This window comes from Rhinolophus sinicus, chromosome 8 (assembly GCF_057876585.1).
Source record: "Rhinolophus sinicus isolate RSI-liver-muscle chromosome 8, RSI-T2T, whole genome shotgun sequence".
Lineage (NCBI taxonomy): Eukaryota > Metazoa > Chordata > Mammalia > Chiroptera > Rhinolophidae > Rhinolophus > Rhinolophus sinicus.
In genome coordinates, this window is record NC_142508.1 from 43,128,649 (window position 1) to 43,234,295 (window position 105,647).

Consider the following 105,647-nt stretch of genomic DNA (forward strand, 5'->3'; position numbering starts at 1 on the left):
AACCACAGGCCCCTAAGGCTGAAGGAGAGAAGGGAACGTAACAGAAGCAAGAACTAGAAACAAAGAACAGACAGGTGGAGGATGACAGAGGCAGGGACCAGGAGGAGAGACAGGGAGCTGCTCTGGGGCCAGGGGTTAGCACTGACAGCTCAAAACGGACCCTGAATTGGGCACTGGTGTCAACCTGGCTGGCTCTAGCTACGAAGGGCCTTACGGGCCTTGATTAAGGGGAAGACATTCACTTTGGGCCCTGTCATGGGGACAGAGGCCAAGGCACGACAGAAGGGGAGAAACAGAAAGGCACAGAGGAAAAAGTGAGGTGGAGAGAGGGAGAGGGAAACAGAAAGAAGACAGAAAGGCAGGGAAAAAAAGAGAGAGAAGCCCAGAGGGATAGCAAGAGAGGGAGGCAGGGTTGGGAAGGACAGTCTAAGATGGCACCAGACCCCGTGAGGCTGGTGGTGTGGGTGGCTACACTGGGATCCCTGCAAAAAGTCACTGAGCCAGCATGTGATCAGCTGCTTTGTTTGGGTGGGGGCAGGGCAGGGGCAGGGCCGTCAGTCCCCGTCCAGCTCTGGGCTAGGTGCGTCCTCAGGCTCCTCTTCGTCGAAGTACCTCTCCTCCTCATCCCGGGCCACGATGTCCAGGTTGTCGAAATCGGGATTGTCGTCCACGGTGCTGCAGGGGGAGGGGGCTGTCAGGGGCGGGCTCAGCCTGGGGGCTCCAGCCCCCTCCTCCCTGCTCCTCACCCTTTGGAAGAGCTGGGGACATGGCTGGGGCCCCCTATGGGCCCTATGCTGGCAGCTGTAAGTCCCAACTAACCCTGGGAAGGGGCTGTTGGGTCTCTTCAGAGCTTCAAACAAAAGGCAACATTTTCCAAATCAGAGATTTTACATAAAAACTTGTTTTCTCCGGAAAAGCTGGAAGATGCAATGTAACATGCAGGCCCACGTTCCCAAGGCAGTGGTTCTCAAGCCGGAAGACTGCCCCCCAGGGGACATTTGGTGATAACTGGAGACATCTGGTTGTCACAACTGGAGGGCAGCTACGGCACCCAGCGGGTGGAGGCCAGGGGCACTGCTCAGCCTCCCGCTGCTACAGTGTCACTGCCACCCAAGACCCCTGGCCGAGGCCCAGAAGCCCTGCCCTACGGCGACAAGGGATCCTGAACAGGAGCGAGCTCCGCTCCCCAGCCTCCCTGGCCCCGTCCTGTCATGCTCACTTCTGTGCAGGGGCCCTTTGCAGGCTGCCTGCCCCTCTGACGAGACCTCCTACTGCTCAGCCCTCCTGCCAGCATCGCTCTTCCCCAGGTATTTAAGTTGCTTACCCCTCACTTCCTGCAGGTTGGAGTCTCGCCTGGCTACCCCGCTCCGCTCACCCTTCCACTATTTCGTTTTCCTTCACGGTCCCCCACCACTAGATGGCAGACGCTCCCTTGTCTTCCTCACCACAGTGGGACCCCCTTCAGGGCAGGGAACCCCCTCGTGGGTTTTGTTCCCTGCTTCATTCCCAGAGCTTGGACACAGATGAGGGACCCTTCGGCCCTGCTGCCCAGCAGCGCCCTCTGGAGAGGGGACTTCAGTCCGCACCATTCCCCATTCCACAAGCCAGGCCTGATTTCCTCGTGGGCTGTAGATGGCAGTGGTGCCCTTGAGGGCTTCCCGATGGCCCAGGCACTCTGCTCACTGCTCTGTGGGCACTCAGGCTGAGGGGCTCGCCCCAGCTGGAAGTGGATCAGCCAGACTTGACTCCAATGCCAGAGGATTCCAGATTGGGCCAGCCATGCTGTCACGGGGCAGTGGCAGTTACGATCCCCACTCTGCTGATGTGCTCCAAGCGTCTGCTTGTTCACGCGGCATCAGGGCTGGGTTTGAAACCCGGGCCCTCTGCTGCCACACTGGTGTTCAGGACCACAAGGCAAGACTGCCTCAGTTGACAAAACCATTTACTTTGACTTTGACACTTTACTCTCGTGTCCTTCTCCCTAATGGCAAAATCTTTTTCAAAGCAGGTGGCCCATGTGTGTCGTCCCTGGGGTTATGCTGGAGAAATTAGCCACCAGCACTGCAGGGGCACCCAGAAGCCCCTCCCCACCATGCATTAGCCCTGCCCAGGGATTACTTCCTGTAGCATGAGGAGGTCTGGATCCTGGGGGATACTTGAGAGGCCTTGGGGTAGTGGCATCCTGCCAGGCCACCCCCACTTGCTCCAGTAGAAATGTTTCAATGTTTTAACAATATTAAGCTGTCAGCCCTGCTCATTTCTTCCTTACAGATGAGGGGACTGAGGCTCTGAAATGGACAAAGCTAGTCCAAGGTCACACACTGATCTTGGGTTGATCTGAAAACCAAAGGCCCATGACCTGGAACTGTTCTGGGGCTTTCTAGCACTGTGAAGGGAGGCCCTCCATGGAGGTACCTGGCATGCAGCTAAGGGCTAGGGTGTGCTGGGCTGGGGGAGCAGGAGGGGGGGGCATGGGAGCACCTGTAGTCAAAATCCCCGTCCTTGCCATCCAGGAAGCGTTGGTGCATCCGGCTGGTGAACTCTTCCCGCAGGATCAGCCTCTCTTCAGAGTCGGGAACCCAGGCCTCCGAGTCTTTGCCAGGGCTCTGATCTGTAAGGGGTGACACCCACAGTGGGTGGGGGGTGAGGGGTACCCTCAGGCAGGCGCTGAGCACAGTCCACAGACAGCTGCTTCTTTTGTGCTGGATGGCAGTGGGAACATAGCAATGACCAAGATGGCCCCGGTCCCTGTCCTCCCGGACCACACGTCACACCAAACATGTGACAATACTGTGCTCTGGGTGCTGCAGAATTGAGCCAGGACCGGACATCTGAAGGGTGGTGAAGAGAAGGCCTTCCTGGCAGAGGGAACGGCACGAGCAAAGGCCTGGAGGCGAGGACTGCTTGGTGCCTTTGAGGGGCGTGGGAAGGGCCACGGATGCTGGAGAGGCTGGGAAGGGCCAGGGTACACGGGGCACTTGGGCCAAGCAGGGCACAGACTCAATGTCTGCTCTTACAGGTGGGGCCCAGCCTGGTGCCATGCAATGGGGAGAAACGCAGGCCCAGGGCTGGGGTGTCTAGACACTGAGGCCTCCCTGCTGCCAGCCCTCACCTTCCTCGTCACTGTCTTCCTCCTCTTCCTCCTCCTCCAGGCAGGCCTCCTCCTCCTCCTGCTGCTGGAGCAGCCGCTGCTGCAGCTCCCGCTCCTGGTAGGACTGGAGCAGCAGGTCGGAGAGCGAGCAGGCGGGCGTACCGGGGGAGCCGGGCTTGGGTGGTTGGTGGGCTGGAGTGCGGGCGCTGAGCTCCTCCTGTGTTAGGTACTGCCCGATGTACTGCTCGTACAGCAGCGGGGCCCGGAATCGCATCTGCTCGTCGCTGAAGTACTCGCCCCCTGCACAGAGGAGACAGGGTGGGCATGGGGTCAGGGGCCTGTGGGGGAGGCCAGAGGCTGCGTGTAGGGTGAGTGTGTCTGAACAGATGTGTCCGTGTGTGTGTGATCATGCTCATAGGAAGACACGGATGCACGTGTGTGTGCGTGCAGACACATTCAAACATGCAGGAAACGATGAACAGATGCCTGAGGTTGTGTGGCCACCAGTACTCACACATGCATCTGAGTATGTGTGTGAGACCAGGCCTGGATCTGCACGTGTGCTCATGTGTCTAAGCATGTTTGTGCACAGTCAGGCCCATGTACATCCTGGCCGTGAGGCATTGGTGGCCTGGGGCCCGTAGACAACTGTGCCTGGGCAGGGTTCACAAGCTCCTGTGTATTGGCGTGTGTGCTTGGCCACACAGGGACACACTATCCCATGTGTCAGCACACGGCCACGCGTACCTGTGTGTCTGGAGTTGCAGGGTGTTGCAGGCAGGTGTACTGCGCAGTCTGGGGGCTGTGTGTGCCTGTTTGCTGAGCCCCATCCCGCTGTTGGTACACACCCCGAGAGCCCTGCACTGCTGGCAAGTGCGTGGACATCTGCGTGGAGCTGGCATGTGTGTGCTCGGGATCACATAAGGCAGGGCCTCTGCCCAGACACGGTACTTCCAGTGGTCTTCCAGACCCCAGATCTCACCTTTCCCTAGTGTTCCTCCCTACAGCCACCCCTCGGGTGGGCCTGGCTCCCTAAACCCCCAAATCTGGGTCCCTGGCATCTCTTCTGGCTGCCTATTCCTTCTGCACAGGCTCTGTCCCTCAGATGACAGTTAAACTGGCCCCGGCCCCTCCCACCGGTTAGTGCTACTACCACCTTCAGAATATGGGCTGGAATGTGCCCGGAAGCCTGGCCTCTGGAGCCCCAGCCTGTGACAGTCCATCTTGCCCTCCATCTTGCCCTCTCTCTTACCCCCAACTCTGTTTCTGGTGTTTCCCACCAGATTTCTCTCTGGCTGTCAGCCCTTCTCTGTGGGTCTCAGTTTCTCCCTCTGCTCCCATTTCTCTGTCTCTCCTGCTTTCTCAGTTTGTCATCCAACCCCACTCATTCATCCTCCCTCCTGCCTTCATTTTGCTCCTGTCATTGTGTCCCACTCTTTCCGTTTCCCTCTCTCTAAGCCTGTGCCTTCTCCCTAACTAGAAACTTAACTCACTCTCTGCTTCATTTGCTCTCATCTTTTAACTTTAGTTCTAAGTGTCTTTGGTCATAAAGACACTTGTCATTATGTCACACTCAAGAAAGCATTGATGTTTTCCTTCATGCTTTTCCCATGTGTCTTGTTCAAGAGGGCCTCTGCTTCCCCAGGGTCATCAACACAGTGCCCTAGGTTTCAGGCAATGCCTGTGTCTTGTGTGAAGGAGGGACCTAGTTTTCCCAAGGGATAACCAGTTATCACAGTGCTGGGTACCAGGTCCTCAGCCCATCGATCTGAAATGGCATTTCTATCATCTCCTAAATTCTGACCTTCCCGTTGCCTTTCCCATTCTATACCTTTCTTGCCCTGTCACTTCACACTTCTGTCTCAGCACTTATCTTCCAGGATCTCTGTTTCTGCTCTTGAATCCTTGTTTCCCACCTCCCCTGCCTCATTCCCCGCCACCACCCCTCGCCCCCAGCCCATCGCTCCGCACCTTGGATGAGCTCACGCAGAGCAGCGTAGCGCCGGTTACGCAGGCGTGTGTGCAGGGTGCGGGGCCGGGCAGCGCCCTGCCGGGCCACCTCAGCACAGTAGAAGTCTGCACGGTGGTCACCGCGCAAGTGGCCAAAGCAGGCCAGGTGCTCCTCACGGAGGCTGGTGCGAAAGCGCTCCAGGAACACCAGCGGCTTCTCATGGTACAGCAGGCCCAGGATGGCCACCTTCTCCTGCTCGGTCAGGTCGGGCTCACCCTGCTGCTGGCTGCACACTGGCAGGCGACTGGCAGCCACAGCCCGCAGCATAGCGCTCACGGCCTCGGTCTCCTTGGCCCCAGGAGGGTCATTGTTCAGGGCCTGTGGCACTCTCTCTGCTGCTTCCACCTTGCCCAGGGGTCTGGTTGGGACCGGCGTCCAGTTCAGCTCTCCCCAGTGCCCAGGACTGGGCTCTGTGCAGTGGGGAGAAGGCAGATTTGTTAATCCAGAGATGGGAGTGGGGAAGAGGGAGTGGGTGGAGGGGACTGGGTGTTCAATTCCTCACTAACTTCATATTTATTGTACACCTATATTCTGGGCACTATGCGAGGCCCTAGAGATAACACAGTAAGCAAGAAGCTGACATTTTAGTGGGGACACAGACAATTAAAACCATAATTACTGAAAATAAGGTGTGTTAGGAAACATACAGTGTGTTAGGTAGTTCGAAGAGCTATGCAGAAAAGTAAAGAGGGAAGGAGGAGGGGATAGGGGGAAGGTCTGCAATTTTAAGACAGAGAAGGCCTTGCCAAAAAAGTGACATTTCAGTAGAGACCTGATGGGATGAGGGACTGAGCCATGAGATTTCTGGGGAAAGAGTTCCAGGTAGAGAGAACAGCCAATACAAAGGTCCTGACGCAAGAGTGTACTTGGTTCTTTACCACCTCATGTATTGATTCCCTCAATTTGGTGTGTTTACTTGGTTCTTTACCACCTCGTTTATTGATTCCCTCAATTTTCTACCTTTTCATTTGTTCACTAAATCATGATTACATTCACTCACTCATTCATTCTCTCCTACTCATTTACAATTCATCCAACCACTCTTCAACAAGTCTAAATCTGAGCCTGACAATGCTGAGAAACCACGGGAGGAATCCAAGCCAGCTCCCCCTCTCAGGGAGCACCCAGCTGATGGGGTCAACAGGCAAGATCAAAGAAAATGCAGGCGCTGGAAACAGGAAAGCTGAGCGCTAGACAAACCTTGGTGGGAGGGGCTTCTCAAAAGCGGTGGGAACTGGAGCCAAGCTGCAGCAAACAAGACAGAAAGTATAGACAACTCCTTTAGGTAGCTTGGCTGGGATGGGGAAGAGCAAGGGGGTGATGGTTACAGGTGCATGGCTTTCAGGGGGGCGGTTTCATCACTGGCAAGAGAAGACTGAGATGCGCAGGGGCTGTGGAGGAGGGGATAAGAGGGGTGGTGGTTAGAAAGATGCTCAGGAGGCCATGTAGACAGGCCATGGGGCTGAAGGCTGGGAGGTAAGGAGGACAGGGCAGCCAATTAAGATCCAGGGCTCTGACCAGGGGACAGGTCAAACTGAGACAGAGACATGGATGAGGGGCAGGTTTGGGGGAAGATGCTGAGGTCAGTTCGGAGCATGGAAGGTATGATGTGCCCAGGGGACACCCAAGGGGAGGCATATAAGAAACCACTGGTACGTGGGACTAGAGATTTCTCAGGAAAGAAGTGCAAGGCTGGGGACAGAGTTGTGGGGGTCATCACAGCCAAGACAACAACTAAAGTTGAAGGACATGAGAGGTTATAGGGAGGGCAGGGGCGTGTGTGTGAAGAGAAGAGGGATGAGAAGAGAAGAGGGGCTAGGAAAGAGCCCTAACTGGAAGGGGAGAAGATATGCCTATGAAAGGGTAAAAAAAGGCCCCTCAAAAGATAGGCACGCCTTATTTCCTGGAACCTATGAGTGTCATCTTATATAGCCAACAACAACAAAAGAGTCTTTGTAAATGGGATTAAGTTCAGGATCTTGAGACAGGGAGATTATCTTGCATTATCCGGGTGGGTCCTAAATACCACCACAGTGTCCTAGAAAAGAGAGCCCAAGATTTGACACACACAGAAGAGATGACAATGTGAAGACGGACGGAAGCAGAGATCAGAGTGATGTGGCCACAATCCAAGGAATGCCAGGAGCCTCCTGAGGTGGAAGAGGCAAGGACTGGGTTTTTTCCTAGAGCCTCTGAGGGGAGCCCTCCACAGGCCTGCTGACACCTAGATTTCAGCCTTCTGGCCTCAAGAACGTGAGAGAATAAATTTCTGTTGTTTTAAGCCACCCAGTTTGTGGTAATTTGCTACAGAAGTCCTAGGAAATGAACAGAGAGGATAAGCAGGAGGAGCCTGAGACTAAGGAAATCAGAAAGGGGTGTTACAGAAACCAAGGGAAAACCTTCAAGGACAGAGGGCTCCACAGCATTGAATCTTCCATGTCGTTTAGTAAGAAAAAAGGTGGTGTGACTCCGTTTAACTACACCGGGAGGTCATTTCTAGGAGACCCTAATCAGAGCGGTTTCTGAAGGTAAAAGTCCGACTACAATGGGTGGGAGGTGAGAAAATGGAGACATGTATGAATGACTCTTTGGAGAAAACAGATGGTTTCTGGAAGGCAGCACGAGATCAAGGAATACATTTTTTTAGGTTAAAATATTTTTATTATGGAAAATTTCAAACATGCACAAAAGTAGAGAGTACAATCCCCCCTCCCCAATATATCCATCCAGCTTCAACAATGACCAATTCTCCCAACCACACCTCACCCTACATGAGATGACTCTGAAGCAGTGGGATGGAATTTTAGGATGAGCAAAACAAAAGCATTTAAGACACTGATGGGAAGGCAGCAGTATGCAGAGAGATTGAAAATGCAAAGGAAAGAAACGGGGGAGCACAGAAATGGATTAAGGATCCTGAGGAAGCAGATGGGACTGTGAATTTTGGGCAAAGGGGAGTCAGTTTGACAAACAGAAGGTAACTCGAGAAGCGGAGTTGGCTGGGACAATGGGAGAGTTAGCCTAGGGCAGGGGCGACGTTTATGTTAACCTTCTCAGGTTGGCCTGGTAAGGAACTGGGTTAGCCTGGGACACGGAAAAGGCTGGCCTGGAACTTGGAAGAGGTTAATTTAGGGGGAAGGGATGGGGTGAAGGAGGTTAACCTGGACAAAGTGGTGAAGGGGACAGGCAAGGCCGAGCACAGGTGTCCTCCTTTAAAGAGTTCTCCTGCGCGCTCACGGGGAATCATTTCCCAGTGACACCGCAGTCCCACCCTCCCACCACCTCCGCGTGGCCAGGACCTCACCTTCATTGGGTTCCCTCACAGCCGCCGCGGTCGCCACGGACTCCATCCAGATTTTCTACGACTTGTTAACTGTCGCGGCAGGACCCGCACACTGAACCTGGCCACCGGCTTCTCAGCAGCCACTTCCGGCTGAGCACATTCTCAGTGCTCCGCCCGGTGCTCCACCGCGCCCAGAACCGAAGTTCCTGGCCGAAGGCGGACCGCCCTATGCGCATGCGTGCCTCCTCAGGTCCCGCCCTCCGGAGCCAGGAAGGAAAAGGGGGCCAGGGTCAGAGAGGCCCTTCCGTCCCCCGCCCATCTGAACTGCTACGAATTTGGACTATCAGGAGGGATCTGAACCATTGTTCAACTTGTTCACTGCTGTGACTCCAGAGCCCAGCATGATTGATTTTAGGATGGATGGTTGAATGAGGCACCCTCCAGGGACTCGGTTTGTGCTCTAGTTTAGACCCCAGTCTATCCCCTTATTTCTTCACCCCTTCAAAGAATATTTACTAAGCCTTGCCTCTTGCTTCTGTCATCACACCCAGTCCCTGGCTCATGAGATGGGTGGTGAGGACCTGGAGAATCTGCAGATGTGGAGGGAGAAAACCGTGGCCCTGCTTTGCCCCAAGGTGATGGGTAGGGACTCGGGTGTTACCAAGAGTAGACATGACATGTCATCAGTGACCACCCTGAGTGCCCAGAGCTCTGATGGACCGAGGGGGCTAAAGGAGCTGCCGCTCCAGCCCAGAGGGTCAGAGAAGGCTTCTTTTGGGAGGAGGGGATGCCCAATTCATCCTAAAGTATGAATTAGGATTAAGGGTCGCGGGCACAGGGAGGTGTGAGGCAAAGTCCCAGAGGGGAGGGCAGGCATAGATAGTTCTGATTGCTGCAAGGACTCAGTGTATGGCCAGGGAGTAGAAAGAATTTTAACTTGAAGGTCATAATTGGGCTGTAGAGGATTTGAGAACCTCATAAATCTTTGCAAATTTCATGTATATGTGGATTTGGTTCATGGCCTTTATAGATTCTACAAGGGACTTAATGACTCCCTCAGAACAAACAACTGATCTTAAGTTCAAAGGAGGAGCACCAGGGGCTGGCCCGGTGGCACAGGCAGTTGGAGCTCTGTGCTCCTAACTCCGAAGGCTGCCAGTTTGATTCCCACATGGGCCAGTGGGCTCTCAACCACAAGGTTGCCGGTTTGACTCTTCGACTCCCCCCAAGGGATGGTGGGCTCTGCCCCTGCAACTAAGATTGAACACAATACCTTGAGCTGAGCTGCCCCTAAGCTCCCAGATGGCTCAGATGTTTGGAGCGCGTCCTCAACCACAAGGTTGCCAGTTCAACTCCCGCAAGGGGTGGTGGGCTGTGCCCTCTGCAACTAACAACAGCAACTGGACCTGGAGCTGAGCTGTGCCCTCCACAACTAAGACTGAAAGGACAACTTGACGGAAAAAAGTCCTGGAAGTACACACTTCCCCAATAAAGTCCTGTTCCCCTTCCCCAATAAAATCTTTAAAAAAAAAAAAAAAAAGCAGCAAAAGATGAAGCCAGTTAAATCATCAGGGGCCTGGCATGTGGCTGCCACCATAGGCTGTGTCAAGTAGTCTGAACTCCTTTATATCCTGTGGCGATATGGGAGGCGGTATCAGGGTAAGGGACATCTGTGAGGAGGCTGATGCACTAATCTAGTGTGGCCAAGAGCAGTTTGTATTCACAGGATAAGGGATCTGGAGGAAAGTGGCCCATTTGCTACTCAGGAAAGGTGGGAACTATACTTAAACGTATCACCAGGAGGGCAGCAGAGGGCGCTGTTACCCAACACACGGAACTGTCCGGAAGGGGACTGCCCAGACTGGAGGCCTTCCCTGCCTACTCTCCTTGAAGAGGGAGCGGGGACTCTAGGGTCCCTTTTAGCCCAACTAGCCAACCTTGGCTCCCTCTCACATTTAGATGTCCCACCCTTGAGCTCAAAATGAGGTCTTCCTCATTTGTGTAGCCTGTGTCCCCTTCACAAGGCTTGAAGATACTTCCTGTGAGGGCAGGGATAGGACTAAACTAGTTACTCCTGTGCCCCGGTATTGTCCCTCCCGGGGAAGGAAGATAACAGGCTGTGGGGATGTAATCATAAAGTCCTTTACCCTGGGCTATTTTAAAAAATGTTCCCTTCTCCAGGAAGCCCTCACTTCCTCCACCCCCCCCCCCAGGCTCTCACAGCTGACCACTTGGTGCTGTCCCATTTGATGACAGGTCCGTGTTACCTTTCGACTCAGAGACCTGTGAGGGCAGGGTCCAGGGCTGCCTTGGCAATGCCATGTCCCCAGCACTGTCCAGACTGTGAGGAACAGAGCAAGCACCTAACATACTGGCTAGATAGAGAGGTTCCTGGAATCTCCACTCAACTGGACCCAGTGCAGGCAGGAACCGTCCTAAGTCCAGCTCACAGGCCAAGCCTGAGGTAGAAGCCACACCAGGCCGGCCCTGGTTTCCATCCCATCAACCCTGTCGCCCTCCACATAGGGACCTGGTTCCATGCTGTCTACTCACAAATCCTCTATTCCTGTAGAGATTTGGAACTAACTGGAAAGGCCAGGGACCAGAGAACCACTTTAAAAATGAACTAGTGGGTTTTAAACTGAGGGCCCCAGGTTTAAGGGGGGCATCCCCAGCACCAAAAACGGGGCCAGGCACACAAATCCCTCAAAAAGTGTTTAATGAATGAGTAAATAAAGTCCCCTTGGAAAGGCCCCACCCCAATTAAAGGCCACTGCAGTAACACTTCAGGGTTTTAACCCCACTTCCTTCCTGCTAGGAGGTGCCATGCCATTTATTGAAAGAAAACAAAATAGAACAGGGCAAACACATTTCTTAATAAGTGCAGTTTGTTAAAATCCTGTTAAAACATATGGGTCAAGGGGAAGTTAAAAATAATCAGAGGATCACTGTAGGATAAACCTTTAAGTGTGGCACCTGGGAGACCTCTGGAGAGGAGGCAGTGGGAGTTCTGAAAGGAAGAAGCCCCCCACCTCCCCTTTTCCCCTCTTGCCCACTTAATCCCACCAGAAACTACCAAGACGCCCGGAATAAAAGGTTTCAAGTTCAATAGTCACACTCTCTCCAAATACAAAAAGCAGTTACAACTCAACACAGAAGCTTGTGTGCAAAGTTATGAGAAACTGAGACATCGTATAAAAAGTTAGGTTAAAGATGATTCTGTGGTTTTTTTGTTTTGTTTTGAGGGTGTGGCTCTTCCGTGGTTGCCTGATTTCAGCAAGGAAATGGTTATCCCGATGAAATATCAACAGCTGACCCACAGTAAAAACGGACAAATTCTAAAAATTAAAAAAAAGCATAATTACAAAAAAAAAAATCTGTCACTGCTTCCTCCCTCCACATGTTGCTTTTTAAACTTTTTTTAAAAAAGTTTTTGATTTTTTTTTTTTAAATCCTGAAAAGTAGACAGTAAAACAGCTTCTGGAAGAATTTACAACCAACTGCATGAGGGTCTGGGAAGCCGAGGGTCCGGGAAGCCAAGGGGCTGGAGCAGGGTTGGGATGAGTGGATAGGAAGGGGTCCTCCCCTCAGCCTCACAGTATGACCAAGGGAAAGGAGGGGGTCTTTAGTCAAAAAGGAGGAAGGGAAGAAGAGGAGGAAGAGGAGGAAAAGGAGGAGGGGGAAGGGAAAGGGAGGGGGAGGGAGGTGGGGGGAGAAACAGAAAATGAAAGTTTATTGTTGCCTGTATGAATCCAGAGAAAAATGCCCAGCCCTGTGTGGGGGAAGAAGCCCCTCAGAGGGAGGCAGCCCTGGGATGACCCATTCCCCAGCACCACGGGACCCGGTGGGGGTAGATGAGGGGTCAGGGTGGACGCTGGTGGAGGAAGCGGCAGGGGCCTCCGGGGCACACTGGCTACTGAGTGCTCGTGCCCCCCTGCGTGTTCCCGGTGTAGCTCCCGTAGTCATAGTTCCCGTAGTATGGCGGCCACTGGCCCTGGTTCTGATAGTACTGGTTCCACTGCTGGGCATACTGGGGAGAAACCAAAAGCACCAAGTTGACCTTCATCTAAACCCTCATTTGGCTCCTCTCCTCACGCCCAGGGTAGAGATGGGTACAGTGATAAGTGCCGACATGGGTCCCCTGACAGAGGAATCAAAGCACCTAGGTTTGACAAATGACTGACCTAATGCCACATGGGTGGGCAGTTAGGAAATGCAGCCCAGGTCTCCTGGCTTGCTAACTTAATGTCCTGTCCATTCAAAATACTTAATCACAGATACGGCAACCTAGCGCCAACCTATCAGAACAGTCACTGGCCATGGTGCTGAAGCAGGATCTAGAGGCCACTGCTATAGCCTTTCCTTGCTGCACTGGGGAGAGGGGCTAGAATACTGCCTGTTTGGCAGCCAGTGCAGAAGTGTTCACCAAATGGAATGGCTCTAACAAATGAATGCCAGCCCGGGCCAGCAGGCTGCCTGTCTTCTCAGGGATAAGCAGGAACTCAAGTCTGGGGATACACATCCACGTGGGGCCCCTGGAAGTCTCTCCATTCCATCGCCCCCAGCCCTCACACCCCTCCTGGCACTTACCTGCTGATACTGGTTATAGCTCGGCTGAGGGTAGGTCTGTGCGGTAGGGGGCGGTGGTGGCGTGTAGGGTGCTGGGGTGTAGCCGCCGTAGCTCCCATAGTTGTAGGCAGGTGGAGGCGGAGGTGGAGGTGGTGGGGCTGTATAGCCCTGGCTGTAAGCTCCCTGGTTGTAGGGTGGCTGGCTGTAACTCGGCTGTAAAGTGGGGAGAAAAACCAGGGCTCTGTGAAATAGCCAGCTCAGCTGGGATGGAGGGCCATCGTAAGCAGTGGGTCCACAAAAGAACTTCCCTGGTGGAGGCTCTCTGAGGGCTGAGCGGGAAGGTGGGACAGCCCTGTGGCATGGCAGGACAGGGTAGGGTATAAGGCTGTGTTCTGAACTCTAATCCCAGCTCTGACATCCTGGGGGAGCAAGGCACACAGCACTTCTTGAAATCCCAGGTTTTTGTTTTTGTTTTTCCCTTCTGTAAAATGTGAATTACATGTCCAAAAACTACTGGGCGCACAGTAAATGGTGGTAATCGTTACAGGAAGAGCTGCTGAGAAAAACAGTAGTGGCAATTTCCTAAGTGCTTCCCGTGTCCACGCTGTATTATTAACTCATCTAACCCCCGCACCAGCTCTGTGAGGTAGGTTCCATTAGCCTCATTTTATAGATCAGGAAGATGAGGCTCAGGCAGGTGAAATCACTGGGCTCAAGTCACACAGCTAAAGTGGCACAGCTGGGACTTGACCCCAGGTCTGCCTAGTTCCAGCGCCTTACGCATGAAGCTATAATGCCTTCCCCCAACCCTCACAACAAAGCTGGGATGTGAGTTCTAGTAACAATTCTAGTCCTTATGAGGAAAACGACGTCCAGAGAGGTGAGGCTCTGTCCAAGGTCACAAAACCAGGACGTTACAGGGCTGGGACTTGAATTTGTGCCTGCCCAACTCCTGTTCTAGGAAATTTTCTGGTTAGACCAGGATTGGAAACCATTCATCTGTCTCTGGCAGCTGTTCCCAGACAATGGGGTCAGACCCTTCTGGCCTGGGCAAGGGGTAACTTCAGTCAAGTGTTTCCTTGGGCATTCAGTGAGCCAGTGACACAGCCAAGAGACATGTACTTGCTGGAGGGACCAACACTTACAGACTGCCCCCGAAGGGTCTGGCAGGGACCTGGGAATGGTTAGGGTCCCTCCCTGCCAAAAGCACTGCCCAGGAGAAAGGGGCAGGGCTGGAGGTAGGAGTGGAGACCTGCGGCTGAAGCAGGTGTTGGTGTGCCCGGGCCCCACCCCCTCTCACCTGAGGAGGGCTGTAGCTGCTGACGGCGGGGGTGCTGGTGCTGGCGCCGGAGCCAGGGATGTTGCTGTTCTTGCTGTAGCTGCCGGCCCCTGGTGGGTTCCGAGCAGGGCTGTAGCTGGGCGGTGGCGGCGGTTGCTGCGGTGGCGGCTGTGGCGGTGGCGGCTGCTGTGGGGGTGGCTGCTGCTGGGGAGCGCGGCTGTAGCTGCCTCTGTTGTTGGAGTTGTTATCCCGGCTATTGTTACCCCAGCGGTTCGGGTTATAGCCACCACCTCCGCTGCGGTTGAAACCTACATTGGAGAAATCAGACAAGAGACCCATCATTCTCAACTTGGGACCCTCAGGAGCTGGGTGGTCTTGGTGACTGCTGTGGCCCCAGCGTGACCAGGCACAGAGCAGGAGCTCAGCCATGTCAACAAAGCACTTCCTGTGAGCTTCCCAGACGGCTGTGCACACTCCCCCATGCCTAACACTCAGTCATCACCACCTGCTGACAAGTTTGTCGTGCCCACTGGACTATGGGCCTGGCACCGGGGCGATCGTGCTTTCTACCATGTCCGCAGCATCTTGATAGCTGCTGCACAAATCAGAAGAGATGTTCTAGAAGAGGGGATGCCACGCACTGGGGACGGTCCCCTCAGACCTGGTCAAACGGGGGTGGGGGTGGGGATGGTGCCTTTCCTGAGCCCTTATGTAGTTGTTTCTGGGGCCTAGAACCCTGCCCCCTCCCAACGCCTACTGGCCTCTGGACCTTGGCTTAGACATCAGCATCTTAGGAAGACTTTCCTGAGCTCCCCTCCCCCACAGGATGGCTCAGGTGTCACCCAAGTTCACAGTACCCCTGGGCTTTCCCAGTAAGCCCAGGATCCTTCTGGACTGTCATTACAGGAATTATCCAGCACAAGACTAAAACACAGTAGGGTATGCTTGTTAAATCACATCATACACTTTCCTGCAAGAGAGCAGACCTTGGTGACTAAGAACTGGGCTTTGGGTCACTTGATCCTAGCTCTAGATTTAGCTGGGCAAAGTCTGGGTAAATTAACCTCGCTAAACCCCTTTCTGCATTGGTTTTAAACCCAAAAATCAAAACAGTCCTAACATTTGCCTTGTACCAGGTCCTGAGCTGGGACCCAGAACTGGCAGTAAACTTGGTCTGGCCCCTCTTCTCAAGGAGCTTATGGTCAGATGGGGAGAAGATTCACAAAAATGAAAGCAATGTGACATACAAATGGACAAGGGCTCCAGCAGCAGCGTCCAGTGGGAGCAGGGCGGTTGAGATGGTTTCCCTGAGGCCCCAGAGCCTCACTCAGCGTAGTTCTCTCCCAGAGCTCAGTCCAGGGCTGCTGCTAGGGAACCTTCACCTGCTGACCTGCTGACTGAATGACCAGTCACAAAGCCCACAGCTGACCAGGGAACCAGAAGTGAGGAGAACTGTGCAAGACGACTCACCTCCTCGGTAGCTGCCTCCTCCACCGCTGCCTCCCCCTCGGTTCTGGAAGCCTCCTCGGTTGCCCCCAGGGGGGCCTCGGTTGTCGTAGCGTTGAAAACTGCCACCACCCCCACGGCCCCGGAAGCCACCGCTGCCTCGGTTGTCAAAGCGCTTTTCAGGGGGTGGCCCAGCCTTGCGGCCTTCCTCGTTGTACTGCCTCACCAGCTTGTCTGCTTCCTCCCTCTGCAGCTCAATGAACAGCACCTCGTCCAGGAAGTCCCCAGCGTCTGGCAACGTGAAGTTGGCTAGGAGGGCGGCGGGGCCGCAGAGGGAACAAGGAGAGGGAGTCAGTGCCTTCTGAGGTCTGGGTCCCTCCACTGCCAGGACACTGGCCTGCCAGATGGGAGAAGGCAGAGGGGACTGGAGGAGCGAGTGCCAGAGATGAGACAGGATCCCACCCTTGGCTTCTCTGACAATAGCCAGTGGCTAACAAAGACCTCTTCTCCCTTTCCTGAAGAAGTGCTTCAGCCCCACCAAACCAGTGTTTATAAATGCTCTTCAGCCTCACCCCAGCGAGCAGGCCAGGCAGGTGGAATCACCGGATTTTTACAGAGGAGCAAACTGAGGCTTGCGCAGTCAGCCTACCCAGTGGGTGCCAGAGGCAGGTGGCCATGCAGTTCTAGCATTTTCTTCCACATCCTCTCTCTCATCCTGCCCCAGCCCGATCTAGTCTGAAAACCTTGCCACAAGAAAGATATGGGCAACTTTTCCATTCACAGCTGCACCAGACAGGGAAGGGACAAAGCAGAAGCAAATAAAGGACAAGATTTAAAAAAATAAAAAAAAATCAAAGAACCAGGGAGAGAAAAACTGTTTAAGCAGCTTTTTCTTTGTTGTTTTTAAGGACCCCATTGAGATGTTCCTCTGGGAATTGCTCATCTCCTACCTTTCATTTCCAAGACCGCGTGATCTGGGACGTCTTTCCCTTCCTCGTCGGTTCGCTTTATTGTTCGGTCTTTTAGGTCCTCATCAGTGGGACAAATGACAATAGCTTTGCGCTGGAAGCCTTCAAATGGTCTCATTTTTCGTCTCTGCGCTGACCCATAAACGTTTGTCTAGGAGTAGGTAACAGAAGAGGCGAGATGGTACATTACAGGATGGTTTTCTCCTCTGCGGGACATTATGTAGGCCAGGGACTGAGAAAAGGGCACTAGTTCTAAGCAGAGAAACCCAGGAGACCACTCTTCTTCACTTTTAAGATTCTCGAGTCCACCCTCAGAAAATGAACTGACTTGGGAAAGTGACTGCTGACAGGCACAGGACAAGGGATTCCGAATGGCTCGGCTTTGCATTTTAATCCTCTTCTTGGTGCTGCCCTTTATTGTGCTTCATGGGTATTGTTTTTTTGTTTTTTTTAACAAACTGAAGGCAAGACCCTCCACCAGCAAAAAGTTCACGACTCACTTTATGGCAGTGGGCTGAAACCGAAGCCACAGTATCTCCGAGGTATGCCGTTACGTACCGGTATGGTAAAAAACTCAGAGTACAAGGTATAAAGTTTAGAGGAAGAATGTCATCTGCCTACTGCCAGTCCTACTTTCCAGAGATAACCTGTATTGAATTTATGTATTTCTAGAAATATCACTGTGATTTTTAATAAGAATGGAATATTATACAAACTCTTCTGAAGTCTTTTTTCTCTTAACATTATTTTTCTGTGCCACTGTTCTCTTCTAATGGTTATGCATTATAGAATGTATGCCATAATTAAGCAGCCCCTTTTGACAGTGGTGTAATTTTCACCAACACTGTGGTTCTTTTATTCCCTCATTCCTTCTCTGAAACATTAAGCCTTACCTATAGGCTTCTAACTAGGGAGAATAGTTCATGCTTTTCCTAAGCACAGTTTTGCTACTAATGTTTTCCTCCCTTCCTCTAGGTGACAGGCAGGTGCGTCCTGGGCTGGTGCTGGTGCAGAGCCGTGCCCTGGGACACATCTGACTGAGAGCAGTAGTAACAACAGCTTCCATTTATTGAATACCTCGTATATGCCCGGCCTTTTGGGACTGGGGCTCAGCTCTGCAGGACCTCAGGGCTCCACAGACTCAGCCTGTGCATCTGAATCACCTGGACACTAATGAAAATGAGAGCAGCCCAAGCCCACCTGAGACTTCCTGAATCCCAATCCCTGGAGGTAGTACCCAGGCATCTATATGGGTATCTGTCATATCTAAACTAAGATGCTCAACAGAACTGGAGTGATGAGGAATACCTGCATTTAAACAACTTTTAGTGGCCTGACAGGGACTCAAGAGAGAAGCCGCAGAGAGGAAAGAAGAGTCTATGAAGGGGCATGAACAAATGGACAAAAAAGGTTGTATTTTGAAGACGCATCAGGCAGAAACCAAAAAGGCCAGGGTCAAGTCCCAGTGTGACCACAAACTCACTCCAGCCAATTCCTATAGTTGTTTCACCTATAAAACGGGGACAAAAAAACTCTCTCTTGGGCTGGTGAGGACTGAGCAGGAAGAGCACCACAAAGCACTGACGTGGTGTGAGCGCTCCTTTAGTGGGGCCTATCCAGTAGCCTCCAGGGCGGGAGCCACCTTGACCAGGGCAGGCTGTCAGAGGGATGGCCTGGCATACCCCGGCTCTAACTTGACTTGGCCACGTCATACCCGTGTGGCCCTGGGTGAACTACTTCCACTCAGAGCCTCAGCCTCCTCGTCTGTAAAGTGAACTTACTGCGTATTTACTGAGTCGCAAACCCTGGATTGGGAAAATGTAGGAATGTCACATGGTCACTATTAAGACTGAAGGAGTTCATGTGAGGGAAAGCTCTTGGTTAGCCCAGTACCTGGCTCTCAGCCAACACTCAACAAATGGGAGCCACTGCTGATATGGCCGTCACTGGTGGGGTGCTGTGGATATCCTTATTGCAACATTGACTTGAAGCAACCCAGACCAAGGGAAGGTCAAGCTATAGTGACTTCCCATCGGAAAGGCAGGTACAGTGAGACAGGCTGCAAAGAACACAAGTTTTGGCGAAGAAGCTCGGGGCTGAAATCCCAGCTGTGCCCTCTACTATTTGTGAGGCTGTAGACAAGTCACCTAATTAGTCTGAGTCTCAATTTTCTTCACCTGAAAGACAGGGATCACATCGTCTTTCCCCTGGCTCTGGTGAGGATTTGCAGATGTGTAAATGTCGGGCACGTGGTAGGGAGGGAGCAGGGGAAGAAGTCAACACATATAGGGTGGATCTGAAAATATAGCCAACAGGACTGACACTGTCCTAGGAGAGGACCAAGGAAAGTTAAGTATGAGGAAAAGACGAGGCACAAGACATCCTCTCCCAAGACACAAAGAATCGAGCTGGGTTGTGGGTCAGCCTGAGGCCAGGGGCTTAGTGCACACCTGTTGGGAGATTGGGCTGTGGGTGCAGTTGTTCGCTAAACCAACCAGACCCTGTGGCCCTGACATACACACAAGGCAAAGAGATGGTCTTCACTGTTTCCCAGGGTAAGTGTCCCAATCTTCACGGAGGAGGGAGAGGTGCGTGTGATAGACACATGCGTGCTGTGATCTGGGCTTTGAACACTGACTGGCCTAAGGAGGCCTTGGGCCACAAACAGTTAAAAAGCGTATCGGTTACAGGGTTTAAGGTCACGTCCTTCTCTCTTCACTGTTCTTCCTGGACTCTTCCTAAAAGCAAAGCAGGTGACATCTGGTCATAGGAAACTAGAATTTGGCTTCCTCCAGCTAAATAATGAGGTTTTCTCCTGGCATAAAAGCCAGAGTGGGTGGGTACCAGGGAGAATGTGGGCCCAGACCACCTTGTGGACAACCTATTCCATGGTTTGCCCATAAGAAGTTTTGACTTCTCTGAACCCCAACGACATGGATCAACACCTCCTGGAGGGTTTCTATGGGGGCAGACCTGCCCTGTCAATGTTCTGAGAAGGGGACAGAGAAGAGTAGCAACACTGCCAAGAGGGCTAGTCCCTGTAGCTTCATACTAGGCTGGGAAAGAAGGGGCAGAGCAGACTGAACTCATAAAGAGCTGGCCCCTCTCCTGGGAAGTGGCTCGACTCTGAGGGAGGCCTCCTCAGACACTTTGGAACTGAGGTGTGCAGAACCCTCTAGGCGACTATTTTCAAGACTGTACCTCCCACCCCTTATTCCTTGGCTTGGGGAAGGGAAGAGGAGCATCTAAACCACACCAGCAGAAATGTAAATACTTGTCCTTCATGAAGGAAAGTGAATTAGCTGCCAGTGGCTGTTGCCACAGCAAACACAGTGAAGTCAGAGCCCCAGGGCTGGCCCAGCACTGCTGTGGTCACTGGGGGCTGCTGCTAAGAGACCAGCACAACAGCTAGATCAGCTTTGCCAGCTGTGTGGCTCCCTCTGTCTCACTCCTGCTTCTCCCAGGCCCACCCTGCTTGAAGATGCTGACTCTGAGGTCTGAGGCTTGTCGGTGTTCCCTGGCCCCCTGGCTTCCCCCAAAACCCAGCAATGTAGGCCAAAAGGCAGGAGTTGGGTTTCTCAGGGAAGCTGGTGGGTAGTTTTGGTGTGTGACAGCCCGGGGGAGAGAGGAACATAGCAGGCTGCTCACAGCCCAAGTTCTGTGCGAGTCCCACTGTCCCATGTCCACTCTCACTTGTCCCCCCGGCCACAGCTTAGCAGGGTCAGGCTGGCAGTAAGAAACCTGGCTGGATCCCAGAGGAGCAAACTTAAAGCTGGTGATGAGAGTTTGCTCCGGACTCACAGTGAGGTAAACCCAGTAGAAGGAACCACACGTGTAGGGAGAGAATTGGCTGGAGTGTCACAACAGACCTGGCTGAGGCCCTAGGGATGGCGAGGGTGAAGGAAAGAAACATCCCCTTCACCAATGACTGCCAACAACAGGTGGTTGGGTCTTACTCTAGCCCTGGGTTTGTTTCTGGCAAAGGTGTGGCACCTGTCAAAAGGGCTGTGAAGTAGGATGAGAACCTCACGTTCTGATGGTTGAGAAGAGGTTGGTGATGTCACATCCAGCCCTGGATCTGATGGCTGGCTCTAGGCTGCTAGAGCCCCGAGGGAGCTCCTAGCCTGTAGCCCTCAATTCTGGGGTGGTTTGGGGCCCTCTCATGGCCCTACAGAGGCCTTTCGCTGAAGCCTCAGGAGGGCAACTCTACTGCCTCCAAGGGCCAGCTCCTGCTCTGCACCCAGTCTTGAGGCTCCTTGGTAGGCTAGGGACAGGCCGGGCAGCAACTCGATCCAGAGGCTTTCCAACCGCCAACAGAGAACCCCAAAGAGCCACTTGTAGCAATGTGGCCTACTTCCCTTTTCTCCTTTCTCTTCAGCCTTTTACTAGCCAGGCAAATTTAACTATATCCCACCCCAATGAAAACTTGACCATGGCTTCCTACTGCCCTCAGGACAAAACCTCCTCTTTTTATTATCCTCCATGTCCTGGCCCAGGTATCCCACCTCCAGAAAGCATTCCCAACTTCCTACCACGGCCCCAAACATTTCGGGCCGTGGCCATCTGGGAAGTCAGCAGACATGTTCTATCAGTAAATTGACAGCATAACTTTGGATAGGTTCCTTTGCTCTATGAGGCCTCAGCTTCCCCTTGGTTCATCTCCTTTCTTTTTCTCCTCGGACGTTCCAGATTTGTAACAGCCATATGATCTGAAGAGGATACTCAGGTCACCAAAAAATGCAGGTCAAAGCCCACAAAAACCCAAGAGCTTGTGCCCAATGAGACACATCTTGGGGTAGGGGCTGGGGTCCTGGTTTCTGTTGGCATGCTCTCCTTTCCTCTCAAGGATGGACATTTCTGAGGCCAACATACATAACGGGAGACCCAGGAGAGCCAAATGCAGGAGGTCAGACATTCAGGAAGAACCTGAGAAGGGAAAAGACTGCTCTGGGCTTAGAACTGGGACTGCAAGGACTTTGCCTGGAGTACTGGTCTCCACTCTGGGAGTTCCATCTAGCTCAGGAGACAGCTATGCATCACTGCCAAAGCTGGTGAAGTGGCAAATAAAGGGCCTGCTCTGAATCTTGTGTGTGTACACACACACACACACACACCATTTAAGCCCAAACAGGTTAAACCACTAGTTTTAGACCTCTTCCCAGGCCTGAGTAACCTGTAACTTCAGGCCCTAAGTCAATCCTCTAATCTGTGCTTAACCAGAGGACACCCCGCCCGGCACCCCCCACCACACTTTCAGGCACACCTAAACAGCCCTGGGCCCCACCCCTGAACAAAGCAGCCCAGGCTGAGAAGGCCAACAACGCATCCTCACAGAGCTCAGCTGCACTGTGGCTGCTAATGTGCTGGGCCTGACATCCAGAGAGGGCCCACTTTGGAATGTGATGTTAAGATGACTGACCTCTAGGACTAATTCTTCCCCATTGGGCCATAGATTTGAAATGGGTTTCAGAGCTGATTTGTCAGCAAACCGACAAAAAAATGACAGGCAGGGGATACTTGCTGGGGCATCCAGAAAAGGAATCCTCAGGGAATGAAAACATCATCACTGCTCCCCCTTTCAGGACACTGAGCCCCACTGGGGCCAAGCCGGACTACAATTCCAAATGCCCTGACAAGACAACGGGACAAAGCGAGGCCAGGGTTAAAAAACAAAGTCTTCAAAGGGAGGAAGGCGGGCTGTGTGCATTATTGGCGGGGCTACGCTGGGCAGTGAGCCTGGGTGGCTCTCGGATTACCCTGTGCTCAACAGGCCACACCCGCCCCCGGAAATAAATTTATTCTAAACATTAGTCCAATTATTTGTTTTCATCAAAATTTAGTATTATGGGATCACGTCCTGTCTTCTTGACAAATATGAGTCTTCAGGGCTCAACCCCATGGTTGTAGCATTGGTCACTGGAGGAAAGAACCTTTTTACATCCACCATCTAGAAAAGCAGAACCCAGAGCAGATCCGTATCTCCACCATCACAGGAGAGGGCCAGGGTGTGGCCTAGCCTTGGCCATCTTTTAGTTTTCCTAGCATGGTTGTTCCATCAGCAAAGTACAGATTTCCACTCTCAACACTGAACTACTTGGCAAGATCATTTAATTTGTGTACCAAGAACTATCACCAGCCAAGAGCCTTTTTTTCTTTTTGTCTTTAAGAACTAAGTTCTTACTATGTGCTCTTTTCAAACGTTGCATACAAGGCATCATTTCTTCAACTGTAAATACAAGATTACTAGTTTATCATGAAAGGATGTAACTCAGGACCAGCCAGATGAAAGAGGTGCGCAGGGCACAGTATGTGGGAAGGGGTACAGAGCTCCGTGCTCTCTGAGCGCGCTGTTCCAGGTGTTCACAACCCAGCAGCTCCCGCTCCATTATTTTACACAAGATGCTCTCTCCCATGCACAGGCAACTTGGTCCCCTGGAGTTTCCAACCACAGTTCTGTGAGCCAACCACCATCACAGCTCCACCCTCAGCAGGAGCCCTCTGAACTTCTGGTAACCAAGTATCCGGGTTACACGGACAGAAGGCACTCCAGTACGGCTGCCAGGGCAAGGGTGCTACTCAGTTTACATATTTGCACACTCACAGGTTTTTAAGAAAGCACAAATGCAAGGCTGAGGGGAACAGATGCTTACTTACAGATCCCCAAACACAGGATCTGCTACTTGAGAAAACCTTCAGGACAAATGTCAAGAATGATGTCTCATAGGCAATAAACATGAGGAACTCATTACTCGGAGACAGGAATCTTTAATCATGTTTGGGTCATTCGTACTTTTCAGAATGTTGAAAGCCACAGATGATCTTCCTATCCTAACTCAAAACTCTAGTTTTTTAAAAAAAGGATATATCGACATCTGGATACAAAATTGTGTTTAACTTCAAAGGTTCTCAGGTCGCCTGACGTGAAAAACCCTCCTAATTTAAACACAGGTACAAAATATGTGACTTAGATAGGTACCTGACAGGCATAAAAACATGCTAAGAGAAGCCTGGGTATACCTCTCCTGTAATTAACAATAATCTCCCGCTACTACGTGCCAGGCCCTGTGTTAGGCACATGGGCACCATTATGATCTCCACTTTACAGACCAGGAGAATGAAATTTGAAGGATGAAGTCAGCTGCTCACAGGTATGCAGTCAGGAAGTGGCAGAGCCAGGACTGATGCCCAGGTCTGTCTGACTCACAATTCCATTCTCTTTCCATTTCACCACAAAGCTCTCACCTAATGATGTTCTTTTGGGCTGCTGAGAGCCTGAGTTATGCCTGGACCATGGCCTCAGACCCCACCCAAGATGGGGCTCAGAGACTGTGTTAAGAGTCTGGGATTGTGCCATCATGTATGGCTGAGCCCCTGACCAGCACTGCAGTTCCAGAGCATTATGGGGAAATAAAAGGATCAGAAGGGAATACTCAGGCACCCAATAGTCCCCTTCCCTCTCCTGGGGCATGAGGGTCACCAGTAAGTACCTGGTCTAGGATGTAGTTGCGTTTCTTGCGGGCGGCAATCTGGATGAGGCGGTTGAGGCACTGGGTGGCCTGCTGGATCAGGACGTCCCAGCGGCCAGCGTAATTCCGCTGCCGGCGTAGGCCCATCACCTGTGGGCAGGGGGTGGTGAAGGGTGGGTGGTTCTGGTTATAGGGCAGCACTCAGGGAGTACTGGGAGCGGGAGGTGGCTAAGGAGAGACCAGGGGCCGTCCTTACCCGCATCTTATCCATGATGGCATTTGTACCCAGGATATTGTACTTCTTGGAGGGGTTGGAGGCTGCATGTTTGATGGCCCACGTGGTCTTACCAGCAGCAGGCAGGCCCACCATCATCAGAATCTACAAGAAAGGGACAGGAAGGGGCACTGAAGCAGCAGCAGGGTGTGGCACAGCTGCCTGACACCACGCTCACCGATGACCATGAGGGTGACTCTGAACCTCACAGCCGCCTCTGGAAAATGGAATCAACAGCTTCTACTTCATAATGTTGCTGCTGGGATTCAGAGATAAGCTTGTCAGACCCTCAGCAGCGGGCCTGGCAATGGCGTGAGCATGAAATCAAGTGCTGTTATCATGAACATTTCCATTTTTGTTTAGCAGAATTAAATGGCCTCTGATGGGGAAATACCTAGGGAGGGTCATGCACTGGGACTGGCCGATGGATTGGGCATGGGAAGTGATACCACTTTCTCGGAGTCTGAGATGGGAATATGCTGTAAGCATAAGGTCAAGTATTGTATCTAATCAGTACATTTAGAACACTAGGCATAACCTAAATGCCCAATAAGAGGGGAATGGTTAGTTTGTGACACTATTAGAAATGAGTGTAAAAAGAGGCATTCATGTGGTGGGATAAAGCTCACAAAATAATGTTAAGGGGAAAGGATAGGAAGATATCAAAATGCTTATACCATAAATCTTAATTATAAGTGTGTGTGTGTGTGTGTGTGTGCATGAAACAAGCACTCAGCACAGCAAAAAGAACAGGATAAACTCTAAAACTTTAAAAGTAAACTTATTTGTGAGTGGTGGAATTATAGGAAACTTTAATTTTCTTTGTATTTGCTAGAATATAAAATCACTTGTATACCAGGAAAAAACCCAAACATTACTTTGAGAACAAAGATCACAGTACAGCCTCTACAGCCAAATCATCCCTAAGGCCAGCTGTCATTTTTGTTCTTACACAGCCTTAGGCGGGAGTGTGGAGCTGCACAACCTCCTTGGAGAACGTACTCACAAGGAAATGTGCCTTCATATCCTTTTCTGCTGGGAGGAAAGCCTCCTATTTATTCCAGATTCTGACCTCATCCAAGGAGCAGTCAGGAAGGAGAAGTGTGGCAACTTCCTTTGGAACCTTTCTAAGATTCAGGTCTCTTACCTTAGCCCTTCCTTCTTTGGCCTAAGCCACACCCAAAACTCTCATCTTACTCTCACTGAAGCTTTCAGCTCAGTCCAGCCCTGAGGAGCCAGGAGCAAGAGGGCCCTTTCTCTAAGGTTACTCATGCAGCAAGGTGGTGCTGCTTTTACCACACGTGGCTGCCAAGTGTCGCGCTTCTACCTCGGCAGTAAGATGGCCCAGGAGAGACATCACCAATTCAGTCTTCCAGGCCCACTCACCTCACACTCTGCTTTGGTCTTTGGTCCGACAGTACCCCGGATCCGCTCACTCAGGGGAAGATGCTGGATGAAGGTGAAGCCAGGCAGGACAGAACAGTAGGGCTCTGCCCTCTGCCCAAAGTTGAACTCTACTGCACAATTCTTCACCAGGACATGAGGGTAGAGGGCCTGACCCCCCAAAGCTTCCTTCTGAACTCGGAAAGCAATACCCATCCACTTCCCGTTCTTGGTGAAGGAAAGTTCCACGTCATTTCCACATTCGAAGTCCTAGAGAAAAAGCCAAAGGAAGATAACCTTAAGCTCAGCTGAAGGCACTTGGACCACAAGTTGAGAGAACAGATGCAGAGAGTAGAAATATAGCCAGCTTCTCAGATTTAGGTATAACCACCCCCACCCCCAATACACCGATACAATGGGCAGCACCAGACGTGCAGCCCAAAGCCCTCCTTGCCCAAGAACCAAAGGCTGGTGGATGTCAAGCGTGTAATTTTAGGAAGGGCCAAGTATTTGAGTCTTGTGCTTAGACCGAGACAAAGATGAAGGAAAAGGTGATCCTATCCATCCTCAACCCCGCACGAGCAGCCTGTGAAGGTTATTACAGGTGGAAAGCAAGCCATGGCAGGGCCTTTTCAGTCAAGTCCAACTCCCCAAATGCAGGCACTTGTTTGTTCAACACTCATGTTCCCTGAGTTCCTGACCATCCTAGCGCACGTCTACAGTGACCTGGGCCTGACAGAGCTCAGGACCTGGTGAGGAGTCCGACACGGACACTATCCTAATGCAGTCAGCAGCAAGATCCTCTGGGGGGAGGGCGGGCGGACCCGTAAGCCAGGTCCGGAACAAACGGAAGTGAGCCAAGTTTGGGGTGGGAGGAGAGAGCCCTAAAGAGAAGTGCTGTTTGTGTACAATTCTGGCAGTGAGAGAGCACAGGGTTAGACTGGCTGAAGCGTGAAGGATGAGGGGAAGTAATTTCAGGTACAGCTGGAGAGCCAGGCAGGGATCGTATACACTCATTCAACAACTATCCATTCCTACTGAATTCCTACTGAGCAGCTGAAGCTTGGCGGTTAAGATCCTGTTTTGGAAGGCAGGCTGCTTCAGCTCTGCCATTTACTAACAGTGTGGCCTTGGGCCAGTTATGTTACCTTCAGTTTTCTTATAGAATTGTACAGTGCACAGGGTTGTTCTGAGGGGTTCGTGCACGTACTCTGCAGTGAGTACACAACAAATGGGGGCTCTCGCTCAAGACTCCAGACACTGTGTTGGGCTGAAGTGTGGGGAGGAGATGTGGCCCCTGCCCTCAGCATGTGAAGGGCTCTCCTGTCACCTCAGGAGTTTGGACTTTGTGCTGATGGTAGAGCAGAGGCCCCTGACTTGTTTTGAAAAAGGGCGTGGTCTGGTCAAAACTGTGTTTCAGAAAGATCACTTTGGCTGCAGGGTAAAGGTTTACAATTAAGGGAGCCTCAAAATTTGATCAAACGGCAGACTGAAGCAAAGTACAAGGTCGGGTTCCTGATTTAAAGTACAAGATGTGGTATTCTTCCCCTCTTCAATGGGGAGACCACCTTGGGACTTGCCCTTTAAAAAACAGTGCAAACCCCTCCCCCCAAGGAGCTTCCTCACCACCCTCCTCGGTCATCCCAGGATGCAGCTCTGTACAGTCCTTTATATCTGTGTCTCTGAGTGCCCACACAGCTCGAGCCTATACAGGGCAGACACAAACATTTGCCGGACTGAATCCTGCCCCAATCTCTGCACCAGGGTCCCTGCCACGCCTTCTCACGGGAGCGAGAGTGGTCCAGGTCACCTTTGCTCTAGCATGGAAATGAACACCACGGGTGTTACCTTCCTTGTGGCCACCCACCGGCTTTACTATAGGAACTTACCCACATTGTACATAAATAAACCAGCACGCTCTCCTGACAAATCTACCACTGACAGAGGCATCTGTCCAAGGGCAAGTGTAGTCCTGCCACTCCTGCTACAACTCCTGGTGCCAGTCTAGGGCCTAACAACCCTAAGTCCTTAAGCCTGGCATTAATCAGTGGGCCATTTTTGTAGCCTCACCTCTCATGTCATCCCCCAGGCTCCGTGTATTATTGCTGAAATGAGTTTTACTGTTCTATCTGGCAGGGGTTTTGTCCTTTTTGTTTTGTAAATGTTGAGAACTGGAGCCGTGACACAAGTATCCTCCCTTCAGGTTCCCTCAGGTCACTGATTTTCACACCTCCTCCAACCTCTCACCCTGAGCCTTTTTAAAAGTCAGCACCTTTGAACAGAAGAAATTGTGCGTGGAATCTTAAAAACAGAAGTAGAGATGATGTGATTGAAACAAGAGTCAAGACCTGGAGTTCGAAACTGTCACTCACAAAGCCTCACGCTCAGATGGGACAGAGTTTAGGGAACACTGTCACACGCTGATGACATGTTAAATTGCCGCAACCTCTTTGGAGTGCAGTCTTGGTGGTAGCTATGAAAGTTTAAAAATTCACCACTGACCAAGAAGTTACACTTTTAGAAATAAATACTACAACTATAGTTCCACAATGTAAAAATGTACAAATTGCTCACCCCAGCAATACTAAATGTGCTCCAATGGGGAGGGGGGGGAGACTAAATCACACAGGAAACCATGTGTGGGGACAAAAAAAGATCTCTAAGGTATTCTGGTAAGTGGGAAAAAGATAAGCTGTCACTGTAGCATTGACTGTTCCAGTAAATAATTTTCAGGTTTACCAACAGAAAACTGGCTAAACTAAGCTGGGGTAAACTGACACCTGCATCAGAACACTAGGCAGCCACTAAATAAAAAGGTGGAAACCAACCAAACGCCCACTACCAGAGGGCTGGTTACATAAACATGGTAGATCCACACCATGAGTACAGACAATATAAAAGAAAAAGTAAGTCCTCTAGGCAGATGATATAAAAAGAGTTCTAAAATATATTAAGCAAAAAAGATGCAGAATAACACGTATAATAAGCTACTTTCTGTGTAAAAGAAGAAAAATAACAATCATTTTTCTTGCATTTGGATAAAAAGCCCTGAGTATCAGAGGGTCCACGTGTGGGGAAGGGTACATGAGAACAATGAGTGGAGGGGGAAGGTCTGTAGACTTTATACTGCGTACTTTTTCATATTTCTTGGTGTTTTTGGAAACCATGTGAATTTATTAACTATTCAAAACTATTTTTAATTGAGTTAGATCTATTATCTGTGCAGACAGGGAGAAATAGCAAAGATTTACTATTAAATGGAAAAAATTCAAGGTTTAGAATAGACTATAAACATGATTAATTTTTGTTTAAGAAACATGCTTTTTATTAAAAAGACAATGAGGTCATGAAAGACAAAGGAACTGAGAAACTGTTTCACATTGAAAAGACTTGAGAAGAGAATGTAATACGTGACCCTGAACCAGAAACGAAACTGCTCCAAAGGATATTGAGACAACTGACAAAATTCAAATGTGGACTGAGAGGTAGTAGATAACAGCATTACATCAATGTTAAATTTGATAACCAGACTGTGGTCAAGATAATTAACAGCTTTATTCTAAAGAAATGCATGCTGAAAGTATTACGGAATAAAGACGTGATGTAGGCAACCTACTCTCAAATAGGTCAGATAAAATCATATAATATGTGTGAGAAAACGGTAAAGCAAATGTTAGAATCTGAACAAAGATCTAGGAGAGTTCTTTGGGCTTTTAAGTTTTCAATTATTTCAAAGTGGGGAAAAAAAAAAAAGAGTACAAATCTGAGGGAGGGAGAGAACAAGACCAAGAGGAAGCATCCACCTGGGTGGCCATTCCTTAGCAGGACCTCATGGCACATTTTGCAAACACCTATAACTCCTAATGGTAACAGTAGGAAGTAGGGATTTACTTACTACTTCCTAGTTCCAGTGGATTAACTTAATGACCTTACATGAAATTCAGAGGTAGGCGCAAAGATTCTCATTCAGAGTAGACTGAAATTCTGGGCGGGTAAGTAGCCCAGAGCTGTGAGTGGAAAAGCAGGGACTGGGTCTAAGGAGTCTGGCCCCAGAGCAGACAGCCACAGTCCACAGCACTGCTGTCACTGCTCTCCAGGCCTGACGTGCGGCAGCAGCGCAGGCACTCTCTCGCTTGCTGTGTTGTACCCACCCGCGCCCTCCTAGAAGGCAGTGCACTGTAGGAAGCCTGGCTTAACCAGTGTGAGGTGAAGGAAGAGAGAAGTTTAGGGATGAGATGATGTCAAAGAGGGGCAAGAGCCAACACCACTGCCGCTGAGAGCAGACTGGCTATTCTGTAGCAAAGAAAGATTAAGACATTCTCGGCTTTGTTTAGAAAATGTCACTCTGGTCTCTAGGAACAGAGGAAGGCTGTGCACACCTGATGACCCCAAATCTCTTCAGGATGCCATCTGACAGCTCTGCACAGAAGACCAGAAGGGATAGAATGGCAGAGTTTTGCACAAAATGACAGCAAACATTCCAGTCTGTCAAAGAGACAAAGAGGTATGGCGCGAGTGGCTGGACATCGGGTAGACAATGGATGGAAGTATCTGAAAAAGAAGTCCTGAGAGGACCAACATTTGGTTCTGCCAACTCCCACAGGCTGCCAGCACTCACCGCAAAGCAGCCAATCACATCATTCTCTGCAAACTTGTCTCCGTAGTTTTCAAACCGGCTACTGGTGGACTTCTTCCCAGTGCCTCCATAGCCATAGGAGAAAGGCTCTTCGCCTGATGGAAGAAATAGGCAAAGGCAGGTTAAACCTGCGATGGTCACAACAGCCTTTATGGCTGTCACATACTTTTAAAGAAAAAAGTAATTTTCTTTACTAGTTTACTGATCAGATGCTTTTGGCAGGGGAAGGTGAGGAAGTTCCTTAAAAGGAAGCCCTTCATTATGCAGAACTCCTGAGGGCTTGATGGATTTAGGTGTTAAGCTTGGAGTAGAAGCCAAACTGCTCTGCATAGAAAGGGAGAATTTAGAAAGAAAGGGAGGAGGGGAAGAGAGGACCTGGAATAGAGGAAGTTCCCTGGAAGTGATGTAACCCTTCCCCATGACGCTCAGTATCCAGTCAAATCTACCAATGGCATCAATTTTTGGTGCCAGTGGGTTTTTGGCAGCAGTCAGTAAAGGGGCTGGGGTTTGCTTCTGGAAACCAAGAGGTCTAACCCATAGGAAAGGTATTAGATTTCCTCAGGCTATAGAACTGGCGATTGAAACAATCTGACTGAGATCCCAAGGGCCCTGCGTGGCACTTGGGTTATATAGAGATCCTTGGCTAGGAACCCAAGGAGGATCCTGCCAGAAAAGCAGGAGCCAACAAGCATGAATTCCAGGCCCAGTTCTTCTATGAACCAGCTGTGTGACCCTGGACATCTGCTTGACCGTTCTAAGCTTTGTATCTGCATCTATGTCAACTATCCAACACTTACATCTCAAAACTGAGACAAAGATAAAATGAGATGACACGAATCTTATTAAAAAAAAAAAAAAAAAAGCTAATATATGTCAAAATGAAAACTGTACACTCCTTTTGACCTAGCATTTCTACTCTTAAAAATCAGCCTTAAGTGAACAGTTAGACCAATTACAAACAAGGATAGCTCAACTGTTTAGGAGCACAAAATTGCGATCAATTTAAATAATCTACACATTTATAAATAACTGATACAACTACAAAGTGGAAAATTACGCAGTGGTCAAAAAGCTATGCTTATTTACCAAACTATGTCCATCATATATTAAGTAGAAAAAAGAAATTAGGTTTCAAAATAGTATGCGTAGTGTGACCAAGTTTGAGATAATACAAAGAACAAAAGAACTGTTTAGAAGACAGTAGATGAAAATGTTAACACTGGTGGTTATCTCGAAGTTTTAGGAGGTTTATTTATTTTTCCTCTCTGTAAGGCCTGAAGGTTTACAAGGAGCACTATTTTCATAATCAGAATGTTTATATGACCAAGGCAGGTCTGAGATTTGACACTGAAATCAGTCACTTGGGGACAGAAGGTCATTGAGGCTTGGGGTCCTGTGAAAATTCAAAACCTGTCACCAGGCAGGCCCTACCTCCAGTTGCCAACCAGCCCTGGCTCCACTGGTCTCCGCTTCCCCTTTTACTCTGGGTTAGGCTTTGGACAAAAAATCCTAGATACAACTAGTGGGGCTTAAAGAACTTATTTTTATTTTTGGCATAGTTTGAGAATGGGACACAACTGATTATTTTTAAAGAAAGGTAACAGTTTTCTAATGAACACTTTGGATCCTCTCCTAAAAGATGGATACATTTTTCGTAGAAAAGTTGTTATAAAACTGTGGTCCCTCCAGCTGAATCTTGTTTGCCTGAAGTTAGGCAGTGGCATATACCTAAATCCTTGTTCCACCCCAGACTAGTTCTGTTCCTACTCTGACATTGGGAAGAAAAGGTTAGGAAGCTCAAGAATCCAGGGATAGAGGCACTCATTCTCCTCTGGCCTGCGTGGCTCCCTCCGTACCTAGCTGGGTGCTACAGGAGTCCAGGGACCAGCCGATGCGGACGACATGCGGATCGGGCTCCGTGGATGGAAGGTGCTTCACAGCGATTTCCTCATTGATCTGGGGACAGAGAACAAGGGGCTCAGAACTGATTCTCTGCAGGCTGCTGGGTTATGAGACAATACAGAAGTGAAGCACATAGACATTGAAAAACAGCAATGGCTTTTGTTGCTGGAGAAAAGGCATCTAAACTGCTCTGAAGGGCCTGCTGCACTGAAAACAGTGCGTCCGAAGGGCTCAGGAGAGTGCAGAGCCACAGAGATAGGTAATTCAAAAGTTCTTTTTTGCAGGGAATACAGAGACCCTCATATTTGACATGGAAGGGCAAAATCGATGCAATGTCTTAGAGGGCAATTTAGCAGTCCCTATTAAAAGTGCAAATGCACATGCTGTATAACCCAGCAATTTAGTGTGGCGTTGTTTATATTACCAGAAAAAAGAAAAAGAAAAAAAAAAGTGGTCACATCATGGCACATCCACGCCATAGAATATGCTGCAACAGTTAAAAAGAATGAGGCAGGGCTAATAAACTGGCACAGAAAAAATGTCCAAGATATAGTATTACATAAAAGAAGCAGAAAGGATAAAAAGCTCCTTGTGACTTAACCTTTAGTTAACTTAGAGGTCAGACTGCCTAATAATCATCTCTATTTAGTTTGTGGCTTCTGGAAAGTTACCCTATTTCACTGACTTTCAGATGCACGGTTTTCACATTTTAACATCTCCAAAATCAAGATATACCTTACAATTGCTGTCATCTAAGAAAGCACTCGGTCAATTTCAAGGGCAGTGTTTCTCTATGAGTAGTACACAGAACAATGCAACTTACAGTCAACAGTATCTTACAGTAAAAAACGATAACCCTGGGCTTCAGCTTCTACATCTAAAAAATGGGGATAACAGTTCCTATTTCATGATGGCACTGTAAGGATTAATGGAGATACCTGTGTAAAGAACTTGACACCGTATCTAGTGAATACAAAGTGTTCTATAAATATTGGCTGTAATAAATGTTTTGTTATACAAAGAAGGACACACAAGAAATTGTTAAAAAGTTATCTCTGGAGGATAGGAAGGGGACTGGGAGGATGTGAGCGTAACTTTTGCTTTTTCACCCTATACTCTCCTGTGCCATCTGAACTTTTGTGAAACACGAGTGTTATTTTCATAAACATAACTTAACACAGAACTGTGGAGAGATGATGGTAGAGGGTGGCCTGATGGCAGAATCTTTTTTTGCCCTGCTCTCCCCCTGGCCTCCCTTCAATTGGTGATGCCCGAGCCCATTCTTCCTAGCGAACTTTTCTTTCAAACAACTCCTTTTCCCAGTTCTACAAACACATCACCCCTAGAATGGTTGGCTGTATAATACCTGGGTCAAACCCCACGAAGGAAAAATCTGCTTGGTGAAGCAATTTATGGTTGGCCTGCTTTCCTGATACAGCATTTAGCAATGGTATAATTCTCTTAAGTTCATTATACTTTTTTTGCGTGGACACAAAGTTTATGCCCAATCAAATGTCTTTTACAATCATGACTCTGACCAGGGTGACTGGTGAGAGGCTATTACAAAGGATGGATCTGCTTTTTGTCCCTGTCTCCTCTGTTGTTCCCACTCACCTTCATCTCGAAGCACACACGGCCCCTTCTGACCCCATAGCTGGCACGGGCTCCTGACCACAGGTATGCAAAGCCCTCGATCGTGAGTGGGTAGCCACTACTCCGGTCTCGGGCGACCTTGAAGTGGAGGTCGCAGTTATCTGTGAAGGAAAAAGCCTGGAGTTAACTGATTATTATTATTATTATTTAAAGATTTTATTGGGGAAGGGGAACAGGACTTTATTGGGGAACAGTGTGTACTTTCAGGACTTTTTCCAAATCAAGTTGTTGTTCCTTCAATCTTAGTTGTGGAGGGCGCAGCTCAGCTCCAGTTGCCGTTGTTAGTTGCAAGGGGCACAGCCCACCATCCCTTGCAGGAGTTGAACCAGTAACCTTTGAGATTGAGAGGACGCGCTCCAACCAACTGAGCCTTCCGGGAGCTCAGTGGCAGCTTAGCTCAAGGTGCCATGTTCAATCTTAGATGCAGGAGGCGCAGCCCACCATCCTTTGTGGGACTTGAGCAACTGAACTGGCAACCTTGTGGTTGAGAGCCCACTGGCCCATGTGGGAATTGAACCGGCAGCCTTCGGCATTAGGAGCACCGAGCTCCAACCGCCTGAGCCACCAGGCCAGCCCTGACTGATTCTTTTTAAAGTTCCCACGAGAAAGACAAGCATAGACACAGGTAAGTTTCCCACGAGTGTTACCCAGGAGCACACAAGCCAACACACCGTGGTGGCAGGTTCAGGAGAAACCCGCCACACTGCCTAGCCATTCTGCCTGTCAGGAGAAAGGCTCTGGACTGCACAGAGAAAGGCAAACTGGCCTGCACAGAATCAAAGCAGCCATTTCACATAGAAACCGGGGTTCTTCACCTGGCTGGGGTCTGAAAATGGCCATCGGGGGGACCCTAGAAATTGCACACAAATGCCTTTTATGGGGATTGTACACTTGCTAGGGAGAGGATCCATAGTTTCGCCAGTTTCAAGGGATTTTAGACAAAAAAAACAAAGGGCTGATCCCCACTGCCGTTCGCTTCAACCATCTCCCTGCACTAAGTCAGTCTGGGAGCCAGACGCTTGCTGCCACAGGTGCACAGATATATGACCATGATCTAGACCTGCCACAAGCTCCCACCTCGGCCTCTTGTGGGCCTAGGACACTCCTGCTATAGTGCCGACTCTTCCCACTCTTCCAGGAGCCAGGCATGCCTCCAAGTCTTTCCTGACCATCTCATCTAGTCGGCTCCCTCCTTTCTCTAAAGGCTGAGTGCCACGTCTGTACATATGGCATTTGATCAGATGCTGCTTCAAAGACCACTGCCACCCAATACTCTAAATACTTTAAAAAATGTTTAGCTTTACTCTGTGTTTTGAGATCTTGTGATAGAAGGGACTATGTATGAGATGGCTTTATCTCTTCCAAAAGCATGTAGCTACTGCTCTATAAACATCAGCCATGTAATGAAATACATGAATACACTGTTTACTTTCTGCTCTGTTGTCAAGTACAGTGTTCTGAGACCTAAGTGGACTCTGGGTGCATTTAAAAATTCAGATTCACAGACTCTACCACTTAGATTCTGTCTTAGGAGGTCTGAGCAAGGACAGGACCTCGAGAGTTATTCCTCCAAATGTTTAGATGTGCAGTCAAGGGGAAAGCCACTTATCCAGTGGAAAGAAAACTGAACTGGAGAACAGAGATCAGGGCGAGCCAGGTTAATGCCTCAGAGGACAAAGCGGCATTGGTTTCACCAGGAACGTGAGCAGCTGATGGAAACTGGGGAACTGGTCATCAAAGAGTTAAGTTTCCCCAGCAGCACTCAGGTTCCCTTCCTGATTAGATGACAACCCCCAGTGTGTACATGGTGTTCAGGGTTTTCCAAATTGCTCTCATATCCATTCTCCACTGAGTGTCACTGAAAGTCCTCTGAGGTACTAGGGCAGGATCACTCTTCCCTGAAGAGAAGCTCAGAGAAGTAGAATGACTTGCCTAGGATCCCACAAATAGAACTGGGAGCAGATCTTCTGTCTCCAAACCAGCACCCTATCTGGACTAACACTGGCCCTGGATGGTGCCAGGCAGAGATGCTGTGAAGTCAAGGCAGGATCCCAATACTGACAGGAAGGCAGAATCTGACAGACACACAGGGACTCACATGTGTCAATGGCAACAAGGGTGTCGTCAAAGTCATCTTCATCCTCTTCAGCAGGAGGCTGAGGAGAACGGCCCCTGTGTCAGAAATAGGGGTTAAGTCACATGAGAACGATTGAATGAGCACAGGAAGGGAAATGAAGATTCTACTGGAATTTACAAGTGGTCTCCACACTGCTTCCTGGATTTCAATTTGTTCCCAGAGAGGGAAGAACTCTGCAGCCCTACATCCTTGCAACAAAAGCAATGACTGTTGACTCCTAGAGTGGGGATAGGGATGAGGGCATGCTCTTCTAAAGAGGGCCATTAGAATCATTTAGCGAACTTTTTTTTTTTTTTTTAAATACACAAATTTAAATCTTTCTTTTTTTTAAATTGGGAAACAGTGTTTTTCTCCAGGGCCCGTCAGCTCCAAATCGTTGTCCCTCAATCTAGTTGTGGAGGGTGCAGCTCAGCTCCAAGTCCAGTCACCATTTTCAATCTTAGTTGCAGGGGGTGCAGCCCACCATCCCATGCGGGAATCGAACTGGCAACCTTGTTGTTGAGAGCTCACGCTCTAACCAACTGAGCCATCTGGCTGTCCCTAGAGAACTTTTTCAAAGATGACTCTTCTCTCCATGTACCCTCTACTTACTAAACTCTGTTACTGACGGGAGGCTGTGGTAGCCCAAAGGGTACTGGGCCAGAAAGAGGAGTGTGTGAAAGTTCAGATAAACCTCAGTAATTATAACCTGTCCACATACCAGGCTTCCTAAAACTCCGCATTTGAAAACATAGGGAATGACCCATTTTTTTTCAGTCTCTTTCTTTCAAAAGTGTCCTAAATTATGAAAAAGATTCATCTTCCTACCAAAACTTCCTACTAAAAAGGGAATGTTATTAAAATACTGCTGGTTTCCAACATATTGGAATAAAGGGGAGTGGTAGGAGGGTCGGCTCTAATGCCCAGGTTCCTGCCTGGGACAGTCTGGATGACCCTAACTCACTGTGTGCCCAAATCAGGTACCCACGCCCATCTGGCTGCTGGCACACCCTGGGCAGCAGGCTTCCCTCTGGTGGGAGTGCCTCCCTGGCCCTGACAGTTCAGGGCTAGCACAGAGCCTGATCCAAAGGACGAGCTCATCACACAGTGAATCTCTCCTAGGAAGTATTCCCTGCAGCCCGGGTTGGAGCGAGCGCTCTTTTCTGCTCTCCGTCGGCAAGTAGGTCCAGGCCTCTGCTCTGTGGAGGTGGTGAGAGAAACTCAGAAGAGCTGGGTTCCATATCCTTAGTCATAGTCCATAAGACCCAGGCCCCGTATTAAAGGAATTACAACTAGAAGATGGACTCCCCCAGGAAATAAAATGTGTCAGATGACTAGTCCAGATGAATACAGGAATGGTCATTCCTACTTTCTGTTAATCAGAGAAGGCTTCATATAAGGGCTAAAGGAGGGAAGGAGCAGGGGTAGAACTGGACCTGGGAAAGGGAGGAGAGGGCTTGTCAGGAAAGGGAAAACGCAATGACCAGGGCAGGGGCCACTCCGTCCTGTGAGCTCGACACTCACGCACCCTGGCTTGTGTATGTGTCTGTCTCCGTCCCTATACTGGCCACAACAGAAAGCAAAACCCACTGTCCAAATCATCTGTGTCCCCAGTGTCCAGCCCAAGGGTGGGCACCTGGTGAAAGCACTATGCTGACAATGAATGAACGAGTAGATGGACGGAGGGAGTGTGTTTGGGAGAAGGGCCAGGAAATGGATCTTATTTTCAATCGAGGAATACTGAGCAGCAGTTAAGAACAGGACACTGCAGGACTGCATGGCAGTGGGGCAGGACTGAAAAGGCAGGCTGGTATCTCACACGTGGAAGGCTAAGGTGTGTGGACTTTACCCTACAGGTAATGGGAAGGACCAAAAGTTTTGCAAAGCTGAATCTGATAGTGAATGCAGGAAGGACGAGGGTAGGGAGAGCTCTGCTCTGCCCCTATTAGTTAGTGCAAGGTCCCAGCAGCAGGCACTGGGCTACAGACAGAGAGACCGACTAGAACAAGTGTGACTACTGCCTCACACACTCACCTCCTATCCTCTCGGTGCTCGAAGTACCCCCGTCCCCGGTTTTCTTCATAAGGCCTCTTGCGACTCTGGAATTGTTGCCTTTCTGGCTTCAGTTGCGATGCTTCAGGAGGGAGGAAGCTGGTGGGTGCTTCCTGCTTCATCTCTGTCTTCACTTCTACTGCTGGGACAAATCCAGGTGGTCAAGACACGTGGAAACTCCTCAGCTATCACTTTTCTGGTCCCCTCTACCTCGGGAGATGTTGGCAGGATCCTGACTACAGTGATGAAAGGCTGGGCACAGGCATCTTGCTGGGTGCAATGGAAGCCTGCTGAGGGAGCCAAGAAGGCTGGACTGGAGAACAGGGTGAGGATAAAGGGAGGCTGGGGACAGCCAACCAGGCACATCAGCACTGGCAAGTGATGGGGTGACAGATGTCAGTCAGATAACTCTCAGCCTTCACGGGGCGGGAGAGGGTACTTCAGCACCAAATAAGGACAAGCTCTCTAAAGGCCTACCAAAAGGCATCTACCTTGGACTGCACGTAGAGGGAGGGAGCCCTAGAGGACTTCTAAGAGCCCTTTAAACTGAGATTCCATGAGCCTACATTCTTCAATTTCTCCTCCCAAAGGCTCTTCTCCACCTTAGCTCTCACAAAGCTGCTTCAGTCTTGACAAAGGGAGAAGGTCAATTCAACAGAGTACTAATGCTGCAGCTAATTCCACTGGCTTTAAAAACTATCACAAATGATGTAACACAGAATTGTACACCTGAAATCTATGTAATTTTACTAACAATTGTCACCCCAATTAAAAAAAAAAAAAAAGTTTGAGAACTCAAAAACAAAAACACAAAACTATCACAAAGCCCAGAATCACTCCAGAAGGCAAGGTCTGCACTTAAGCCAGCCCATAGGTGTAAGGGTCTCACTGAATCACAGCACCAGTAGTAAGTCAGGAGGGGAGAACATACTGTGGACCACAGGAACGTCCCGACCCTAGGCAGACTCCCAGAATCAGTGTCTAACCAAGAGCGAACCCTGATTCGGCCTAGCCTCACTTCTCCTCCAGCACCTACGCATGAACAATGGATCACTCACATCTACTCATTTCAGCACTCTCCCCACGACCACCTGGGGTCACTCCCTAGCTTTGGCATGCAGACCAAATAGCTCTGAGAAGGCGCCTGCTTCTCCAGGACTGGCACGTTGCTCACCCATCTGCAGAGGGCTTCCTGGTCCCCAGCACATCATGGGGTTCACAGGAGGCCCTGATAAATGTCTGTTGATAACAGCATAGAAAATACTCTCCTTGGGCCTCATGATCCCACAAGTCTCACAGAACCTAACAGAAATCTGCGGTTTAACCTACATTAAAATCCTGAGCCACCCATAAGAAATGTCTGGGGATTTCACTTTGTGGATGAACCAGAATGGAATTAGATAGAATCAACTGGGTTCACAACAGCACTTGGGCCACAACACAGTGAAAGGAGCGCAAGACTGGGAGTCAGTCCTGGCTCTGTCATGACTCAACAGTGGGACCCTGCTTTCCAAACAGGACACAAATGGTGAGGAATACAGTGTCCCAGGAGCCAGTTTCCTGGGTTCTAACCCAGCTCTGCCATCAAACAAGCCACCTCCCCAGTCAATAAAATGGGGAGAGAGCTTACATCTGTATTTCCCAAACGAGTTACAAAGAATTTTGTTTTGCAAAGACATGTTTACAAGTTTGGGAAATCCCGTGTTTAAACAATATGACCCAGAAGTTTTTTAATCCAGAACTTCTCAGATCTTTTAATGTTCTAATGAGCAAAGTGACTCTTCCAGAGGTGGTATAGCAGATGCTGCATTTTCCATGTGACTGGCAAAAAGACCCCTTTTTTGAGAAATCCCTAATAACATCTCATAGAACAATATTCAGAGCATGGGAAATACCAGACTAGATTTAGATTCTGGCTTCCACATTCTAAGATTCTAAAAAAGACCCAGGTATTGGCCTCCAGGCCTAAGGTCTTTAGGGTGCTGACACTAACATCTGAAAACAGACACTATGAAGACTCCCCTCGCCCAACACCTGGGAGCGGGACTAAGCTCTTTCCTTCAAAAGACTGTTGCCAGAGTGACAAAGCCCAAATGAACCGCCCAAGAGGAAGACGCCAAGTCTCTCTGAGAAGATAGGCTCTAGGCAGAGGGTAAGGGCCACGTATAGATTCTACCTCCCTTAAGAGCTGTACCACATGTGCTTTCCTACCTGGGTGATAGGCCTGCTGCTGCTCCACTTCCAGAGGTCTCTTCTCATAGCCCGACTCGTTCTCTTGTTTGACGACCTGGGTCTCATAGAATTGGTTCTGCCTGGTAATATTGTCCATGGCATCTTAAAACAAAACAACAACAGAAAAATGGCCAGTCAGAAGGGTCCTTCTTGGGACTAGAGGTGGCTTTTTCATGCCACACAATATCATCCCCCTGGGCATAGTCAGTCTGCTAGAGGCTAAAAGGTACCGTGACACCTTCAGATGGAAACCTATCTGGGCAGTCAGCCGCTCCAGCTGCCTGAGGACGTGCCTTCTTGCCCCTCAGAAGGTTGGAGCCCTATCTGTGACTGGGTTCTGCAGAATCCTACTGTATAAAACCAGCTGAAGCAGCACTGCTCTGGTTGAAGTGAGATGGGAGACTCAGAGAAGGGGTCCAGCATGACCTCGCCCTCTAAGTCCCCTTTCCAGGGTGGGAGCAACTCTATAAACACCTGTGACTTCATGGAATACAGTTAAAAAACCGCCAGCCTAGTTGTTCTCTGACAAGGTACAATGCTTAGGGAGCTGCCTTAGGGGTATCACCTTTAAAATTGCTTAGAGCATAAACCAGTCCTCTGCCCAGCCCAATTCATTATTCCCACCTGCACAGCCAACCCCCTTAAAGATTCTCTTCCACCCTGCAATGGCTGCAAAGACAAGGGGTGATCATCTCAGCTGAAGGGGAAATGGGGGAGGAAGAAAAGGAATTGTTACGAAAATAGGAATCATGACCATAGTGGCCTTCAGACTCATTAGGGATAAGTCCTGAAATATTTGGAGTTAGATGGGAAGGGTTTTGGGAAGATGTCTTGTGGGTCCAGGAAGAGCTTAAATGATGGCAAGAATAATAATATTAACTACTTGTGGAGTGTGTACCAGACCCTGGGATACACCTGAGACAAACTTGCCCCACTGAAGCATTATGATCGTGTTAGGGCTACAAAGAAGTACCAGGAGCTAAGACAGGGACCCAGATAAGTGATAAGAATGGAGAAAACATTCCTGGGGTTGGGCTAACACATGGTGAAAGCTCAAAGGTGGGACTAAAAGCAGAGTACCAAACATGAAACTTCCTCAAGAATCTTGAAGCCAAACCCAGAAAGAAGTTTGGAAACCTAGGATGAGCAACAAGCAGGTTCTCCACCCCCGGGGCAAGCTCTGCTAGGTGCCTCTAGGGCCCTACAAGCCACGGTGCCAGGACCAGTGAGGCAGAACCACAGGGAAGGAGAGACTATGCTACAACTCACTAACTGACTGGATCCTTTCTCAGAGGACAAATACATCTGGGCACAAACCAGGTGCAGCCCAAAGGGAGGAAAGTCACAGCCCACGTGTTTTGCGACAGGTCTGTTTACTAAAGTTGAAGGAAGGATTAGAGGTGAGCATGAAGGGGACTCAAAAGATTACATTGTAAGGGGTAGGGGAGAGAGAAGAAATGGAGAAGCTCCTTAATTGGAACACAGGGAGTCCTTTCAAACCACCGTTTCTCCCAGACTCCAAGCATAGTGCTCTTCCCGCAAAGTCTCACTTCTCTCAGTTCCCAAGAATCTCTCCTACACCCACAGAGGCAGCCTTGCCCAGAGAACCTGTGATTCTGGGGTCCTTCTCCAGTGCTAAGCCCCCTTACACATGTGACCTCATTCATAACAATCCAGGAGGGCACTATTATTACCCTTATTTTACACACAAGGAAACCAGGGCTCACAGAGGTGAAGTGACTTGCCCAAGTCGTGGAGCCATATGTGAAACCAAGTCTGAGTCTAGAGTTTGTGCTCTGAAGCACCTAACTTGCTTTCCTCTGAGACACCACTGGCCATTGGCTCCTCTTTGTAAGCATTCCTGCCAGGGTCTCTCCTGCCCTAGACCTGCACACTGGGCCACTCCTCCTTCCTTCACAGGTCTCCGCAATGGGAAGTACTCTTCCCAGCATCTGGGTCCTAGACAGTCCCCAGGCCACACCTCTACCCCAAATCTACATTCAACTTGTCCCCCTTTAGGAGATCCCATCGCCCATGAACAAGTAAGTACCCAATGCCAACCCCAAATCTTGTCTCTTTCCTGACCTCCTTGTTCTCCTCATTCCCTTAGCCCCAGGCCCAGGGTGCCCTCTTTTCAGAGTCATACCACAAATCCTGGCCTTTCTACTTACTCCTTAACCTCTCCGATCCCCATTCCCCAGTCCTGCTAGAAAGCCACCCTTTTGTAACACCAGATATACTCCCTCCCCATACCAGGGTCGCCCTTCTTCAGATAATCACAGATCTACCCTACCACCGACCTCTCGTTCTAAGTCATACCCTGAGTGATGCAGAGGTTTCCTGCTACCTCTTGAGGCCTCCTGCCAATCCCTGGGCACACAAATAACTGTTTTGGGGGCCAAGGAGACCTCTCAGCCCCAGAAACACTATCCCCACTCCACCCTGAGGTCCCCAGCCAAGTCAACAGGTTTTCTCTTTCCTTCCACATCCCACACACTCTACCCTCCCCGATACGTGCTAGGCTAGCTACACATTCCTGTGGACACAAGGATCCCGTCCCCCAGATACTCCACTGACTTCAAACTCCACCAACTTGTTGTCTGCCCCACCCCACCAACCCGCTGTTCATACTGTTAACCCAGACCATTCAGCCTCTGAGCTTTCTATCCCCAGAACCTTGCCAGCTCTAGATATTTAGGTCCCCTGTGCAGTGAAGCATCCTTCGGTCCCCTGCCAGTCTCCCACACCAAAGCTCCCTATACCTCCTCTACAAGTCAACCAGAAGGTCCCCACATTTCGCAGCACCAAATGTCCCTGCCTCAGGGTTGGCCTTCAGCCCTGGATTTCAGAGTCCCTCAGGCCATCTTCAGACAGATGAGGTTCCCCACAGTCCAATCACAGGGTGGTTTCCCATATGCCCTAAATAATCACCAGCCAAACACCAGAGCACCCGGTCCATCAGACCCTCCCCGGCCAGACATCAGCACTTCCATCTCACCAACCCATCCTAGTAGCAAATATAAAACTTCCCGTTACCCCACCAAGCTGCAAACTCCAGGATCCTCCATCCTCAAAACTCTCCCAGCCTTGAACACCTGCCCTGAAAACACGGCTCCCAACGCCCAGCCCACAAGCTGGGCTAACACAGCCTCCGAGCCCACCCAGCTCCAAACCCTAAGATCATCATTTCCATGACCCTCCTGGGCTCCTGAATAGAAAACCTCTTGTTTTTCCGACTCGCTCAGCTCCAGAAACCACCGCTTCCGGTCTCCGAGCCCTAGGCTTCAGAATCCTCTAAATCCCCCCGGACTCTTCTCATCTCCGAAACCGAATTCCCCCACTCCCAGTATCACCCCTGCACCGAATGCCAGGATCCACCCTCCGGTCGTCCCGAGGCCCTTCTCCTTAGATTCTTTTCAGCGGAGGGCAGCGGGATCCCCCAATGCTCAAACTGTCTCCCCGACCTCAGGCGCCGGACTCCCGCGTCCCACAGCCCTTCCTCGGCCCGGACTCCGGGCTCCCCGGCCCCCGCCCCGCGCACTCTCACAATGTCCGTCCGGCCCCGAGTAGCCGCCAGGCTCCGGGTGCGGCTGCAGCCCGGGCGGCGGTGGCTGCGCGGTCCCCTCCAGCTCGGAGCCCCCCTCGGTCTCGACCTCCTCGTTGTTGTGCCCGGGTCGCCCCGGTTCGTCGTCGGCCTCGAGCTCCCGCTCGTCGTCGGGCTCCTCGGCCTCCAGCGCCGCCTGCAGCCGCTCAGCAAGCTCGGCCTTGAGGCCGCGAGTGTCCAGGCCGCGGCGCTGCAGCTCCTCACGAAGTTCGTTCACCTTCAGACGGCGCACATCCATGGCCCGGGCCCCCGGGGCGGCCCCCGAGCCCGGCCCTGCCTCCCAGGCCTCTGTCCCCCTTAAACCTTTCCTGTCAGGAGGCGAAGGGGGGAAGGGGGGGGCTACTCCAATGGCCGCGGCAGCTCAAAATGGCCGCCGCCACCTCCTCCCCCTCTTCCGTAGTTTCATGCGATGCAACACAGGTGCCAATTGGCCACGGTGTGGGCAACCGGCGCGGGCCCGGAGTCTGAGCCAATCAGAGAGCGGCTTTCAAAAGAACAGCAATGAAAGGGCTCAGTAGCTGCTGGGGAGGAAGCGTTGGCCTACGTCGCTGCCGCGGCCCGAGCAGAGGGCGGGAAAAGATGGGAGGCGGAGCGCACGGTGATTTGGTAGCAACCGTGCGCTCGCTCCCGTAGGGTTAAATAAGGGGAAGGGAGTAAGGATTTAGACCAATCAGCGATGAGATTTCAGAATGAGCGCGCCCCACGGCTTTTCCTGTGCAGCCCTTTCATCAAACTAGTGCCTCTATAACACATATTCTAATTGGTCTAGATCTCTCGTCCTACAACCAATTAAATGGAGGGTCGGCAGACTCCCCCCCCTCCACTATTGCCTTTAAGAAACCGGAAAGAGTTGAATTCACGCAGGGCCCGCCCCTTGCCGTTAGGGCGGTTTCAAAACAATCTGCCCACCAATCGCAGTTATTGTTTTATCTCACTAAAGAGATGACAGTTGGATCGCTTTAGGAAAAGCTGACCAGATTGGCCATTCTTCAGCGGACTGCCTCACAAATTTCGCTATAGAGGGAGCAGTACGAAATAGAGATTAAGTAGATAAGTTATTCTTGACCTGGAAGGAACTCAGTTGCCTTTTTGAAAAACGACACATTGACTTCAGAGAGTCCTGAAGGTTTGAAAACAGAGGCTAGACTAACTACGGGAGAAAAGTTGTAAAGGAAATCGCACCGTCTCCCCTTGATAGTACATCTCACAGGGCGCCTCTTTCCACGAACGTAGCTTCGCAGTCTTCTTTCTCTATGGTTGATATTTTAAGTGGAATGGGCGCTCTGCACGCAACCATAGAGCCTTTCCCTGGAGGAAGACCTCCAGAAGTTCGCGGGTCTCTATCCCTAATCCTCTAAATTGCTGTTCAATAGATCTTGTTTGGCGTCTGTAGTGACAAGCTCAAACAGAGGTTCGTAGTTAAGCCTCACGCTAATAAATACAAACGCTACAGTTTCACAGTATCTAACGCTGCACCACCTGTCGCCTCTAACTCCAAAGACACAAAACTTCTGTAAGATACACAATCGACATACACAATGCAAACGCCGGCTGCCCACTGAGTCTTACTTTAAACCCACAAAAGCTATATACAACCTCTACTTAGACAAAGGCACAGACAACACAGATAAATAAATGACCGTGAGATCAGATCAGATGCATCAATTCAGGGGATAATACACTATACTTCAGTGTAGATGCGCCCACTAAGGTCCGCATAGGCAGGCGGCATCAAATGATAAAGACACACAGGGCAGTTACACTACAAGCTTACATTACGGCAACCTAGACACGCAGGACCCACTCAGAAGCGGGACAGACACTCACGTGGGCGCGGAGATTCCAGTCCAGACACCCCGCCCCTCGCCCACGTCCGACTTCCTTTCTCCTCCCCGCTTCCCACAGCGATTTATTCTTCAAAAGTTTGTGGCCCGGATTGAACTGTTCTCGGTTCGCAAGAACCGCCACCGGGGGGCGTCCGGGCGCTGCCAAGGGCTCTTCCATTTGCCCAGGGGCACACCCAGCAATGTGTGCCCACAACGCATGCAAAACACAGTGGGCTTGTCTTGGCAGGAGTTCCTTTGTGGGACAGTGATTATTGGCGGTGTTATGTGCCTGTGTTTCTATGTGAATCAGAACGTTTGGATCTGTGAGTACCTGTAGTAAGCTGTCTCTGAGTATTAGTGTCACTTTTCTGTGTCTGTGTTACTCTAATTTCTTTCTATTCTTTTCCTGGTGAGTATCTGCCTGTGCATATGTTTGTATCTGTAGTTTTATGTGTCTCTGTTACTGTGTCCAAACTTCAGTGTCTGTATTTGTGACCAGGTGTGCCTGAGTATGTCCATTAATTCATGTGTCTGTTAATTTGGGGGGTGGGTGTCTCCATATGACCCTGAGTACCTATGTGCCTATTCCTCACTAAGGGTTTCAGAGAGTCTGCATTTCTTTGCTTGCATGTCTTTTTGTCTATGCATATGTTCATTTCTACCCTCTTTAGTGAGGGGAGAACTCCTAGACCATACCAAACCCTTCTTTTTATGGATGGGGAAACTGAATTGCCAGGGAAAAGGACCACATGACTGCTGAGAGGAGGCAAGAAGAAAAGAGACAGAAGCATGGTTACAAAGTTTAATGTGATCTGAGCCCCTCTGGAGGCACCCGAGTCTACACTCTGTACAGGGGGCATGAGGGACTGGCTCAGGGGGGCAGCATGGCCCAAAAGGAGGAAGATTGTCCCCTGCAGAAAGGAGGCATCCCTAATGCATTGCACAGATTTGAGGGGGCACACCCCCACATGATGGGAGGAGGAAGCAGAGGTGGCTAAGAAGGAGAGGGTCACACAGAAGAAGACTACTATAAGGTTAGAACCTTGGAATTGTACCTTAGATTCTAGACCTGTAGACCTTTAGAATCTTAACATTTGAATCTTGAGACTACAGTGCCTAGAATCTTAAGATTTAGAACTGTGGATTCTTGGACCATTAACCAAAATCCTAGAAAGTCAGAATACAGCATAGAACCTGCAGGTGTACAACATTAGAAATGATTAGGACTTTGGTATATACTTAGTCACACCCAGCTGTAGAGTCTTACACCTTAGATGCTGAAGATCCAGAATCTTGGACCAATAGAATCTAGAGTGCTTTGGAACATGGAACAGAACAACACTGGAATCTTACACTTTAATAATCTAGAATCTTGAAGCACAGACACAGAGAACTTAGGTTCTTAGACTAAGTCTTAGTCACATCTTAGAACATTAGACCTTAGAACCTCCACTTGTAAATTCTTAGAACTTTTGAATTGCAGATTCTAGAATCTTAGACATTTAGGATCCAGAATCTCTTAACAAGCGCTTTGAGGATCAAAAGCCTTAGAGTCTATAATTGACTATTACTGGAATTTTAGAACTTGAGAAGATAAAATCTTGAAGCTTTGTGATCTAGAGTCTTACAGCCAGAGCATTTATACTCGAAGAGGCTTAGAATATCGAATTTTAGAATATTAGGCCTTAAAACCTCCATATTTAGAAGTGCAGAATTTTAGAATCTAGACTCTTACACCCTAAGGAAAAGAAAACCTAGAATCATAGAGTCTTAGATCTTAGACCTAGAATCTTAGAACTTTGGAACTTAAAAACTTGAGGAACCTAAAAACTTTAAGATTCTTATCAAGAATCTTAAAACCAGAAAAATCTAGAGCCATTGAATCTCAGAGCTTTAGAATATAGGCCTTAGAACTACCACATCTAGCACCTCAGCACTTTCAAATTAGAGACTTTGGGATTTCAGGTCCTTAGAACCAAAGACTCATAGAATCTTTAAAACCTAGAACCTTTTAATCTAGACTCTTTGATCCTTAGAATCCAGAATCTTGGAATATTAGACCTAGGAAGACCCTTAGGGATTGCAGTCCAACCCCTTCCTTTTACACATGGGGACACTAAGGTGTAGCAAAGGGAGAGGATCTGTGTGGGATGGAAGTGGAATAGGTTGGAAGAGAAGGCTGCAGTTGGGGGTAAGGCCTGGAATGGGAAAGTAGGAGGAGTCCCCCAGTGGCAGTGCCTAGCTTGTGTCCTGAGAGGGAGTCCTATGGGGAGGGTTGTCTTAGGCTCCATCCTCCTGCCCTGGGGGTGCTGGGGAGCCCCTGTCAGTGGGCAGGGTGGGGCCGGGGGCTGTAGATGGGCAGAGGACATAGCGTCCAGCAGGATGGACCTCAGCCGCGGTGAGGCAGCTGCAGGAATCCTTAGGATCAGGCTGAGTTGGGGGGTCAGCTCCTCCAGCAGCTCCAAGTGGTTCAGCCTGGCTCCCACCCTCATCCATGTTGACATAGAGGATTTCGTCAGGTTCCTGGGCAGGGGGCAGGGCCTTCAGCGTGTTCTCCAGATCTTCCCGCAGCTCTGCAAAACTTGGCCGGTCCTGGGGGTTTAGCTCCCAGCACCGGGACATCAGGGCATACCTAGGACAGCAAAGTGAGGATGGGGTGGATTGAGCAGGGGCTTTGAAGGGGAGCATTCTGGGAGTTTGGGGGCAATTTAGGACACTCACGGGACCCGGGGCATTTTATGGGACTGGAGGGAACTGTAGCAATTTGGGGGCATCTCTGGGAATTGGGGGATTCTAAAGAGTTTCTGAGGGATTCCTGGGACACTCAGGAGGTGGAAAGGGTCTTGGGAAACCTCACTGGGTATAGGGTGATGTTCTAGTGAGGGTTTGCTAGAACAGAGCTTTCCAGTGTGGCTCCCCCCCAAAAGACTCTGGTATCAAAGCCTTGAAAGCTATTGGTTTAAAATATGTGCTCAAATTCTTTGACATTTCTCCCTTCAAAAGATGGAGTCTAATTTCCCTCCCCTTGGCTATGGCTGGACTTCGTGACTCAATTCTGACTCAGCAGCTGTGACTGTGACTAGCCTATTAAAAGACACTGCGGCTTCCTCCTTGCTCTTTCTCTTCGAGTGCTCCTCTGCGGAAGGCCAGTCTCCATGTTGTGAGGAAGCTCAAGCAGCACGATGGTGGCGTCCACACAGCAAGGAACTGAGGCCTCCTGCCACGGCCATGCAAGTAAACTACCTTGAAAGCGATCTAGTCCCAATCTTCAGATGGCTGCAGCCCCATCTTGACTGTAGCCTCATTAGAGACCCTGATTCAGAATCACCCTGCTAAGCTGTTCCCAGACTCCTGATATTCAGGAACTATGTGAATAAATGCTTGTTTTAAGCTGCTGTATTTGGGAGTATAGATAACTAATGCACCAGCTATGCAGCCTTTGGCAAGTGATTTACCCTCTCTGTGGGCCTCAGTTTCCTCACCTGCAAATGGGAATAATCATGGTACCAAACTACCTCATATGGCCATGGTAAAGACCAAATGAGTTAATACATGCAAACCACCTAAAACAGTTCCTTCTAGTAAGTTCTGTAGAAACGTTAGCTATTATTTTTACTCCCCAAAGCTCTTGGAGCATCCAAGGAGGACCTAGGGAGTCTGCAGCCCCTGGCTGCCTCCTCCTGACCCAAGCCACGTCTTCTCTTCAGCCCTCAAGTGCTGGATAAATACTCTGCTCATCTGCGTGCCAAGAGCTGACAACGTTTCATAAGTACTGTCCTGAAGGAGCCTGAGAACATCTCAGAGGAGACCTGAGAGTTTGGAGAAGCTCAATGTAACAACCTGAAGGGTTTTGAAGATGATCCTGGGTGTTGAAGGGGGAAGTGTGGGTTCTCAGGAGTCTGGGCTGGATTAGAATTATTTGGGAGTGGGGATCTCAGAGGCAGAGTCCCCAGGTAAGGTTGGGCAGTTATTTACTGGCCATGATACCTGGCCGAGGGAGCTGATCCCACCTGCAGTGCATGTACACGGCAAAGAAGGAAAGGACGCCTTTTGCTAACTGACACCCCAGGGGCTAGCAGTAGTCCTGTAGAGTGCTGTTGAGGCAGCCCGTGGGCTCCTCCACAGTCGGAGGGATTCTGTGCAGGTCTGAGAGGGTCTTGGATGTGTCAGGGCCTTGTGGGGTACTCAGGGCTTTGGAGTGAAATCTGGGATTGGGCGGGGGTGGGGGTCCTCAGGGTCCTCACAGTCCATCCAGACAGTCCACAGGCTGCTTCAGGCGGTTCCCCTGGCGCAAGTAGTCGTAAATCTCGCTGTTCTCCACTCCCGGATATGGGGTTTGGCCCCGTGTGGCAATCTCCCACATTGTCACTCCGAAGGACCACTGTGGGGCGGGGTCAGAGGAGAGCGAATTAGAGGGTCTCTCCTGCACAAAGACACCCCCCAACACACAGGTTCATGGGTATACCCACAGTTATATGCACATGTGTACATAGCTATCTTTGTGGGTGCATGGCAGCTATTTACAGAACCTTTTTGGCACAGGTACACACTCAGAGGTAATTTTTGTACACACTCAGACACACTTGCCCATGCACACATTTACACATGGTCTTATGTGTCACCCTGTACACCCTGTCCTCACGTCCCTTGTTGAACCTGCCTCCGTGCATACACGGGCCTGTACATATCCCAGCACGTCCACACCACCATTCAGTTGCCCACCACAGCCCTAGACCTGCGGAGCACATGTGGACAGGCCACTGTGCTCCCCGGTGCAGTGTGAGATGAGTAGGCCACCCCCTCCCTCTGTTCCCCACTCCTATTAGGGGCACACGTACCACATCACTTTTACTGGTGTAGACGCGGTCAGCCAGGCTCTCGATGGCGATCCACTTGACTGGCATCTTGGCGATGCGTCCCTGGCGGTAGTAGTCCCCATTGTAGATCTTCTTGGAGAGCCCAAAGTCCGCCACACAAACGGACATGTTCTCGTTCAGCCTTTCCGGATTGGGGAGAGGAACAGGGTCACGGCTTCGGCCCCCTCCACAGGAAGCCTGCCCTCACTCACTTTCAGACACATTTCCATTTCAGGCTCTGGCTGTCCTGCTTGGGGGTAGGGATCTGTCTCCATTCCTTGCCCCAGGTCCGGAGCGAGCTGTGTTACTTCTTGTTTCCTCCATATAATGAGGGCGGGACAGAGGGCTACTGAGGGCTTTCCCAGCTCTGGCTTTTTGCCGGATTCTAAGGTCTTTCCTAGGCTCCTTAGCTTGGATTCTCTGATTTGAAAACAAATCTGATTTCTTGAAGTAGACTATATATACAGAAACATGCACAAATCTTAAGGAAGCAGCTCACTGAGTTTTCACAAACACACCCTGGGAACCAGCACCCAGATCAAGATGTTTCTTGAACATTGTGGGACACCCCACAAGAAACATCACACAGCAGAGAAAAAGAACAAACTACTGATGCACACACAACATGAACTACTCTAAGAAATGTCATGCTGAGCGAAAGCAGCTGAGCATAAAGGAGTACAAAGTACACGATTTATTTATATGACATTTAACAACAGATGACAGAAGCTGATGTGACAGAAGTCCAGGAGAGTGGTTATCCCCTGTGTCCCTTGGGGGCAGCAACTGGGAAGGGCGATAGTGAGCCGGCCCGGGCCCGGAAATGTTCTTTATGTTGACCCAGTGGTGATTGTTTACATGTGTCTATACATATGTAAACATTCATTGAGCTACACACATAAGATGTGCATACTTTAGTGTATGCGAAATATACATCAATTTTTTTTGAAGAAGTAAACTTTATTCATTGCAAACAACTCAATTGTGTACATCAATTTTTTTTTAAGTATGAAAAAGAAACGCATCACCAGCCCTCCCTTCCTGTAACTAGCCCTCCAAGGGTAACCATGATCTTTATTTCTAAAAGCATGATTACTTTTGCTTGTTCTTGTGCTTTACAGAAATAGAAGTTTCCCTGATTTTTGCATCTGAGTTTCTGGGATTCTATTTTTCAAGAATTGATGATTTCTAGCCAGGATGATGGGCTTGGGCAACGACCAGTCAGGAGAGACCCTGAAGGCCCCTGATAGGCCAGGAGTTAGTCTTTAACTGCTGGGTCCTGGGGACGCCCAGAGGATCATGGCATGGGGCAGAGAAGGCTAATGCTCAGGCATCTAGGCTGGTGGCTGTAGAGCACAGGGGAGTCTTGGAGTTGTGGCCAGTTACTTGCCACCTTGGTGAGGAAGTATTTCAGTATCTTAACAAAAAAGCAACGGGCGCATAACAATTGATTTCCACTCTGATTTTCAGGGTCATTGTTACATTGGGGGCTTGACTAAGATGAGCCCAAATTACAGAAATGAAGCAATTTCCATTTCCACTGAGTCTATTCAAACCTTTAGATCTACTTTCCCGTTATCAAAAATACAGGGAACAAAGGAACAAGGCAAATGCCACCATAAGGAAACAGACACACCTTATATACAAGACAACTGGTCTGGTCTCTTCCAAAAGAATATGCCATAAAAATATAAAAAGGTGGTTGGGGGGAAACTACTCCAGATTAATAGAAACCAAAGGGGTATAACAACTAAATGCAATATGGGGACCTTGACTAGATTTTGGTTCAGGGAAAAAATACTCCTAGAAAACATTTTGGAGGGCAATTGGAAAAATTGGAATATGGATTGAATATTAGGTTGTATTACAGAATTACTGTTAATCATTTTCTTAGGTGTGTAACAGAATTATGATTATTTGGGCATAAGTCCTTATTCTTAGGAGTTACCTACTAAAAATTTAGGGGTGAAGTGTCACTATCTTGGCAACTTACTTTCAAATTGTTGAGGGGAGAGAGAGAAAGACAGAAGGGAGAAAAAGTGTGGCAAAATCTCAACAAGGAGGGTGTTTGGGTGTTGGTTGTACAGTTCTTTCAATTTTTCTGTAGGATTGGAATTTTTTAAAATAAAAAGTTGTGGGAATAAATCGATTCCCACATTCCCAAGGGTTGTGAACATTTATACATTGTGTAGAAGATTCTTTGGTTCTCCAGCTCACATTTCTATAAGTCCACATTGTAATGAGACTAATATTCTAAACCTGTGTTTTTACACACACACACACACACACACACACACACACACACACACACACACACACACACCCCTTCACCATAGCCCAGGTTCTGGCATATTTTCTGCTTGCCCATTGGAGGGTGGTTTGATCTCCTTATCTAATGTGGCTCCTCCACAGGGGCAGCCCCAGGCAAGACTCAGCATGGAGATAGACAGAGATAAAACTTAAATGTCACACCCTCATCAGTTGCCTCCACCCTTTTGCACACCTCATGCTGCCCACTGAGCCCGCCCTCATGACACTTCTGTCTTCACATCCAAATACTGCTTTAGGATCTCAGTTCGGGGCCCATCTCCTCCAGGAAACCTTCCCCATACCTCTTGCTGACCTCTCTCTCCCAGTCCTGAGTTCTGACCTGTCTGAGGCGTGAGTGTGTGTGTGTGTTTGTATGTGTATGTCCAGGTCCTTCTTCCATCCTGCCAAGGAGAGAAGGTACTCCCTGAAGGAAGGGGGGGTGTTCCCTGGAAGGCTTGACACTCACATGCAGTTCCTGGCAGCCAGGTCCCGGTGTATGAACCTCTTGGTACTCAGATACTCCATGCCACTGGCAATGTCTGCCATGAACTTCACCAGCATCTGAGTGGGCAGGAACTGGGGGGCCAGGGCAGGAGGGAGTAGAGATCAGCAGAATCCCAGAGATCCATCCCTCCTCCTCCCTTTCCTGTGCGCACCTAGCTCTGCCCTGCAACACTTTTCCATGGGCCCAATAATTAAACCCAACCTCTTTGCAGCAAGGTCCTATTTAATCCCTCCTGCTTTGGTCTCCAATTTGATCTCCTACCGTTCTTGCTTCCCAAATCTTTTTCTTTCCAAATCTTTTCAGAAAGGAAAGATTTGATTCCTTTCTGATCTTCAAATGACTCTGCTTGTTCCCACCTCTGAGCCTTTGCCTATGTTGTTCCCTCTGCCAGGACTGCTTCCCCCAGATCTGCCTCTCTCCCTCCAAGTAGCTCCTCATTCAAGGTTCTATCATTCATCCTACTCTATTTCCTCACGAGTATTCAAATTATCTTATTTATTTATTTAACTTGTATATTGCCTGGTCCTCCCACTGGCAGATAGCTCCATGAGAGCAAGTTCTTGGTCACCATGGTTTTCCCAGTATCTGAGCAGTGCTGGGTACCTAGTAGGTGCTCAGTTAATATTTGTAGACTAAACGATTAAATGCTCCTCACCACTGGCTGGTCCCCGAGCCGGGAATAGAGAAGGAAGCTGTGTAGGTCTCCATGTTTCATGAAAGGTAAGATGACCACAGGTGCTGGGAAGCCCTCACGTTCGGAACCCTGGAAACAGACACCTGAGCCCCCCAGGCAGCCCCATCACTCCACTTGGACAGAAGGGAAGCCACCCCCTCTCCCTGCTCTGCCTCTCCCTCCCCATCAAATCTGGCCTCCAAATTGTTGTGGGGGTGGCACGGACCAAGCTTCAGAGAAGCCATTTCTAGCACTGTTCCCAGGGATGTTTCCCCAGCCCTCCTGGGGACCTCAGCTATTTCTGGGAAAGGTCAGAGGTCACATTCCAAGTTGAGGGAGAGAAGGAGGGGGTAGCTCGCTGACTCTGAGGGAGGGGGGGACAGGGAGCCCAGAGGTTTGATCTTCCCAGTGCCAGAGGGAGGGATCACCACAGTCCTGTAGACCCCCTAAATCTGCCCTCCCTCACCGATGAGCCTCATGACGTTGGGGTGGTCGAATTCCTTCATACAGACAGCTTCACTCAGGAAATCCTCCAGCTCAGACCTTGTACAGATAGCAACTGGGGGCGAGAGGAAGGTGGGTGAGTAGGAGGGAGAGAGGAGAGGAGAGGAGCGAGGACTCCCCCTCTCCACCTTCTCTTCCTCCTCCTCCTCCATCTTCAAAAGTGATTAGTAAGTGCCAGGTGCTGTACTCAGCACTTTACATATATTAACTTATTTAATCCTCTTAGGTGCTAGAGATGTTTTAAAGATGGGGAAACTAAAGCACAGAACAGTTAAGGCACCTGCCTGAGGGCACACACAACTTGCAAGTGGAATAGGCAGAATTCAAAACCAGGCAGCCTGGGTCCTTGTACACAGCTGGGCTATGTCCCAACACATTTCCATCAGCCCTGGGATCCATAGGATTGTCCCAGTTTTACTGCTCAGAACACTGGCTCGTAGAGGCAACGTGACTTGTTCAAGGCCGCGCAGCTGGGATTCAAACCCAGGTCAAGAACATAATCTGATACATAGGAAGTGCTCAATAATGAATGAATGAGTGAGTGGTGACTCCATAACCCAAGATTTTAGGCCTTGTGATTCAGAAAGGATCATTCCTCCCTCACCTCCAGCCTCAGTCTGACCCTCTATGCCTCTTCCCTGTGTGGAAAGGACTTCCTGCCCTGGACTTCCTATGTTGTGTGACCCTGGACTGGCTCCCACATTCTCTGATGATGTGAATAATACAGTCGCAGTTCACATGGACTGCGTGTACTACGTGTACTATGTGACATCCCAGCATGAAGTGCTCTGTTTCGCACCACGCTAGGAAGTAGGCACATTTGATCCTTTTTTCCACATGAGGAATGGGAGGCTCGGAGAGAAATAATAACTTGCCTGAGATCACACAGCTGATAAATGATGAAGGCAGGTGTACCTCATTCCACACGTTTCCTGCTCTGCTATGGATCACAGGGAAAACTGCATTTCCCAGGCTCCCCTTCCTACTGGTTTCCTGTTGGAGTTTGCCAATGGGAAGCACTGATGGGAGACTGGCAGGTGGGCAGGAGGAGGGGAGAAACCAAAGTATTTCACCCTCTCCATTTCTGCTTCCAGTATTGCCTTGGCAGTGGCTGTGTCTTCTTTGTTTCAAGCTCCCACAAGGTTACCTCTAATTCTGTGATTCCCAAATCCTGCCAGATATCCCTGGCTGTGGGCTCTGGTAACACAACTTCCTCCCTCTGCCTTCAGGCCTAGAGGTGGAACTGACATACTGCTCCAGCTATTCTCCAGATTGCCTCACTTCTCCCAGGTGTTCCTTTAGTTCTTCCTATGCTTTTGTATTAATCTCCTCCCATTAAATTCCTTCTGTTGAAATACCTGGCATGGACTCCGTTTCCTGTCTGGAAACACTGAGGTTCTGTGGCAAGGTTAATTTGCTCTTAACTTTTTTGTTCTTCTGCCTCCTTACAAGCATAAGGAAGAGGCCTGGGGCTAGGGGATGGGGTTCCACATGTGTGTACAAAGATGGGGGTCCCATACGCGTGCACATGCGTGCATAGACTCACTCTTCATTGTTTTCACAGCCACTTTGAGGATGGAGTCATCCTGGTTGAGCTGGCCTTCCACCACAGCTCCAAACTCTCCTATGGGGGACCAGAGGGAGACGTGGCCATCAGGGGGGCCCTGATGTGGGAAAGGGACTGCATTTCTTGTGGTTGGGTGGAGGTGCGGAAGTGAAGGACTTCATGGTTCAAGGGTATCTGTGTGTGTGCTGGCGAGACTCACCTTCTCCCAGGGTCTTCCCCAGGGCCACCTTATGCCGGTCTACCATCACATCCCGGAGCTTCTCCTTCAGCTCTTCGCTGATACCCAAGCTGTTTACTGCATGGGGGGAAGGGTGAACAGAACCACGGCGCTGGGCTGACATTCAAATGACACTTGCCATAAGGGTTATTTAACCCATTGTTAAAATATTGAAATACTGTTACACTCATTCAAAAATAGCTACTGCCCTGGGCACCCATCTACCCCCACCCTAGCTCCTCCTCTAGACTCCCTGAACCTTTCCCCAGAGCAGCAACTAAAGGCTTAGAGCTCGGCACATAATCTTGCACCAGTGAACATCCTGATTCGTCAGCAGCCTGCCATACCAGTTATTAAAAATGTTTCTTAACTTTTTATTGAAATATAATCTGCACAAATCATAAGTGAGCAGCTCAATGGATTTTCACAAACCAAACACACCAGTATAATTACCACCCAGATCAAGAAGAGACCATTACCTGCCCTCTCGGGGTGGCCACTTTCCTGACCTCTCTTACCACAGATTAGCCTTCTCTGTTTGGGGATGTTTAAACATAGAATCACATATTATGTTCTCTTTTGTGTCTGGCTGCTTTCACTCGACATGCTGTCTGTGAGACATGTCATGTAGTTGTTGTGTGTCCTTGTAATTTATTCATTTTCATTGCTGTATAGAAACAGTTCTCAAACTTACTGGCCTCAGGACCCCTTTACATTCTTAAAATTATGGAGGACTGCAAAAACTTTTCATTTATTTGGGTTGTGTATATGGATATTTTCTGTTTTCAAAACTAAAATGAATAGATTTTTAAAACACAAGAATACACAAGCACATGTTCCATCAACCAACAGTGATGACTTCATCATACATTGGGAAGCTTCTGGAAAACTCCATGGAATGCTTGTGAGAGAATGAGAGTGCAAAAGGGCAAAAAGCATCTTAGTATTAATGAAAATAGCTTTGACCTCATGGACCCCCTGCAAAGGCCTCGGGGACCCCCAGGGACTGGATCACACTTTGAGAATTGCTGCTGCTGTTAGTCCACTAAGTCAGTATGACCTCCTCGTTTCTTCTTCCTTCTCCTCTTAAATAAATGTCTTTCCCAGCCCTTTCCAATATCTCCCTGGGGCCTGGAAGCCTTCTCACTGTGGGTTAGGAAGAGACCTAACTCTGTCCCTTTTCTGGATTTAAGTTTACCCGACTGAAAAGATGAAGAACTTTGACTGGTGGCCTCAGAGCTCCCTCCTTGGCTGGGAGCCTCCATAATTCTGCAGTCCTCTAACAGAAAGCCTATAGTTCTAAGATTCTATGATTTTCAAGATCCTAAGGATCTCTATAGCACTGAGCCTATATGTCTTTAGGCCAAGATCTGGTCTACCTTGCTAACATTCTATAATTCCAAGAGGTAGTTAAGAAGATGGACGTCAAAGAGAAACTGCCTGAATTCGAATCCCAGGTCTTCAACTGAGAAGCTGTGTGGCCTTGAACAAATTTCTTTACCACTCTATGTCAGAGTGCCCTCATCTCTGAAGTGGGGGGGATAACCTAACTTCCTGGGTTGTTGTGAGGATTAAATTAAGTGACATGTGGAGAGCGCTTAGAAGAGTGTCTGTCACATGGAAGTACTAGGACAGGACTGGCTGTAGTTATCAACGTCATAATCACCTCATCATCGTCATCATCCTCACCATCACATTGTTCTAAGATCCTATGGCTTTGAGGTTTGGTTTTCTAAGATTGACTGTGTCTAAGATTCTACTATTCTAAGGTTCTGTGTGGTTCCACAATTCTGTTGTTCTTAGGGTCTGTGGCTCTAACACCTTAGCATTCCAAGGCCTTCAGAAACTTCGGGTCAATGCATCTACAGATGCCTAAAACTCTATACTCATTATTCCAAAATCAGCGCAGGGAGGCTTTAAGTTCACTTACAGGTGGCTTCAGTGGTCCGGCGACTGTAGGACTTGCGAACACGGTACCTGACCACCAGCTCGCCCCTCTCCACTGTGGGTTCAAACACTTCTCTGAGGGAAATGGGGAGGAGGTGAGGGCAGGGCAGAACCGTGTGGAACCCTCTCCTTCCACTAGCAATGAAAGCAAGCACCATCCCAACTCTAAGCCCCGTCTGCCCTCTCCTCCAACGTTTGTTGAGCGTGTCTTGGACTACCTCCTGCCTCCCATTCATTCCCCAGACCCCGGCCCTCGCTCCAGTACTTGGTGATCTCTCCTCCTGCACTAGTCTCCTCATGGTCTCCCCATCTCTGGCCGCTCCATCCCGGTCCACATTAGCCTCCCTACCCATGGAGTTCCAACTCACCCGTAGCGAGTCTCCTTCTTCCGCCGGTGGACGAGGAACAGGGTCAAGATGAAGACACAGGCAGCAGCCACAACGGCTCCCAGCAGTACATACCACCAGGGCCATGAGAAGGCAGGGGCTGGGGGTTCACTCACTGTCAGGGGCACAGGGGACAGGTCATGGCTGAGGTCCTTGTCCAGCTCTTTGGGACCCAAGGGGGTGATGTTGGAGGGAGGCAGATGTGGACATATTGGATGAGGCCTGTGATTGGTGCATTCACATATCTGGGGAGACTGGGCTGGGCTGGGCAGGGCATGCAAAGAATATGACTGAGCATTTAAAGTAAGAGCGTGGAACTGATAGGATGGGTGAGGTGAGTTAAGAGCGGATGGACACTTGCGGAGTGTGGGACGAGTGTGGGATGAGAGTGAGGGACTCATGTGCAATGGGTTATGAGTATACAAGGAGGGATGGTGAGCATGGATGGATGGGAGTAAATCTCAAATAGTATAGGAGTGTGTGATATATGTGATGATTGTACAAGGAGGGAGAACTTGGGTGTCAAAAACCAGGTGAGTGGGGGAGAGAATGCATGCAGTGCAGGATGGGTGCACGAGGCATGCACATGAGTATCTAGGACTGTGAGGCTCCTGGGACAAATGACCAAGGAGTATGTTTGAGGAGTGAGCGATGACTATAGAAGTGTTTTCATAAAACGGAATGAGAGTGAAATAAATGTGCAAAGGGGTGTGGTGTGAAGAGGAGCCTGTACAGAGTGTCAGCGTGGGAGGAGTCGCAGACACGTGAATGAGGACTAGTCAAAGAGTTTTAGATACAAGGAGTGAGCAGTGATTTGTAAGGATTAACTTTGGTGTGAGAAGAGTGTGCGATGAGAATGTAAAAGATGTGGGAAGGGCAGATGAGGAGCAGGGGATGAACGGAAAGGGTCTGCAAAAAGTGTGGAGTGGGTGTGTCAGGAATGGAGAGTGGGTATGTGCTGTCAGGAGTTTGGTGGGGGTGTGTGCAGAGAGAGTGGGATTGGCTAGGGGTGAGGGAGTAACGTGTAAGGAGTGTCAGGTGAGTACCCAAGGAGAGTTGTAGAGTGTGGAATAGTGTGGACTAAAAGTTTTCAGAGTTTGCAATGGGGGGGTGGGTGGTGAGTATGTAAAAAATGGAGTTTGTGAATGAGAAGTGTGGGCATGCATTGGGTTTGGGACGCATATGTGAGGAATAAAGGATTATCATGGGATGAACATGAAAGTAGGGTGGGTCAGTGTGGGAAGGGTATGCAAAGAAATGCAGGAAGGCATGTGAGGAATATTTAAGGATAACAGAATGAGGTACAAGAGGTGGGCTGCAATAGTGCTAGGAGGGTACAATGGGTGTTGGAGGAAGGTTTGAAAATTGTTGAGAAATATTTGAGAGGGATGAATGTGAAGGGGATAACTCATCTGTTGGTCCATCCATCCAGCCATCCGTCCATCCATCCATCCATCCATCCATCCATCCATCCATCCATCCATCCATCCACCCATCTACCGTCCGCTGAGTACCTACAGTGTGCTGGGCTATTGCAGGCACCTCCATCAAGGACCACACAAACTCAAGAAGTAGAGGATTAGAGTGATGAGTTTGAGAAACAGGAAAGAGATGTTCAGAGATTATGTGTGTGGTGATGGCGTCCTCACTGGGTGTGGAGTGAAGGGAGGGAGGAGAGGGGCTGCGAAAGCCCTTACCCAGCTGGTGCACTGGCTGTCTTTGCCCTGTGAGGAGAAGAGACAGAGGAAGGACATGCTGAGGGACGGCAAGTCCGGTGTGACGCGGGCGAAGAAGTGAGGCTCTCAGTAAGGTTCCAGAGAAGGAACAAAGCCTAGATTGGGGTAACACTGGCAGTTGCAGAGGGCCAGTCAGGGGCCTCTGGGAGAGACAGGTCTTTGTGAGGAGGTTGAAGGGGGCTGAGCGTGGCTTTGGAGTTACCTGGGTGCCAGGGCTCCAGGGGCACAGGGAGGCTCCAGGGTCCATCCCCAGAGGCAGTGTAGGCTGCCACGCACACCGTCAGGTTGGGCACAGTCCTGTCCTCCCGCAGCTCCAGGGTCACCTCTTGCTTTAACCCTATGTCCATTAGTACCTAAGACGTCCAGATGTGGCATCAGGGTACAGCCCCAGGCCCCTAACCCTTAAGCCTTCACCCCCTACCTCAACTCCCCATCTTTCTCAAAGCCCTCTCCTCATCTCCAAACCCTCCTCCCCTACCTCTTCCTGCCCTTCATTCACACCCCCCCTCCTTTCATCTCCGTGCTCCAACCCCGTGTCCCCTAGACTTTGTCTCATGCATTGCGGTGTCCTCAAGTCTAGCACAGTGCGTGGTGCTCAGTACCTTTGTTGAAGAACTGAATTCTCATCTTTTCACCCTCATCTCTCGATCCCCTTCTAATTCCCACCCTCTTTCCCACCCATCTCTCTACTCTCAAGGGGGCTGTTCACTCAGGACCTTTGTGCAAATTAGACAAAAGTACCCCTTCCTCAAGATGCTATACAACTGTCTGCTGTAAAATCGTCATAGTAAGTACATACATACGGCTACTGAACCACTTTTTCAATGATTCGTAAATCGCCCTTCCCTAACCCTCCCCTGCACCCCCTTAATCTCCCCACAATGTGCTCTCCTAGCCATAGTACAACCATGTACTCCCCAATCTGCACAACTGTCCATGTCTGCCCTGTCAACTTCTCCTCCACACCTCCCTCCTCCCCACCCCAGCTGGCAGCACCCACCTCGGGGGTGTCCTGGCCTCGATAGGCCAGCCGGTACCCTAACAGGGTGCCCTGCAAGGGTGCCATAGGCTCCTGCCAACGCACGAGGGCTTGGCTCCCATTCCGCACAGCGCTAACATTCACAGGGGGACCTAAGGGCACTGGAGAACAGGGAAGAGGTGAAGCTGGCACCCCTATCTCTTCCTGACCCCCTCCCCTGTTCCCAGGAAGTGGGGCGGTGCGCAAAGGGTATGCGCGTGGGCAACTCGTGCAGGCCTTCCAAGAGCGGAAGCATAGGGATGAGGTTCAGGAGAGCTGCCAGGAGTGGGGGACTGGATGGGAAGCAGGTGGAGGCCACATGGGGTAAATGGGTGAGAGAAGATGTTGGGAGTGCCACTGATGTGAGCAACATTCAGCAGGGCAGCGGACAACATCTCCCCCCCCACCAGCCCCTTCTTACCTCCCTCCGGCGTCTCCACGGGAAGCCAGTGGGTCCACGATGAGGGGCCCTGGCTGCTGGCACATTCCACCCGGATGTGATAAGGGGTGTGAGGACGGAGGCTGCCCAGCCGAAGTTGGTGAGGGGGAACAGCCGCTTGCAAGGTGAGAGGCTCCTCTGGGGGGTCTGGCTCTCCCTGCCTGATGCCCACCCCATCATCTGACAGTACAGCCTGGGGAGAGAAAAGGGGCATGAGGACAGGATGGCAAGGCAATTATACGAGGCAGTCACAGTGCTCGATGGTGGTGGTCCTAGTGTGACTGTACAACTTTGCAAGGATGTGTGTGTGTGTGTGTGTGTGTGTGCATTGCAGCTTCATGCTAGCGCCACATGGACATCTGCATTTGCAAAGTGAGGAGACCACCCAGCTGCATGACGTAGCTCTGCCATAACTTGCAAAAGCCACCTCTGGCAAGATAGGCCCTTTCTGAGCCTCAGTTTCTTCACCTGTAAAATGGGGTAACAACAATGGCTCCCAACTTCATAGGATTGACTGAATTGATGCTTCTAAGCATTTTTTAAACAAATATTTATTTATTTATTGGGGAACAGTGTGTTTCTCCAGGACCCATCAGCTCCAAGTCATTGTCCTTCAATCTAGTTATGGAGGGCGCAGCTCAGCTCCAAGTCCAGTCGCCGTTTTCAATCTTAGTTGCAAGGGGCGCAGCCTACCATCTGATGTGGGAATCGAACCAGCAACCTTGTTGTTGAGAGCTCGCACTCTAACCAACTGAGCCATCTGACCGCCCCCAATGCTTCTAAACATTTAGAAGAGTGCCTGTACATATTGAGTGTTTGTCATTCTTAGTATTTTCTGTGTGTGAGTGTGTGTGTGTGTGTGTGTGTGTGTGTGTGTGTGTGTGTTTGTCTGGCAACAAGTGTCCAACTCCACATAGCCTGCACCATGGCACAGCCTGCATACCCATCTGGTCCCCGGAACAGCCTGATCAGGATGGCAGGGCCGTAGCTGGGAATACACCTGTGCAGCATGTAAGATGATTTGCACATCACACCAGCAGCTAATATTCCTTGAGTGCTAACTATGTGCCAAGCATCCTGTTAAGCCCATTCCTGGGTGAACTCATTGACTTCTTACCACCAATTTCATTTTTCATTCCCACTTTACAGATGAGGAAACTGAGGCCCAGAAAGGTTCAACCGCTTGCCCAAAGTTACACAGCACCCACATGTGGAGATGATACCATCCTGAGGCCTGGGGAGAAGGTGGGTAGATGGTGGGTAGCAAGACGCGGGGGAGAGGCTGTCCCATGCCTGCTCTCTAACCCACATGACAGATGGGAAGAGGAACCTCTGCTGGGACAAAGGGGACAAGGATGAAGACAATCAGCCTTCCTGTGCCCACTTCCACTTCCACTTCTCTTTTTCCTGGGATGCCTGTGACCCTCCCAGTCGAACCTTTCAGCCCCAGGCCATGCACATCAGGAAGTGAGATCGGCAAAGGGAACAGGGCATACTTCTGCTTTCCTGCGAACACTGGATGGGTGTGGGGTGGAGGTACAGTTGACGCCTGACCTGGGATTTGAGGTCTCCCAAATCAGCCCAGCCTCTGGGATTGAATTGGTATCATCCTTTTTAGTCACTGAGGAGGGCTTGTCACTTTGCCTCCCTGGGCCTCAGTTCCTTACCTTGAAAATAGGAAGATTAATAGCCACTACTTCCTAGGGTTAAAATGACAAGTGAATGAAGTTGTGTTCAGGGCACGAAATTATAAGAAAGACAGCTCCTGTTTAATCAAGCACTGGCTCTAAACAGTCACTAAGAAGGTAAGGAGCACCGTTTGGGTCTGGCGAGCCAACAGTTTGAATCCTACCTCTGCTACTTCCTGGCTGTGACCTTGGTCAAGTTGCTTAACTACGTGAGCCTTAGTTTCTTCATCTGGAAAATGGGTGTAAACATGGACTGTACTTCACAAACACACAAGGGGGTGTGCATGAAGCCGTAACACAAGGCCTAACACACAGTTGACAGTCAATGAAAGTTGGCCATTATTATTGTCATCTCCCATCATAGGCACTATTCCACCCTCACTCCAACTTCCAAATTGCAGAGAACTTGAAGCCAGAACTGGACCTCGTATTGAGAGAGCTGTGGTGTTTGCTTTTTTTACTCTAGAGGAGGAGCAACTTAGGTGCAGAAGATTGGGTCTGGCCCATCTCAGCTGTTAGGTAGTTTCAGCAAAAATTCCCGTCTCTGTCTGGCTCTGAGTTAGGAAATAATGAGGACCCTCTGGTGACTGAGACAGCCTGGGCCTGCCCTCCCAGAGTCCAGTGGGGAGACAGACGTCCCCCCAGACAATGACAACCCAGAGTGGTCAGGGCTGGGGTGGGAGAAGCACAGGGCTGGGTGCTTCTTCTCCATTGGTGACAGAGATGGCTCTGGGCTCTGCTATCTCAGGGCTCCCATTCTGTCTACAGTCAATATCACTAATACCTAAAAAACAAAAATGAAAACAGCTAATGGTTTATTACACGTTTCCTATGTTTCAGATGCTATTTTAAGTTTGTAACTTGCATTTATTCATTGAATTCTTACAACAAGCCTATCAGGTAGGTATTACTATTACGCCCATTTTATAGATGAGAGAACTGAAGCCCAGAGAAGTCACCTGCCTAAGCTCATGCAGCTAGCATCTGGTGGAGCCAGGATTTTAACCCAGGACGTCTGGTTTAAACCAAGGCTCTACTGTCTCTTAACACATGAATGGCTGGGCAGGGGTGGTTTCCCAGAGAGAGGCTGGGAGTTTGTGGGTGTGGGTGGAAGGGGGGCTGAGATTGAGGTAAGCAAAGTCTGAGTCTTACCTGCAGGGTGCAGTGGGTGAGGGGGTAGATGCCACTCAGACCTGGGGTCCAAGCCACCTCCAACTCCGTGGGCCGGCTGGAAACCACGTGGAGGTCGTGGGGCCGCTGGGGGAGCACTGTGGAGATGAGGAGAGGGACTGACTTGGAGAACCTTTACTCAAAGTTCCCCACCTTGCCCTGTCCCCCAGCTCTGACCTTTGATCCAAGCTCCACACCCTCTGCCACCCAGTTTCCCAGATCCCTTTTCTGTCACCTGTGATGGTGGCTGTGCGGGATGTGGTGATTCCCTTGGCATTATGGGCTTCACAAGAGAAAGAAGACGTCTTGTTCAGGCCTGGGGAGTCATATGAGGGAGTGGCCCAGTGTCAGAGAGGGGAAGGAGCGGTTCCTGGGCCACCCCCTACCGTGCCCTGCTTGAAAGGGTTGGTCCAGCCCACAGGGGTACCTGCTTGGAGGGAGAGTGTGGGATGGGGAGACGATGTGTTGGGAACATGGACTTTCATCCCAAACACAACAACAGGGCTGGGCCTCAGCCCTAACGCCCCACCACATAGACACACATACATGCAGACACACACAGGCACACACACGTGCACAGATAGAGACCTGCACCCATAGACATGAATTCACTCACAAACACAGACTCATACACATACGCAGGTACACACACACATATATACACACTTATGCACAGATAGATACACACAGACTACATACTCATACATACCCATAGACACACTTAGAAACACACTCACACACCAAGACACGCATACTCATACATATCCACATAGACACACACAGATACACAATTATACATAGATACACACAGAAACACATACTCACATACAGAAACATGCTCATGGCTAGACACATGGACACATACACATAGAGACCAACATAGAGGCATATACACTGAACAGACACTTAAGAAATAGGCCCTCATGGGTGAGTGTAAATATAGAATAGAGGTATTTATTCATTTATAAGCTCAGCTCCTACCCCACACCCCTCACCGACTCGGTCACTCTGCTCGGTTCTAGCCACTCGGCTTCCTGGTGAGTCTTGAAAGCACACGTCAAGCATGTACCCACCTTGGGAACTTTACACTTCTGCTCCCTCTGCTTGGAACAATCTTCCCACAGACATCCCCATGGCTCACTCCCCACTCCTTCACATTTGTTACTCAGGTCCCACCTTCTCAGTCACTCTGTCCCTGAGCACCTTGTTTAAAATTGGAACCTCCCTCCATATTAGCATTTTTCCAGCTTTACAATTTCTCTTTGGCTCTTCTCATCACAATGTACTTTACATATGATTTGTGTATCTTGTTCACTGTCAACTCCACTAGCATGTCAGCTCCAGGAGGGCAGGGATTTCTGTCTATCTCATCCCCTGCTGTATCCCCTGGGCCTAAGACGGCCTGGCACACAGTAGGTGCGCCACCAATGTTTGTTGAATGAGTGAATTAATTTATGTGTATACATTTGTGTACTTACGAGCGTCTCTGGGTATGGATGGGGGTGGATTACCTACCTCCCCTCCCCATTGTGGTAGTGGTGGGAACACAGGCAGGCAGACAGATGGACAGACAGACAGACAACACACACACACGCACATACAAGTACAGAGACCAACATAAGAAGCACAGACACACAGATACACAACACACACAGACACACAATATACACAGATGCACACACACACACACACACACACACACACACACACACACACACTGTCCGGGTGACCTGATGAAAGGAGGACCACGTCTTAAGTCTGCATGTGTGACTGAAGTTCTGTGCCTGTCGGTATTTCTGTGCCTGTGTGTGGCTGTGGATGTTGGGAGCTTGCGTATGTCTCTTGTGCTTGTTCTGCGCGTGTGTGCCTGTGTTCCCACCACCACCATCTACCCGCAGACACAAAGTTTCCTATTCTTAGTCAGCAGAGGGAGTGGAAGAAGGGAAAGTCGGCAGAGGCCGGAAGGGGGTGGGCAGGGAAGGTCCTCAGCTCCTCTGCCCAGACGCCAGTTCCCAGCCAAGGTCAGGTGCCCGCCCGCAACCCCCGCTGCCTGGGGGAGGGACATGACAGCCCTGGGCAGGCCGACAGCCCGCGGGGGCAGGGAGCCTGGGTCTTGTCCAGGCACCTGGCACGTGGGGACCCGTCAGGGTCACTGAACGGGAGCTCCCGCTGCCCACTAGAGGAGCCCTGGGCAGGAGGGGGCTCCTGGAGCCCGGTCCTGTTCCAACCGCAGCATTCCTGCCCCCGCATTAGTGAGTCACCAGGAGCCCCCCCTTCCCTGCGCACTTCCAGCTGGCCTTGTGGGGCACAGCCCAGGATCCCCCTTCCCAGGCCCCAGCACCTTGAGGGAGAGAGAGAGAGAGAGAGAGAGAGCAGGGACAAAGGGGTCTGGGACCCCTCCCCTCCAGAAGGCTCTCCCTTCGTGACTGGAGCAGATGCGCTTTCCAGATGCACTGTCCAGCTCCCCTCTGCTCCTGCTGCTCCCCCCACCCTGTGCTTTTTCCGATGAAATGAGAGGCATGGAAGGAGAAAGGGGGCATGTACTGAGTCAGACTGAGGAACAGACACACACAAACGGATGAAATTCCTGGAGACAGCCCCCCCCACACTTAATGAATCACGCTTAACACACAGTGACTGTTATTGGCACAAAACCAGAAAACGCGGCACACGCTAAGCTACACGCAGGGCTGATGCTCTCACACATACAGTGACAAATATACACTCAGTGACTTACATGTATACACACAGGGGCTGACAGGGACACATATACAGGAAGAGACACAAACATAAACATACGATCAAATGTGCATACATTGACTACAAACACCTAGCAAGATAATACACACCTAGGCTGCTGCTGACAGACAAACAAACCTCCCTGTATATTGAAATGCACACACCCAGCGACAATCATACATTGAGGCTGAAGTGGACAAACAGATACACACCAGGACCCGAAGAAGTTAATGTGGGTTTGCTCACACACAAGCCCAGCCAAGCCTTCAAAACACAGCTGGACAGACTCAGGATGCTTCAGACACATTCACCCAGATGCCGACTAATACAAAAGCTCACTCGTGTAGGGTCACGGCAGACACACAAGTGTGAAGATGCTGCCATATGCACACAGGTGGCACAGACGCACATCTACACACTGGCTGCTCAGCGCCCCATGTTCATTCACCAAGAGGCCACTAGGGCCAGACAGAAGCAGAAGGGTGCTGTTACTACATGCTGTGAATCACACACACACACACACACACACACACACACACACTGGCAGCCCTGAAAAACTTAGAGAGACATACAATAAAGACAGATACTATAAAAACAGATACAGTGGGACAGATACCCAAACTGACAGAAATATACCTAATCACACACATACACACACTCACACACACGCATGCACAGAAACAACCACAGAAGCTACCCTAAGACATACCATCATGCAAAGAGGTTGATGCTAACAGACACTGAGACACACATGGGAAGGGACATGAACACACACGGCTTCCTCCCGCCCCACACACACACTAAGACAGCTCCACCACACAATGGTACCTGTGGTCCCCCCCTCCAGTTCTCCTTCTTCCTAAGATGGTGTGGGGGAACCAGCCCCCTCCCCCACCTCCACTCCAGGATCCTACCAGGCTGACTCAGGCCCCAAAGCCAGAGCCCTGAGTCACCTTTCTGGGGGTTGGCATGCTCACCACCACTTCCTTGCACACTTAGGGCCCCTGGAATGCTGGGAATGTGGGCACCTCCCTCTACCCCAGGAGACCCTCAGTCAGAAGTCCCCTCCCCATCCCAGCAGATGGAAGAGCAGGTTGGGGGTGATGGAAGCTGATACCCTTTGGAGTCCAGCCATTTCCTTCTGACTGACTCAGCCTCACTCTTCTATGTCCCTCTCTCCTTCCTCAGTGAGGGGGAACCCCTGCTACTTCAGTCCCCTAGCACTGCTTCTGACCTCTGTGTGACCCCAAGCTGGGTCCTGCCTCATCTGTGTGGTGTGGAAGGGGATGGTTACCCTGAGGCCAGAGTGACCCTGCCTGGGGATGGTTACCCTGAGGCCGGAGTGACCCCGCCTGGGGATGGTTACCCTGAGGCCGGAGTGACCCTGCCTAGGGATGGTTACCCTGAGTGACAGACCTTCCTGTCCTATCTCTCCATCTTGTGCTACTCCTGTGGTCTGTTCCTTCTTGTGTCCCTGGTTTTCTTTTTCTCTGTAACTGTTGTTCTCTGTCTCCCACTTTCTCCCCACTCTTTGCTTCGGGCTCTGTCCCCCCAGTGGGGCCCTTCAGTGACAGAGGTGGGCAGGTTGGGGGAGGTGGAAGAGAGGAAGGCATGGTTGATTCCAGTGCTCTGCTTAGGGTCAAGGGCTGACAAAGGACCATTAGGCCCACAGACACTATGGGCCATGGAACAGCTCAGAGGAAACCCAGGACAAAGAATTCTATTCAGAGAGAGGCTGGGGTAAATGGAGGGAAAAAGAGCAGAGACACAGAGAAACCAAGAGAGATGGAGAACAGAGACACAAAGAGATGGAGAAAGCATACAGAGAGAAGAGAGGAGGTAGACAGGGGCAGAGATGCAGAGGCAGACTCAGAGACAAAGAGACACAGGGACAGAGACAGACAGACCACAGAGGGACAGACAGACACACACAGGCATGAAGGGCTCCTTTGCTCCCCACTTCCTTCCTTCCCAGGCCTCTGCACTGACCTGGGCCATATCTCCAGACTCACCTGGAACATGCAGTATGTGCTGGGGGCCGTGGCCTGTGGCCGGAGCCAAGGGGACAGCATCCTGGAGCCAGAGTAGGTCCACGGGCTCTGGAGGTCCCTGGGCCCGGCAACTCAGGCTAAAGGGGGTGTTGGCGGCCACAGTCCCATCCTCAGGCTCCTCTAGGAAGTAGGGCAATCCTGGGGGGGAGGGCAGTGGTAGAGGCTGGGATCCCTCTGAGCCCCACAGGTGTCTGTTTCACTGTTAAGCTATTGGAGGCTGTAGGGTCTTTAATCCCTATATATGTCCCCTCAGGTTTCTGTGCCCAGGACACATGATCCCAATACCTGACTTCCCCCCACCAATGTGGGATCCCCAAGATATCTGATCCCTTCATGTCTCTTTTCCAGAATGTCTGACTTCTAATTTTACCAATGAGGAAGGAAGGTCCCTGGGGGTGAGGGAGAGGGTTGTCGTGCCTCTGACTCCTTATCTGATTCCAGAATGTCCTATCCCAACCATGGCTGACCCCAGGACATCCAACAACCCCTGAGATGTCTTCTTCCCCAGGACACATAATCCCACCTAGCCCTGACCCCCCAAGATCTCTGACATTCCTAGGCTGGATGTCCCCAGGGAACATGCTGAATCCTCCAGCACCTTCTGACCTCTAGGGATTCCTGACCTCCCACGACCTCTGAGCCCAGGGCTCACCCTCCAGCCCGACATAGCCAGGCTGGGACATGAAGGTCCTTCCTTCCAGGACCACCGCACACTGGTACCATCCCGTGTCCGAGAGCTGCAGGGACGAGATTCTGACAGGGACAAAGGAGGGACAGAAGCGTTCAGGTTAGAGCTGGACACTGGGAGGGGGTCATCAGAACTGAAAGAGGGGGACCTGGACTGGAAACTCATGAGAGCTAAGAAGTGGGCACTATAATTAACTCATTTTACAGAAGAGGAAAGCGAAACCCAGCGTTACGTCACATGCTCAAAGCCACACAGCTATTGAGTAGCCAGGCTCGGGTTCTAAATCAGGTGGAGCTCCTGCAGGTGACTTTTCACCCACCATATGTTGGATGTGGGGGCACAGGGGTCCAGGGGGACGTAGGGCATGACTGGTCAGGGAGAAACTGGTCACCTGAGTTGGCTGATCACTTTCCAGTCATCCTCTCCATCTTCGTCCAGGGGCACTTGGATCTGGGTACTGTCCACCAGCTCTAGGACCTGTCCATCCCGAAGCCAGGTCACCTCAGGGGGATCCTCATGAACCAGCAGCTCACACTGAAGGGCCCCCATCAGTCCCCGGGCACCAGTGATGTTCCCCGGGCTCCCTACAAAGGGGTCCACCTCCGCCTGTGAGCCTGCAGGGAGATGGGGAAGAGTCAGCGTAGGAGCCCCCACTTCCCTCCACTCCTCAGTTCCAGCCCTCCTGGCCTGCCTAAGGCTGCCAGGACCCTGCTAGGCCTTTAGGCCCACATAGTTGTAGAGTGACCTCAACGGGGGGTGGAGGGAGGAGGCTTTGAGGGGAGGATGGGAGCCTTCCCAGGAGACTGGGGTCCGGCCTCCATCCTTGTCCAGCCTCCATCCTTCATCGTTGGGAAGTAGGCCCGGGATCTGGCAGCCTCCCACGCCCCAGACTGCCTTCAGGGCCAGCCCTTGCCCCCCCTGCCCTCTTTTAGGGTCTCTAGAGACTTGACAAATCAGGCTGGTGAATGGAGGGAAGAAAAGGGAGAGAGAGAGAGAGAGAGAGAGAGAGAGAGAGAGTCGGGGCCACTGGGAATCAGAGACAGAGAGAAACAGAGACCCGGAGAGAGAGCGGGAACGAGAGCTGAAGAGAGAAACACCCCAGAGGGGAAAAAAGTGGGGGGAGAGACACACCAAGGGAAACAGAGACTGAGAGAGACACTGATAGAGACATCTAGAAAATGGGGAGAAATAAAGACAGAGACAGGGAGACAGAGAAAGAGATGGCAGAGCTGGAGCCAGATGCAGGCACCCCACCCCAGAGACGGAGCAGACAGAGAGACAGTGGTGGGGCAGCAACAAGTGGAGGAGTGACTGTGCCAGGGTTTTCCCTAGGGTTCTCAAGCCCTCCTCACCTCGCTGTCTGACTGAGTGCTCCTTTCTGGAACATTCCTTCCCTCGCAGCCCCCATCTCAGACTCTCTCCCCAGGGCCCCCCATTCAAGTGCAGCTCCCACCCCTGCCCTCAGCTTCTCCTGGGTGTCTGTCTTTCTGTGGGTCCATCTCTTCCCGTCTCTGACCCTCCTAGTTTCTGTTTCTTGTCCCTCTGTTCCTCTCTTGGAACCCCTTCTGTCCCCCTGGTCTCTCTGGGTTTGTCTGTGTCTCCCTGTTTCCCTCTGTTGTCCCAAGGAATTTCCCTGAGCCAGCGCAGGACTCACCTGCCATCCACCCCCCTCCTCCCCCTTCTGCCTCAGCCCCTCCACGGGTGGTCTTCCCCCACAAGCCCCCATCACTCACCCATGGGGACCACGCACGCCCAGCAGCACAGCGCCAACCACAGGGCCAGCGGGACCCTGCCCATCCTCCGGGCACCGCGCTCACGGCTTCTCTGCCAAACTTTCCTCAGAAGTTGTTGGGCACACCGTGGGGGAGGGGGCAGGGCCGGGCTGTCCCCGGCCCTCCCCCCAGCTCCAGGCTCCCCGGCTTTGGCACTGTCCGACTGGCAAGGCAGGGACGCCTCCCCGCTCCTCTTGGTGGCTGCCTTCCTGCTCCTCGGCCTCTTCTCTCCTTCCCAGATCTCGTCAAACCTTTTCTCCCCCGCCCCTGGCTCCCCCTGCCTCCGCCCACCAGGCCTGGAGCCCAGGGGACACCTGGACTTTGAGGGGTTAACTTAGAGAGAAGAGGACCAGCGGTCTTAAAGGGGCCCTGAAGGGAGGCTGAGGAAGAGAAGGGGCCCTTGTGGCTGCGCCCCTAAGTCTGGGCCAGCTGGGCCAGCGAGGCTGGGAGGTTGTGCGTCTTTCCACCCGGCTCTGGGCGCTGTCCCTCTGGGCTCTCTTGGTGTCCCGTAAACATTCCTCCAGAACTCCACTCCCCTCTCAGCCTGTGTGAGCCCCCCCTCCCGGGCCTCCACCCCTAGCCCAGCCCCAGCCCGGCACTCCCCTCGCACTCACAGCTCCTCCTCAGACAAGGACACACACACACACACACACACACACACACACACACACACACAGATGTCATGGAAGCACAGAGGCTGGGACAGGAGAAGACACGCAGGGGCACGCTGCCGGCCCACGGGACATATTCAGGAGACAAGCTGGGTCAGGAACTCCATTCCTGGCGAAACCTCAGAAACCAGAACCAGGAGAACACCTGCTAGGTGGGCATCCCTGAGGTATACTCAGGGTACTCCTGGGAGACCAGAGCTTCACGCAAAAAAGACATACCTGGGTGCAGAAATAGGACCACAGCTTGTTCTGTGGGAGCCACCCACGGGGGTGCCTAAAGACCCAGGCTGGGAACCCAGCCTTACCAGGAACCATGTGACCTTGGAAGTGACTGGCCTCCCTGGACCTCAGTTTGTCCATCTGTAAGATGGGAATGAGAATAGAATCCACTTACCAGACTAGAGGGAGGATGTCCTGGGTTAGTGAACATTCAGTTCCTTGCATGTGGTGACTGTGGTGACAACAGCTGACAAGGTGCCCTTGATTTTTTTGCATCTCATCTGTGTGTCTCTGTGTACTTGCATTGGGGTCTCCCTCTGGTGGGATTGTGTATTCTGCTCCTTGCAGATCCAGTGCCTGTGTGTTGGTTCTGTTATGTGTCCATTTTCATGCCCCTATGTGTTTTGTACGTGGGGGTCTCTGCTGTCACGAGAATGTCTGAGTTTGAATTAGAGCAACAAACAAACGTTAAATGTCTTGTTAAACTTGGCAAGAGTGCAAGTGAAATCAGAGACATGTTAGTCCAAGTTTATGGGGATAATATCGTGAAGAAAACAGCAGTGTACAAATGAATTAAACGTTTTTCTGAGGGGAGAGAATGTGTTACTGATGAAGAGAGGTCAGGGCAGCCAGTAACAAGAACTGACAAAAACATTGCAAAAATTCATCGAATTGTGCATCAAAATCATCGGCTGACGGTGAGAAGCATAGCAGACCAAGTAAACATCGATAGAGAAACAGTTAGGAAAATCTTTTTTTTTTTTTTAAAGATTTTATTGGGGAAGGGGAAAAAGACTTTATTGGGGAACAGTGTGTATTTCCAGGACTTTTTATTGGGGAACAGTAGTGTGTTTTTCCCAGGACTCATCAGCTCCACCCAAGTCAAGTTGTTGTCCTTCCAATTTTAGTTGTGGAGGGCACAACTCAGCTCCAGTCGCCATTGTTAGATGCAGGGGGCACAGCCCACCATCCCTTGCGGGAGTCGAACTGGCAACCCCTTGTGGTTGAGAGGACGCTCTCCAAGCAACTGAGCCATCCGGGAGCTCAGCGGCAGCTGAGCTCAAGGTGCCGTGTTCAATCTTAGTTGCGGGCAGAGCCCACCATCCCTTGTGGGAGTCGAGGAGTTGAGGAGTCCAACCGGCAACATTGTGGTTGAAAGCCCGTGCTCCAACCAACTGAGCCATCTGGCCACCCGGGAGCTCAGCGGCAGCTCATTGACTTCATTCTAGTTGCGGAGGGCGCAGCTCGCTGGCCCATGTGGGAATTGAACCAGCAGCCCCGTTGCCCAGAACTTGCGCTCTAACCAACTGAGCCACCCATCCACCTCCAGTTAGGATAATCTTAACTGAAAATCTTGGCATGAAAAAGGTGTTTGCAAAAATGGTCCCGATGGAGCCCACTGATGAACAAAAGCAAAGGAGAGTAGAAGTTTGCCAAGATCTTTTGGAAAGGCAAGATGATGTTTTGGACAATGTTATCATTGGTGATGAAACATGCATATACCAACACGACCCTGAAACAAAGCATCAAAGTGCACGATGGAAGTCAGCCAATTCACGACCAAAAAAGTTCCATCAGTCCAAATCAAGAGTCAAAACAATGTTGCTAAACTTTTTTGATATCAGAGAAATTAGTCACTGTGAATTTGTACCAACTGGACAAACAGTTAACCAAGTTTACTATTTGGAAGTGCTGAAAAGACTGTGTGAAAAAGTTAGACCACCTGGACTTTTGGCCAACAATTCATGGCTCTTGTATCACTACAATGCACCAGCCTACGTGGCACTGTCTGTGAGAGAGTTCTTAGCCAGTAAATAAATAACTGTACTGGAACACCCTCTCTACTCACCTGATCTGGCTCCCAATGACTTTCTTTACCCAAAGATAAAGGAAATATTGAAAGGAAGACATTTGGATGAGATTCAAGACATAAAGGGTAATATGACAACAGCTCTGATGGCCATTCCAGAAAAAGAGTTCCAAAATTGCTTTGAAGGATGAACTATGTGCTGGCATCAGTGCATAGCTTCCCAAGAGGAGTATTTCAAAGGTGACCATAGTGATATTCAACAATGAAGTATATAGTACTAGTTCTAGGATGAGTTCACGAACTTAATGGTCAGACCTCATTTTTGCAATTTACTATTAAATGCATTTTAAAAATAAGGTGGATAGTAATGTTCCCTGTGCCATGGGCTGGATATTCCACAGTGAGCAAGACAAATCTCTGCCCTCATGGAGCTCACATTCCTAGGGGAAGAGTGACAACAACCAGATAAGCATTTATCAGAATGCAACATAGGCAATGAAGAAAAATAAAGAAAAGTGTGGGGAGAGAATAGCAAAGTGTGGGAGCATCATTTTAGAGAAGGTGGCCAAGAAGGGCCTCTCTGAGGTTATGATCAAGATCTGAAGTAAATTAGCAAGTGAGTCATGTAGGGAAGGGCATTCCAGGCAGAGAGAACAGACAGTGCAAAGGCCTGGAGGTAGGCTGTGCAGAAATTCAAGGAAGAGACCCATGTGGCTGAAAAGCATGGGTGTCAGGGAGGAGGTAAGGTCAGTGAGGGCCTTGGCCTAGCGAGAACTTTGGCTATTTCAATAATGATACAACCCACTGACTTTATTGAGATATAATTGACAAATAAAATTGAACAAACTTAAAGTGTATAACATGATTTAATACACACACACGTATTTTCATCTTAACAGTTTTTAATGAAAGCTGTACATAAGATTACTTTATACCTGCATCTTCTCAATTGTTTCTTCCTTATATTTGCCCTTTTCCTTTCCTACTTAGTGAAATTTGGCTTTCCATTTAAGGTTCTTTTTATGGTTTTCGTCCAGCTTTGGTCTAGTGATAACCACCTTGCTGGGGTGAATGCCCCCCTGAACAGTGGTGCCATTAGCCTTCTTCCACCGCACTGGCTCGATGTAGGTGACGTATTTCTTCCTGTAACCCTGGGCTACTTTGCCAATTTGCTGTCCTTCGTAGTGTCCTCGGACAACTTGAATTTTATCATCCTTTCGGATGGGCAAGGATCGAACATTGTACTTCTGTCTCAGCTCTTTGGAAGAAGACATAATCTTCCTGCGAATGTGGGAAGGTGCATTGAAATGCCTTTTACCGTTCTTGCTCTGGTCAGAAGTCACAAAAATGTTGAACTTCATTTTGGCTGCTGGTTCTTCAGCGATGGCAGCAGAATGGAAGAGCTATATGTGTATATTTTGAAATGATTACCACAATAAAGTTAGTTAACACATTCATCACCTCACGTAGTTGCCTTTTTTTGTGTGGTGAGAACATTTAAGATCTACTCTGTTAGTAAATTTCAATTATATACTACAGTATTATTAACTATAAACACCATGTTATATATTAGATCCTCGAACTTATTCATTTTTATAACTGAAAGTTTGTACCCTTGACCAACATCTTCTCATATCCCTCATCCCCCAGCCCCTGGCCATCACCATTCTGCTCCTTGTTTCTTTTTAATTAATTAATTTTTATTGAGATATAATTGACATAACATTACATTAGCTTCAGGTGTATAACATAGTAATTCAATGTTCGTATATACGGCAAAATGATTATCACAGTAAATCTAGTTAACATCCATCATCATATATAGTTACAAAAGTTCTGTTTCTGGTGATGGAAACTTTTAGGATCTACTCTCTTAGCAACTTTCAAATATACAATGCAGTATTATTGTATTGTACCATATTATTAACTATGCCATCATGCTGTACATTACATCTGTCTCTGTTTCTATGAGTCAGCTTTTTTAGATTCTACATATATGAGTAAGCAAGATCATAAGATCATAGAGTATTAATATTTGTTTTTCTCTGATTTATTTTACTTAGCATAGTACTCTCAGGTTCCATCCATATTGTCACAAGTTGTAGGATTTCCTTTTTATGGTTGAATAATATTCCATTTTATACATTTTACACACACACACACACACACACACACACACACACACACACACACTCAGCTGACCCTCAAACAACACAGGTTTGAATCGTACAGGTTCAGTTATATGCAGATTTTTTTTTAATTGGGGAATATTTGAGAATAGCGTATTTTTCCAGGATGTGAAGTCGTTGTTTTCAATCTACGTTGAAAGGCGTAATTGTGGAGGGCACAGTTCACTGGCCCATCTGGGAATTGAACTGGCAACCTTGCTGTTAAGAGCTTGTGCTCTAACCAACTGAGCCATCTGGCCACCCCGATTTTTTTCAATAAATACTCTAGATGTATTTTCACTTCCTTATGACTTTCTTGACATTTTATTTTCTCTAGTTTTCTGTATTATAAGAATACAGTAGTATATAATGCACATAGCATACAAAATATGCATTAATCAACTGTTTATATTACCAGTAAAGCTTCCAGTCAACAGTAGGCTATTAGCAGTTAAGTTTTTGGGGAGTCAAAAGTTACATATGCACCTATAGCAAAGGTAGTTTTATCCTTATGGCTGTTTTAAAAAATGGCCACTGATTTTTTTACTCTCTTCCCATTAAGATCTATGTCCTGTCCTCTTGAATCTTGCTATTTTAGAGAAACCTGCTCTTTTTTTCATAACTTGTCCTCAATTGCCAAAATCTGGACACCCTAGGATACCTTTGCCTGGTAAGAACATCCAACCATGTGAGTTGACTAAACTTAAATTGCACCCTCTGGTAGACTGGATATGGTTGGGTCTTGTTTTTATATTTAGTCTGAATCTCTGCCTTTTGATTGAAGTATTTGGTCCATTTGCATTTAATACGATTATTAAGATAGTTGGACTTGTGTCTACCATTTTGCTATTTGTTTCATCTGGTTTTTGTCCCTTAATTCTATTTTCTTGTCCTTTTTTGATTTAATATTTGATTAAACTTAAAAAAAAGTTATACATGGATTTTCAACTACACGGGGGGTTGTAGCCCCTTACCCATGTTTTTCAAGGGTCAAATGTATATCACGTTTTCTTTATTCATTCACCTGATGGTGGACACTTAGTTTGTTTCTATGTCTTGGCTATCGTGAAGAATACTGCCATGACCATGGGTGCAGATATCTCTTTGAGGTACTGATTTCTTTTCCTTCGGATATATACTCAGAAGTGGGATTGCTGGGTCATATGGTAATCTTATATTTAATTTCTTGAAGGACTTCCATACCATTTTTTTACAGTGGCTGCACCAATTTACATCCCCACCAACAGTGCACCAGGCTTCCCCACTGGGTGGCTCTGAGCAGACCTGATTTGATTTGGTTTTAAAGGGCCTCTCTGCTAAAGCCAGTAAGTGGAAAGTTAACAGGAAACTTTCTACCAAAGGGATCAGGACCTACATGCACTGCACGGTACCACTGTTTAATAGGATGTGATGCTCCAGAAAGGGACAAGCACCTCCAGTGAGGAGCTCTTGCCAGATGAGCCCGAATCATATCTAATGCCCAGGTTATAGGGAATTCCTGGGAATGGAAGGACAGCTTGAGTGGCATCACAAAGATGCCTCTTCCTTAACACAGGAAGTTAGAATCTGGCCCCTGCCAAATCCGGGATATGAAAAAATTGTACAGGAAAAAGGACCCAGTTTCTTCAAGAAATAAGTGGCACTCAAAAGGTTGGGGAACCGTTGCAGATATAAAAGACCTAAGATGATTTAAACGAAGGCAACATGTGGTGAGCCTTGGGTCCTTGTTTGAACAAACCCAATTATAAATTACACTCATGAGACTGTCAGGAATCTGAGAACACTGATGGCAGAACTGCTCAGTGTGATAGTTGTGAAAATGATTATGGTTGTGACTTTTAAAAAGCAATTTTTAAAGGGAAAGCTACTGTTTTAAAAAACTGAGTCTTTTTTGGGGATAATGAAATTTGAGAGTAGAGATAGTGATGATGGTTACGCAGTGAATGTATTTAATGCCACCGAATTGAACACTTATGATTAAAATGATAACTATGGTTATGCATATTTTACCACACACACACACACACACACACACTACAAATTCTAAATACTTTTATTTAGAATTTATTTAGTTTTATTCAATAATACTTTATTGCTTAAACTATTTTGAGTTTATATTTCGCTTGCAACTGAAATCAGCCTAACTAATGTCACCTTTCATATTGATGCAGTGCAAAATCCATCCTTTCTTAAATAAATGAGTTTGCTTGTATTTCTGCTCCCAAATTTCCCTGAATGTGAATTGTGAGTGAAAAGGAAAGCAAGTCATTGCTTAGTTTAAAAAGAGAAAACCTTAAATCTCATTCATTCCTTTTCATGTCACGGTTAAGAAATGTCCAAACCTGTAGAGAACTTTTTAAAAAAACGTTATTTAAGTGTGTTTTTCCAGGACCCACCAGCTCCAAGTAGTTGTTTCAATCTGGTTGTGGAGGCCACAGCTCACAGTGGCCCATGCGGGGATCGAACCGGCAACCTTGTTAAGAGCACTGCGCTTTAACTAACTGAGCTATCCAGCCACCCCTAGAGAACTTTTGAGAGTTCGAGACAAACTGACAATCACTGGGAAGCAAAATCTCAACGGACTGAGAAACACTCCAGAGAATGGAGTTTTGCAGCTTCTTTTAGACATTAGAATCAAAGGAGATGTAAGGAGGGTTACATGGAATCCATTGGTGGTAGATTAAGGGGACGAGAGAAAGCAAAGAGGGAAATCTCTGGGATTGGATAAAAAGTAAAACGGAGACATACATACTCCTTTCACATTGGCAAGTACAGGATAGTTAAGAATTAACATTTGTAGTACACAGAGATGGTATGTGGAGAACAAGATAACAAGAGGGGTTCTGTGATGTCAAGCTCTGGTGCTGGCGCTTGTGCCCAGGGGTCTGGAAAAAGAGATTACTCTGACATTTCAAAGGTATGTTATGTTAGACGCAAAAAGACAGGCTTCTTAAGGCAAAGACTGATGTTTGTCAAGGAAGCTACAGGCGTAGGACGGGACTACCCGCCATGAGTCCCTTTTAGTTAGGAATTTTTATGTTCAGACCATCCTGTGTGGTTACTTTCAGTCTCAGAGTTTATAAGGCCCGTCACACTTGTCAGGTTTAGTATGTGGCCCCTTTTTTGTCCACAACATTGATGCATAAAAAACCCGTAATAATAGCAAACCCAGGGACTTAGCTTATATTTTGTTCCAATTAAGTCCCAGAATTTTTCACATTTTAATCTTTTAGATGCTCTACTCTAAGTCAAGGGGTGATTAGCTTTAGAGTGGCAAAGTTAGGATCTGATCCTGCTCTCATCTTTCAATTCTCTATATCACTGTTCTGGGCTACCTCTATAGAACTTAAGCCAAAAATAAATAAATAAATAAACAAATAAATAAATAAATAAATAAATAAAAATAAATAAATAAAATAAAATAAAAGGATATTGTGGAAAACTAGAAAAAAGACTTTAATGATACATGCATTGCTGAATGAAGCATTCAGGGGCAGATAAACTGGTATCTGCAATTTACTTTGAAATGCCTAACACAGTTAGCTGGATGGACAGGTGGATAGAAATGTGCTAAAGCAAACCAAATCCAGGCAGTAGCACAGGGAAGAGTGGGTGGGTTCCTCGTGTAATTCCCCCAACTTTGCTGCATGTTTGAAAATTCACGTAATAAAACTTTGTGGGGGGATGTTCTTTACTATTAGAAATGCATATTCAGTGATTTTAAAATGATTGTAAGAGTGATGGATGAAATAAAACTAGCAGAAAAGGGGATAAAAATAGCAGAGAGGGGATGATTACCAAATGAGGCCAGTGGTGGACACGGGTTCATTGTACTAGTCTCTCTACTTTTGTTTAAAAGCTTCCTTAATAGATAATTAACAAATAAAAAGATGCTTCTGGTTTCTTTTCTTAGAGAAGGCAGGAGAAAAAGGATAGTGGAAGAGGCGGGCGTAGGGTTAGAGTTTGTATTTCAGCATCTGCTTTCAGATTGGGAGAGTTCCCAGGGCTTGGATACATCATTTTCAAGCTTCTCTGGCGGAGGCACCCCCACCCACAGGCATGCAGTTCTGCCGTTACCTTCTCCCTGCCCCCCCCCAGCCCTCCCCCATCTGCCTCACCGGAAGTGAGTCCAGGAGAGGCCCCCCCTCCCCCAACCTCACATCTGGTACTGATGTCAACAGCCAGGGTGGGCGGGGGCCATGTTTTTCAGCTCCCGCCCAGCCTCGAGGGAGGGGTGGACCCTCCATCCCCACCCCTTACAATGATGGACACTGTCACACTCACTCACACACACACACACACACACACACACACACACAGCCCTGCCACGGGGCTGGATCAGGGGCCAGAAACAAACTTTTATTGCAAAACAGGGACCTTCCAGTCCAAGGACAGCAGACCTGGCCTCTTCCCTGACATAAGGAGTTGAAATCTGGCCCCTACTTGGTTGTTTAGCCCCTTCCAGTGAGTCTAATGGGGACTTTGAGTAGGGCTTACCCACCAGCATTTGGGGCTGGAGCAGAAGGGGCAAGGGAGGCTTTCAACGTGGTTATATAAGCTGGAGTGCGTGGAGGGTTCCTCTGATCTGAGGGTCCTTGTGTGTCCAAGTTTACTTGGTTCCCAGGCCTGTGTGCACAACTGCACACTGGGGGTGTATTTGTATTTGGGAGAATTTGGAGTTAGGATATTTGGAAAAGGGTGTCCTTGAGGGCTGAAGGTGCAGAGGCGGGCTATGACTCAGTGGGAGTGGGGTGTCTCCGTGGGAAGATAGTCAGGAGCTAGGACAACGTCACTCGTGGGCTGAGTGGCTTAGTGGTTGGGGGTGTGTGCATGGTGATGGTCATGTGCCTGGACAGGGTGTGGTCATTTGAGGGCTGAGGAAAGGGATAGTGTCTCTGGGAGGTGACATGACCCACGAGGGGGCATATTCTATGCACCAGGCTCCCAGAGATGGTGGCACTGGTAAGTTTGATGACTGAAGAAGGTGTGTGGGCGCTGAACACAGTGGCTGTTTTGGTGGCTGGTGAAGGTGGCAGATGAACTCCCACGTGTGGGTTGCGAGTCCAGGCGAGTTGTGTTGTGTGTGTTAGTAGGTTATCTGAGCATGTGGTTGTGATTCCAATAGACGATGTCTGTAGAAAGCTTGTGTGTCCTTCTTGTGTGTGGCTGCGTGTCTGACAGCTGCGTGGACCAATGAGCGTGGCCCTGTGAAGAAGTAGGCTGAATACCTGTATGACCAACTCTAGAAAACAACTATAGGTGTGTGAATGTAGCTGCCTGTGGTGTAGACTTGTGGCTCTGGAAACAGCCATGTGCATGTCCAAAGTTGAGGCTGCCACCTCCCAAGGCCCTCTCCTTCATCTGGTCCACACTGTGGGGTGGGGTGGAGGTCAGCGGGGCCGGACTTGCAGCTGGAAGGCAGGGGGGATGTTGAAAAGGCCACTGACAGCTGGCTGGAGGCTGAGGGCACCTGGTGGGCATGGACTCTCCAGGGAGAAGGCCTGCAGGATGGCAGTGACCAGGAGGAAGAGCTCTGCTCGGGCCAGGCCCTCCCCAAGGCAGACACGCTTACCTGGAGGAAAGAGGGAGATGGGGCTGGGCCAGTCCTCACACCCAGGAAGGACCAGTGGTGCGCAGGGACAGGCCCAGCAGGTACCTAAGGAGAAGGGCAGGAACGCTTCCTGTTTTTTGAACCTTCCTTCTGCATCCAGGAATCGACCTGGGTTGAACTCCTCTGGCTGCTTGAAGACCTCTGGGTCATGAAGGACAGAGCCCAAGAGAGGGAACACCTCAGTGCCCTGAGGGAAAAATAATAATAAAACTACTACAATATCCCTCACAGCCCAGTCGTTATGTTCCCGATTGCTGAGCACAAAAGTCTGGAGTGTTGGGGAAACCAGTTCACAAAAGGTAATACCATCAACATGTATCAAGCTTATTACAGGCCAGGCACTTATTAAGCATTTTATATATATTACCTTATATGTAATAGGTACATGTCTTATATGTACACTATATGTACATACACAGCCACACATAAATTCACTAAATATATATATATATATATATATATATATATATATATACCCTTAAAATAAATAAAAGTTTAAGTATACAAATATATATATTTATAAAGTTTAAATATATATATATATATATATATATATATATATATATAGTTAAACTTTTGTTTATTTTAAGTGTATTTTTCCAGGACCCATCAGCTCCAAGTCAAGTAGTTGTTTCAATCTAGTTGTGGAGGGCGCAGCTCACAGTGGCCCATGTGGGGATCGAACCGGCAACCTTATTGTTAAAAGCATCACACTAACCAACTAAGCCAACTGGCTGCCCTATTCACTAAATATTTTAACAAGCCTAGGAAGTGGTTACTAATGTTCCCTCTTTTAAAGATGGGAAAACTGAGCCCCAGAAATCTTAAGTAACTTGTCCAAGGCAACTTTTGACATGGCAGAGTTCATTATTTTTACATTTTGTTTTTAAACTTTGAGGGTACATTGTGATTCTGTCCTAAGCCACCTGGCTCAGAGTGCAGCTTTTTGCCTCTCTGGTCTTCCAGAAGTGAAGGCAAGGGTGGGTAGGTGAGGGCTGTCCATGAAGGCTCCCCTGCCTAGGTTCAGGGAGTGTGGCAGCCCCTTCAGCTGAGATCAGAGTTACCATGTTCCCAGGGCTTTGGTGGAGGGTGAAGGAGGTGGAGAGTGAGAAGAGGGAGAGGGATCTCCATTGCTAGGGACTCTAGCTAATGTGGCTTGGAGTTGAAAAAGTGAGGGGACTTCAGGAAAAGACAGGATTGTGTTATTGTTGTTAAAATAAGAGAAAGGCAGATAGCAGTGGTTAAAGCATAGGCTCTGGGTTCAAATACTGCCCTGACTGCTTGTAGGCTGGGTGAGCTTGGCAAGTCTTCGAACCTTTCAGGGCCTCAGTTTCCTCATCTGTAAATGGGCACAATAATGGGGTACGATTGTCCTGAAGATTAAATAGCTGGCAAAGCAGGTCCTCAATCACTGAAGCTTGTTATTACTGTTGTCACTATTAGTAGTTCTCATTGCACAGTCACTGCATTAGCAATAGTCATTGCTGCTTCGTACACAGGGCCCCCACCCCCATCACAGAGACTTGGTGTTTTACAAGCATGATCTCGTAGATTCCTACAATCCCAAGTTGATACCATTATCGTTCCCAGTTTAGAAGAGGGGTAGATGAAGGTTCAGAGCAGGAAGTGATTTGCCCAAGGTCCCAACCAGAAAACAGCAGGACTAGATTCTAATTGGCACAGGTTTAATTCTACTGCAGCGAAACTCAAGGAGGGAGCAGCTTGGCCATAAGGCACCTCTGTTTTCTGGGGAGACATCGCCCTCTGGTGGTACTGCTTCTGAGTTGCTCTCTAATGAAGGGGCAGGAACTGAGAGGCTGGGTTTGAGTGTGTGTCTCGGTTAGCCCTCAGTTTCTCAGATTGCTTCCCTGCCTGTCTCTTCATCTGATGGTCCAAGTGAATGTTCACCACTTTGAAACAAGGTAGAATTAGGCTATCCATTGGGCATATGGAGAAACTGAGGCCCAGAGACAGAGTCAAAATGTAAGAGAAATGCAGAGAGAGAAAGAGACACCAAGATCCAGAAAAAGTCAGACAGACAGATAGCAACAGACTTAAGCCCGAGGCAGAGATACCACTGGGCATGGCTGGCCCGCAGACTCACCTGAGGCAGGGTGTACCCTCGGAAGCAGGTGGGCCTTGTGAGGACGTGGGGTATCCCCATGGGCACCAGTGCGAGCAGCCGTTGCGCCTCATGCAGAACCGCGTCCGTGTATGGGAGGCGGGCTCGGTCCCCCAGACCTGGTGCCCGGCCAGCCCCCAGCTCTTTTGTCAGCTCCTCCCGCACACGCTCTGACCCCAAGAGGAGGAGGGTTGGAAGTCAGATGTGGGGTGGGGCCGTCCCCTTCAAAGCCTCATCTTCTTGAGCAGCTACCGTTGGGGTGAGGCTGGAGGTCGGGAAGGAAGGGTCCCCTAGCCCTCGCTGAGCCTGGGTCCCACACCTCCTGTGTGATGGGCATTATATCTCTCCTAACTCCCTCAGCAATCCTGTGAGGTAGGTACCAGTATCTATCCCCATTTCGCAGATGAGGAAACTGAGGCCCAGAGAGCTGAAGTCACAACTGACTCCGTTCCACCAAGGCCACCAGACCCTAAGAGTCCCATCCTCCAGGTCAGCCCACCCCACTGGCTCGACAGTGTTTACCGCAGTTGTCTGACGCTGAGATTCTGGAGTTCTTTGGGACTTGTAATCAGCCCTGCCTCTTACCCACACACCCTCCCTCACCATCCCAGCTTCAGTCCTGCCTGTGCTCTGATGACCCCAATTTTTTTTTCATCTCCAGTCCTGACCCTCCTGGACACCTCGCCACAGGTGGTCCCAGGACCCTCACACTTTAAGTGTCCCAAACTGGCCTCACTGTCTCCCCTGAAACAGTCCCTCATCTTTTCTTTCCCCTTCTCAGGGTGGCCCCACGGTTCCCTAGTCTCCTAGCCAGAGCCGTGGACCTGACTCTGGATTCCTCCGTCCCCGTCATCTTCTACCACCTGCCTGCTCGGCCCCCTCCGCCCTCCCCACAGTTTGGCCCAGCCCTGTCCTCTCCCACCCAGGTTGCTACCTGTCCTTCTCCCTAGGTTCCTGGCATCATCTGTCACCTGTACAATCTACCTTCTTACGGCAGCTCAAAGGAGTTTTCTAAAAGGCTAATTTGACCCTGCCCTTCTCTACTCAATATCCTTCCATGGCTCCCAATTGCTCAGGATTAGGTGACAAGACCCTGAGACATCTGCTGCCTCATTTCTCACTATACTTCCTCATGCTACAACCGGCAGTCCCCCCACTTCTCATTCCCCAGGTACCCCAGATGCAAGGTTCATGGTCCTCTCCAGGCTCTGACTCAAGGCCGTCCACTCTCCTGAACATTCTTCTTCTGTTCCCAGGGCTTGTTTAGTGGAAAGGGCTCCTACCTTGGACCTCAGGGTATTTCAGCAGAAGCAGGAGGGTGTATCGGACTGTGGCACTGACTGTCACTGTCCCAGCAAACAGCAGATAAATGACTGTCATCAGCAAGTTCTTGTCAGTGAATTCTGTGTTTGGGTTTTGTTCCTCCTGCGAGAAACCAGACAGAGGGGCTCAGAGAACACAGGCTTCGGAGAGGAGAGGCCCAGTACAGCCAGGTTTGGGGTGCAGCACAGCACGTTCAAGCTTCGTCAGGGAGTTTAAATAAATGTTTGAGAAAGTTGGGAAGTGGGCGCTTGATATCAATTCTTTCTGGTTGAAATATTTTTAAAAATGAAAGTGAATGGTCACCATAAAAAACAAACAAAATGATAAGTATTGGTGAGGCTGTGGGGAGATTGGGATCCCTGTCACTATTGGTGAAAACAGTATGGCGGTTCCTCAAAAAATTAAAATAGAATCACTGTAGGATCCAGCAATGCCACTTCTGGGTATACATCCAAAAGAATTGGAAGCAGGGTCTCGGAACGATATCTGTACACCCATAGCAGCATTATTCACAGTAGCTAAAAGGTGGGAGCCACCCAAGTGTCCACCGGCGGACAGGATGAATGGATACCTGAAATGTGATCTACACAGACAATGGAATATGATTCAGCCTTAAAAAGGAAGCAAATCCTGTCATATGCTATAACATAGATAAACCTTGAGGATATTATGCTGAGTGAAATAAGCTAGTTACTAGAGGATAAACACTGTACAGGTCCCCTTATAAGAGGTCCTAGAGTAAGCAAATGCATAAAGACAGAAAGTAGAATGGCGATTGCCAGGGGCAGGGGGAAGGGAAGGTGGGGAGTTATTTAGAAAGTATAGAATTTCAGCTTTGCAAGTTGAAAAGAGTTCTGGAGATTGGTTGTACAACAATATGAGTACACTTAACACTATTGAAATATACACTGAAATATAGTTAAGATGGTAAATTTTATGTTATGTGTATTTTACTACAATTAATTTTTTTTAATTTAAAAAATGAAAGAAAAGAAATGGGGCCACAAGGATAAGAAAAAAAAATCTCTCTCTTCATGAACAGGGTGGCTGCATTTATTCAAAAGATGTGGCCCTGAATATCTCCCATAATTCCAAAGTTTATACAATCCAAAACTAGTTATTTCCAAAGGAGTCACCTTAATTCTCATTTTCTCATATAATAATAAATTGTCTTTATGTAATGAATAAAGTGGACTTTATTAGTATAATTGGTTATTGCAAAGTTTCATAAGTAAATGATTATGATTTATAGGAAACCTCCTGTGTGGGTAGGGGTGCAGGGGGTGGGGTGAAGTGATGGTGGGAATGCTGGTGGCAGGTCACTGGGCATAGGGCCTAATGGGGCTGAGGCTGGAGGGAGGGGAAAGAGGAGAGATGCAAGAGACTCAGATATGCATGAGGTAGGGTGTGGGGACAGGCAGAGAGAGCAATGCACCAGAAAGAAGAGCCATGCACAAATGCACGCACATGCACAGACACAAATTCACAGAGACATGGAGAGAGAGAGAGAGAGAGAGAGAGAGAGAGAGAGAGAGAGAGAGAGAGAGAGACAGAGAGAGAGACAGAGAGAGAGAGACAGAGAGAGACATATGCAGAGAGAGAGAGAGGGAGGCCTGACAGAGATTCCTAGCCACACCCAGGTGAGAGGCTACCATGTCATTGGCCCATTCAGGAGCACACCTACTCCCACCCCTAACCTCTAACCTTTGCCATCTTCAGCAGGAAGGAATCCACAACATCACGTGCAGGGCCTGAGGTGTCCAGACTCCCCCGGTGCCGCTGCACCTGCTCAACAGCGAAGGAGGCCAGGGTGCTCACGTGGCTGAGGAGCTCTGTGCGGGGGCCTGGAAGGGGCCACAGGAGCCAAGAAAACATCTCATAGGCCTGTGGGGAGAAGGCAGCTGTTCTCATGGGGACCTGGCCCTGCATCAGGGCACAGGGGCAGGTGCACGGGGTGCTCTGGGGGTTACCTGGAAGAGGTGGGCAGGAACCTTTCGGAAAGGTGGCCAGAGAGGGGTCCCACCCACTTACCTGGCCCCATGGGGAGCTGATACCCAGCAGGACGCCACCAGCAGCCCGGACCACGGCCTGGAACTCTTTGTCGTCATAGGGGAAACGGAGGCCGAAGGTGAGGGAGCAGGCGACATTGGAGGTGGCCTGGGCCAGCAGCAGGGAGGGGTCAAATGGCTGTCCTGGGGGGTGGGGACAGGGAGAAGGAGTGTGATGGAGACCGAGTGGACCCACTCCATGGGGGCCAGATGCGACCAGAAAGAGATAGGCACAGAGACGGAGACAGAGAGACAGGGAGAGACATAAATAGGGACAGAGAGATGGACACAGAGACAGAGAGAGGCAGACAGATAGGGAAAGAGATAGACAGGGAGACAAATTGGGAAAGAGAGACAGAGAGACAGACAGACAAGGAGAGACATAGAGTCAGAGAAAGACAGAGACAGACTTACAGAAAAGAAAATCAGAGAAGTGGAGAGAAAAAGAAAAGAGGCAGAAAGAGTGATGTGACAATATCAGGGTAACAGACTTTCAGGGAGACAGCAGGACAGAGACAGGTGGAGGAAGAGATAGAGGTGGAGGTAAATAGACACCACCCCCCCAGTCCAGGCCCAGAGGCCGGGACTTCCCCTCACTGTCACTCCTGGGGCCGGCCTGGGGCAACTTCCAGGCACCGTGGGAAGACCCTCCCCATACTCACACAGGACCCCAGGGACCCTGGGCTGCCTTGCTGACCTTCTGTCCCCTGGAACGCCTCCACCAGACACTGGACCTCCGCCTGGATCAGCTGTTCGCCTTCTTGCTTCCCCATGCCCAGGTCCCGCAGAGCCATGGTGGTGAATTTCCTCAGCTGCTTCCACCGCTCCCCATTGGAGAAGAAAACCCCTGCAGAGAAAGCTAGATTCAGGAGGGACCGGCCCCTCTCCCCACACCCTAGGACGACCCCCCTTTCTCCCAGTGAGGGGACCTGAGGGGGCTCTTCGGGCCCTGTCCTAAGTCCACACCTGCCTAGCCCAGGGATGAGAACTCAGTAGGTTCTTAATAAATACCTAACCTTGGGTCAGAGGATGACATTCTCCTGTGAAGTTGGTAACTGGGATTATTTTAGGCTCCTTCTGTTCTGTGATTAAGCAGGGTGAGTGAAGATTTCCTCCCTTCCTCCCTTCCTTCCTTTCTTCTTTTTAGTCCTCTTTTCACCTACTCATCCTTTTAGTCTTCCTTCCTCTTCCTCCATTTTTCTCTCATCCATCCATCCATCCACTCACTCACCCCCCAACATTTATGGAATGCTATTGGGTCCCATGTCCCACATCGTTTGGATATTGAACAGGGAGGGAGGAGGATGCAACAGGACTGTTTTCCTCCTTCATCCAAGAAACCTGCTCTGAGCTCAGTGTTCCCACTCTACAGGTACAATGCTGGCCCGTATGGCCTCCTAGACACCTCATCCTCCACACCCACCACTCCACTGTGTCCCAAACTAGCCTCAGCATCTCTCCTCCTCCCTGTCTCAGCCCACTCCACACACCTTGTCCCAAGCCCTGGATTCCTCTCCCAACCACACACCATTACAACCCAAGGCCCCAGCCCAAGGCTCCAGCCCGGGTCCAGCCCAGTCCCCTCCCTGGGCTCCCACACAGTAACCAGGGGAATCTTTGTAACTCTGACTATATCTTTTCCCTGCTTGAAATCTACTGCTCCCAGGAAAACCCAAAGCCTAAACACTCTGGTGTGACTCAGGCTGTGCACGACCAGGCTTGGCTAACTTCCCCAGCTTTATTACTCATTCCACTACTATCCCACTGTCTTCTGTCACTTCCTCTAAGGTGTCAGGGGTCCCCCTCTAGGCCTGGCCCCTGCTCTTCCCTGGATCAGTCACCACTCCATCCTTGCTGAACTAACTCCATTCATCCTTTAGGTCTCAGCTCAAATGTCACCTCCTCTGAGAAGCCTTCTCAGGTTCTTCCCATTCTGCCCCTACCCTGCCCCCTGTCCGGTACAGGCCCCTGTATCCTGCTATCAAGGCTGTACCTCTCATTTTAGAATTCAATTATCTCCCTCCATTGTCTTACTGCAAGCCTACCTCTCCCACAGTAAGACAGGACACCACATCTGTCAGGGTCACCTGTGTCCCCATTACCCAGTACAGGGCCAGGCATAATGACAACTTGTCAGTTGAATGAATGAATGTGTCTTCTCTCATCTCATGCTTTTGCACTTGCTGGTCTCTGCCTGGAACAGATTTCCCATTCTTCTTCTGAGTCTCAGCCTAGACACCCCATCTTTCAAGAAGACTTCCTGGACATCGCCCAGCAAACAGGCTGGGTCAGGCACCTCCTTCTATTCCTGGAGTCCCAGGTCATCCACCATCCTGGCCTTGACCTCTCCTGACTGTCACTGTCTGGTGACAGGTCTGTCTCCCCACTAGCCGAGGTACTCTGAGAGAGCAGGACCAGAGCTGTTTGGTGACTGCTATGCTCCTGACAGTGCCAGCAGCAACTGGTGGCATAGGACTCCTGCTTCCAGTTTTAGTACAGAGAGAATAGTTTCTACATTTAGTGTTTGCACGTCAATTAATTCCCAGTGCCTTGAAAGCTGGCCCCCTTCCTGCCAGCCCTGGGGGTTTCACCTGGACCAGAGAACACTGGTGACTAACAAGCATTTGCTTTGTGCAAGGTCCAATCCTCATTCAATCCTCACTACAACCCGATGTACAGGCACTGCCATCATTCCACTTTATAGATGACAAAACAGAGGCCCAGCAACACTAAGCCACCGGTGAAGGTCACATACCAGTAACTGGTAGCAGGCTCTGAGTGAAGGAGTGGCAGCCTCCAGCTCCACTCATGACTCACCATGGCTGTCAAAGGTCCCATCCAGCGTCGCCAACGTCCCCCGCCCACTGAATTCCTCAGCTTGACCTTGCAGGGCCTCCTGCACAGCCTTGTGTCCAGTCAGGACCACCACGCGCCGCCAGGGTCCCAGGTGCACAGTGAACACTGGTCCATACTTCTTACTCAGCTGGGGACAGGAAGGGAGAAGGGGGCAGGTGCTGTAGACATGCAGCTGCCTCTTCCAGTCTAGATGTCTCCATCATAGCCCCTTGTCACTGGATGGGCTACCAATGAGAAACCGCCCCCCAGGCTCCCCAGATCCTTCCCCCAATACTCTCTAGTCCCCATCCCCTTACTTCCTGCAGGGCCCTAACTTCTGACCCTGGGACAACCCAGAACCCATCTACATCATCCCAACTGAGACATGTGGCAGCAAAAATGGGCAGCTGCAGCTGCAGCTTTGGTCTCCCATAATTCCTCAGCTGTCCCCCACCCCCAAACTAGCCACCCTTTCAATCACTGCTAAACGCTCAAATTCTGGAGCAGTTGCTGAGCACTTGGCCCATCTCTCCCCACCCCCTCATTATGTCTTGGAAGTCCCCCAGACTCCTTTTGAATGGGGAACCTGTGGCCTCTTCCCACTCCCTCCACACCCCCCCCCCCCCCCCCGCCCCCAAAGGTTGAGACTGCCTCAGTCTTCTTTCTTGCTCTTTTTTCTTCTCTGTTCCAGGAGCTCCCAGCTCCCTGCTAACCCAGCTCTATCCCCCGACACCTCTATTCTCTGCAGATAGATTCCTGGAACCGTCCAGCTGCCTCCACTTCCCCCCAGGAACCTTTCCCTCTTTCTTCTTCGCCCTCCTCAGGAGAGCTCACCTGTATCTCCCAGCTACCTCTTCCCCTGGAACAAGCCCACCACAATCACACCATCAGCTTCTTTCCTCCTTGAGGACTCCGGCCTCTCTCTGGCCCTCCCTGGCCCCCACCACTTTCCCAGGATTCTGAGGGCCCCTCTGCCCTGGGACCCTGGCCACTGATCCTGCTTCCCTGCTCTCACTCCCCATCCAGGATTCCCTGGGCAGAAGTCTCTGCCCCTCCTAGTCCGTGAACCCCACCCCGGTCCTCTCTCCCCAGGCACCCCCACCCCTTCTCAGCCCTGGGCCCCTGCTCCTGCCCCACCGCAGGACACCCATAGCCCCTTTGCCCTGGGACCCTGTGCCTGCCTCCTCCCTAGGATACCCGAGGGCCTCACAGCCCGGGTACTCCCGTTTCTCTCCCCGGAGTCCCCTTCTTCTCCTGAACGTGGACCCCCGCCCCTAGCCAGGGCGTCCCAGCGGCTACACACCCGTAAGAGATTCAAGTACAACGCCCCGGGCCGGAGCTGCAGGAGGTTCCCCAGCAGCGGCAGCGGCGCGGGGCCCGGGGGCAGGTGGCCTGGGGTCCGGGTCCAGGACAGCATCAGCGGTATCACCAGGAGCAGCAGCACCAACAGCAGCGCCCAGGTGCTGACCGTCTCCATCTCCGCACGCTGGCTCCTTCTCCTTGCTTCCAGGCGCTCCACGCGGCTGGCCCAGTCCCGGCGGCTCCCTCCGCAACGAAATCAGACGGAGGGAAGCCGGGCAGGTCGTCCCTCCCCCAGCCTACAGGCAGGATTCTCTCCACCTGCCCACGGACTTCTTTGTCCCAGACGACACGAGCCTCTGTCTGGAGTCCGGGACGCACTCTCGAACGGTAGTTTCCTTAGTCACCCAGGTTGGGGGTTGCGGAGGGTGGAGGTGGGCGGAGACAGCTCCTACGGCCCCAGGTAGGGCGTGAGCAAACTGGAGGAACCTGGAAGCCCGAGACTTTGGCAGCCTCCAGGAGGCCACACCCACACCCGCGTTGACCCCGAACTGCCCTCCCCTGCTCCTACTTCCCTCTTCATTGTAATCAGGGTGCGCGTTCAACTGTGCGTGCGTGTGTGCGTGTGTGGTGTCTTTGAGACAATTTCTTCCAGCATCTGACAAATTCACCGCGAACCACGAGGAGGGACTTGACCTTTAATAAAGAATCTGAAGTTCAGAGAGGTAAATCTGTTGGTCCTGGGCCACAAAGCTAACAAGCAGCAGAGCTGGGATTTGAACTCAGACCAGTCTTAATGACTGATTGAAGCATTCATTTATTTAGCAGTATAGTATAGTGGTTAGGAACATCATGTCTGAAGCCAGGCGACTTGAGTTCACAGCCTCACTTCTCTGTACCCCTTTTAACTCTTTTGTAAAATGGGGATGGTTTTCAGGATTAAATAGGTACGTGTGTACCCAATTTATATAAAATAGGGCCAGGGTCACACAGAACAAGTGTTAAGTAAATGTTAGCTAATATTCTTTCAGCTAATAGTTATTGAGGTCTTAACTACAAACAAGACTTTGCTCTAGACCTGGTGATGCAGCTGTAACAGAAAGCCTCTGCCCCCTCCCTGCACTCATCCACATGCGATCATTTGCATAATTTAAGATAAATCAAAATAATTTCAGGTAGTGCAAAGGCCTGGCAGGGGATGAACTTGTGGAGGAAGAAGATGGTTACAGTGATGTCAGGTCCATGCTGCTTGGATCAGAGCTGTAGCTCCAGCACCTAGAGTAGTGCCTGGTACACAGGTGTTCAATAAATATTTGCTGCATCAAAGATTGGATGTAGGAGATGAGGTCAGTAGGGACATCTTGCAGTGTCCTGGAAAAGACTGTGTTTTATTTCTCCTGCAAAAGGAAGCAGTTGAAGTGTTTCCATCAGGGCAGTTACTTAGTTTGCTTTGCCTTCTCATTCAAGATTTCATTATGAAAACTTCCAAACATACAGTATATTCACCACCTAGATTCCACCAATAACATTTTACTATCCTTGCCTTGTTACATATCTTATTATCTTGCCTCATCGATCCATGTTAGTTTTTTGGGTGTATTTGAACGACAGTTGCAGACACCAGTACACTTCATTCCTACTTACATCAGCATACGTATCACTTGCTAGAATGCAGTATTTGCTTACAGGTCATCTCCGCCTCCCCTTCACCCCCAGTTATTTTACATATAGCGAAACGCACAAATCTTAAGTCTATTTTAGAGGAGTTTCAACAAACACACACATCTGTGTGACCCAAACTCTTATCAGGATAGAGAGTTACCATCATCCCTGAAATCTCCCTCGTGCCCTTCCCAATTACCCGCCTCCCACTACTGTACTGAATTCTCTACCCCAAAAAATAGTAATTCATTTAATATTTAGCACCTTATTTAATAAGGTACTGGCTGCCCTTTGATGAAGGAATTGTGGGAATGGGGAGCAGGGGAAGAGTCCAGTGCAAGCAAGGTCCTGGCAGAGGAAGGAGATGAGTGAAGGTATTGGGGGTGGGGGGTGGGAAACAATTGGGGTGGGAAGCTAGTGGAACGGGATTTGCAGGAGGGAGTGGAATCAGGAATTCTCTTTTGGCCCCATGAAGCCTGAGGTGCCTGTTAGCTGTCCCAGGAGTGGGTTGATAGGCTAGAGTTTGGAATCGGGACCTCCTGGAATCTTCTGGATCAAGGCAAAGGAGGACTAAGAACTGGTACCTACTTCATGGTAACAAAGTGTAGGCCAGCCTCCCTGCCACTCCCTCCCCTGTTTCAGGGCACACCCCTGGATGTCAGAGGCTGAAATCAAGACCAAGGGAAACTGTAGGGAACATGCAAGCCAGGTTTTGAGGGACGGGGCTCTGGCCTCACATAGAAATTACAAGATTGCAACGATTCTAAGAGTCTAATGTTTTAAGATGACCACGATTGCAAGATCCTATAGATTAGAAAACTTAAAAAGTTCCTAAGAGTCTAAAGATTCCAAGACAAGACTTCCTACTAATTTGGTAATAAAATTCAAAACCCTTCACGATCTGTCCACCAGCTGCTGAATTTGACATTATACTCCATTCACGCTGGCCTTCTTTCATTTTCTCAAACAGCAAGCCAGCCTCAGGGCCTTTGCACTATCCCTCTGCCCAAAATACTTGGCTTGGAGATTGAGGTTGGTTCATTTTCTGTTCCCAGTTCAAAGTCCTGTCTCCTCTAGAAGAGACTATCTGAGACTACCTAAGTTAAATTAGCTCCTTCCTCCATCCCAGACCCTGCTTTTATTTATTAAATAAGATACTAAATATTACATGAATTTCATTTTTAACTACTTACCATAGTGCCTGGCATAGTGTAAGCTTTGAGTGTGTTTGATAAATACATAAAAGATTTTCATCATAGCCTCTTATCACCACCTGGAATGATCATATATATTGATTTACATTTTTATTCTGCCTTCCTCCACCAGAATGTTCTCTCCGTGGGGGCAGGAACTTCTGTCTGTTTGACTCACTGACGTATCCTCCCCAGTGTCTGGCACACAGTAGGTGCTCAATAAATATTTTATTGAATAAAATGATTTGAATACAATTTGCTAGTCTCTCCAATTCATCTAAAGAGCAGTCAAGGTTTTCAAATTCTTGAGTCTGAAGAGCAAAGATTCAGAGGTTCCCAACACAGAGTTCACAGTGTTAACAAGATTCAACCTAGTAAACGTGAAGATTTAATTGGCTTAAATTAATCAATTTAATTCATTTTGGAGGCTGCCAACCCAGCAGGCTGAGTGGTGGGTTCTGGAAGTTGCTGAGGGCAGGGGTTATTTTGCTTGAGATCTTCCCAGCCTTATGGTTCTAGAACCCGACTTGCAGTCCGAGCTGTGGTGGTCTGCTCTCCAGCCCACGCCTTCCCCTCTCCCAGTTTTGCTTATCTTGGTCTCTTTCTCTTCCCTCCCTCAAATCTACCCTACCCCACCCCGCACCCAGAACTGGGCAAAAGGGAAGTTAAAAATGAATCCTGCTTCCCGGAGCCAGTGGCTTCCCCAGATTCTAAGAACATCCCTGGCTGAGAGTGACTTAGGGACTTGACTATGTCATAGACCACAAGGCAGCAATGTTCTTCGTTCTTCTGCTGTCTCCTCATCCCAGCCCCACATCCGACCCCTCATCCATCCTCTCACCCACCCCTTCACCCCATCCTCTCTTTTCCTGGTCCTTTCTATGTACCATACCCTATAACTCTGTGTGGGTATAAAGAAGGCACTGCCCACTCAAAATCACATTAGGAAGGCAGCCAAGCACTGAGAAAAATAAAACTATAGGTCTTCCCTGTGATGGTGTCGTGCGGGGAGTCAGGCGGCCAGTGGGTGTCAGCTCCCGCTCCCCACATAAGAACACAGGACATGGTGAGGCCAAAAAGGAACACCCACGGAGCCATAGGCAGGGGAGTCATACCACTATATTCTCTTTGGTGACTGAGTTGGAGAAACAGGAAACAGGAGCCACACAATTCTCAACCCTCATTGCTCCGCTTGCAGGCTCAGCCACCATCTTCTTGCTAGCCCCCATTATGTTTCTTCTCTTTCTGCTAGTGTAGCCACAGCAGTTATATTAGTGGCCAATGGCTCACTGGTTACAGCTGACGGCCAACTAGCCACAGCTGATGGCCATCCAATCACAGTTGATGGCCATTTACTACCTGAGCCAGCACCTGTCTATGTGAGGCTGAGAGCCTGGAAACTGCTCTCTGGGGCTCTGTCCCCACAGATGGCTTCTCCCTCTCTTCCATCACTGTGGTCATCATCTGGTTCCATCCCTCCCTTCTGTTTTAAAAATAATTACTTCAAATACAGAGACAGCACAGGTTTAGAGGAATTGTCATTAGTTGTGCATGCACACCCATCTTTGTTATATTTTAACGTTTTTACCATTTCTTTCTTTAGAGAAATAAAATATTCCTGACCGACTTGGGGCCTCCTGTGTCCCCTCCCAGATGTCATATTCCTCCCTCCCTCTCCCAGGACAACCACTTCCTTATAGTTAATATTCAAGATACCTTTTTATTCTTTTCCTACATATTTGTGTATCCACACACACTATTTGGGAAAGTGTTCTTTTGCAGGTTCAAAAACTTTATCCTGCAAAAGGCAGCACACAGCATACACATGTCTTTCTGCAGTTGGCTTGTTTTCTTCAGTTTTTGAGATTATTCATATCCACACATGTGGGCGTTTCATTTAACTCCTGGGAGGTATTTCACGGAATGGCTTTGACACTACATCGACATCCACTTCCCTGGTGGATGGGTCTCTAGGTTATTTTTATTTTTTCTCTTACAGACAGCACTGCATCCTTCTCTTGGTTGAGAATTTCCTCATTTCAAATGCCTGAGTCATGGGGGCTCTGGTTCCTTCTGTCTGCAGCTTTTGGCTTTAAGGCTCCCTCCTTTCTTCCCCTGGGGTCCAGCCCAATCCTCTCCCACCTGGGCCCATCCATCTCCTCCCAGAACTCCTGGCCCCCAGGCCTGCAGGCTCACCTCCCCCATCCACCCTCACTCGAAGCCAGTGGGGTCTTTCAACTACACATCTGTGATCCTTTGTCTGATACTGGTTATTCCTCTAAGCCTACAGCTGGATTAGGGCGGGGATAGAGCCCATCTTCCTCACCTCTGGGAGCCCATGCGCCACACGGCATCTGGGCAGGATGACACAGATATTAAGTGGGGTGAAAATGTACCCATCTTAGCAGCTGGCTTTGGAATTCTCACAGGGCAAGAACTGTCTTGTTGAATGAAAATATGTGGCTTAGCTGGTTGGTGGCATGGGAGAAGGGTGGAGGGCAGCATCTTAGGAAATAGTTGGCAGGAACCAGGACAGTTGAATAGTTCTGCATTCAAAAGGAACTGTAAATGTTTGGGGAGATGGCATGGAGAGGAGAGGGAGGCCCAGGTTTGAGACTTGGAGGGTGGAGCCTTGGGCTTGGAAATAGGAATTAACTGAATCCAACTCTCTGCCATGCTACTGCCATGTCTCTGTGTGCCTTTGGCCAAGTTATCGAACCTCTCAGTTTTACCCATCTGTAAATGGGGCTCATAATTGTATCTGACTGTCAGGATATAGTAATGATCAAATGCAATAATGCCAATAACGCTGCTACTCAGCGCTGCGGCCTGCACACAACCTTTCAGTCAGCCCATCAGAGCAGGTGCTGGGTTTTTTGTTTCCCTCTGAACCCCCAAGCTGTAAAGGCTCCCGTAAATAGTAATACCAGACCCCTCGTGCCCCACCCCAGCCTGGGTTAGGGAATCCCTTTTGGGCATCCCCTAAAAAAGGTATGAACCAGACTGTGAAACAAGCAAAACAATTTAACTTCCACCACTGAAGTCTTTTTTAAAGTAAGGTTTTTTTTGAGCCAAAGAATGTGTCGTGCGGGAGACCCTGCTCACTGTGCCATTTGTCATGCAGGGTGGCCTGTGGGGTCTCAGGTCCCGCTCCCCATACAAGAACGCAGGATATGGTGAGGCCAAAAAGGAACACCCACGGAGCCATAGGTAGGGGAGTCATACCACTATATTCTCTCTGGCGGCACTATACTCTCACTGGAGGCTGGATCCACACTGTCCGCAAACCGCCATCCACACCAGCCCAGCCGCCATCTTCTTGCTAGGCCCCATTTCTTCCTCTCTTCTCCCTCTCCTAGCGTAGCCACAGCAGTTATATTAGTGGCCAATGGCTCACTGGTTACAGCTGACGGCCAACTAGCCACAGCTGATGGCCATGCAATCACAGTTGGCCATTTACTACCTGAGCCAGGCACCTGTCTATGTGAGGCCGAGAGCCTGGAAACTGCTTTTTGGGGTTCTGTCCCCACAGAATGCTAGCCCAAAAGAAGACTGGTTGTCGTGCGGGAGACCCTGCGGGGTCTCTGCTCCCACTCCCCATACAAGAACGCAGGATACAGTGAGGCCAAAAAGGAACACCCACGGAGCCATAAGTAGGGGAGTCATACCACTATATTCTCTCTGGCGGCACTATACGCTCACTGGAGGCTGGATCCACACTGTCCGCAACCAGCCATCCTAACTGCAATCCGCGCTTGCCAGCCCAGCCACCATCTTCTTGCTAGCCCCCATTTTTTTCTCTTCTCTCCTTCTCTCTTTTCTCTAGCGTAGCCACAGCAGTTATATTAGTGGCCAATGGCTCACTGGTTACAGCTGACGGCCAACTAGCCACAGCTGATGGCCATCCCATCACAGTTGATGGCCATTTACTACCTGAGCCAGCACCTGTCTATGTGAGGCTGAGAGCCTGGAAACTACTTTCTGGGGCTCTGCCCCCACACTGGTCTTGGGGCATGGAGTCTAAACCACCTGCAGCATAGCTAGGTAGAAAAGATAACATATCCATTGTCCCAGAATTTTGCAAGCATTTTTATACATCAAGTAGGAAAGGGGGAAGAAAGAAGTAGTTTGAGAGAAATTTACATTAGCTATAGGCAAAGGGGTGGGAGAAGGTGAAGAGCGGCCAGCTCTGAGTCCACATAAAGACATGTAAACAAGGGGAGGCTCCTGGCTAAGATAATTTGTGGAAATAGCCACCTGGAAATTAATCCAAACTTCCAACAGACATCCACAGGAATGTGGGCAGTCTTTTGTTATCTGGCCAGCAGCCATTAACAGACTAAGTTCTGTCTCTTTCTCTCATTCCCATGCCCCTGTAATTTAATTTAGAACATCCCAGAATTTTCTCCTTATCAATACCATCTCCCATGAATGCTTTGAGGGAGGTGCTGCATCTGTTGAGGAAATTAGGGCAGGAAAAACTGAAGGTTACCAGCTCAAGGTCACACAGGTCCTGGAGTTGTTTTTTCACTCTCCTGCCCCTTCCGCCCTCTTCTCTTTCACTTTTGTGGGGGCTGCTTTGCCCCCAACCTGCCAGATACAGTAGTTGCCTTGGGCTGTGATGAAGTGAACGTGTGAGCCTCACTCTGACACCCACCCTTCCATGTCCTGGTAGAACCACTACGTGGGCGGCAGCCATCCTCCAACCCCCAGCTCCCTCCGCCGCTCACACACAGCTTCCATCAGGGGGCGCCCTCTGCCCCACAGGTCACTGGGCTTTAGTACTGGGGTGGGGGTTGAGAGAGGAGGGGTGGGAGAGACGTGGAGGATCCCGAAAGAGGGGTAGGAGAACTTGAAAGGAACAGATGACAACCATCTCCCTCCCCTCCATCTGCCAAGTGTATGCAGGAACCATCTGGGTTCAAATCCCACACTGGCCTTGAGGATCCCTGTGACCTTGGAATACCTTCCAGTTATTCCAGTTTCTCATCAGTAAGATGGGACGGTAGGTATAGTAATAGCTCCCTCGGAGGATTAACGGGCATCTTATGATTAATGGCCAGTCCTGGTAGAGAGGCAAGGAGCCAGGCTGCAGTTCTGGGGGGTGGTGTTCTGGGGGCCCGCTATGTGCCAGGAATGGCACCCACACCTCAAACATTCCCAAGTCAGCGTCATTATCTTCATCACAGTTTCCCATAGAAATTCAATTACATGATTAGATGATAATAGGCTCATTAAAAATTTAAATGACTACAGAAAAAGAATTCCCTTTCTCCCTTCAACTCCTCACTCCCTAGTCTTGGCCATTTTGGTTCCCACTCCCAGCCCTCTGTGGGAGTTAAAAAAATCATTAATACTTTTCCTCCTGTAGCCAAGCCTCTTACTATTTTAATACCCCTGTACTCTTGGCAGCTAGAATTAAAGAATTTAAATCTTAATTAGGCCTTCGTTCACAGGTTCACATGTTAACTGCTCTTCCTGCTCAATTCCTTTTGTTGTCACGAATAGAGTTATAAGATGCTGACAGGGTGTTTCTTGGTCAAACAGAAGATAATTTCAGGGTCTTGAGGAGAATTTATGAGCTTGTTTTGCAGAAGGAGGGAATGTCTCCAAGGTAGCTGCGACCAGCTGACGCCCAGGAGTCTGATATGAAAAAGCGTTATCTATGACTAAAGAAACGCAGACTTCTCTCTCAGTTCCCTGGAACTCCCTCTCTTTTAAAACTCTTCTGCTTTTAAGCAGCTGAACTTGGGTTTTGTTTTGGTTTTTCCTTTTTTTTTTTTGTAACACTCCCACCTTCTAAATTCTTCTAGTTGGGCTAATAATAAAATTAACATAGATTAACAGGAGAAAATCAAATTTTAATACATGTGCCTGAGGAATTCACATAAACATGAATATTCCAAAAGCAATGAGGCAACATTGGGTATGTAAGACATTTTTGGACAAAGGGGAAAAGAGAAGGGGAACAGGGTATTAGATTTCAGAAGTGAGAATGCGGCATTAACAGGTAATTGAGGAAGAGTGGAACGTACATGACAGCAAAATTTTTGCAACTCAGAAACAATGGGACACAGAGGGTATCCAGCTAACAGGCTTGGAGTCTCCATGACTAATGCTAAGGTGAAAATTCTTAAGGTGATTAAGCCAAAGTGTTACCAGCTTGTGATGATTTTCCTTGGCTGGAGGGAAAGAATTCAGTGGAGAGACAGAGTTTTGTGCAAGTATAAGATAGGAAGAAGTTTATTAGTAAAGGTAGTGTCGTGCGGGGTACCCTGCTCGCTGCGCCATTTGTCGTGCGGGGTACCCTGCTCGCTGAGCCATTTGTCACGCAGGGGATCCTGCCGACTATGCCATGTGTCGTGCGGGGTGCCAGGCAGGGTCTCAGCACATAAGAACCCAGGATATGGTGAGGCCAAAAAGGAACACCCACGGAGCCATAAGTATGGGAGTCATATCACTATATTCTCTCTGGCGGCATCCGCCTCTCTGCAATCCGCTCTTGCTAGCTCAGCCGCCATCTTCTTGCTAGCCCCCATTTTTCCTGCTAGCGTAGCCACAGCAGTTATATTAGTGGCCAATGGCTCACTGGTTACAGCTGATAGCCAACTAGCCACAGTTGATGGCCATCCAATCACAGTTGATGGCCATTTACTACCTGAGCCAACACCTTTCTATGTGAGGCCGAGAGCCTGGAAACTGCTTTCTGGGGCTCTGTCCCCACAGGTAGATACACTCCAAGATGTGGAGCGGACCAATCCCAACAGGGGGGAGGGCATCTCCTTACATTGTATGAAGGCTTTTATTTCTGTGGGTAGAATTGCCTCCCCCTCTCCCTTCTCCTTATCGCTTTCTCTCCTGCTAAGGTGCCCAGTTCTCCCTTTTGGTTCTCAAGGTAGTTTCTGTCAATTTTCTTTTAATGGTTTATTTGAGAAGCTCACTAAAATGGTCCTGATAAGCAGGATGTGTACTCTGATAAGTGGGATGTCTTCCTTCCTTCTCTGGCTTTTAACAACACATCCCTTTGATTTAGGGGTATGTGTCCGCCTGGAATCCTGCTGGGCTAGTAAGGCATTGGTGCCCTAAGTGAGGGCAGCTGCGAGGAAGCTTTGACCCAGGTAAGAGCTGCAGCAAGTGGCTTTCTAACCAGGGCTAGGTCTCTCCTTCTCCTGCTCATTTCTGTCTATCTACCTACCCTAGCAAAAGCTCTCTTCCTAAAACAGGTTTCTGTCTGAATCTCTTGGGCAGCGAAGGGGGAGTGCTGAAGTTTCTTTGAGTCCTATTTCTTAATAAACAGCTTAAAATCAATATCCCAAAAAGCAGCTTCAGGATGGCAAAATTTTGGTTCCCTTCACCTCCATCTGGAGGAACTTCTAAGGCTACTAATGTTCTCAGTTCTGCCACGGGAACCAGCCCAAACTGGTTCTGTTTTGCCACAAAGTGCGACCTACCCTTAGAGAGCTGACAAAAGGCCCCTCCCAGGGTCAGAAGATCACCGGCTGCAGGTGTTACTTTGGGGCCATCACAGTCCCCTTTATGCACCTGTGTCGCTAAATCTAACGTAAATTCCTTCTGCACTTAATTTTATGTTTTGTTTCAACATACTACAGCTTCCAGAATAAGGAGTGGCTGCCTCAAGATCCAGAAAACAAAGGTGCAGAAGGCCCATCTGCCCATGCCAGGTGTTGGGGGCTCCAGAGCACGGGGCCTCAGCTTCTTACATTCAGAGTTGATGCTTAGAAAGCTCTGTGGCCAGGCTTGGTGGGGTGATGCTGGGGTCACAGCGGAGACAGAGACAGCCCTGCCCTCCTGGGGCTCACAGCCCAGTGGGGTAAACAGATCAGTCACCACTGACTTCCCAGCATGGTCTGGGAGGGGGTGTGGAGGCACAGGGACTGTGGGAAACTAGAGTAAGTGTCTGCCCCAGCCTGCGAGTGGTGGGAGGGCTTCCTGGAGGAGTCTGAAGAATGTGTGAGTAGGAAGATCATAGGGAAGAGTGTTCCTGGCAGAGGGAACAGGCTGTTGGGAGGCTCAGAGGATAGCACTAGTATCGGAGGAACTCAGGGCTGCTGCTAATGATTCCGTCACATTGTTCTGGGGGCAGATGAGGGGCAGGACTTGGGAGGAAAGAAGGGAGCAAACATTCCAGGTTGGTAAACAGCCTGTCCTGAGACCTGAGCAGTAGAGACCCAAGTAAGGCCGTTGTAGCTGGAGTGGGAAGGGGGCAGGCAGGGGCCAGATGACTCCAGATCTAGGCAGCGGGCATAGGTTTGGGGGTCCTTAGCAGACAGATTGTGGAATTTGAAGCCCTGAGAATGGCCGGACTCGCCCAGGAGAGAGGGCGAGGAGAAGACCTGGGTCCCAGCATTGGAGGAAGATAGAGGAGGAAGGGAAATCACAGTCTGAGGGTGAGAGGCTCTGGAGAGAGGAAGTCCCCCACCTCAGGCAGATGGAGTAGTTCTCAGCCACCTCCCCACCAGAATTTGTATTTTATAATACTTTTCAAAAATTATGTGAGGTCAGTATTGATTTTGGATTAAAATGGATCGCTTTCGAATTGTGTGCCAGTCATGGAGATCACTGGAAATGCTTTTACCTTCACCTGCTATTTTCTAGGAAGTTTTCATCAACACTGTAAATTTTATAACCAGAGTTGAATATTTAAAAATGGTCCCAGCTTTGTGAATCCCTGAATTTGGGGCCACAGTTTTGGCTGAGTTCCTTTTCTGTTTCCTGATGAGCAGTAGTTTTTTCATTATTTTGCATATGTATTATAGCACATACAAATTTTTTGAAATGTTTTTGTATTGCCACGCATTCTTAAGTTGATCGCAAACTTTTTTTCAGAAGTTTAAATTGTGATTCCTGTTGTATAATATTGACATTTAAAAATAAAAGTTATGCCATTTAAAAAAAATTTTTATTTTTTATTTTTTAATTTTTTTTCAGTTATGCCATTTAAAAAAAATACATCCAGTGGCATTTTTTTTTTAGTTTCAGGTGCACAAGACAAAGTAATACTTAGACATTTATCATTTATATCCTTCACACTGTGTCCAGTGGCATTTTTGAGACCTGAGATCCACTGTTAACCATTTAAGAAAAGACATAAGTACCCTTTTCTTTAATTTTACATTTTTTCTCTTTGAATTTGTAATTCGTTCTACCTGTCACAGAGTTTTATCCTAATACATTTTTATGTTTAAATAACTTTTAATGATCATCCTATCATATTTCTGCCCCACAAAATATATGTAAATAAGTAGAAATTAAACAAAATTTGTTTCTTGTGACCATTAGGCTCTAAGAAAGTTAACATTTTTCCCTGCTGAACTGGGTTTTCATTACAACTCTTATTTATACGCAAGTGATGAAAACAATACAAGGTCTGACAATTAAGTTTGTGAACTCATCCTAGAAAAAGTGCTACATATCTCATTGCTGAATATCACTATGGTCACTCCCCTTGGAAAGCTATGCACCGATGCTAGTGCCTAGTCCACCCTTCAAAGCAATTTTGGAACTCTTTCTGGAATGACCATCAGAGCTGTCATATTACCCTTGATGTCCTGAATTTCATCAAAATGTCTTCCTTTCAATATTTCATTTATCTTTGGGTAAAGAAAGAAATCATTGGGGGCCAGATCAGGTGAGTAGGGCGGGTGTTCCAATACAGTTATTTGTTTACTGCCTAAAAACTCCCTCACAGACAGTGCCGTGTGAGCTGGTGCATTGTGATGCAAGAGCCATGAATTGTTGGTGAAAAGTTTAGGTCGGTTTTGTCTAACTTTTTCCACGCAGCCTTTTCAGAAGTTCCAGATAGTAAACTTGGTTAACTGTTTGTCCAGTTGGTACAAATTAATAATGAATAATCCCTCTGATATCAAAAAAGTTTAGCAACATCTTTGCAACAAATTCGTGAACTTAATTGTCAGACCTCGTAAATCATTACATCATTTGATATACAATGATTAAACATAAAAAGCAAAATTATATTGGGCATTTATTTCTTAAGGAGATGAATGGTTTTTTTCCCCAATTAGGTCTTGGATCTGTGAATAAATATGACTCATTATGCCAGTAGAATTCTACTCAGTCTGAATGATGCTACCGAGAGCATTTAAAATACACATCCCACAGATGAGTGAAATCATATGCTTCTTGTCCTTTTTTATCTGAATAATTTCATTTAGCAAGATACTCTCAGGATCTATCCATGTTGTAAATGACAATATTTCATCTTTTTTATGGCTGAGTAATATTCCATTGCATATATGGAAATAACAAGTGTTGGAGAGTGTCTGGAGAAAAGGGAACCCTTGTGCACTACTAGTGGGGATGTAAATTGGTTCAGCCACTTTGGAAAACAGTATGGATATTCCTCAAAAAATTAAGAATAGAGTTACCATATGACCCAGCAATTCCACTTCAAGGTATCTAACTGAAATTTTTGAAAACACTTATTTATAAAGATATATGTATCCCTACGTTCACTGCAGCGTTATTCACAATAACCAAACATGGAAACAACCTAAGTGTCCTTCAACATATGGCTGGATAAGAAAGACATGTTTTTACCTTTAGATCTATAGTCTACCTGGAATTGATTTTTGGTGTCATGTCAGGTAT

The 105,647-nt window shown here is 49.3% G+C and overlaps 4 protein-coding genes and 1 pseudogene across 10 annotated transcripts; all 5 read right to left on the reverse strand.

The window, feature by feature from the left end:
* Nucleotides 1-506: 506 nt before the first annotated feature.
* On the reverse strand, nt 507-8,604 carry CCDC97 (coiled-coil domain containing 97). The gene is made up of 5 exons (XM_019751369.3): nt 8,407-8,604; nt 5,063-5,512; nt 3,113-3,391; nt 2,482-2,611; nt 507-675 (listed from the first exon to the last, which is right to left on the reverse strand). The coding sequence occupies exons 1-5, from the start codon at nt 8,450-8,452 to the stop codon at nt 555-557; spliced, it is 1,026 nt and encodes a 341-aa protein (XP_019606928.1). The 5' UTR covers nt 8,453-8,604; the 3' UTR covers nt 507-554.
* Nucleotides 8,605-11,170: 2,566 nt separating this feature from the next.
* Nucleotides 11,171-45,820, reverse strand: HNRNPUL1 (heterogeneous nuclear ribonucleoprotein U like 1). Of its 6 annotated transcripts, none has more exons than XM_019751366.3 (15): nt 43,909-44,348; nt 40,341-40,463; nt 38,112-38,268; nt 36,060-36,133; nt 33,923-34,062; nt 32,263-32,362; nt 30,389-30,501; nt 25,774-26,040; nt 24,370-24,492; nt 24,135-24,263; nt 16,630-16,798; nt 15,704-15,988; nt 14,255-14,541; nt 12,976-13,167; nt 11,171-12,415 (listed from the first exon to the last, which is right to left on the reverse strand). In XM_019751366.3, the coding sequence occupies exons 1-15, from the start codon at nt 44,201-44,203 to the stop codon at nt 12,299-12,301; spliced, it is 2,571 nt and encodes an 856-aa protein (XP_019606925.2). In that variant the 5' UTR covers nt 44,204-44,348; the 3' UTR covers nt 11,171-12,298. The 6 variants fall into 6 exon arrangements, with proteins under 6 accessions (XP_019606925.2, XP_019606924.2, XP_074170393.1 ...); XM_019751365.3 differs by having other exon boundaries at nt 11,476-12,415; nt 38,112-38,271; nt 43,909-44,373; XM_074314292.2 differs by lacking the exon at nt 43,909-44,348 and adding an exon at nt 45,793-45,820 and having other exon boundaries at nt 11,611-12,415.
* Nucleotides 45,821-46,579: 759 nt separating this feature from the next.
* Nucleotides 46,580-72,544, reverse strand: AXL (AXL receptor tyrosine kinase). 2 transcript variants are annotated; one of them, XM_019751487.3, is made up of 20 exons: nt 72,019-72,544; nt 70,677-70,899; nt 70,250-70,350; nt 69,559-69,735; nt 65,043-65,123; nt 64,790-64,905; nt 61,932-62,142; nt 61,493-61,632; nt 60,695-60,845; nt 60,454-60,480; nt 58,739-58,871; nt 58,354-58,445; nt 56,406-56,501; nt 56,186-56,263; nt 54,602-54,694; nt 54,118-54,239; nt 53,424-53,533; nt 50,630-50,789; nt 50,036-50,172; nt 46,580-48,423 (listed from the first exon to the last, which is right to left on the reverse strand). In XM_019751487.3, the coding sequence occupies exons 1-20, from the start codon at nt 72,080-72,082 to the stop codon at nt 48,072-48,074; spliced, it is 2,664 nt and encodes an 887-aa protein (XP_019607046.3). In that variant the 5' UTR covers nt 72,083-72,544; the 3' UTR covers nt 46,580-48,071. The 2 variants fall into 2 exon arrangements, with proteins under 2 accessions (XP_019607046.3, XP_019607047.3); XM_019751488.3 differs by lacking the exon at nt 60,454-60,480 and having other exon boundaries at nt 47,937-48,423; nt 72,019-72,232.
* Nucleotides 72,545-74,237: 1,693 nt separating this feature from the next.
* Nucleotides 74,238-80,991, reverse strand: LOC109458022 (large ribosomal subunit protein uL24 pseudogene; annotated as a pseudogene).
* Nucleotides 80,992-81,263: 272 nt separating this feature from the next.
* CYP2S1 (cytochrome P450 family 2 subfamily S member 1) lies at nt 81,264-92,562 on the reverse strand. The gene is made up of 9 exons (XM_019751309.3): nt 92,168-92,562; nt 90,847-91,012; nt 88,727-88,876; nt 88,013-88,173; nt 87,686-87,865; nt 85,942-86,083; nt 84,641-84,828; nt 82,582-82,723; nt 81,264-82,497 (listed from the first exon to the last, which is right to left on the reverse strand). Exons 1-9 carry the CDS (start codon nt 92,339-92,341, stop codon nt 82,316-82,318), a joined length of 1,485 nt encoding a protein of 494 aa, XP_019606868.2. The 5' UTR covers nt 92,342-92,562; the 3' UTR covers nt 81,264-82,315.
* Nucleotides 92,563-105,647: the final 13,085 nt, after the last annotated feature.

Bases quoted from the DNA above. Each gene is read 5' to 3' on its own strand.
- HNRNPUL1 (XM_019751365.3), bottom strand. From the start codon at position 44,203: ATGGATGTGCGCCGTCTGAAGGTGAACGAACTTCGTGAGGAGCTGCAG. The intron at 30,502-32,262 runs GTACGGAGGGAG...TTCTTCCATCAG, and splicing joins CTCCTGTAGCACCCAGCTAG to GCGAAGAGCCTTTCTCCTAT. The intron at 16,799-24,134 runs GTACTTACTGGT...ACCTACTCCTAG, and splicing joins GCAACTACATCCTAGACCAG to ACAAACGTTTATGGGTCAGC.
- CYP2S1 (XM_019751309.3), bottom strand. From the start codon at position 92,341: ATGGAGACGGTCAGCACCTGGGCGCTGCTGTTGGTGCTGCTGCTCCTG. The intron at 88,174-88,726 runs GTCAGCAAGGCA...CCCACCCCCCAG, and splicing joins GGCGTTCCAGGGGACAGAAG to GACAGCCATTTGACCCCTCC. The intron at 82,498-82,581 runs GTACCTGCTGGG...TCTTTCCTCCAG, and splicing joins GTTCCTGCCCTTCTCCTTAG to GTAAGCGTGTCTGCCTTGGG.
- CCDC97 (XM_019751369.3), bottom strand. From the start codon at position 8,452: ATGGAGTCCGTGGCGACCGCGGCGGCTGTGAGGGAACCCAATGAAG. The intron at 3,392-5,062 runs GTGCGGAGCGAT...TCCTCTGTGCAG, and splicing joins TCTGCGTGAGCTCATCCAAG to GGGGCGAGTACTTCAGCGAC. The intron at 2,612-3,112 runs GTGAGGGCTGGC...CACCCCTTACAG, and splicing joins GGAAGACAGTGACGAGGAAG to ATCAGAGCCCTGGCAAAGAC.
- AXL (XM_019751487.3), bottom strand. From the start codon at position 72,082: ATGGGCAGGGTCCCGCTGGCCCTGTGGTTGGCGCTGTGCTGCTGGGCG. The intron at 70,351-70,676 runs GTGACCAGTTTC...TGTCCCTGTCAG, and splicing joins AAAGTGATCAGCCAACTCAG to AATCTCGTCCCTGCAGCTCT. The intron at 53,534-54,117 runs GTGAGGAGCATT...CTGGCCCCCCAG, and splicing joins GGCTCGGGGACCAGCCAGTG to TTCCTGCCCACTCAGATGCT.